We start from the raw sequence: 137,509 nt of genomic DNA on the forward strand, positions 1-137,509 counted from the left end.
GCCGGGGTTTGTGAACCCTACCTATATGAACTCTGCAGCCCCAGTGGCTCCAGTGCCCTTGCCTTTGCTGGACTGCAGCCTGGTCTGGGGAGCCCTTTTGTGAACCATGCTGCAACTACAGAGTACCCCATTTGCCAGGGAAGTGCACTGTGGGCTGCTGGCAGCAGCCCCAGATTCCTAAGCTATGCAGTGCTAGACTCCCACTGGACAAGCTGCACGGCAAACAGGGTCACACCGTTGGGTCATCTACCCTGTTGCTTGCCAGGCCCTGTGCCTACACCTGTGGCTAGGGACACCCGACTTCTGTCTAAAATGCCCAGAGAAGTTGGGAGAGATCAGAAGAGTCCAGACTTAGGCCACCAGACACTGATGCAGCAAAGCCAAGGGAAGAAGTACCCCCTGGTTGGAAGGAAACAGAGCAGGCAGAGTGGGCCACGGAGAGATTTCAGATCAGGTTTGGAGCAGCCATACCTGCTGTGGCTACAGTTCAGTAAACAAAATCTTCCTGTCTTTTGTGCCTGTCTCATTTCGTCACTCTGTGTCTATGCACCCACCCCCCCATCGTGCTCCTGTCTCTAGCTGCCTGTGTTCCTTTCTGATTCCCCTCCCCCAATGCCCTCTCTCAGTTCCCCTTCTCTTCCCAGAGTACCTCTGTGTTGCTCTCCCCCACATCCTCCGTCTCTGCTTCCCCCATCTGCCCATCAGCATCTTGTAGGAGTAGTCCTTTCTCTGTCCCTCAGCTATCTGTCCCCCACCCTGTCTCTCTGTCTGTCCCGCCCAGGTTTCAGACCCTCTCATCCCAGTGCTGTGGTGCTGTAAGCAGTGCAGGTATGACCAGGGCTTCTTGCTGAGCTGTGATGTCTGTGTGTGTATCTCTGAGTGTGCGTACCTCTGAGTGTGCGTAGATGGCTACCTGCCTGAGACTGCTGAGCACCATCTGGTACCCTGGGCCTGGCTGCGGATGCTGCAGCCACTGCAGCGTTGGGGTGAAGATAGAACACTCTGACTCGCAGGGATGAAGCCTCGGTGAAGGACTGAGTCACTACCAGCCTGAGGGCCCCACGCTCACGCTGCACCTGCCAGCGTCCATGCTTGGATCCCATGTGCTACTTGACTTGGGATGTGTGGGGCCCTGGCCTTCCTGGTTGATGTAGCTCACAATGGGCATCCAGCTGCAGTTGGACTGCTCACAGTAAGCACCCTCTGGGCTACCACCAGGCCCTGTCCTTCCCCTTCTGGAAACATCTCAGTTTCACCTTATGTAAAATGGACATGTCTGCCCCCTCAGGATTTTAAATGACGAGAAAGTATACAGTCAGGTAGAAACATCCTGGAATATAGTAAGTGCTACACAGTAGCTGTTAGTACTTGTATTATGTCAACCATGCTGGATTGCAGAAAATCTGTCATTCAGGATTCTTGCAGTAAATACTATTAGTTTTAAGCACTTTACCTGCATCATCTCACTTAATTCTCACAACAACTGTATCAGTCAGCTAACACTGCAAAATAAACAACCTCATAGTTTCTTTTTTTTTTTTTTTTTTTTTTCCTGGTCCAGGGGATTGAACCCAGGGGCACTCTACTACTGGGCTGTATCTGCAGCCATTTTTATTTTTTATTTTGAGACAGGGTTGCCCTAAATTGCTGAGGCTGGTCTCAAACTTGTGATCCTCCTGCCTCAGCCTCCTGAGTAGCTGGGATTACAGGCATGAACCACCACCCAGCACAACCTCTGAATCTGAGTGACTTACTCCAACCAGTTTTCTCACTCATCTGTCTATGAGTTGATTGGCATTTAACTGATCTTGGCCAGGGTCATGAAGCACTTAGCACTTACCACATAGCCAGCCTTGTTCTCAGCCCTTTTTTGTTATTTCATCTATTCTCCCAACAACCCTCTGCAGTAGATATAATTTTCTTTCCATTTTACACAAATAAGGTTCAGAAAAGCTGTCCCTCCCCCAATTCTCACAGCTCATTTGTGGCACAATAAGGATGGACATCTGGGTTGCAGGAGTAATGGGAACAAGCTGGAGCTCCTCAACCACAGTCCCAAATTCTTTCCTCCTCTGTAGGTGAATGGTGAAGGCTGCTGGCTGCCCTGGGCACTGTTAAGGGCTCCCAGGCTGTGGGCTCATTTCATAATGGGCGGGGCAGCCAGATGAACCTATCAGCACCTTCCACCTTCTGAGGCCAGCTATCAGGGCTTGTGAGGACTTTGGTGACAATGTTGGTCCATTTGACCTGCCTCTGGACACCAGGACCTGACTGAAGTACTGGTCACTACTCCTGCCCACTGCTCCAGCCTGTCCACAGTGTTAGTATCAGCTGCCCCATGAAATTTGTTCAGATCTTCAAAGACCCCAAATTGTGTGGACTTTTGCAGGCATCAGATGGCTCCTTTGACCACTACCTGGGCCACATTGACCCCAAGCCCTTCCTTATGATATGCCTACAAGATAGGTTGTATACAGTGCCCCTGCCAGTACCTTGGCCTCCATGATGCCCTCACAGCCTGGCAGGAAGCTGGGATTCCCTGTGAACTCCTGGATGATCCCTAAGCCTTATGATAAATTCTATGGCTGGGTCTGGGGTGCATCCAGAGGAGGTTATGGGTTTCCAGGAAGAACTCCCTCCCCTGATGGGGGTCACTAGGTCATAACCTAGTGTTGTAGTTTAGATATGAGGTATCCCCCAAAAGCTCATGTGTGAGACAATCTAGGAAAGTTTAGAGATGAAATAATTGGGTTGTGAGAGCTTTAACTCAATCAGTGTATTGATCCACTTGAATGAGTTAACTGGGTGGTAACTATAGGCAGGTAGTGTATGACTGGAGGAGGTAAGTCTTTGCAGCCATGCCTTTGGGGTTTATATTTTTTCCCTGATGAGTGAGAGCTCTCTCTGCTTCCTGGTGCCATGTCCTGAGCTGCTTTCACCCTCCACACCTTTTCTGCCATGATGTTCTACCTCACCTCAGGCCCAAAGCAACAGAGTCAGCAGTATATGGACTAAGACCTGTGAAACTGTGAGCCACAGATAAACTTATCCTCCTCTAAAATTGTTCTTGTCAGGTTTTTTGGTCACAGCAGGAAAAAAAAAAAAAAAACACACTTACTAAAATAGAAATTGGTGCTGGGAGTGGGCCCATTGCTGTGACTAACCTGACCAGGTGGTTCAGAAACTTTTAGAGCTTTTTGGAATATGTGGGAGGAATTTTGAAACATTTAGAAAGGCAAGCTGGAAATGCTTTAGAATGTTGTAAGCAGAGCTAATGGGAAATTCTGGTGGGAGTTTAGAAGACAAGAATGCTGATAAGACTACGGACAGTAAAGAATGAGCTCATGAGTTTGCACAGAAGGAGGAGGCCATTCATATTGTGTTCTCATAAGAAGTTCTTAATTTTTGCCCATTTCCTGAGACTCTGTGTGAGACTAAATTTAAAGGTGATGTACTAATTAATCTGGCAGAGGAAATTTCAGGGTGGCATAGCATTCAGGCAATGGCATGGACACTGCTGGCAGCTTTCAGTTACGTTTACTGTGATAATCAGGAGCAGAAAACAGAGCAAAAAGATTTGAAAACGTTGGAGTGCAGCCACAAAAGTTTGAGTAAAACTGGAGCAAAGGAAGTTGTGGTTGTTAAAAACGTTATAGTTTTCTAACTCACTAAAAAGATACTACATACTTTACCCAGAGAAAATTTAGAAAGATGATTTGAGGGCATCTCAGAAATTGGCAAGACCACACCCATCTCAGGTTCAGAGGTATAAAAGTAAAAATTCCCTTAAGAAGACACCAGTGGGCACCCTGCTTGCACAGAGGGATCTAGAAAGTTTTTTCACCATGCTCAGTCACCCAGGCACTCAGTACTGGGGATTGAACCAGGGGCATCTACCACTGAGTTACCGCCCCTGAACATTTCATTTTTCTGAGACAGTCTCACTAAGTTGTCCAGGCTGGTCTTCAATTTGTGATCCTCCTGCCTCAGCCTCCCAAGTTGCTGGGATTACAGGTGTGTTCCACCTTGCCTGGCAAGGGTACAATTTAAACAAAGAGACTGAGGAAATAAAGGAAATAATTCTGTTGCTATATTATAATTGTGCCTTTAGAACAAGCTGTAATGAGGAAAGAAGTCACATGGACTTTTAGTGCAGCCCTGTTCAAGAGAAATATAATGCAAGACACAAATGCAATTTTAAATCTTCTAGTACTTATACTTAAAACAGTAAAAATATGTGAAATTAATTTTAATAATTTATTTTCTCTTTTACCCGATATGTCCAAAATATCATCACTTCAATATATTATTGTGAATATAAAAATAATGAGATGATCTACGATCCTCTTTTCTTACTAAGTCTTTGAAATTTGGTATGTATGGTCAAGTGGCTGTTTCCACTGTGGATGTTACATCCCCATGAGAGGTGACCCCTTTCTAATGGGGGGAGGTTTCCCTTACCTCATCACAAGATGTCCCCTGAACCACAGAATTTTTTCAGTCATAAATGAAAGAAAATGAGAGTCTGTTAACTGTTTTAAGTATAAAATGGAATTTATCTACTTTTACTTGTCTGTAAAGCCATTAGGCAGGACAGGATTTAGGAACTCAAATGATGTCTCTAGGATTTATTCATCCCTGCTTTTTCCTTTTTCTGTGTTAGCGTCTATATTAAGTAAGCTCTCAGTCCAAATGCTACAACAAAGGCTCAAAATTTACATGGCTTAAATTTGATGGAAGTCTATTTCTGTCTCATTAACAGTCCAAGTATAGCCAGTTTGGTTCTTCCAAAATAGACTTCTTCAATCAGGTGGTTCTGCCCTTATTCGCCCCCCCCACCACCACATCTGTGTTTAAGTAAGTTGGCAGAGAAAAGGGTAGGACAAGGAGGTCAGGAAGTCAGGCCGCTTCCTTCAAGGGTATAACTAGAAGTGACACACATCTCCTACACATACTTCCCATAGGCCAACACTTCCTGGAAGTACACCATCTGGCTGCAAAGAAGACTGGAAAATGTATTTTTAGATGGATGGCCACATGTGTAGCTAAAAATTCTAATTCTAAAAAGCCAGGCATGGTGGCACACCCGCTTGTAATCCCAGCTACTCAGGAGGCTGAGGCGAGCAGGCTAGAGAGGTAACCTAGCAGGAGAGCGCCCTGGCTTCAATCTCCGGTGCTGAAAAAAAAAAAAAATCGAATTCTAGGGAAGAAATGGAGGATGGATATTTGAGGCCAGCTAAAAACTCACTCTCAAACTACCCCTCACTACAGGGGTGGCCTCCCACTGTTCCAGGTTTACCCAGTAGTTTAGCAATCCCAATGAGGAGGCAGCACTTATTTAAGAACAGTTTTAGCAGAAGTCCAAGAAGGGCTGACAGTCACTGACAATCATTGCCCCAAAGCTCCTTTGCTCATTCCAATACTGATCAAAGGCACCAGGGGTTGGAGTGTTCTGTTTATCTCTGATTGGCCAAGTCTGGCGTATCGTATATCTAATGGGGCTAGGCCCCCAAAGACAAAATAAGAGACCATTATTAGAAAACCATGAATGGACTCCGGGCAGAGGGGGAATAGTATGTCCTTTTGAGATTTTGCAGCCCCTTGAGTCCATTGGAAGGCAAAGAAAGACCCTAGGTCTGGTTGACATAGTTGTCCAGGAAATTAAGGACCACCATGAATATTTTTTTAGGCACTGGGAATTAAATCCAGGAACCCTCTGTGCTGACCTACACCCCCAGCCCTTTTTATTTTTATTTTTTAAATATTGAGTCAGGGTCTTGCTAAATTGACAAAGCTAGCCTCAAAGTTATGAGCCTCCTGACTCAGCCTCCTAAGTAGTTGGAATTACAGAAATGTACCCAGTTTAAACCCCTAAGTGACCCTGGGAATAGAGAGATGGCCACAGAAAGAGTAACAAGGCAGAACAGCAGATGCATCTGCCATTGTGTTCATTCTATTGCCAGAATAACAATACCCACTACATATCAGAATCTTGAGAGTTCTTAGACTTTTTAAACACCAATGAAAAGCACAGTGATAGTCCTAGATCCAAAGGGTCTTGAAATAATCACTACTTCAAAAAAAATCACATAAAATAATATAAATTGGGTAGCAATATAAAAATACCAATAGCATCACATTATATTGCATATTTTATTATATGAATACACGATGTCATATATTCCTATAAAGTAAATAATAAAATATTAAAGCATGTGGAATTGTACCTGGCACATAGTAAGTGCTCAGTAAACAGATTATGAAGACATTGGTGAGAGAGATGCAACTGGTATCCAAGGTTTTATTCCACATCCCCCAACCTCTTTTTGGAAAGTGCTTAAAAGAAAAAAATTTTCAAATAAAGCTGGAGAAATAAGAGTGGGACCAAAGGGTCATTCTAATTCCGCTTTTGTCAGCTAAACAGCCTCTGGTCAGTCTGCTCCTTGGCTTCAACCATGCCTAACTGCTCTCCTAGCTGTGCTTACTTATCAGGAACCAAGGCAGCCTGCAAAATCAATCCAAACCAGAAAAATGTGAATGGCAGTGGGGAGGCGAGCACAAAACTGGCCGGGTGCAATTAGGCGCAGAGCACAAAAGACGATCTGCTCATGCTTCTCCTTTTCCCACCTTGACCTGACCCATGTCATAGGCCCTTTCACTCATAAGAGGAGCCCTTCTTGACCCACATTGGGGAGCAGGTGTCTTTAGAGCATGAGTTTACCCCTCTCTGTTCTTTGTACCCACAGAATAAAGTTTCTACACTGTTTTATCCAACTAAAAAAAAAAAAGAAAATTTTCAAGTATCACAAATAGAAAAGTATTATGAAACCATATGAACCCACCAGCTACAAATATTCTGCCATTCTTGATTTAGACCTTATTCCTCTTTTCTGAGAGATTTACCCGGCAGGATTCACAGTGGTTTCTGAGTCCCTCTAGACTCCCAGATTCCATCCCCTGACCCACCGTTCCTGCAGGAGAACCAATGTCCAGCGGGGCTGCCCACTCATGTGCAGAGACTTGGTTGCATGCTGGCTGGAGGGCTCTTGGGTTATCCAGCGATCCCCTTTTGCTCCTGGTACTAATAGGACCTGAGGGGCATATCCCTGCGGGCCTTACAGCAGCCTGCTAGGACTGCAAGGAAATTGTGGCCCCAAACCTGATGTTCCCAGGAGGTCCGAATTGTGTCAACCCAACCAAGGTGCTCAGCGTGTGGGACTTCGAGCTTTAACTGCTGGTAAGGATTCTCCCGCGGCTGCCCCAGTACCCGACTCTCACCCGCAGAGGGCGCGACCAGTCCAACTTATTGAGCCACACGCTGCCTTTGGGAGCTTGGCGCTCTCTCCCACTCTGCATGTCTTTCAAAACAGAGAATCTTGTCCAACAATCCGGGAGCCAACATTTTACTCCTTAATCCCGTTCCTCTGGGTATCTCGAGGGCTGGGACCCCTAACCCCTAACGCGACCTGTCCCGAGGGAGCGAACGCACCGAGCTTTTAATAACTGAAGACAACAGGCGGGGAGACAGGTGCGGTGGATCGCGCCTGTAGTCCCAGCTGCCCGCGAGGATCACTTGATCCCAAAAGTTCGACGCCAACCTGGGTAACATGGTGAAATCCGTCTCCTTAAAAGACAAACCAAAACAAAACATGCTTGTGCCTGTCTTCTCTCCCAGTGCTCCCACGCCCTTGGGGACCGAAGCGTCCAAATCCCTAGCTCCTTCTCCTTCCAAGACCAAGGGGTTAGGTCAGAACCTCCGCTTCCCTCTGACCCAAAGCCTAAGAGTCCGAGCGCCTAGCCCCTTTCCCCCAGGTCCCAGGTGCTTTGGGTCGAAAGTACCGCCGACCACTCAAGGACACTAATTCCCTGTGGGATGGGCCGGGCAGCCAAGACTCCGCCCCCTTTCTCCTGGCGCCGTGACGTAACTACACGACAGCCAATCGGGCGTGGCGGCGCCGGATAGCCGGGGGCAGGAGGCGGCGCTCGTGAAGGGCGCGCGGCGGAAGTGACTGTTTCCTTGCCCTTTGGCTTGGGCAAGTGTTCAGCCGCTGTTCGCCGGCCTTGGCTGCTCCTGCCACCTGCTGCTATCATGAGCCGGCCCAGCCGGCTGCAGAGGCAAGTTCTGAGCCTGTACCGCGAGCTTCTGCGCGCTGGGCGCGGGAAGCCGGGCGCCGAGGCGCGGGTGCGGGCCGAGTTCCGGCAGCACGCCAGCCTGCCACGCACCGATGTGCTGCGCATCGAGTACCTGTACCGCCGCGGACGGCGCCAGCTGCAGCTGCTGCGCTCTGACCACGCAAAGGCCTTGGGTGCTTTCGTGCGCCCGCGGGGCCCGACGGAGGAGCCCGGCGGCGCGGCGGCTCTGGGGACCCCGTCCGAAGATGGTGATGGTCCAAGGAGCCCTCTGGACAGCTCCGGGGCACCTGAGATCCGACCCGACGGACGATGACAGAAGAGCTCTCTCAGTAGTGCAGGGGGCCCGCCTGGCTCCTTGGAGGGGCCCGAGAACCCATCTGATGGAAGATGAGAGGTCTCGAGAAACTAGCTCCACGGAAATAGCCCTCCTGGCGACGTGAGCGTAGAGAGCCCAGTGGTGGACCGTGAGAGATGTCCGACCTTTCCCCATACCTGGTGGCAGGTCAGTTCCCCCACCCCAGCGAGGGCTTGGGGTGGCCTGGGAGGCTGAACAGTGCCGTGCGGAGATCAGCTTATCCAGAGTCATGGGGAGCCTAGACGCCCCCTCCCTCTGTAATGGACGAAGAGCCTGAGCCCCTTCTCTTCACCTCTGAGAATACATTTACCCCTGACTCTCAAAGGGACTGCCCTTTCCTGTATTTAACTCTGAAAAGAGCAGATTTTTTGCTGAGAAGCACTTTGGAAAGATGCACTGATGAACCGTGAGCAGCCTGCAATCCCCTTTGGAAAACCTTACTCCCCTCACCCCACCTCTGTACATTGTGTCAAACTGGAACCATGAGGAAGGGTTGGGGGGTCTCACCCCCAGCTGATCAGCTCAAGAATCCGTATTCATTTGTTCTAAGGGGCAATCCCAACTCTTGTGCTTCTTCTTCCTCAGGACTGTTGCACAAAAGAATAAAATTGGGGATGTTCTTATGTCCCTGTTCTTAAGGGTTTTATAGTGAATTTTTGAAGACACACATATCCACACCTGGACTTGGCTCTCTGGGAGAGAATGGATGTAGGAAGCTGTTTCTTCCTTTCGGAAGTCCTCTAGCCTGGCAAATTGGTTGAAGTGGCATAGTTCTCTCTCTTGGGTAAATCCATGGGGGAAACCCATCCTAGCTTCACTTCAAAAAGACTCCAGTTGACTCCATTTTTTTTTTTTTTTAATTTTTAGTAGTAGATAGACACAATACCTTTTATTTTATTTGTTTATTTATATGTGGTGCTAAGAATCAAACCAAGTGCCTCACACGTGCTAGACATGTGCTCCACCACTGAGCCACAACCCCAACCCCAGCCCCAGCTGATTCCTTTTAAAGCAAGTAATAAATCAGGAGAGGAAATGGTGGAGCTGAGGTTGTAGTGGAGACTTCATATTCTTTTCAGTGCTTCACTAAATCTGGAAACTTACACATCTTCAAACCTGACTGAGGAGTCTAGCCTTAGCTAGAAGCTGGGATCTTTGTTAGCAAGGCCCTGGGACAGGGGGCAGGCGATGGACCCACAAAACACAGACATACCACTTGCCCTGTCCCCATGTGAACCTTTCCTGAACATCACCTAGAGTACTATATTTTGCAACCCTGAGCTGTATTTGCATCCAAGTCAGTTAAGAAAGTGGAAGAGGACTGGGGTTGTGGCTCAGTGGTAGAGCGCTTGCCTAGCAGGTGTGAGGCACTGGGCTCAATCCTCAGCACCACATGTAAATAAATAAAAGGTATTGTGTCCATCTACAACTAAAAATATATATTTTTTTAAAGTGGAAGAGGGATGAGTTCTTGCAGATGCAGTTGAGGAAAGGAGGACCTTGGAGAGGAACCCAGACCTTGACTGGAGAGGTCAGGCAGAAGAGACAGTGACATGATTGCTGCCCTAATCCCAATGAAGAAGCCAGGCACCCAAATATTATAAAGTTGGCTTGAAATCTGAAGAATTAGGAGTTTTTCAGAAAGTAGTTATAGACTTCTAAGAGGAGGACCAATGTGGGTAAAGGCCTGGTAGGGACAAGGGGGAGAAATGCAGATCCCAGAGAGGGCCTGGAGTGCCCCATGCCTCAAGGCCGTGGCACTACTTCCCTGTGTCATCTCTGGTTGTCACCTCAGTTTTTTCCATCAAGGTGACCTTGTCCTGGCTCCATTTCAGAAAAGTCTTGAAAGTAATGGGGTCCTACCATCCAGCTCCCATTATGTCTTCCAACCTTATCTCCCACCTAGCTCCATGATCTTGAGCTCTAATAAGCTCCAAGATAGAGCTGCCAGTGGGCTTCCTGTTGAGCTGGGCAACCTGGGTGAGCAGGAGAGGAGACATCCACCTGGGTGTTATGGAGGAATGGAGTTTGCCAAGTAGGCAAAGGTTGCTCGAGGGAATGCCTACTTTGACAGAGGAGGTGGTGTGGGTACGTGGCAGTCAAGAGCATGGACTACAGAACGAGAACTCCGGGTGAACTCCCAGCTCTGGCACTTGCCAATACATGGTCATGGGCAAGTGATTTAATGACCTCTGTGTGCCTTAATGCCCTAATTGATGAAATGGGCAGAGGAATAGGCCCCATCACCTGACTGTTGTGATGAACCAGTGCATTAACCGCATGTTGTTGCAGCCAGTGATGGTGCATCCCCCACCCCACCACTGGACCCTTCAGCTCGAGTTCAACTGCAGCTGCAGAAGTGGGTTCCCAGGAGGCTACCGGCTTCCTGCACCAAGCCCTGCCTCTCTGCTTCTTTACTGCAGGGTTTTCTGGGAGTTAAGGAAGGTGGGTTAGTGTCCCCCCCACCCCTGGGGACTAATGGTGGGGAACAGCAGTCACTGGATGAGTGCCCAGGCCTGCCTCTTGTTTAGCGAGACAATGGTAACACATGTTCAAGGTTCCTCAGAGGTTCCCTGTGGACTGAGCCCCTGCTGCCCACAGTGGTTACCATTTGGGCCTTCCCAGGGCCCTGCCTCACTCTCCCCACTCAAGCCTCCTGGATCACCTCCCAAATAAGACTGCTCATCATTTGGGCTGGGGATATAGCTCAGTTGGTAGAGTGCTTGCCTTGTAAGCACAAGGTCCTGGGTTCAATCCCCAGCACCACAAAAAAAAAAAAAAAGAAGAAGACTACTCATCCATGTCCATGTCTGGGGCTGAGTGTATGCTTCTGTGTAAAGCAGGGGACTCTGCTGATGCTCTGTGACTGCTGCTCTGATCTTTACTCTGCCAAGGCCCATCAACATTTTCAACCCCTTACCCTGGTCTATTAAAAAAGAATCTCCTAGTCCAAGAAAATTGCTGCAAAGTATATATAAGGGTTGGAATAATTTTGGAATATGGATTATATGTTAATAATAGATTTGAATTGAGTTGTAAAATTTCCTGCTTTTTTTTTCCACAGTACTGGGGTACTGAATGCAGGGGTGTTGTGCCACTAGGCTACATTCCCAGCCTTATTTATTTATTTTGAGCTGGGGTCTCACAAAGTTACACTGGCTGACCTCAAACTTGTGGTCCTCCAGTCTCAGCCTCCCTCCATAGCCGGGATTACGGGTGTGCACACACTGGTAGAATTTCCTGATTTTGACAACTGTATTCTAATTGCAGAAGAGAATGCCTTTTGTTTTGTTTGCAGTGTTGGGAATCAAACCCAGAGCCTCACATCTGGGCTACAGACATCCACATTACAGTATTTAGAAGTAAAGCAGTATTGTGTCTGCAGCCTCCTCTCAAAAATTGCCAAAACATTCGTGTGCATGTGAGCACATTTGTGTTTGTACATACACATATATATTAACAAGAATGTGAATGGTAAAGCAAATAGAGCAAAATGTTAACTACTAGTAAATCTAGTATATGGGATATATGGGAATTTGTTGTTAATTGTCTTAAAAGTTTTCAGTAATTCGAACTGGGTGCTGTGGAGCATCCTTATAATTCCAGCTACTCAGGAGACTGAGACAGGAGGAGCACAAGTTCATGATCAGCCTGGGCACCTTAGCAAGATCTTGTCTCAAGATAAAAAAATAAAAATAAAAAGGACTAGGGGGAGGGGGAGGGGACTGTGGCTCAGTGGTAGAGCACTTGCCTGGCACATGTGAGGCACTGGGTTTGATCCTCAGCACCACATAAAAATAAATAAAGGTTTTGTGTCCATCTACAACTATAAAATAAATATTAAGAAGAAAAAAGGCCCGGGGGTGTAGCTCAGTGGTAGAGCGCCCTGGTGTGCGTGTGCACGTGCACAAACACACACACACACACACACACACACACACACATACACACAGTTTTCAGTAAGTGAAACAAAACAAATTTCAAAAATGACTTTGGCGGATAAAAGGATATGATGTCTAGAGTAGGCTTCAAAGTAATCTAGGGAGTAGGGAGTGGGTATCTTGCAGAATGAGATGGACTGGCCCTGAGCTGATAATTTTTGGAGCCATAATGAGTCCTTGAGGACTTGTTCCTTCTTCTCTTGTGCAAATTCAAAATTACCAGAAAGTTGAAAAGGTTCCATTAATGCCCAACTCATGCTGATTAGTCCTTATCATGACCTTACCTGATAAGACTCCCATCACCTCCCTCTCCACCATTGCAGCCACGCTGGCTTACCTGTACAGGTACATTCCTACCTCAGGGCCTTTGCACTGGCTCTTCCCTTTGCCAGGAATCTTCTTCAAGGTCCGCCCTCTTCATCTGGGAATACTTGTGACTTGAGTATTTGAAATTTGGTTAGTGAACTTTTAGTTTTATAAGTTTAAAAGCTGAAGTAAGATAAACTATTTCTATCATACAACTTTGTTTTGGTAGAACAATATTTCATTTAATCTGTTGAAAAAAATTATTCAAACTGATTTTTTTTGGTTTGGTTTGTTGGTACTGGGGATTGAACCCAGAGGTGCTCTACCACTGAGCCACCTCCCCAGCCCTTTTTATTTTTCATTATTTGACAGGGTCTCACTAAGTTGCCTACGGCCTCACTAAATTGCTGAGACTGGCTTCGAATTTGTGATCCTCCTGCCTCAGCCTCTCAAGCTGAGATTAAGACGTGCACCACTATACCTAGTTCTCATTATTTTTATATTGACTATATATTGAAGTGATATATTTTGGATATACCAGGTAAAATAGAACATAAATTATTAAAATTAATTTCACCTGTTTTTACTCTTTTAGTCTAGAACATTTTAAATTACTTTCGTGTCTTGCATTGTATTACTACTGGACAGGGCTGCACTAGGAGTCCATGTGGCCTATTTCCTCACTACAGTTTGTTTTAAAGGTACAGTTATAACATAGCAACAGAATTTTTTCCTTGAACTCCTCAGCTTCTTTGTTTAAATTGTGCCCTCTGCCAGGCACAGTGGTACATACCTGTAATCCCCCAGCAACTTGGGAGGCTGAGGTAGGAGGATCACAAAGTCAAGGCCAGCCTAGGGCAACTTAGCAAGACCCTGTCTCAAAATAAAATATAAAATGGGCTGGGAGGTAGCTCAGTGGTAGAGCACTCCGAGGTTCAATCCCCAGTACTTCCAAAAAAAAAAAAAAAAAAAACAGGAAGTTCCCATAGATGGGCACCTTTAGTCCCGGCTACTCAGGAGGTTGAGGCAGATGGATGGTAAGCCTGAGCAACTTAACGAGACCCTGTCTCAAAAATGAAAATTTTTGAGAAAGGGTCCAAGGATCTAGCTCAGAGGCAGAGTACTCCTGGATTCAATCCCCAGTCCCACAAAAATAGTAAATGAATAAATTGTACCCCCTAAAAAATAATTGTGCTCCCTACATCTTTGCCTGCTTTTTCTCCTTAGCACTTATGACCACCTGATCTATTACATGTTTTACTTGTTTATTGTGACTCTCCCGCTAGAATGTCAGCTTTGCAAGGACAAGGATTTGTCTGCCTTGTTCACTGTCATAGCTTCTTGACCAGGGCCTGGCTCCTAGCAGAGAGTCGGCATCTGTTCCATGAACGAATTAAGATTTGCTCCATTCCTGGGTCTTTGGGTCAATATTGCCAAGACCCTGCTGGCCCTACTTGCTGGTTATGCCAGGGAGGCCACAGCCCCTCCTCGGTTTGGGGGGCAGCGTCTGGGTCTAGCCTTTGAAACAAGACAGACATGGCTTGCATTCTGAATTTCCCCAGACCTGCAGTCTGTCCTGAAATCTGCTGCTTCCCTTACCCCTTCAATATCCGTTCCCCTGCTTCTAGTAAGAGTTCCTCAACTTTCTTTAGAGATCTACCCCTCCCTCATTTTCAGTTTACATGGTTCGGGCAGGGCTGACTGGCCCCCAGTGGAGATAGAATGTGTGGCCCAAGCCAGAGAAGCCACCCTTGAGACACTACAACTATAAAGGAAGAATGACTCTCCTGTTGGCTGCTAAATTGGTGGCAAGGCATACCTGAAAGTTTTGAGGGCTACTTTGGTCACCACTAGGATAAGAACAAAACTAAAGCACGAAAGAACTGAGAAAAGGAGACATCATTTGAGTCCCTGGATCTAGCTGTGCCTGAAGTCCTCAACTTCTCAGTTCCCCACAAAAATTAACTCCCATTCCTGTTTAAAATTAGTAAGGGTTGGACTTCAGTCTTGCTCCACATGTGACTGCCTGTGACTTCTTTTTGAGACTTGTTCAGTAGGCCTATATCATGGGCAGTTGTGAGAATTCTAGAAGAAGGGATCTGTGTTAAGATAATATCCAGGAGACCACCACAGAGCTCCTGCCCCTGTTCTTAAGTCTGATTGTGTTCCCATCTCTTTTCTCCATACTTTAAGTTTGAAGGAGACTGGACTTCAGCCTGGTGTTGTCAAGAGCCCTGGAAGGGGGTTCTCACAGTCCTGGGCCAGTGATGGCCCAGCAGGGGGCTGCCCTGCCCCCTGTGTAGAATGTTTGAACAGGGTTCCTATGTGGTTGGAGTCAGGGCCTGTAGCAGTTGCCTCTGGCAGCTCATCCGATCACCTGCTCCCTTCTCCTGGCTGCCTCCAACTTCCTGTGGCAAGTACCTGTGCTTCTTTATCTGAGGTGGGGAGGGGGGACCTTCACAGAATGGACAGGATAGAAGTGCCAGGGAGTCAATGTCTCCAGGAAAAGTCCACATCAGTGAAAGATTGAAGCTGGGATGTCAGTACCCCAAGGGGTGAAGAGCAAGTGTGTTCTACAGGGTTTCCCAGAGGTCCCCAGTATGTGGTGCCTCAGGAACCCAGAGCAGTAACCAGCTCATGAATTCACCCAGTGTTAGCTTTCTCCCTTTCCTGGCTCACTTCCTCATTCCCCTACCATTCTTCTAGGATCACCTCCCAGTCAGCTACTTCAGCAGGAATCTTTGTATCTGGGTCTGGGGGAACCCAGCCCAAAATGGGCTCATTTAGTTCCAGGTTCAGTGCTCAAGACAAAGTAGTCTATGGAGGGCGCTGTCCAGACACATCAGGGCAATGTCCCAGGTTCTGGGTAATTGACCAACCAACAGCCTCACACATCTTTTGACAGTGACCATTTATTACACACGTCTGGGCTGGGTACTCAGATTGGGGGGAGACCATTGACATAGCTGAGCATCAGGTAGGGCATCTGGGCCCGTCGGGCACGAAAGCAGCAGGGGCTCCCTGACATGGGCAGAAACAATGTGACACTCATCAGAAGAAGGAAGAGGAAAAGGATAAAAAGGACGGTCAGGGGCCATCTGGACGTAGGAGCAGAGGCCCTGAGGGGGAAAAGGGAGTGTTAGACATATGGGCAGGCTGCCACCATGAGCCCTGTCTCCCCCATCCCCAGACCAAGGTCTTCCAAGCATCTCACCCTGGATCTACCTCCAGCATCACATCCTGGAGAATGGGAGATGTTTGCCTCTTCTTGTCCTAAGGTAGACAGCAACCAGCAGCAGAATGGATAGAAGAGACACTTAATGTGGCCTTTCTCCTACTACTATAGACTTACGAGTCTTATTTATCTTCCTTTCCTCTTTATCCCCAGGACCCCACTTGGACTTAAGAGTATCCCCAAGTGTGATAGATATCTGTCTGTCTCTGTGCAATCCAATCCCCCTTTTCCGGATAACATTGGCTTAGTTTGGGGGCAGGGTGTAAGGATTATGCCTCCCCACTCTTTAGACCTTCGGATTCAAGTGAAGCTGACCCCCACCTCCTCCACTTTCATAATTGGTCATGTGATCCAGATGTGACCAATCAGAGCACTCTGATTGGCTCGGGTTATAACCCATGACCCAAGCAAGGCAGCCCTGGGACTTTGGCTGCTGCCAGTAAGCCAGAAGCACTCTCCTTTCCCTAGGGTGGGTAAAGCTGTGGGAAGTGAGTGTGTAACAGCTGGAGCAGCCACTGAGAAAAAAGCCACCTCAGGGAAGTAGTGCCCAAGAGCAAGAGGGAACTGAGCCCTAATAGCATTTAAGATCCCGCATTCAGCAATGCCTGGACTTTTCAGTTACGAGGAGAAACAGCATTCCCCTTTTTTATGTTGGTCAATTTCGGTTAGTTTTTTGTTACTTGCCATAAAGGTCCCCAATTGCTATACCCGGTTGAGGACCAGCTCACCTGAGGCTTCCGGAGTAGGGAGCGTCTTAGGTGATCTACTAAATGTTTCTGGTGGCTAAGCCCCAATGTGAGCATATCCTGTGAGGAAAGAGGGGTATGTGACTTTTGGAAAATTGCAGCAAAGAATAACATGGTTGGGGAAGGGCCTGAAAGGAGAGTGTCATAGGGATAAAATTCTGGGGGAACAAAGAGATCTCATGGGACAGAGAGGGGAAGAACCAGAGAAACCAAGAGGGGAGAGGCATTATTTATTCATTCCCTCAACAAATATTTGATGAGTGTCTATTACATGTCAGACCAGTTCTAGCAACTCAGGGACACAGTGGGGCTAAAAAGAGGGGAAGTCCTGGCTCCACGGAACTTGTTTTCTAGGCAGAGATGCCAAAAATTAAATAAGTAAATGTGTAATGTCAAGCTATGGAAAGTTCTGTGAGGAAATACAGCAGCAAGATAAGGTGTGCTAATGTCAGGGGGTAGGGCAGGCCTCTGAAGAGGTGACACTGGAGGAGGGACTGGAATGAAGTTAGGAAGTGAGTTGGGTGTGAATGCAGGGCCTCCAAGATGAGAGCTGTGTAACCTAAGGTGAGGGACAGAGAGAGGAAACAGGGTTGAGGATGTAGCAAGAGATGGAAGGAGGAAAACTGAAAGAGAGGGATTCCTGGAGACCAAGAGTCAGGTGGTAGGAGCAAGGAAATCCTGGAGACGCCGGGAGACAGAGGCAGCCACCAAGACTTCTTTAAAAAGAAAGGGCCACGGTAGAATACAAAGGGGGGCCCTGTGGGTACCTGGCTGAGTTAGGGGGCCTTCAAGAGGGATTGCTCTCACCTCAAGATTTTGTCCTCTGCCTTGGGGGCCCCTGTGGCCACACAGCTCACAAGGAGCCCCTGGTGTCTGGGATGTCTTTTGCTTCGAGGGCCCAAGTCCCCCAACATCCCCCGCTGGGTCCCACTCCAACTCTGCAGGAGTGGGGAGGTTACTGGGTGCCCAGGGTCCCCAGACTCCATCAGGTCCTGGCCCATCTAAGTCACCCTCGACCTCCAAGTCCTGGTCCAGCATACTGGCCTTCTCGAACACCTGGGTCAGAGAACAGAGTTCATGGGAGTTGGGGGATTGGGAGCTGGGGCCTGCACTGGGACTACAAGGGCAGGTCATACCAGGCTGTAGCTGGCCAGCTGGGCCTGCAGCTGCCAAAGCTGTCGGAAGATGATGTCTCGGTGGGTTCCAAGGGCCCTCAGGATCTGCTCCAAAGATGCCCAAGCCCTGGGCTCACTGCGCTGTGCCAGTCCCTCACCAAATGTTAGCAGTGCATCCACACGCTCAGCTGCCCCTCGTAGATCTGCCTGTAGGGCCTGGGACACATGGTTGATCATCACCCCACACACATGCGAAGAGGTCAGAGACCAGAACCTGGAGTTACCCGCTTTCCTATTTCCTATTCAGAGACCTGGAACATGTACTAAACCCATTTCTCACTGCAGAAAGCTGGACCCCACTCCTGGGGCCCTGTCCACCCTACTGCATCCTGGCCTCTCAATGCCCACCTGAAGCTGGACCATCCTGCACTGGGCCAGTGTCCAGGGCCCAAGTCCTTGCTCCAGGTCCTGTTGTTGGAGACCCAGCCCCAACAGGCAGAGGTGCAGACTGTCGTGCTCAGCCTCCAATGCCTCCAGGCCAGAGCCAGGGTGCTGGGGAACACAGGGGGCTGAATCAGGGTCAGCAGGTCAATCAAGGTCAACCTCCACTTTTCTGCAGGCTGCTGCTTTCTGGATGCTTCTCTGCACCAGAGTCCATTCCTGAGGCTGCACCATGGCTTTCCCACCCAAAGGGCTTTCCACTTGGAGGATGGGGACATATAATTCAAGGTCTACAGGTTTTCAAGCTTCCTTGAAACTTAGATATGTAGGGCATGGAAGTCTGGACAAGAACGGAGCTGACCCGAGAAAAATGGGACTTTACCCAGGCCAATGAGGAAATGCTTCTTTCTAGTTGGTAAAATATTGAAATGCTTTTAAAATAATTGGTAAAGAAAAGTATTCCAGAGTGCCCCATACCACCACCAGATACCCAATACCTTTCCAGAATCACCCCCTCAACCCCACAACAGAGGGTCAGATTCTGGAGGACAGAGAGGCCTGACATAAGGAGTCACCTCAACTCACCTCATGGTGTTTGTTTCCAGCTGAGTCCTCCTGGAAAGAGGGCGTTGATGTTCTTGGGGGTTCAGTGCCCCTTAACCCACCCTGGACATGCCCAGGAGGGTCCAAGGAGTCCTGGGCCTGCTCTTTCCTGGGATATAAGGGATGTTGACAGGTCCCTGGATGGGCCAGTGTACCTCATTTCTATCCACCCTAACCCCATCTCAGTTTCCTCTCCTATGTCCCCAGATGATCATATCCACAGCACCTCCTGGCCTTAAATGGTCCCTGCCACTGCTCCCACCCTCAAGGAACCAAGTTTTAAAAGCCCCAGCCCTTACCTGATTGTCTCCTCTCCAGACACAGGGCAGATGGTACATCCAGCAACATCCGGCTCCCTAGGGGCTCCAGGGGGATGATTGAGAGGCTCTGAGGGGAGTCTAGGTGGGGACAGGACCATAGCTGGGGGCCTGGGGACAAAGAATCACCTATTAAGAGCCTTTTCCCTAATAATGGTGTCCCCTAGACCTCCTCAGCAGGACTCACTCAGGCCTGAAGCTGCCAGAGGCCCAGGGGCAGATCTGGCTCCACCCCTCCCTAGCAGAACTGAGACCCAGGTAATTTGATGCCCTGCTAAGGTGTTGGCAGAGCCACTTAACTCCTTCCTCCCTAGCAGGACCCATAGCCAAATCTCCCATATCACCTCACTTCATCCCAAGGGGTTCCAAGATAGACAGCCTCCACCTATCCCCTCAAAATCCCTGGATTCCAACCCCCTCAGTGGCCCATAAATCTGACACAGGGCCTACCCCACCCATTTAAAGTCCCAGGTGCAGTGCCCCTCAAGAACCCAAGAATCTATACCACCCCCCCTAAAAAAAAAACAAAAAAAAACTAAAACCAAGAAAAGATATTTTTGGTTTATTTGGAATAGGGTCTTCTCCTACGGTTCCCACAGTTACTGGGAAAATAAATAACTCAGGAGAGCCACCTCTGCCCCAGGATTTCAAGGTCACAGAGACCCAACGACCCCAAGTGGCCAGAAGCCCTGCAATCCAGGCAGGACCTGGAGCCCGCAGTCACTTGCTAAGCAGGAGACCAGCGCGCAGTACACGGGGCACACGGCGGATGGTCAGTGAGACTCGGGTGCCGCGCACCAGGTGGGCTCCGGGCAGTGCGGATCTGCAGGCAGCCGCATTGGGTGGCAGCGAGGCAGCGTCCAGCACGTCCACCCGGGTGGCTGCGATGCCGTGGAGGAGGCGTGTGTATGCGGTACCCCGGAGCACCAGCAGGCTGCGCGGTTCCAGCAGCAGCGAAGTAGTGGGCTGGGGTGGCTGCCGAGGCTGTGAAATGGGTTGATGGTTAGTGGCTACCCAGAGGTCAGGAGTGGGCAGTCAGGTTTTGGAATCAGGGAACAAGGGTCAGAACCAGGGGCAAAGGCTGAAGAGTAACAGTGCTCCTGGGGATGGAGGCTTTGGTGGCTGAGGAGTGAAAATCTGGGGGTTCCAGAGTCAGAGCTGCTGGGAAGGGAAAGAAGGGCAACAGTCCCTCCAGAGGGGGCAGGAACCAGGCTGCAGTGGGTACCTCAAAGGGTCAGCTGACTGGGAGCTGCAGCTGCTATCTCCAAGGGGCCAGGGCTGGGACAGAAATCACAAGGCCCCAGGACACCAGGGCACGCCTGGTCTGAGGGCATGCTGGAGCAAGGACCAGGGGTGGACAGTGTAAGGGGCTGGGGTGTCAGGATGTTAGAGGATGCTGGCTTTAGGAAGTATATCAGAATATCCAGGAGCATGTAAGGCCAAAAGGGAAACCCCCAGAAGCAGAGGGCCAGGGTGTCTAGGGGAGTTTCTGTGAACACTGGGATGTCAAATATGCCACTCAGAGAGAGGCCAGCGAGGGTGCGGTCAGGGTACCTGTGGGGATCTCTGAGCAGAGTCATGTGACAAGGGATCTGAAGAATCTGGGCATGTCTGCACTGCAGATCACATTACTAGAGTAGCAGGATACCAGTGTTGGGGTGCTCAAGCAATAGGAAGAGAGGGCAAGTTGGGGGATGTTGGAACACACGTGAGTGAATGACACTGGGGTATCTGAGGATATCAAGATGTCTGCTGAGTACTGGGGAGCTCTGCATGGGGTACAGGTGAGCCTTGGTCTGCTGGATATATGGGGTCAGGGGGACCATGGGGTGTCAGGGCATCTACTCAGCAGTAAAGGCACTGGGTACCTGTGTTATTATGGCAGCCAGGGCACCCAGCAAGCAGATGGGTTGGACTTCTGGGAGGAAGCGGGTGTACCCCATAAGAGAACATGTGGAAGTGTCTGAAAGGTGTCAAGAATAGCCCAAGGGCAAACGGGATTGGGTCACCCTGGAGGAGGGGGATGCTGGAGCATTCCAGGGCTTGAGGCAGTGTTGCAGAGCCCACCTGTTCCACAGGGTCATCATCCTCTGGCTGCCGAGGCTCGTAGAAATCCAGTACGGTGTGGGAGCCCAGGCTGATGGTGCTGACGGTCGGGTAGTATAATGGTCCATCCTCATGGGGCTGGGGAGCAGGCACCAGGGCTGGGCAGGGCAGGAGTCTACCCCTCCCGCCCTCTGAGCCAAAGGGGCACTCCCAAGCTGGGACGGACACCTGACTGCATGGGTGGGGTATGTGGCTGCTGCCTGAGTGTGAGGGTGGGCGAGCATGATGCCCTGTCCCACGATGGTTCAGAGATCTGGGGTGAGGCAGTTGCCACTGTGGGGGCTGGGGTGAGGGTGTGTGGTTACCATGATGCCCTCCCCAGGCAGATACTGGTTCACGAGGACATGGTTAGCAGCAAGACCCCCAAAAAGGCTGAGATCAGACACTTTGTCCACATAGCGCTGGAGCCACGGGGGCAGTCGCTCAGGGACCATCCCCCTGGGATGGGGGAGCCCACCTGGGGAGTACAATGGGGTCCTGAGGGCACCAAACCAAGGATCCCTGGTACTTGGCACCCCCATTAGGAATATCCATGGTCAGAAGCACCCTGACCCACTGAGAGACCCCTAGAGACCACTGGGCATGTCAAAGGTTTTTTGATTTTTCTGGTCACTGAATCCCATGAGTTACTCTCAAGTCACCAAGGAGCCCTAACCCCTCAGGATTTCCACTGACCCCTCAGAATCCTTCTGGCCCTTAGCAACCCTTGAGTCCTAAAGGGCCCCATGTCTTGAGACTACCGGAACTGAACCCCATGCCCACCCCAGAATCATCTATGCCCCTAGCTGGGGAAACTTACCCCAGTTCTGTAACTTCCTCCCAGACAGCTGGGTCCACTTTGGCTTTGGGGCATTGAAAACCTAGGAAGTGGGGAAAGGTCACTCCTTTTTTTAGAACCACCCCTCTGATTCTCTCACCCAGGTCAACAAAGTGGTCTTTCCCTGGGATAGAAATGGGTCATCTTAGTGACTGTAGAACTTTTCTCTAGAGTAGTATGTTCCCAGGATTTTGCTATTTGCAGGGCAGGCTTTTGACCCCAAAGTCCACCTGTGTCCCCCAGAATTGAGGAAAGAAACCAGGGCTGCACAATCATAGTTTGAGTCTACTCAGAACTCTGGGGTTGGCCTAGGCTCTTCTGGGCCTGATTCCTGGGCTATCTAGGGATAGTCTGGGTTCTGGAGTCTCCTTGTTCCTATTGCCTGGGAGAGGGACTTAGTCTTTAGTACAGCAAGGAAAGTACTTTGAAAATTCTCCATTGCCAAGATCCCAAGGGTCTAGAATGGGCTATCTCAGTCTAAGAAATCTATACTCCAGTTGATAATATCATTCTTGGTATGGTTATGGGGCTGATCTGAGCTAATTCAGTCCAGGGATTTGAAAATATGTCACATTTTCAATCCCAAGAACCAAAAGTTTTGGAATGGGCTATTTCAGCACAAGGGTTTATATTCTGTAGTGAACTCATTCCTGGGACTCAAGCTCAAGAGAGCTATCACAGCACAGGGAAGATAGATGCTCTGTAACTAAGACTCTGGTCACAAAGAGCTATCCCAGTGTGGGGACTCTGAGCTCTGTAAATTCTTCTTTTCCCAAACCTGAAGACTAGAATATGAACTGGGCCATCTCAGCGTGGGTGGTTTGCACTTGGTAACCTTGTTCCTACGAGTTTGAGTCTATGCTAAGCTATCTTGGCACAAGGCAGAACTTACTCTGTACCATCCTGATTCCTGGATTATCTTAGCACGGAAATTTGAACACTAAATTCTTCATTCTCCAATCTCAAGGATCTGAACTGGGCCATCTCAGCCTATGATTACAGCCTCCTTTAAGATAGCAGAACTGGGCTATCTCAACATAGGGAATATGAGTTCTGTCACTTCCATGTTCTTGAGGCTCTGGGGTTGCACAATGGATGTGATCTCAATAACATCCTCATTTTGGAAGCTGGACTGGACTATCTCGGTACAGGGTGTCTGAGCTTCATAATAACTGCCTCCTTCCTAACAATTAGTTTAGTTTCCCGTAAGCCTCCTAGAGGGGGGAAAAATCACCTCTGACAGGTCTAACAATTTCCAAGAGAAGCACAAGGATAGAGGAGGGTAGGGGAAGGCCTCCTTTCTTCACTGCACCCTTAGGGGCTCTTATACTGGTGCTGAGAGTTGGAGAGGAACATGGGAAGAGGGGTGAAAACAAGTTACAAGGAAATTAGGGGTCACCTGTCGAAGTAAATACTCCTCCTCTTCCTTAGAGATGAAGTCAGGTACATAGTAGATTACAGGTGGTGCCTACAATGGAAAGATTCCCCTGATGTGGCCTTCTAACCCACACAGAGCTCTATCATCACTGAGCAACCTCTTTCTTTGGAGAGAAGCTAAGGATATTCTCAGACAGGCCAGGGTCTGAAGTTGACCCCATTCTGGGTAGGGGTTGGGGGTGGGACTGGACTCTGAGGATAAAAATAAATTTGGAGGGTGAGGGGAGTCCCAACCTAGGAACCCAGGAGTCAGCCTGTTCACCCTACCCCACCTCCCACCTCCAACACCCCCCCAATTCACTCTCTGTACCCCCAATCCTGACAACCTGTTCCACCCTGAATGATTCCAGGGCTGGAACCCTGGCGTCCTGCTCCTCCATCGACTCCAACTCCTGGCACCCAGTCCTGGGGGGAGTGAAGGACACACTTCAGTTAGTAAGCCTATCCTCAGGCTGGGATTCAGCCTCCTGCCCCATCGCCATCCAGGGTCTCATCTTAACCCTCCTGTGAAACTCACTGTCTCTAAAAACTGTGTCCTCAGCATCTCAAATGCCACACAATGATCCCCTAGGCTCCCTGCCCAGCACCCAGCACACTCCTCCAAAATTCTGAGGACCCATCAAACTACACGTGTGCCCTCTTCAGTCTCTAGAGAACATCCTTTGACCTCACACAGAGCCTTTCTCAAAAGCTCCGCACATAGTCCACCCACCCCAGAACCCCTTTAAATACCTTGAGACCCCACTTCAGACCTGCTACGATGAGTGGCGCCTCTCTGAGCCGGCGGACGCTCCTTCGACCTCAGCCCTTTCCGATCCCCCATTCTGAGAGTCCTTGTGACACCCATCTAAGCCTCCTCAAACCCCCTCCCATTCTGAACCCCCTCCGATTTTTTTTTTTTTTTTTTTTTTTTCTTTCCGGAGAGCGCCTCTTCACTGCGGCTCCCTAGGACCTAAGCCTGCCTCCTCTCAAACCTCCCTTCCCTGAACCCTTCAGTCCTCGACTCTTTCAAGGACTCCACAGTATGAGCGCCCCCCGGATCCCCACTCTCAGCCCTCCTGGACACCCATCTCTGGCCCCCGCCCCCAACACTGACCGTCCACGCGTGTCCCCTCCAATTTTCAGAATCAATTCTCCCGTCCCCCTCCCGGCCACTTCCGCCCCACATTGCGGATGCAAAATACCTCAGGCCAATGGGAACTCTAGAGGCCTTACGGGTCCGCCCTCCAGCCAATCGGCGCTCTCGCTTAGTGTGCGCCCGCCCCTCGCCTCGCTCGGGGATAGGCTGCGCCTCCCGGCCTCCGAGCTTCGGGGAGCCACTGGACCGGCCCTCGTCTGACACGGCCAATCAGGACTCCAGAACCGAACGCGTCCACCCCGCGGTGTGGGCCCGCTGGGAGAAACCGCCACAGTGGCCGCAGGAAAATGATGAGGACTGTTAGGTGGACTTTTCGTAGGCCAGGCCATCCTGCAACCAGGCCGCGGGGAGGCGCGATTGAAGGGAAGCCGCCTTCTCCGTGCTCCCCCAACAAGTAGCCAGAGGCCGTAACCCCCAATGACCTGACACACACAGGCTGTAGAAACGTCTTTATTGAAGAGGACAGGGGTCATGCTGAGTTTGGGGACATGCAGTGAAGAAGGGGCAGTCGTGAGCTGTCCTTGGTGGTCAGGGCCCCAGGTCTGCCCTGGACCCGCGGGGCCTTCAGGTTCTCCCTCAGGCTGTTGACCTGGCCCAAGGGCTTTGAGGTCCTTTGGGGCCAGTAACTCAGATTTGGTGTCTTGGACCTGTGACCAGAAGATAGATTGAAATGGGGGCTCCAAGACTTGGGGTTCTCTCAGGGCCTTGGGTCCTCCACGTATTCTAAACAGAGGCTTTGGGATTTGGGGGTTCCCTTAGGGCGGGCTCTTGAATTTGGGTTACTTGAGATCCTTGAACTCAGGGCACTGAGTCCTGCAGTTTCCAGGATGGGAATTCCTGGTTGGGGGGTCTCCTGGTGCCTACGAACAGGGCTTGAATGCCCTGAGAGCCTGGAATGCCTATCCTGACTGAATCTCCTCTGTCCTAGGCACAAGGATCTCATAATTGGGTTTTCTGGGGGTTTGTGATTAGATTTTTAAATTTGGGATTCCCTGGGGATTTGGGGATTCCATGATTTGGGGGTCCTGGGAGTTAGAAACTTGGGATATTCTAGGGGGTATAGGACTTGGGGGCACAGGAGAGTTTGGGACATATATACTCTGGGGTGTGGGATCCCCAGAGTCCAGAATGGGGTCTCCAAATTTTGGGGTCCCCCAAAGGGGGAAGTCATTACTTAAAAAATAGAGAATTTTCTGGGAGCCTGACCAGCACAGAGGCTGGGGGCCATGTGGGGTGGGCTTCATACAAGGCACTGGGGGTTTCTTGAGGGTGCAGAGGGTAGGAAGACTTGGGGGTCCTGTAATTAGCACTTCCAGGACTGTTTTGGTGTCTATAAATTGGGGGTGACAGTGGGCTAGTTAAAGTGAGTCTTTTCTCAAGAGGAAAGAACAAGGGTCTTTGTTAATGGAGAGTCTGAAAGGGGGATGGAATGTAAGGGCTTTGGGGTGACCATAGGATCACAGAATCTTGAGGGAACTGATGTTAAATGGGAATAGTGACATGGTATATTACTCTGGAGGTGTGACCTATGTTTATTTCAAGGAGAGTCAGGGAGAGTCTTTGTTAATGGGGGAGTTTCTGATCCACTGATGAGTGACTCAGAATGTCCTGCTGTGGAACATTATGTGAAAGGTTCACCATCATTTGGGGGTGATGCAGAAATCTGTTAATTAGGATTCTGCTCTGAGGGGCTGGGGATAGGGAAGGGACTAGCCTGAAGATGCTACTTAGGGAATCTCTTTATGGGTGATATGGGGTCTGTATTTGGGGAGGGGGTTATCATGGGGAATCTGTTAATAATGGGACCTCAGTGATTGAGGGCTGGCTAATGGGGGTCTCTATTCTGGATGTGTTACTGGGAGTCTCTATCTCAGGGTGACTGGGGGCTCCTTGTGTCAGGAGATGCTAAAAGGGACTTCTTTGTCTTTTCAGGTATCCAGGGTCTCTAAGACTGCATCTCTGCCCTCAGCATCCACGGAAACCAGCAGCAGAAAAGCAACCTAAAAGGAGGAGAACCTGGTCACACCATGATGCATGATGCAGGAACAACCCCCAGCTCTCCCCCAGTGTTTGGGATCTACCTCTGGCTTGTGTGCAGTGGAGGGTGTTCTGCTTCCTTAACCTGCCCACTAAGAGTTGTCAACAAAAGTTAGTGCCAGAGTGCCAAGCCCTATACCCTAAAGACTGTTTCTGGGTGTGCTTACTAGCTACAACTTTTCCTAGCTTCTATTTCAATCCCCAACTAAAGCCCAGACCCTAGTACTCAACAGCCTTGTGAATGCCTCTCCCTAACAGTCCACAGGAAAGGGAACAGGGCTGGCCACAAACCTGGAGATAGAGTTCTCTGATGCAATGTCCTTTGGAGTTCGGACTGTCGTGAAGGTGCGTTTGGGCTGTGTCACTGGAAAGGAGAGTAGGGTGAGGGGAAGATAACTCACCTGTGTACTCAATACCCACCCAGAATCCTTGTCACTAATATCTATCCATGTCCCCAGGACCTATGGATTCTATCTAGATTCTACATTTCCAATCCCCATCTGGACCTTCCGAGTCCCCCCAATTACCTACCCATGTTAAGACCTACTCAACCTACATTCCTGATGCCTGCTCATAGCCTCATTTTTTGGGTTTGGGTTTTTTGTTGTTTTGGTGCTGGGGATTGAACCAGGGTGTTGCATATGCTAAGCAAGTGCTTTACATCTGAGTTATAACCCCAGCCCTCCAAGCCTTGTCGTTAACCTCTTCATACCCTATAGCACCCGTCTCAACATTTTCCTGGGCTGTGCCCACAAATAAATATCAGAGACTTTGTCACCAGCATATACCTGAAAACCCATCACCCTCTGCCATTCCCAGACCCACATCCCTCCCCATGTTCCAGCCCCCAACTCACTTGTTACTTGATGTACTTTTTTGGCTCCAACACTGTCCCCAGGGGGATCGGCAGATCCACCAATCCTGGGAAGACACAGAAGAAATCAGAGTCACAAGAGGCCAGGGTCTGCCTGGGAGGTGAGCCCCAAAAGGCCTAGAGGAAAGGGTTAGGGTATGGGTGGTAACTACACTGTCCTGCTGGTCCAAGAGGAAGAGATCATCTAAGGGTAAATCAAGGCTGTGAGTGGCCCCCTGGATTGGGGGTCAGAGTTTGGGCTCACCTCTGAATGCGGGATGCTGGTGCAAAGACTCCATGCCGTGGGGGGCAGGTGAAGTACCGGACACCAAAGACAGAGCCATCATGCTTGCCTGTGGGCTGGTCCAGCTCAATGCCATACCAGTAACCTATAGTAGAAGGGTGTCAGGATGCCCCAGTGCCTGCCCATCCCCCAGCCCAGAATCCCTATCCTTACCTGGAGCAAAGTCTGTCTTCCCATAAAAGCGCACAATCCCCTGCTTCTGGCCTGCCACGAGGACTTGGTCTCCGACTTCAGCCTTGGCCCCCTCACGCTGCTGCAGGCTGCCCATAGATGGGGATGATGGAGACTTCTTCTTGCCTGGGAGGAGATGGTAAGGGGTAAGTCAGGCCTCAGATGCCAGCTTTGGGGACCCCATGTCACCAGGAAAGTCTCAAGATAAAAATTCTATCTTGGCTCCAATCACAGGAACTCCAGAGTCTTCCCCAGGATTAGGACAGGGGATGGTATTTGGGTTTGAAGGGAAACTGAATCCCAGATGCCAAAGAACTAGAAGAGAGGGGGCCTTTAGACTTGAGTGGAAACTGAGCCACAGAACCTACAGAACCCTTAAGTCTTTTCTCAGAGCTGAGGATATATAAGCCAAAGGAAAAACTGAGGCAGAAGTCATGAACCTAGAAACTGTCCTTTTTACAATGCTGGGTTGTGGCTCAGTGGTAGAATGCGCTGGGTAAAATCCCCGGCACCATAAGAAATAAAAAAGTATTTACAGGCGTGGTGACACATGCCTGTAATCCTAGCTACTCAGGAGGATTCCAAGTTCAAAGCCAACTTGGGCAATTTAGTGAGACCCTGTCTTGAATTTTTAAAAGGACTGGGAATGCAGCTCAGTGGTATAGCACTTGTCTAGCTTGTGTGAGACCCTGGGTTTGATCCTCAGTAAGTAAGTAAATAAATAAAGCAATAAAATTAAAAGAAGGGGAGCTGGACACAATAGTTTCTACATGTGGTCCCAGCATTCAAGAGGCTAGGACAGAAATTCAAGACCAGCCTGGGCAATGTAGCAGGACCCTCCCTCAAAAGTAAATCAATTGTGGGCTGGGGAGATAGCTCAGTTGGTAGAGTGCTTGCCTTGCAAGCACAAGGCCCTGGGTTCAATCCCCAGCGCCACCCAAAAAAAAAAAAAAAAAAAAAAAAAAAAATCAATCCATCAATCAATTGTAAAATAAAATGAAAGGGGATTTGGGTCTGAGAATAAGTAAATCAAATCATAAAAGCCAGGAACCCCTGGAACAAGAACTCCCAGAAATAACCTTCCCCCAAAATGGGGAAGACTTTGGGCTTGAGGGGAAACTAAGTAGAAGGCAGGAGACCCACAAGTTCTTTCAAGAAACGGGTGGGGCCAGAAAGGAGCCAAGATAAAACTGAGTTAGAAAAGCCAGGAGCTCAGAGCTTATCCTCTAAAACTAGAGTTTGGGCCTGAGGAGAAACCGAGTCATAGAAACTAAGCTATCCAGAGAATGTCCCCATGACTGGCTCTTCCCACCCCTAGTGCTCCCCCTCTGACCTTTGTGTTCCCTTCGGCCTTTGCCAGTAACACGAGAGAAGTCCATCCGGGGAGTCCGGGGCGTGGAGGTGACAGATGAGGGGGGTGCATCTACTGCTTTGGAGATCTTGGACACAGAGGCAAAAAGACCTGGTGGAACAGAGACTAGGTTGGGGGTTGTCCAAGCCTCTCCCTTGGCCATGTCCTCATCTTGCACACGCGTTACCCAGACTCTAGCATTAGAACTACTGAATGGACCCCCATCCCCACTCTCCTGGGCTCCAGGTGAGACTGACCCTGCTTGGGAGGGCAGATGAAGTACCGGACTCCCCCAACACTGCCATCATTCTTGCCCTCGGGTTCATCCAGCTCCACGCCGACCCACTGGCCGCTGGCAAACTCCGTGGTCCCACAGAACCGCAGCGTGCCCGTCTGAGGAGACAAGGGAGAGTATGGCTTGGGAAGGGCCCTACGGAGGAAGGACCACTAGCACACAGGTGGTGGGGCAGGGGGTGTACGCAGGAATGCTGGGCTCAAGCTTCAGCTTCAACATCACCATTTACTGGCTATCTGACTTCTCTGTGCTTCGATTTCCCTATCTGCAAAATGGGAATAGAACTCACACCAACTTGTAACATTATGCTGTCCAATACAGTAAATAACTGCTAGCCAAGTATGAAAATTTTAATAAATTTAAAAATTTATTTCCTCAGTCATACTAGCCAAATTTATGTATGCATGTATGCCTGCATGTACTAGGATTGAACCCAAAGGCACTTTACCACTGAGCTACATCCCTAGTCCTTTTAATCTTTTAAATTTTGAGACATGGTCTTGCTAAGTTGCTGAAACTGGCCAGGAGCTTGTGCTCCTCCTGAAACCTTACTAGTCTCTGGGATTACAGGTGTGCACCACCATGCCTAGATCTGATGGACACATATTTATAATACCTGTAAAGACGCTTAGCTGCAGAGAGTCCTCAGTGAGTGTGGTTAATAGCATTGCGTGAGTACTTCCAGTTGCTTTTCTTTTTCTTCTTCTTTTAATGGTACTGGGGATAGAACCCAGCCCTCAGTTCCTTATCTATAAAATGAACTAACCTGGACTGGAGGTGTAGCTCAGTGGTAGAGTACTTGACTAGAATGTGTGAGCCCCTGGGTTCAGTCCCTAGTGCCATTAATTAATTACAAAATAGTAATTAATAGTGTTGATTTTGGAGGTTGACATGGGGACTAGAACAGTGCCTGGCACACAAAGAGTACTTAGTATACACCAGGTTTTAATTCATTTGAGCCTCACACAGAGAAGTTTCAGTGGCCTGCAGAACTTGTGATCCAGCCTTTCTCTGCCAACTTCTCCCCAGTCACACTGCCTTTCTGCACCATAGGGTCTTCATACTCGCTGTTGCCTTATCTTTGTGAGGGGAACTCCTTCCCATATCTGCTTGGACATCACCCACTCAAAGAAGCCTTCTTAGATCAGCCCAGTTAAAATCACTCCTGCTTCCTGCCAGACAATTTAAATCCGTCTATCTAATGGTTTTCACGATCCTTTCTGCTTCCAAAAATGGTTTTAACCATAGTTGGACTTTACTGACTGGCTGACTCTTCACTGGCAGTGGTACTCCATGAGAGCAGAGTTGGGTCGAAGGCAGCGTTCTATCCTTAGGGACAGATTGGGCTCAGCATGGAGTCTGAGCGACACAAGCCAAATGAACGAGAGTTGGACTGCCCAGATGAAGATTCTCTTTGCCCTCCGGCACTTTGCATCTACTCCCTCCACCTGAAACCCTCTTCTCCTCTCCTCTTCAGCTTCAAGTTGGGTGCATCCCCCATCACACCCCTGAGCACTCTGGCTTCTACTGTCCTAGTCAAAGTCCTTTCCACTCTAAGAGTAGATAGGGGAGCTGACTAGGGACCGTAAGACCCCAGGAGAGCCACAGATGCACAGAGCTGTGCTGATCACTCTGCTTATTTCAACCACGACTGCTCTGGGCTGTCATTGTTTGCATATGAGTCTCTTTCTTCTTTTAAGCCATCAGCTCAGCACAGAGTGAGGCACAAAGGAAGCACTGACAGAACAATTGTTAGATGGAATAAAGAACTGTGTGAATGACTGAGAGGCGGGCAGACAAAGGGGACAGTCTGTTCGCAGCCCAAAGACCCAGCTCTGAGGGATGAGGGAACTACCCCCGCCCACATCCATCTCTGACCTTCTGACCATCCAGCAGCACACGGTCTCCTAGGCGCAGGCCCAGTGCGCTGAGCATGAGATTGCCTGGGACATTGTCATAGTTGGGTAGTGTGACCTTAGGGAGGGCGCAAGATAGTGGTACAGCCTCTTCCAGCAGCGTCCGCAGCTCCTTGGCCACCAGTGCTGCCTCTGCCTTGTCCAGGGACATGTCCATAGGGTCTGGGACCACCTCAGCTGGCACCTGTCCCTTCCGATTCTGTGGGCAAATAGGAAGAGAGGGGACAGGGGCTCAGGGGTACAGGCCACACCCCCATGGAGGCTACCAGTCTACGTGGAGCTGGGATGGGACTACAGCATGCCCTGGGCCATGGGAATAAGAAGGGGTGGGGCATTCAGGTGCAGACCCCAGGGAAGTCCACCCCTGTGGTCCTGAGCTGGGGATGTGTCAAGTAATGCCCTGTAGCACTGGGGATGGAGCCAACAGAGAATGGGGGTGGTACTGTAGGTCATGCCCTTGGGGAGGTTATGCCTTTAGGGACCCTAACCCTGTAACAGGGCCTTGGGAGGTGGGTGTATATGAACACTGAGAAGGGGCTCCTGTGCTATAGGCTCAGATATCAAACTGAGGCAATGGGGAATGAGGAGAAAACAGGGGCACAGGGGCACAGGCCATGAACCCCCAGGATGCCAGAGGTATTGGGATTGATAACAGAAGGGAATTAAAGATCATACTGAGGGCTTATGAGAGGCCCAAGCCTCTCATTCACCGAAGGCTTAACTCTTACTTTCCTCATGATCTCAAATGCTGTCTATACAACCACAGGGTCAGTCAGAATTGAAAGAAAAGACATCCTTGCTGAGTGACCCTGAGAAAATCCTTTAATCTCTCTGCCTCAGTCTCCCCATTGTAAAACAGGGCTTGTAACATTTCACCTGACATATAATGAACCCTATTATCAGCTATCATTTCATTCGTTGAATGTACAAATTGTTTTTATAGTATCTTAGGAGTAGAGAAATACAAGTGGTTCTCATCCTCTGCCGTGGTCTGTTGGAGGGTAGTAGATGGAGGGAGCAGGGAAAAGGATAATAGGGCTGGGCCAGAGTGGCAGTACCCTCAGCGCTGGGTTGGCGCCATGCTCCAGCAAACATTTGGCCGCGCCCAGGCACAGGTTGGAGGCAGCGATGTGCAGGGCTGAGCCGTGGTTGAAGTCACTGCACGTGGAGTTCACTACTGGGAAGTGGGCGAGAGGAGGGTTCTGGGTGAACTTGGTGGGAACCCAGCCCTCCTCTTACCTCTGGGTTCCTTTCTTATCCCGCCCCTGGCCTCTCTGTCTCCGCCTCAGCATCTGCCAGAGCCCCGCCCCTCCCTGGGGGTGTGGCCCACTGAGGGCACGGCGCAGGCTTCCACCTCCAGCTTCCCGCTACCTCCCGGGATCCTGGTCCGCTCCCGCTCCCAGCCTGGCCTCAGTTCTGCCCCATCACTCCAGGTCCCTCTCACCCCGGGTCACCACCTCTCTAACCCAGGTCCTCAAGATGCCCTCCCGCTTCCCATCCCAGCTAGGTCCCTCCTCTTACCTCGTGGCCGTGCGCCCTTCAGCAGCACCCGTACAAGGTCGGGCACGTCAAAATAGGCTGCATAGTGAAGCGCGTTCATATTGGTCCAGCGACTGCGCAGGGTAACATCGGCGCCTAGCGCCAGCAGCTGCTGCGAGAGACGCACGGCCGCCGCAGGGTCCCCTGCACGACAGCAAGGGTCAGCTTGGAAGTCCTCCAAAGAGCATGCACCCAGCGCATGGGGAAAGCCTGGGGCCTCATGGACAGCACCTTGGGGCATTAGGGCCTTGTTCTGGGAGGTTTTGAGGGTCTCAGGGCTAGAGACTTAGGCTTTGGGGCTCAGGGCTTGGGGGTTCGGGCCCTCACCGACTCCATGGGCCCCAGCCTTGCACGCATAATGGAGCAGCGTCATATCGGTCAGCCCATCACGATCATTCACGTGGCAGCCTCGGCGCAGAATCTGGGAGTACCAGGGAACAGATGGGTACCCAAACATGCAAGGGACACACCCCTTCCCTCCCTGGCTTCCCCTGTGTTCCTACCTCATTACCGATGACATCTATCTTGTGCTGGACTTGGGGCACCCACTGACGCACGATGGCAAACAACTCCGGGATGGTGGTCTGAGGGTCAAACAGAATCTCCTGGCACGCAGGGTCATTGGGATCAAAAAAGGTGAAGGCTGGGGTGGAGAGAGGTCCGAGGTCACTCCAGGCAAGCTGGACCCTCTCTCCCCTGTCCCCCCACAGCACCCCAGGCAGGGGAGCTCAGTCTTTGCTTTTAAGAGCCTCTAATGCAGGGTCTCAAACTGGTGGCACACTAGCCACTCTCAACCCACAGGCATTTTCTGTGTGGCCAACATGAGGTTCCAAGATCAGGAGGTTTCACACAAAAATCTGGATGCATAATGTGTCTTGAAAAATTGAAAAATCAAGCGTTTTTCGTAGGGCAGCAAACCCCAGTGTAGCACCTTCTGGTCTACAAGCTGAAGGACACTACTACTGCTTAAGGACCCTGTGGTGCTGTCAGACTATGGTCACAGTTTGGACAAATGGTCAGAATTTTAAAATCTATCTCAGGAAGTCAAAAGTCCTGGTTTTTAAGAAAATTCTCAGATTTTTCAAATATTGTGTAGTCCATATAAAATGTATCTGTAAGTGAGCAGGATCCAATCTGTGGCCAGCCAGCATGGTGGCCAGAGGGACATCTCGTTCCCTGCATTAGACTCTGACGAGTGTTGCTCTGTGGCCACGTCAGCACCCAGCAGGGACCTCATACAGTGGCAGGAGCTGTGTGTGCTGAATGAATGAGTAAGCGAGTGATCAGATCAGCACAGCCGATGCGGACGCGCTGCGTGGAAGGTGTCTCAGGAATCAGCCCCTGTGCTCCTTTACAAAGCCCATTCACACTGCCGCCCTCCCTGGCTCAGAACCCTTCCCTGGCTCCCATCCTACTCTGAGTACAGACCAAAGTCCTCCTGCTGGCACACAAGGCCCTGCACAATCTGGCCACTCTTCCTCTGCCCTCTCCCTCTTTCCCCTCCAGCCACATTGGCTGCCTTCTGTCCCTCTGATGTGCCAGGAAAATTCCTGTCTCCTTGCACTTGCTATTTTCCCACCTGGACAGTCTTCCCTCAGATCTCCTCAGAGCGCCCCCCAGAGTGTTCCATCTAAATCAGCAACCCTGCCCTTCTCCAGCTCCTATTTTAATTTTCTTACCATAGCACATATTGCTACTCAACACAATGTGTTTACTCCTTCCTCTCTTCTTTTCTCCCTCCTTCTCCTCCCCTCTTTCCTCTTTTTTCCTTTCTCTTCCTTTCTTACTTGTTGCCCTCACTGGGATACAAGCACTATTTCTGTTCTGCCTTGCCACTCCCTTATCCCCACAGCTGGGCACAGCAGCCGGCATGCGGTGGCTACTCAACATCTCTGCTGAATTAACAACAAACAGATACAGTTTCCCCTTGGAGTTCACCTTAGCTTTCTCTCTGGCTTGGACCATATTTACAGATTCCTTTGCATTTTTGTGACCAAACCCTCCCTTTTCTACAAGGATTCTCTGGAGGGCCCAGCTTAGACCCTCTCACTTCCCACTGGACCACAGGCCCCAGCCACATCCAGTTGCATTTCCAAAGAGAATTTTCCAGTTTCCCCTATAACTCAAGTCCTCAGAAAACTTTCCTATTTTTCTGCCAGACCTAAAGGTACTTGTCTCTCTAATCCACCAATAGTGGGTGATGCGCCCATAGATCCCATCTCTCCTGCCCTATCCTGGTGATGCCAACTCTGTGAACCTAGTGCCTAGTGGAACCTCACAGCTGCTAGGGATTCCCAGTCAGCATCTTCTAAAACCTCTCTCCTATATCCAACTCTGGCTGCACTCCACCTCTCTACCAGAAGCCAGAGGGAGCTTTTAAAATTATAAATCAAACCTGCCTCTTCTTTGCTTTTAGGCACTCTGTACATGCACGCACGCATACACACACACACACACACGCACACACACACAGAGCTCTCTTAGTATGTGTGCCAGTCACACTTGGAATATATCCACAGTCTTTCAAGGCCCTTCCATATCTTGCCCATGCCAACCTCTCACCTCAACTCTGATCACTCCCTACATGCAGCTCTATGATCTTTCTGTTCCAAGCTCAGTTCTGCCTCAGGGCCTTTGCACTCATTGGTCTCTGCCAGGAACTCTCTCCAGCTCTCCTATGGTTGATTCCTTATGCTTTGGGTGTCAGCCTAAATGTCACCTCATCAGAAAGACCTACCCTATTTGGTTTCAAGCAAGAGGTCCCCTAGCACTTGTCTATTGTAACTTTACCTTTTATTTCTCTTATAGCATTCATTCCAGTCTGAACTCATCTGATTTATCTGTTCATTTGTTTAGTCTCTCCTGAGAGTGGGGACCATGGCTTGATTGTTCTTCATTAATTCCCCATCACCCAGTATAGAGCTCATTACAGAAGAGTAGCAAGCAATAAATATGGTTCAATAGACAATTAGATACTTTCAGTTTCTCCAACAGGCCACTCCCAGTTCCCACCTCACACCCTCCTACCTCAGATTCTTTACTCCTGAAGTTATCTCTCTTTGGACCCTCTTTTCCTGACCTTTTGGTTAACCTCAACTTTCCCTCAGTACTACCCCAATATTACCTCCCAAGGGAAACCATGTTTTTAAAATCTCTTGCAGCATCCTGTTCTTGGTAAACATGATTATCATGCTTTGAAATCACATATCTATATTTTTAATACTTATTTGTGATTGTCATTGAGACCTGTGAGTTCTCTCAGAGCAAACGAAGCTTGTCTTGCTCTATGCTATGGCCCTAGATACTAGCATAGATAGAGCCAGATCCACAGCAGCTTCTAAGACATGTTTGTTGAATGACTATATGATTGAATTATGTGTCATGAACCAAAGATTAGGATTATTTCAACTCCATATTCCAATGGCTGAATAAATTAAGGGAGGAGGTCCAAGGGCTCTGGACCACCTCAGGATCCCCCCACCATCACCACCAGCAGACTTCAGCCCACCCTCCCTGACCATGCAAGTCTTCATGCCAGATTCTAGGGTGGGGATAGTGGTTACCGTAGTCCTTGGGGAGAGGGGCAGGTGCCGATGGGTGCACAACAGGCTTCTGCCGGCGCTCCTGGGTGGGGCTGGGGGCTTCTGGGACGGGCTCATCCTCTTCCTCCTCTTCTTCCTCCTCTCCTCGGGGTGGAGGGGCCATCGGAGCAGGATCTGTCTTAGTCATGGTCCTAAATGGCCCTTGGTGGTGGGCGGGTACAAGAGTTAGGGGTGGCCTGCAGGCAAATCCTGCAGGCAGAGGTCAGCTAGAAAGGGTGCCCCACAGGTTCTGGGCCCAAGGCCCCGGGTGGTCCCGGTGCCCCCAGCTCTGGATCTTGGACAGCCATAGAGCTCCATTAGCCATCAGACGGCCCCGGGATATGCGCCCAGGCTATGCGCCCAGCGCCTGCCACCTTCCCCAGGCCCAGCCCCCCATTCTTCTCCCGCGTCAAGCCCCTCAGTCTCGGCCGCCCCCTCCCGGGGTTTGTTTATCTCGGGATGCAGGATGCTTCGCCCCTCCCCTTCTCGCGGGCCTCCCCTCTTCCCATCTTACCTCTGGTGGACGGGGTTGGAGACCGAGGCTGAGACTGAGGAGACCACGGGAGTAATGGGGTGTCGGTACCCGGAGACGTGATAAGGGAAGAGAGGGAGACAGAGAGAAGGGGACGAGGCCCAGACGCCGATCGGGGATGGGGGTGGAGAGGGAGGGGCGCTGACGGCGCATGCGCCGTGGTAAGGCGCGGGGGAGGAGATGCTGGGAGGCAGCTAGCAAGGATGAAGGCGCGGAAGACAGCGAGGCGAAGGGGCTAGACCCCAGCACCCGAAGAGGAAGATACTGCCACCTACAAGGATTTGAGGCACCGACACAGGAGAGAGATAAAGCAGAGATCAGGGAAAAATAAAAAAGAAGAGTGGGAAAGCCGACACGGTCTTTTTATCCATCCGCGCCGTGACAGCGCTTTCTCCTAGGTCTGAGAACCAGGCCAGTTAGGGCAGTGGTCTCTGTGCTGTGGTGTTGGTTGTTCCCTCTCTCCAGAAGCTCAACCCCCAAGCTTACCCCCTATGGGAGCCTCAGAGGTGCTTTTACATCACCCCCGTCTTTGTCCTTATCATACAGGTCGAGAAAGTTTAAGTTGCTTGCCCATCAGTACACAGCAAGTGGGTGATGGAGCTAAAATTCGAAACCAGCCAGTTCATCGGGTCTGGTTCTTAATCACCGAGCTACATGGCTGTGCAGTCAAGGCCATGTGACTACAGCAGTGTCCAGAAGATAGATCTGTCAATGGATCTCTTCTGAGAACCTGTATCTCTTGGAGTAAGGCCTCCTGGAGCCAGTCAAGGGTCCTGGCTCAACCTCACATCTGGTTTGACTGTTGTCAGTTCTGCCCCAAATCACCCCAGCCTGGGTGACTGCCTTGCACCCCTCACACTGGGCAGGCCCAGTATCTCCATCTCCAAAATACTGCCAGAATTTTATCACCCAACTGCAGGTCCCTATCCTCGTCCATCCTTCATCTTCTCCCACCTCAGCAATGGCAGCAGCTTTCTCTCTGTTCTCCCTGCTCCCCCCACCCCACTTGACCTTCCTTCCCACCCTGCAGTCACAGGGACCTCACACCTGTCAACAGGGCACTCCTTGACTCAGAAGCATATGCCTACTGCACCTCACTCCAGGTAAAAGACAATGCTCCCAGCCACAACCCATAAGGCCCTAGGTACACTTGCCCACCATGTCTCCAGTCTCACCTCCTCTCTCTGTTCACTCCACTCTGACCATACTGGCCTCCTTGCTTTTCTGCACCCCAGGACCTTTACACTGGCTGTTCTGCCTGGAAGGCTCTTCCCCTAAGCCCTTGCATGCTTAGCCCTTGCATCCTTCTCTCCCCTCTTTTCAAGGACACCTCTGCTCTATCTAAAATTGCACCTGCCCCAGTCCCTTCCCCACTTTAGCTTTTTTCAGAGCAACACTGCCCTCCTCCCTCCAATGCCCTAGACATTAGGTCCTCTGCAGATCTGTTCTTGTCCTGGAACACCTGTCCACATGCCCTACAGGTTGACTCCTCACCACCCAGGTCTGTGCTCAAATGCTGCCTTCTTAGAGAGCCCTCTCCCCACACCTTCCTCTCAATCGTATTTTATTTCAGTTTTTACGGCACGTATCAGTCAGAGTGATCCAGTTTATTCGTTTACTAGTTCACCTTCATCTCAAGCAAAATGTGAGCACCATGAGGGCAGGGATGGTTTTCAGCTGTGTTCACTGCCATGTCCCAACTCAGCAGCAGGCTTGGCACAGGGTGCCAAGGGGTCTTTGAACCAGGTACAGCATTCCCCGGTGACCCTTTTTCTGCTGAGGTTGTTTTACTGACTACAAAGATTTGAGCTGGGGGTGGCAGGGGCCAGATATCCAGGGGATGAGGGTCTGGGCCCAGTCACCCATAGGATTCAAGGGATCCCTAGAAGTGGGGAGCAGAACCTGGGTACTTGGGGGAGGCACTGCTCTTCCCCAGGCATGGGCAATACAGTTGGGCCAAGCACATATGTGATGGGCTCTCTTCTTCCATCTTCTCTCTTCAGTCCCTTGACATTGTCTGTCCTGACCCTTATGCACTGGGTGACTGTGTGTCCAGCTGAGGCTTGGCATCCAGGGTGGCAGGTGCAGGGCCTTGGGCAAGGACCACAGCTATGTCGGGCCCTCCACAGATGATGGTGAAGGTTTGGGATTCCTCAGATCCAGGCAGCTGAGCCATTCCAAGCAAAGAAGTGGTAGAGATGGGAAACAAAGGGGAGCAAGGGGTAAGGAGATAGAGGGACAGATAGAAATGGTGAGGATCAAGGAGGTCAGAGAAGGAAGGGTGTCAGGAAACAGAGTGAAATGTGATGGAAGACAGGGGAACAGATGTGAAGCCAGAGACATGTGTGGGAGAGAAAAGAAGTTTGGGAAACAGGAAGAGATGTAGAAGTACAGGGACATCGGGAGATAGATGAGAGGGTGGACAAACATAGAGAGACAGGGACACAGATATGGGGGACAAAGAAAGATACAGATGAAGAGAGACATGGGTAGATAGGATGAATGAGTAGGAAACAGGGATTGGATGGGGACAGGGGAGGCAGAGAGAGATAGTCAGCCAAGGGGCCCCGGCAGACTTCACAGAGAGCCCCAGGCCTGAGACTGAACGTGACTCAGCCCCACTGTCCCCCTGGCTCCAGGCCACAGCCTCAAAGCCCCCAGGGGCAGCCATACTGCAATTCCAGCTGACTGCTATTACCTGAGAATATGAACCCTGCACTGCAAGATCTACTGAGCCTTCAGGAAAGACCAGAAATTATTTTAACGCACTGTTGAAGCCAAACAAATTATATCTGGAGGTCACATCCAACCCATTAGCTGTCAACCTGAGACATTTCAGTTCTTCTCTGAGGCCCCCTCCTCTGGCTCCACAGCTCTGCCTGGATGCTTGTCCCATCCAGGTAAGGTTCTGAGTGTGGGGGTGATAGGCCGAGGCCCTCAAGCTCAGCTCTAGTTTTTAAGTAGGGGAAGGACTTGGTCAAGCTTTGATTTTCACCCTCCCCGCAACCAAAACAACCCAGTAGTAAAATGGATGGGTAAAAGATCTTTAGAGAGAATGTGGGCGACTGTAGTAAAGGGGTTGTGAATTTAAGCTAGATGGGGCTGGGAAGGGAGTTTTCCAACAGGACAGCAAAGCCTCTTCTGGTGCTAGACTGGGTTTGAGTCCTGACTCTGAAATATACTGGCTGCATGACTTCGGGCAAGTTACTAGATTGCTGTATGCTGCAGCTTTTTCATCTGGCAAATGGGAACAAGAGTATCAAGATCACAGTGAGTTTTTAACAAATTATTAAGTATGTGTCTGGCAGAAAGTAAGAACTTCTTTAAATATTATTCATAAATGGAGCAGCCATTACTCAGCTCCAACCAATAGTTGCCAGATTGAAGTTTTTGTTCTTTTTAATTTTTATTTTTTTGCTGAGCTGGGGATGGTACCCAGGGCCTCCCACATGTTAGGCAAGTGCTGTAACACTGAGCCACTTCCCCAGCCCCAGATTCTTTTTTTCCCCCCTAGAAAAACAAGCGATTTGGAAATCTGGATGAAATATTGCGATTTTTAAACATAAATGAGGGCACTGTGCAGGCCAGGCAAGTCAACCTAGATGGCCAGTCTCAAGCCCCAGCAGCACTCACCGCGCGAAGCTGGCCCAGGCGCACCTGAGCCTGCACGATCTTCCTGCGCAGCTGCAGCGCCAGCTGCTCCAGAGCCCGGAGCTGAGCCTGGTGCCGCTGGTGGCATCGCTGCAGCCTCCTCACCCGCCGCTGCAGTGCTCCCAGCACCGCTCCCAGTCCCGCCTGCGGGCGCTGGGCAGGAACTCCAGTCCAACGCCCTGCGGAAGTGGACGGAAGGGGCAAGGGCGTCAGGAGCACGGTGGACGCGGCCTCGGAGCCCCCAGATGCAGGCCCCAGCACCACTACGTGCACTGGGCCAGAGGCTGCAACGGTGTCCGGGGTCCCAGGTGCAGCCTCCTGTCGCGGGGGAGGAGTAGGTGGAGGAGGCTCGACAGGTTTCTGGGTACTTCGGGTCCTTCGCTGGCTCTGGAAGACATGGGGGTGGGACTTTAGGGTCAGACTCCAAGAGGCTTTTCCTCCGGAGTCTAGGTCAGACTCCAAGGAGGAATTCCCTCGAGCAAGATGACTTCAGCCAGGAACTTCCTCAGGAGGGAAGGGTAGGGGGTAGACTCTTCGAGGGTCTTCGCTTAGAAAGGGAAAGCCAGGAACCAGATTCTGGGAATTGTTTTCCAGGTAGTGAAGGCTGGGGGATCAGACTCCATTCATGGGACTTCCCATGCTCACCTTGGCTGGTGGCACCTGGGAGAAAATGGAAGGCACCGCATCTGGCCGCAGGTAGCGCACACCCCAGCGCCACTGGAAACAAGAAGGTGTGAAGTGCTCACTACACAAGTGCTGGTTGCAGCTGGGCACCCAGTGCTCCCGGCCCATGCGCTGCAGCCAGGCCTCCAGCCTGGGACCATCCTTCAGTGGGAACCTGCAGAATGGTGGAATTGTAGGGTGAGCGCTGCAGGTCCCCATCCACCCCTTGCTGAGGACGCCTAGCTCTGGGTTCATAGCCTCTGCCTCCCACCCAGGCTTTCTGACCTCACTCACATCCCACGTGTGGGCTCCACCTTCTAAACACCCAGCAACTGCCTCTACCCCTCCTCCACTGCCCATCCCAGTTCTCCTGGCCAGGTTCTGGCAGCAGCCTTGTTCCTGGTTTCCCTGTCCACCTCTACTTCCTACCCTCAGGTTGTTCCTGCACATGAACCTAAAGGAGTGGTCTACAAAATCAAACATGGAGAGTAAGAGAGATCCTGCAGTCAACTGAAAATGCTTCTTCCACAGCCATGCAGCATGAGAGTGGGGGGTATGGGTTGAGAGATTTAAGAAAACACCAACCCAAACACAGGGTGTGGACCTTGTTCACAAAAAACCATTAGTAAAAAGCCATTTCAAGACAACTGGAGAAAAAGAAACATAAATTGGGTACTAGATAATTGTAAGAAATTAATTTTGCTAGATATGATAACTGTATTGGTGTATCCTTCTAAAACGGTATTTTAGCCAAGTTTGGTGGTGCATGCCTGTGATCTCAGCTACTCTAAGATCACAGCCTCGGAGGAGGCTGAGGCAGGAGAATTACAAGTTCAAGGCCAGCCTCAGCAACTTAGTGAGGCACTGCCTCAAACTTTAAAAATTTTAAAAAGGGCTGGTGATGTCGCTCAGTGGCACAGCACTCACTTAGCATCCCTGCTTTTCATTCCCAGCAATGCAATAAATAAATAAATGCAAAATAAAAGTATGCGGTTAGAAAAACATTCTGAAATATATACAGGTGGAAGACCCAATGTCTGGGATTTACATTAGGTTTGTTGTTTCCTTTTTTGGGTGCTGGGGATCAAACCCAGGGTGCTGTGTGTGCTAGACAAGTGCTCTACCAATTAACTGCATTCCTAGCCCTGGGATTTACTTTAAAATGTGGGGCAAAAAACTTCGAGGTATGTGGAGCAGGGAAGTGAAAAAAGATCGGCAAAATGTTGAAAACCGGCTATGTGAGGAGTCATTATACATAAAAACTCTGTTTTATGTGTATGTTCAAAAACAACCATTACAAGTTTATAAACAGCTCAACAATAATAAAAACACAACTTAATTTAAAAATGGGCAAAGGACTTGAGCAGACATTTCTCCAAAGACATACAAATGGTCAACAAGCATATGAAAAGATGCCCAATATCACTAGTGATTAGGGAAATGCACATCAAAACCATGATGAAATGTTACCCCTCCCCCGCCAGCTATTGGAATGGTTACTGCAAAAACAAAAACAGAAATAAATAAATAAAAACAGAAAATAACAGAGGAAGTGGAGAAACTGGAACCCTGGACACTGCTGGTAAGTGTAAAATGGTATTGCCATTATGGAAATCAATATGGCAGTTTCTCAAAAAATTAAAATAGAGTCACCTTATGATTTAGCAGTCCACTTCTGGGTATATGCCCAAAACAAGTGAAAGCAGGGTCTTGCACACCCATGTCCACAGCAGCTTAATTCACAAAGCCAGAAGGTGAACGTGTCGATTGACAGGTGAATGGATAAACAAATGTGGCATACACTATACAATGGGATATTATTTAGCCTCAAAACGGAAATTCTGACATATGCTACAACATGGATGAATCTTGGAACCGTTAGGGGAAATAAAATAAGCGAGTCACAAAGAACACTGATGCTTCCACTTTTATGAGGCCTTTAGAGTGGTCAAATTCAGAGACCGAAAGTAAAATGATGGTCACCAGGGGCTGGGAGAAGGGGGAAATAGGGAATTGTTCAGTGGGAATAGAGAAATCTTTTTTTTTTTTTTTTAAATTTACAAAACAAAAAAGTACTGGAGGCTGGTTATAGAACAATGGGAATATACTTTTTGCTGAATTGTACACTTAAAAATGGTTATGTAATGTGCATTTTACTACAATTAAAAATAAAATTTGCAGGGGGCTGGGGCTCAGTGGTAGAGTGGTTGCCTAGCATGTGTGAGGCACTGCGTTTGATTCTCAGCACTACTTATAAATAAATAAAATAAAGGTCCATTGACAACTAAAAAAAAATAAAATAAAACTTGGGTTGGGCTGTAGCTCAGTGGTAGAGCACTTGTACGAGTGAGGCACTTGGTTCCATCTTCAGCACCACATAAAAATAAATAAAGATTCTGTGTCCATCTACAACTAAAAAATATTTTAAAAAAATAAAATAAGGGGCTGGGGTTGTGGTTCAGTGGTAGAGTGCTTGCCTAGCATGTGTGAGGCACTGGGTTTGATTCTCAGGACCATATATAAACAAATGAATAAAATAAAGATCTATCAACATCTAAAAAAAATTTTAAAAAAATAAAATAAAATTTTGGCCAAGCACAGTGGCACACACCTATATTCCCAGCAGCTCAGGAGGCTAAGATAGGAGAATTACAAGTTCAAAGCCAGCCTCAGCCACTGAGCGAGGCCCTAAGCAACTTAGCAAGACCCTGTCTCAAAATGAAAAATAAAAAGGGTTGGGGATGTGGCTCAGTGGGCAAGCATCCCTGGTACTAAATAAATAAATTAATAAATAAAATTTTAAGAACATTTTAGCAAGGGTCAGGGGTGTGCTCAGTAGTAGAGCACGCATATGCTTAGCATGCATGAGACCCTGGGTTCAGTGCCCAGGGAAATGAGACAGACATGCACCAGGTAACTCTGTGCCTTCCTGAGGAAAAAACCAAACATAGGCAAAGAAGATCCTAAGAGACCAAAGGCAAAACATCCTTATATGCACTCTGCGTGGATTTGATAGGAGGAACAGAAGAAGCACCCAGATGCTTTAGTCACCTTCTCAGAGTGTTCTTCTAAGAAATGCTCAGAGAGGGTTGGAGATATAGCTCAGCTGGTAGAGTGCTTGCCTTGCATGCATAAGGCCCTGGGTTCAAATCCCCAGCACCGCAAAAAAAAAAAAAAAAAAAAAAAAAAAAGCTCAGAGTGGTAGAAGACAATGTCTGCTAAAGAGAAAAGAAAATCTGAAGACATAGCAAAAGTTACAAGGATCATTATGAACAACAAATTAAAACCTTCCTCCTCCTAAAGGGGAACAAAAAAGAAGTTCAAAGACCCCAATGCACCCCAGAGGCCTCCTTCTGTCAGTTCCTTCTATTCTGAGTATCACCCAAAAATCAAAGGAAAACATCCCAGCCTGGCCATTAGTGATGTTGCAAAGAAACTGGGAGAGATGTGGAATGAACACTGCTGCAGAGACAACAGAGGAAAAATATGAAAAAATATTGCTGCCTATCAAGCTAAAGGAAAACCTGATGCAGCAAAAAACATTTGTCAAGCCTGAAAAAAGCAAGAAAAAGGAAGAGGAGGGAGATGAAGAGTAAAGGAGTAGGAGGAAGAGGAAAGGAGTAAGAGGAGGAAGATGATGAATAAGTTGGTTCTAGTGCAATTTTTTTCTTGTCTATAAGTCATTGAATTCCCCTGTATGCAACTCACTCCCTTTAAAGAAAAAAAATTAAAACATAAGGCTGTGTAAGATTTGTTTTTAAAGTATTCAGTGTCTCTTTTGGTACAGTTAACACACTAGTGAATATGCCTTTAGATAGCCCTGTCCTTGTGGTATTTACTTTTTTAATTTTTTTTTTTTTTTTTTTTTTTTTTTTTTTTTTTGCAGTTGTAGATGGACAGCATGCCTTTATTTTTATGTGGTGCTGAGGATTGAACCCAGTGCCTCACGCATGCTAGGCAAGCGCTCTGCCACTGAGCTACAGCCCCAGCCCTCCTTGTGGTATTTTTCAATAGCTACTAACCCTGCGTAGTACAGTGTGGGGGTGGTAGATTGGCATGGAAATTGAAAGCAGGTTCTTGTGCACAGAACAAATTACACATGCAAAGAGTAGTTTTTTCATCTTCAATTGTCTCTAATGCAGCAAACAATTGTTGTTAAGTGAGTACTGTTCTGTAATTGCAAAAAAAAAAGTTACAGCTGTTTTGTTGACATTCTGAATACTTCTAAATACATGTTTTTATTAAAAGACATGTTTTATTTCTTATTTTTTATTTATTTATTTTTTAAAAGACATGTTTTTTAAAATGAACTAAATAAAAGCTTTCTCAGTGGGCAAGGATCATCTGATTGGACACCATCTACAGGGACCCCACTGCTCCTGTTTCCTGATACTACTTGTCCCTAACATCTGTTCTTGCCCTCCTAAGATAGTAATAGACTCTCTATTTAGACCTGGGCTCAAGGCTATCCACAATAAAGACCTCATTTTCTAGCCCCATTTGCAGCCAAGGGCAGCCACATAACTAATAACTGTGAGACATTAAATGTTTATCTTAAGCTGCTGAATTTTCTGATGTTTCATTTTGTATTCATTCGTGAATACAAATATTCATTCATGTACATAGAACTTCAGGATGATTTTCATATCTATGATATTACTTAATAGTTTTCTTAAGATTAACCAATATTAGCTGGGTGCAGTGGTGCACACCTGTAAACCCAGTGGCTCGAGAGGCCGAGGCAGGAGGATCACAAATTCAAAGCTAGCATCAGCAATTTAGCAAGGCCCTAGGTTATACCCTGTCTCAAAATAAAAAAGGTCTGGGGAGGTGGCACCCCTGGATTCAATCCCTGGTATATTTAAAAAAAAAAAAAAAAAAAAAAGATTAACCAACATTAGGTATTAAATATATTTAAAAGAGACCACAATACACTACAATGGAAAATGAAAATGGAAAACTAGTATCATTAACATAAACAGAAGCTAGCCATAAGAAACATCAGAAACCTTTACCTGCTGAGGTGACGGATGGAAGCCTGAGGCCTGGTTTTTCATTATTATTAAAAAAAAAAAAAAAAAAAAGAGTGCCAATTGTGGTGGCACACATCTGTAATCCCAGTGGCTTTGGAAGCTGAGGCAGAACGATCATGAATTCAAAGCCAGCCTCAACAATCTAGCAAGGCCCTAAGCAACTCAACAAAACCCTGTCTCTAAATAAAATATAAAAAGGGATGAGGATGTTTCTCAGTTGTTGAGCACCCCTGGGTTCAATCCCTGATACCAATAAATAAGTGAGGCTGGGGTATAGCTCAGTGTCAGAGCACATGCACTTCCCCCCACAAAAAAGGGGGAAGAGTGTTGAATGGGTACAATACTTCCTACAGAAGATGTGTACATGAACTCAAGCACATCCATAGGGGAGAACACTAAACAGCTACTAAAACAGACTACGGAGGCATTCTATGAACTGATATGCTATAGTCAGGCACATATTACGTAAAAACACAAGGTTCCCAAGTGAGTGTATCAGCTTTTAGTAATTGTGGTAGGTCCCCAAAGGATAGACATGTCTCAATCCCTGGAACCTGTAGTACCTTCTAGGACAAAAAGATGTGATAAAATTAAGGATCTTGAGATGGAGAAATGAACTTGGATTATCCAATGTGGTCCTAAATACCATCACAAATATCCTTATCACAGAGAGGAGACATTACCACAGGCAAATGAGAAGGCAATGTCACCATGGAGGCAGAGACTACAGAGATGGGGGCACAAGCCAAGGAATGCCTGTGGCCACTAGAAACTGGAAGAGGCAAGGAAAAGATTCTCTCCTACAGCTCCCATTCTCTGTACACGTTGATTTTGGCCTCCAGAACTGTGAGAGCATAGTATCTCCAGCAAGTTTGTTACAGTAGTCATAGGAAATTAATACCATAATCAAGGGAGAAGTAAGAACATATATTCTAATTTGATTGTATTTACATAAAGAAACCATGAAAAGAACACAGAAGAATCTGTGATATGGGGTGTGGTGGCACACACCAGCCACGCAGGAGGCTGAGACAGGAGGATCACAAGTTCAAGGATAGCTTCAGCAACTTAGTAAGACCCTCAGCAAGTTAATGAGACCCTGTCTAAAAATAAAAAATGAGAGAAGAAAAGGACTGGGGATGTAGCTCATTGGTAAAGTCCCCAGTATCAAGAAAAGAAGGAGGGAGGGAAGGAGGTTATCTTTGGGGGTGGATGGGATGGATAGAGATGAAGGGGAGCAAGACTTCTTAGACAAAAGGCAGAGAAGCAGGGACAGCTGGGTGAAACAACTGAGACAAGAGCTGTAGCTCCCAAAGAGCAGAACCCCAGGGCACATAGCCAGGGAGTCTGGATGCAGCAGTCCCTTCCACTTCTTCTGGGATCCAAATGTTCTCATCAGTGCCATTCTTCCTGGACACAGCATGAGACTTACTGTAGTAGCACTTCCGCCCCCATCTGCTCCCCAGCCAGGACCCGCGGCTGACTACTCTAATATCCATTCTCTTCTTTTTCCTTAATAACAAAACTTCAACTTTGAGGCTGTAACCTGTCCTTCTAAAAGACTGTATTTCCCAGGCAAATCTGCAATGGGTGGGATCATGTGATTAAGTTCTGACCAATGAATGCCTTCATGTTGTGTGGGATTTCTGGAATGGTGCCTTAAATGGAAGAAGGATGTTCAAATGGAGTAAGAGTGGCTCACAGGGCAAAGAAAGAAAGTAAATTATCTTAAGAAGCCTCTCCCTAATTTGGTTTTGTTCTTACTCTTTTGTTCCTCTGGATAGTAACATTTATAAGGAGCAATATTCAACTCTAAAAACCTACTGAAGGGCTGGGGATGTGGCTATGGTGGAGTGTTTGTTCAGTACGTGTAAGTGTGTGAGGCCCCAGCGTGCATGCATGCACACACACACACAAACACACAAACAGCAAGTGTTTGCCTTTGTATTGACTATTTTAGTTTTTCTGGTTATCTTGTCTAGAGCATGGGGTGGCATATACTACTAGACCTTTTCTTCTTAACTCGAGATTTCTGCAGGGTGGTTAAATGTGTAATTAATTGCCCAGCCTCTTTTTGTAGTTGGGGGTGATCAGTGATGAAGAAGCCACCACTGGGATGGGGTTTGGGGGAAGGCCTTATAAAGGGAGATGACTCAATGTAGTTTTTGCTCTTCCTCCTTTCCCTTTTCTTCCTTCCAGGAATGGTAGGGCACATGGCTGAAGCAGCCATTTTGGATAGAAGCCATATGCTAAGAGAGAGCAAAGAGGACCCTCTTCTCTCATAACTGTGGTGCTGCCATCCCAGTGCTGGTCTTCCAACCTCCATATTTATTTTATGTGAGAAACATATTGTTCAAAACTTTTGCTGCCTCTCCCCACATGAAGATTACACATCTCAGCTTCATGGACAAGTGGCTTCCCCTACTTCCTATGGCCAAAAGAATGTGAGTGAAAGTGACATGGACCACTTCTAAATATAAAATCTACCGGGAGCCACTGGATGGTTCTCTATACTTTCTCTTTTCCTCCTCCTACATGACCAGCAATATTCCAAGTAGAGACAGTTCCCTCTGAGTCTTCAATTAAGATATCATAGAGTAGGCCCATAAATGACCGGCAAAGGACATGGCATTAGCAAAGAATAAACTTCTGTTGTAGTAAGCTGAGATGCGACATTTGCTATTGCAACATAACAACCAAGCCAATTCCTGTGGCCCTCATAATTTGTTAAGCCACTATTATTTCAGGACTTTGTTACTGCCAGTCAGATGCAATTCCTAACTGATAGCCCCCCATTAGAGATGACTGTCACTTGTCTCTGAAAGGGCCTAAATCACAGCTAATGAAATTCTCTTTGGCCTCCAGGCAGTCTCTCAAGTTTCCTGGTAGACACTTCCTTCAATGTGTTTCACCTTGTTTACCACCTGGCACCTGTGCCCTCTCCTGGATCTTTTTAGGAAATGCTCCTTCTCTAAACGCTTAGCTAAATGGCTTCTGTGAGACTAACTCAGGGTGGGCCTTAGGTGAATATGGACCAGACAGTGTGAAGAACAGCCTGAAAGTTGCTGGTGGGGACCAATGAACTGATTTTTATAGTAATCTAGCTGCTGTGTACAGTTGTCATTGTTATTCCCATTGATATTATTATTACACGTGAAGCACTTAGAACAGTGCCTGGCATATGGGGGGTTCACACAAGTTTGATGTTATTATTGCTGTTGTAAGGAAGGCCAGAGTGGAAGCAAGAAAACCAGCAAGCAGTTATCTCAGTCTCTCATTAAGAACAAAGATGATGGGTCGTGTATGGTGGCACATCCCATGATCTCAGTGACTTGGGAGGCTGAGGCAGAAGAATCACAAGTTTGAGGCCAGCCTGGATAACATAGTGAGACCACATCTCAAAATAAAAACAAAAAAGGGCTGGGACGTAGCTCGGTAGAACAGCATCCCTGGGCTCAATTTCCAGTACCACATACACACACACCAAAAAAGAAAAAAAAAGAAAGAAAGAAAGAAAGAAATAGGATCATGGATAACTTCCAGGTTGTATATGCAGTTCTTAAATGTTTGATCCCTCCCCTTTCTGTAATGGCAGGAACAAGATTAGTCAGAGTCATTGGATACAACAGGGTCTTGCATGCTTCTCCACAAGACATTCAAAACAACAGTTGAATTAATAAGCGGTGTCAGGGTAACAAGGAAATCTGGATGATTTAAGTTTGAAGATGTCCCTGCTCTCCTCTACTCTGTACTAAAGTCCCTCAAAGGAGAGCTGGGACATGAACTACTGGGTTTCCAGGAGACCCCCATCTGAAATTTAATCATTAAATCCATCCAACAAATATCTACTGAACACCCACTATGTGCCAGAAACTGTTCCAGAAGCTTGGGACACAAAAGGAAACAGGGCAGACAAAATTCCCTGGCTTCACAGAGCTTACAAACATTCTAGTAGGGGAGACAATGAATAAATACCTAAAATATATTATGTGCCAGACAATTATGTGTTAAAAGGGAAATTAAAGTAGGAAGCAGACAGGGAGGGTTATGTGTGTTGGAAGACAGTCACAATTTTACAGAGGCTAGTGGTCATAAAGGCAAGAACTTTTCAGAGGGAATGACTAGCATAGGCAAAGACCCTGGAGCAGCAATGTGCCTGGAGTGCTAAATGAACATGGAGTAGGCCAGTGTCACTGAAGTAGTGTAAAGGGCAAGAGGGAGGAGATGAGGTTATACAGGTAGTAGGGAACCTGTTATTGCAGGATTTTGTAGGCCTGTTTTTTTTTTTTTTTTTTTTTTTTTTTTTTTTTTTTTACTATTTCAGACCTCATCTTTTTGTTTTTTTATAATAAGGTGTGAGCCAGGGGAGGAATCAGAGTAGAGGAGGGCCCTAAACTGATTTAGGTCAAGGATCCCTCTGGTTGTATATGGGAAACAGACTTGGTGAGGGACAGGGGAAGGGGTGGGGAGACCAGTGAAGAGACTATTAATAAAGTCTAGTTGAAGGAGGGAGTTAGACAAGATGGAATTCTGGGTAGATTCAAAAGGAAGAGCCAACAGGATTTGCAGAAGGACAGGATGAGGAATATGTTCCAGCCCACTTTGGCTAAGATCATCAGAGACAAACCTATACTCATTTACCATAGCAAAAAGGGAGTTTACACACCAAAGATATCATGGGTAGTCTTGCCAAAGGAAAACATAACATGTCTGGGTTTGGGGAAATTCAGGTGAAATACAAATGGAGCAGTGTTTAGATAGGTTCAAAGCAAATCAGAACTGTGTGTAAAGGGATCAATATTAGGTCTGGATTGCAAAGTGGGTCCAAGGTCCTCTTTCCTTGGATGAGCTAAAATTTAGACAGTTGTGGAATACTGAATCTGGAAATCCCTTATCTGAAGCTTTGAACCTGGACTACAAATTGAGATTGCTTTTTTCCTTCCCCCCGCTTCCCGGAGCTGGGGATCCAACCCAGGACCCTGAGCTACGTCTCCAGCTCTCCAGGCTATCTTTCTGTGTCGAGGGGACTTAGTTCCTCCAGAGTTGGCTATTAAGATATAAAACCTGAAAGGTTTGAGGGGCAAGAACATAAGCAGCTCAGTTGCAGATGTTTTGAGTTTGAGATGACTCTAATGAGTGTAGATGGAGAGTGGACATTTTAAGTTACAGAACCTCACCTCTCCTTACATTACCGTCTCCCTCTTCTCTGGTTCAGTTCATTACCAGCGTCTACCTCAGATCCTCTGACGTCTCACCTATTTTCACCTTCCTACAACCCTGCTACAGGATCAGGTGCCAGAAACAGAGGCAGTTCTCCTTGGGCCCCGCCCCTCCCATGGCCCCGCCCCCTCAAGCCCCGCCCCGCGCTTGCGCTCACTTGTAGAAGCTCACAGGGCGGTTGTCTGATCCCAGTTGGCCCGCAATGTTACAGCAATTCGGAGCCCTGCAGTACTTGGGCATGGCTGTCCAACCCAGTTGCTTTTTGCGTGGTCAGAGGCCGCACTTTAGTCCTCGCCGGGAGCCGCCAATTCCCGCCCCTCCCGGGCACGCGCCTCCTGCCTCACGTGACGCCTCCGCGTCATGTGATAGAGGAGTGCTGAGGCTACTGACGTACCAAATGTCCCTCCGCTACCACAGCTACACCCTGGTCACGTGGTTGGTGAGAAAACGCGAGTATAGCTACGCAAAACCGGTTCTACATCACCTTAACCATCAGCTGTTGAGGAAGAGGTGGCGTCACAGCGTCTCTGAGCCTGCGCCAACCGAGGCCACTAGCCCTGCAGGCTATTTCCACTCCACCCTAAAGCAACGTCCGAGCCACAGCCCCGATGGCAGCAAAAAGCAAGGGCGGAGACTATGACATTAGCCTAGTAAAAGTTAAACCCTGCACATTTCAGCGAGTGAGAAAAACGCAAACTGAACGAGAAGCTCCACAACGCTTGAACAAAAATCAAGTACGTTGGCTGTGGCTCCGCCCTGCCTGATACTCTGCTCCGCCTCCTAGCTCCCATTGGTCATGATTGCGGCCCAGCAGCCCCGCGATTGGCCAGACGTTGGCCGGCCACATCCAATGGGCAGCGCCGCCGGCTTTCCCGCGGCTATTCGCTATTCGAGTGGGTCGTGGCGGACGCGGCGGTTAAAGAGCATAACGGTCGCTGGCCTCCGACGCGACGATGGCGGCCGTAGGGCCCGGAGGCTACACGCGGAACGATGCGGGCGAGAAGCTGCCATCTATCATGGGGGGAATTCCAGCGCGGAGAACCCAGTCCTCCCCGCCCCCTGCCCCACCTCTCTGCCTTCGGCGACGGACACGACTCTTGGCAGCGCCCGAGGACACCGTACAGAACCGGGTGAGAAGCCGCTCGTCCTGCCCACACCAATTCCAGGCTTCTTTGGGCCGCACCTGGTCCAGCCCTAAGCTCTTTGGCCCCACCCATCAGTTCCCGCCTGTTGGTCCCCTTGGGTTGCCCCCCAGCCCCGCCTCGTCAAGAAGCCCCGCCCCCCTAGAGTTTAAGGCTCCTCCCACTTTCTTCCTTGCCTTCTTTTGGGTACTGCTCGTCTTTCCTGGCTCCACTCTCAGTAGTGGGATGTTTTGGGGGGTTCTTCGGATTCCAGCCCCTGGGAAACCATTTTGCTTCTACAAATCACTGTCCAGTTCCACCTTCCTGGATAAGCCCCATTCAGTCACCTTTAGACGTTTCTCGTCCCCCCCGCCCCCCGGTTCTTTAAAACCCCCACCTGCGTTCAGTCACCTGTCCCAACTTGCTCGGTTCTACTCTGCCTTCTCTCCCACCTTGCCTTCTTTTTCCTTTTCACTAAGGTGGGATTCTTATTCCTTATTGTCCCTCAAAACTATGGAGAGAATGTGAATAATTATTTGTAAAATGCCAGCTACGCTGCTTGGGTAGGAAGGCGTACAAAACAGTTCCTTAAATCCTAAGACACAGAAACAGAAAGGAATTATTTTAGAGTAGGTAGAAGAAATTCCCTTAGCACACCGGCAATTTAAAAAAAAAAAAAAAAAAAGCGTTCAACTTCCCAGGCACAAAATCTGTTTTTTGTTTTTTGTTTTTTTTAATGGAAATAGCAACCATATCACAGTGTTAAAGGGAGATGCAATTGTGACTGAACTTCTTGGCACAAAGCCCAGATAAAAGGTGGATATGGGGCCTGGGGATGTAGCTCAGTGGTAGAGCGCTTGCCTTAGCATGTGTGGGGCAAGGGGTTAGATTCTCAGCACCACATAAAAATGAATAAGTGAAATAAAAGGTATTGTGTCCATCTAGAACTAAAAAAAGAAAAAAATATATAAGACGAATATATGGCAGCTGCTAGTGGATATTGTTCTTGCTTGGTGGATTTCTGCTGCCTTTGTACTACCTGTTCCTGGCTGCAGTGCTCTGAGCCAAGTGGCCCTTGCCCACCTTTCTGGCTTTACCTCCTATGTCCTCCCTCTCCCCAAGGTCCTGTCACACTGCCTGCTTTCTGTTTTTCTGGATCTCCAAGTTCCTTTTCACTTCCTAGCCCTTGGAGGGTTAATCTTCTGCCTGGGCTTTTTGCTAAAGTCTACCTGCTTGACTTCTCTCAGTCTCATCCTTGAGTATTACTACTCAGAGAGACCTTCTCAAATCTGTCTGAAGCAGATACCTGCTTTGATCTCTTATTCAGTGTCCTATACTTCATGGCCCTTATTCATGTTCATGATAGTGTTTTGTGAGCTCTTAAGCTATGTATGTAGGAGAAAACAAATACAAAGAGGCACCATAGCAAGGTAAAGTGCACAGCCTCTAGACTCAGGCTGCCTGATCTTGAACATTAATTCTGTTCTTCTTAGCAAGTTCAGAACTGTTTTTATTTTCCCCATCTGTAAAATGAGAAATCCCTCATAGGGTATTTGTAAGGATTATGGGTTCACATTCCTTAAGCATTTAGAACAACACCTGGCACATTTGCAAATACTCAATTAGTGTTAAAAAATACTGTTTTAATATATCTTGGGGCATGTCATTTATTTATTTTTCTTCTTTTGCAGACACATAAAACATTAGCTGGGCACCATGCCACACATCTGTAATCCCAGCAACTCAGGAAGCCGAGGCAAGAGGATCACAAGTTCAAGGCCAACCTGAGCAACTTAGTGAGTCCCTATCTCAAAGTAAAAAGGGCTGGGGCTGTAGCTCAGTGGTAGAGTACCCCTGTCCCTGGGTTCAATCCCCAGTACCAAAAAAACAACACTAAACCAAAAAGAAACCAGCATGTGTGTCATGGCTATGTTAGAATCCTGGCACTACTGCTTTCTGGGCCTCTGTTTTATGTGTAAGATGGGAATAATAATGAGAGTAATTATATCATAGAGTTATTATGAGTATTAAATAAGTTAATACAGTTTATAGGGATTGGAATAGCACCTGGCTACTGGGAAATGCCCAATAAATGTTAGCTATTCTATTTCTATGTTTGCTTTTCAGTTCTGAGGCCAATGACTTGCTTAAGGGTCATTGCCTGTGTAATAAGAAAAAAATAGTCTATTAAAATAAGAAAGTTCTATGCTATATAAATGGGTTCAGTCAGTCATGATTGGGTGTGACCCATTTAACTTAGCTTTGAAAATTTAAAAAATATTTTAATGTATTTTTATTTATTTATTTATTGTGGTACTGGGGATTGAACCCAGGGACCCTCTACCACTGAGCTATACCACCCAGCCCTTTTATTTATTTTTTTAAATTTTGAGACAGGGTTTCACTAAGTTGTTAAGGCTGACCTCAAACTTGTGATCCTCCTGCCTCAGCCTCCCAAGTAACCACATTTATAAGCATGTGCAATTGTGCCCTTTGAGGTTTTTTTTTTTTTAATTGTGATTATCCTCTTTTTTCTTTGCTTATTGAAACTTCTAGAACTTCTAGACTATGAATTTTTTTCTTTAGTATTGAGGATCAAACCCAGGGGTTCTCTACTACTGAACTTTATCTTCAATACTTTTTGAGACAGGGTCTTAAGTTGTTCAGGCTGTCTTTGAACTTGTGATCCTCTTTCCTCAGCCTCAGCTACCCAAGTCCCTAGGATAACAGGTGTGCTCTAGCACACCAGGCTAGACTTTGATGAGGGAGCAGTGTCTCTTTACTCACTGCTATTTCCCCTACAAGGCCCAAGGTTTTGGCTTTGAGCCAAACTGTCTAGGTTTGTATCCCAACCTTGCCACTCACCAGGTGCAGAATCTTGGTCCTTACTGTGGTCGGCTATAAATAAGAGTTGTCATAATGCCTTCTTCCTGATTTGTTTTAAGGATTCAGGTCTTACATCCATGATGACAGACACCTGCAATCTGAGTTACCTGGGAGACTGAGACAGGAGGATCTCAAGTTTGATGCCAGCCTGGGCAACATAGTGAAACTCCATCTCGAAATAGAAAAAGTACTTAGAAACTTATACTAAGGTTGTCTTCTTACTATGGCATTCTCCTCCCCTCTCTCCCTGCATTCCCAGTCTCCTTCCGTGCTTTTTTTTCTCTATTGCTTCTATCATCAACTAACATCTATTCTGCACATATGTTCTGTTCCTTTTCTATGTCCTCCATCCATATCACCACCAGAATATGAACTCCAAGAAGATAGGGAAGACAGATTGTCTGTCTTCCCCACCACTCTGTGCCCTTCACCTAGTACTGTGTTTTTGTTAAAAGAGTATTAAAAAGAACAAGTGGTGGGCTGGGGGTATAGCTCAGTTGGTAGAGTGCTTGCCTCACATGCACAAGGCCCTGGGTTCAATCCCCAGCACCGAAAAAAAAAAAAAAAAAAAGGACAAGTGGTAGTTGCTGGTGGGTAGCATGATATTAGAAACTCAGTGAATGTTGGTTTGTTGAATGTGGCAGGAACTATGTGGGTAGCCAAGGCAGCTGCACCATGTGGGGCCTGCTGGGGCAGGTACTTCTGACTTGGGCCTTTTCTTTGCAGGTGTCTCTTGAGAAGGTGCTCGGCATCACAGCCCAGAATAGCAGTGGTCTAACCTGTGACCCTGGTACTGGCCATGTGGCCTACCTGGCAGGGTAAGCACATGGTGAGCTTTGGCATCTAATCATTGTAAGGGAATTTGGAAATTCACCAATGACTTCATTGGAGCTTAGATTTCCTATTTGTAGAATGTGGATAATGCTGTTTTTCTCTAGGGGATGTGGAGAGGATTCCATGCACCCATCTGGGTCTAGAACAGTACTCAGCATATAGTGGACACTATAAAAGCCTTAATCATGACTATAAGTGGGAGATGACTATGGTTCTGGGAAATTCATGTGGTTAAAACCAAAATGTGGTTTTAACCCCATGTTTGCACTCTCATATGTATGCACGTCTACGACCTCTGCTTCTACTTCTATAAAACTGAACAAATGATACCCGCCACTGGGGTAGCTGAGAGGATCAGACAGCTGTGTATCCCTTAAATACTGATCTAACCCGGCACTATTCTAGGCACCAAAGGGACTACCCCAGCAAGGTAGGGCAGGGAAGGTCCAAGGTAATTCCTGATGAACAGTTTCTGCTGTTGAATTTGGGGGAAGAAGTTCAGGATAGAGGATAAGAGTGGGCTTTTAAATCTAATAAGGACGATTTCACATCCCTGTTCTGTTCCTGATCTGCTGAGTAGGCAGCAGCCCTGTCTGTGGGCTTCAATTTCCTCATCTATGAAATGGGTCTAAGGAGTCCTGACCTTACCTGTTAGTCTTTATTAGCTTAGAACCTGACAGAGTAGTTCCTATGGAGGCAGTGTTGTTTTCTGTTTAAGAACTTATTAATAACTTTAAGTGCCCTAGAATTCTTAGCATTAAAATCTAGAGAAGGGGTTGGGGTTATGGCTCAGTGGTAGAGCACCTACCTAGCATGTGTGAGGCACTGGATTTGATCCTCAGCACCACATAAAATAAATAAATAAATAAACAAAATAAAGGTATTGTGTCCATTAAAAAAAAAAAAAAAAAAAAAAAAAAAAAAAAAAAAAACTAGAGAAGACCAGAATGAGTTCTCTGTTCAGAGGAGTCCCATTGACATGTGATTTTTTTCTGTCAGATGGAATCATAATGGATCCTAGTGCCCCCACAACACACACCATTATAATAGGCACATTTTCCTCTTTCTCCACAGCTGTGTGGTGGTGATTTTGAACCCCAAGGAGAATAAGCAGCAGCACATCTTTAATACTGCCAGGTAGACTGGGGCCTGGGCATGGGGTGGCGGAGAACCAGGGTCTTGGCACCTGTTCCCCACAGAGCCTGAAGTGCTCATGGGTTGTTGACTCACTCATTCTCTCAACCATTGGTTCAGCTTCATTCACCAAGTGTCCACTCTGCGCTAGGTACTGTTCCAAGTGCTGGTGAGAGCAATGAACAAAAGTGATGAGAATTTCCGCTTTCTAAAGCTGACAGCCCACTACAGGCGAGACTGTAAACCCATTGGTACATTACTAGCTGATCATGAGCAGTGCTATGGAGGAAGTGATGGGGGATGTGTTAGGGCAAAGAATGGGAGAAAGCCATTTCTGAGGACACAGGGAAGGGCCTGGATCTGAGACTTGAAGGAAGTAAAAGGGTGCTCATTATGACAAAGGGAAAACACAAGCAGGAGGGACAGCAACAGCAAGGACTCTGCAGTGGTGAAGAATCTGGTAGTGTGAGAAACAGCCAAAGACCCTAGTACTGAGAGTAGGGGAGCAGGAGGGGTGGGGGGGATGAGAATGGAATAGACAGAAGCCACATCACATGGACCTCACTGGCCTTGGAGAGGGGATGAATGGCCTCTGAGGCCAAAGAGAAATCACTGGAGTTTTCAGGCCAGGGAAATGCTTTTCCCCACCACCCCAGGCCTCAGCATACCATCTCCCTTCTGTGCTTTTCCTTTCTCTACAAAATTTATTCCTTTTTGATAATGTTGTCTCATTACCTCTATTCTGATATTCACTGTCTTTCTTCCTTTCACAGTGTGAGTTTTCTGAGGGCAGGGACATTCAGTTCATTTTTGTGTCCCTAGCACCAGGAATAGTGACTGGCACATTTATGGCACTTTCCTCAATGAATGGTAAATGTGATTTTGAGTTTTAGAACAATCCCTGTGCTGCAAGTTTATTAGGGAAGGCCTTTGGCCCTAAGTGGGTTCAGATTGGTTGGCACCCTTTGCTTTGAGGCTAATTGATCATTGTGCCATCCTGGAGATATAGTCCCAAAAGATTACAACCTTTGGGAGACTGGCGCCCCACGTCACTCCTTGGTATCACTCAAGCTCAGCTTCTCTGATTCCCCACCCAACCTTGCCCATTTCTCCAGGTGGACACAAGAATTGTGGGTTTTCTTCTTTTGTGTATGCTAAGATATGGTCTTTCCTTAAGCTATGGCAGGTCCTATTGGATGGCAGAGATGGATTCCTTCTTGGAAGTGACTTCTTCCCTCTTGCCTCCTAACTATGGGATCTGTCATGGGTGATGAGGGCAGAACTGGCTTTTAAATGTTTGTTCACTGTGTGATCTTAGGTGAGACACTTCTTTCTGAGCTTTCACTTCCTCTGCAAGTAAAAGAGCTGCCTACATTAGTCAGAGCATCCTTAAGAATATAATCACAGGGCTGGGGAGATAGCTCAGTCGATAGAGTGCTTGCCTTGTAAGCACAAGGCCCTGGGTTTGATCCCCAGCACCCCCCAAAAAAAAATATAATCACAAGATGCCCACAGACTTGCCCAAGAGTTTTTAAAGATTAAAATTAGTCAACAAAAACTTTAAGTTTTTTTATATAAAAATAAATATCCCTCTCATTTTGGAAAAATGAGAAATTCTGGCCTCAGGCCCATGTTCCTCTGTTGCAGTGTTGGGCTGGATCTTAATGGCATTTGTTAGACCCCCTTTTGACAAGTTTCTCTCATCTCTGTAGGCGTCTGTGTTCCCTGGAGGTGACCCTAACCTGAAGTGGAAGGTGTGAATGTGCCCATCCTTAGTCTTCAGTGGGTTTGTCTTGGAAGAGATGTGGCCAATGAAGGATTTTTTCCTCTGACTGCATATCAGAGTCACCTGATCCCAGAGCCTCATCCCCAGAGAACTTTAAATTCACTGGTTGGATGAGACCTGGCATTGGCAATATTTAGACTTTATATTAAAATAAGTAAGTAGGTCCAGACTTACAAGAATAGTACAAAGAGTATCTCTCATTATCAATATCTTTATCAATATACATATCTATTTTTATCAATATACATATTATTTTTTCTAAAGTATTTGAGAGTAAGTTCTTTATCAATATACATACTATTTTTTTAAGTATTTTAGAGTAAGTTGCAAACATGATGCCTCTGTCTTTATATACCTCTGTGTGTATTTCCTGCAAAACAATTATGACTTAACCTTCAAAACCACAATAAATCCAGCAAAATCAGGAGATTAAAATTGGTACATCATTGCCATCTATTTCTCATATGACTCCAAGCTTCACCAAGTGTTCCAAGGCTGTCCTTTATAGCCAAAGGATTCTGTAAAATTACATATTTCGTTGTCCCTTCAGTTTCCTTGAGCCTGAAGTGTCTCTTCCATCTTTTCTTGATTTTCATCACCTTGACATTTTTGAGGATTACAGTTTAGATATTTTGTAGAATATCTCAACAGTTGGATTTGTCCAGTGTTTCCTCATAGGTAGATTTAGGTCCTGCATCTTTGGCAGGAACACCACAGGAGAGCTGTGTACTTGGAGCATCCTCTCAGGAAGGCTTCCATTGACTGGCGGTGTTCACGTGGAGATCTAGGTTAAGGTAGTGTCTGCCACACTTCCCCACTGCAAAGCCTCTTCTTTTCCCCTTTGTGCTTAGCAATTATCTTCAAGGAATTGTCTATGAGAGTGGCCATATATCTTCCTGTTTCTCCCCACACTTCTACTTAACTAATCTTAGCATGATTTGGCCATTTTTCAGAAGCTGTCCTGGGAATTCTGATGTGCAGCCAGGACTAAGAATCACTGGCCTAGAGGTCAAAACATTCCCTGTCTGATTGAATGACTGTGGGCAGAGGACTTCCCTGTGTTGAGGTCTTATCTGCAAAAATTAACTAATGAGAGTCCAGACTTCATGGAGCATGCTCAAGGAATCTACAGTGATGCCCATGCAGAGTTTGCTAGAGGATCAGGCACAGGGTCAGGGCATGCAGCAGGTTACAGGTGGCTATAGACAGCAGAAACCCCCCTGACACTCATGGCTTAAAACACAAGGACATGTTCTTCCTTCACATAGGAATTCTAAAAGTGGGCTGGCTGTTGTTTCTGTGAGCATCAGGGACCCACTCCTTCTGATTTTCTGTTTTATCACACTTATTGTGAAGTTTCTGTTCCTAAAGTCACCTCATGGCCTGTGATGGAGTTCTGACTGTTATGCCCTTATTTCAGGAGGGGAGCCAGTGTTGGTCAGGGCAAAGGGTTCACTTTGAGAAACCTTTCTGTATCAAGTTGCACATAGCATACTAGTTTCCTTCTCAGTGACCAGACTGTCATGCAGCTATCCTTGAGTAGCTTCAAGAGAGGTGAGGAAATGTACTGTAGTCGGAACAGCAATATCCCATTTAAAATTGGGGCTATGTCAGTGAGGAAGGAGGAGTGGGAGGACATTGGATAAACAGCTTACCCTGTCCACTGCTGTAAGGAGTGATGAGAAGCCACCTGAGGGTGAACTCAAAAATGATAAATGTTCTATGAGTTTGTCAAAGACTAACACAGAAAACTAGATGTGGTGCACACCTGTAATCCCATCTACTTGAGAGTCTGAGGCAAGAGGATTGCTTAAGTCCCTGAGTTCAAATACAGGCACTTACTTAGTTATCCATATGCTAATTTACTAACTGATTGAGTTACTAGACTGTAAGGAACAAAGGTGAAACAAGATTAAAAGAGGGGAGAAGGAAAAAAATAATACAATGTGGAAACAGTAAATCTTGGTACCACAGAAAGTGCCAGCTAGTCTGGTCATTCAGTTCTTGGGCAGACTAGCTAGGAGTATCAGAGAGAAACTTGTCAGCCATTTACTTATCAGCCATTTACGGGTTTTCCAGAACAGCTTGAGCATTTAACGATGGAATACATGCTGCAGGCTGTCTTGGTGTGATGGCTACCACTGTCCTCCCATCACCTCCCATCACTGTCCTCCCTTATTTAGGCCAGGTCTGTGCCATTTCTTGCATCTTGGTTTCTCAAGGTTACAGGGTAGGTGGGATCTTGGGTAACCCACTCCTGTATAAGGAGAAGAAAGCAGGGTCCCTGTACAGTGGCCATCCTACTTGATTTGGTTGTTCAAGGAGAAAGAGACCTTTTTACTGCCATTTCTCTGAGTTCTGTGCTGGCCACTCAGCAGTACTGATGTGTGGGAGCTGCTCACACTCACATCTCCTGGTCTCTTCCTAGACTTGGGAGCCAGGAGTAAGCAGAGTGCTAAAAGTGCAACCATTTCCAGTAGAACCAATGATCAATTCCTTTCCTTGTCCCCAGGAAGTCTCTGAGTGCTGTGGCCTTCTCCCCTGATGGGAAGTTCATAGTGACAGGGGAGGTGAGTCATGATCATAACTGAGCAGGTGGGGAGGGTCTTGGGGCCATTCCTTGTGCTCCTAGCAGGTCTGGGAGTCCCTGTAATGGTACCCTCCTGGTCCAGAAAAGCCCAGTGGTATATGGGGGAGGGAGGTGGCTTTTGGGCACAACCTGTGGCGAAGGCATCCTCAGCCCTAACAGTACCTCTAGCTCTGCCTGGTACAGAGACCAGGAGCAGTAATGGTCTCACCTTCCCCAGAACGGGCACAGGCCAGCAGTGCGCATCTGGGATGCAGAGGAGAAAAGTCAGGTGGCGGAGATGTTGGGCCACAAGTATGGTGTGGCCTGTGTTGCCTTCTCACCAAATATGAAGCACATCGTGTCAATGGGCTATCAGCATGACATGGTCCTCAACGTCTGGGACTGGAAGGTGAGAGCTGACCAGTGGGCATATGGGTGAGCAGCCAGTTGCCAGACCATCCTGAGTCTCAGGCATTGGAGGAACTAAATGAGATAACTTGGTAAAGTGCTCATTCAGCCAGCAAACATTAGTTAAGCACCTTCTACCTCCTGTCTTTCTGTTCTGCAGCCCTTATTGTGTCTGTTCTGGGATCACTTTATGTCCCCAAATGGAGTTCCAGTTGTCATGTCCTTATTTTAGGAGGGGAGCAGGGCTCATGATAGGATCTCAACTAGTGAAATTATTGGAATTATTTTTATATTGATCAGCTCTCACCCCGAACAGGTAATACTCTGCGAGTGTTATCTCACTTCTGAAATGTCTATAATAGTACCTGCTTCATTGCATTGTGAGACTTCATTGAGTTGCCACACACTAGAAGACAGGGCTTTAGAATAGCTGGGGAAGGGCTTGGTGTCAGCAAAAATGGATACCAAGACCTGGCTGCACCCATGACCAATATACTGTGTGACCTAGAACACATGACATTCCCCCCCAACCCAACAGCCTGGCAGGGCAGAGGAGACCTGCCTCCCTCATGGGAGGCACTTCGAGAGGATTGCATAAGTTATCCTGTAGAGGGCTCAGGGAAGGGTCCAGAGCAAAGCCCCATCTGTGATAACCAAAGGGTGTGCTGTTCTTACCCCCGGCTGTGACTTCCCAAACATGTGTGAGCTGTAGAACTTGGACCCTTGGGGAAAGCTCTGGAACTTGCTCTCTTCTGGGGACCTTTCCAAATCTGTCTTTTCTCTTGGTTACTAGAGATGACAAGAGTCACACAGGTTTCCCCAGAGAGCATCTCACTTCAGGGTCCAAGGAAAACAGAGCAGGGAGACCCAGGGCTGAGGGCCAAGAGACAAAGAATCCCACCGGGTGGGTGCTGTCATGAGCTTCTCCCTGCACTGTTTTTTGGTTTTTTTTTTGTTTTTGTTTTTTGTTCCCCCCAGAAAGACATTGTGGTGGCCTCCAACAAGGTATCATGCAGGGTCATTGCCCTCTCCTTCTCTGAGGACAGCAGCTATTTTGTCACTGTGGGGAACCGACATGTGAGGTTCTGGTTCTTGGAAGTCTCTACTGAAGCAAAGGTGAGTTTTATCTTTGCCACCTTAGCCAGGTCCTAGCAGAGTCATCGTCAGCAGCATGAGGCTCTGATTTCTATATGAGATTTGGGGGGCAGTGGTCTCAGAGGTTGTCAAGCCTCTCAGGGTTCCAGGTGCTGAATGGCAGGCCCTGCAGGGACCCCTCAATCCTGAGGCCAGATTTCATTCTTGGACCAATGCTTTTCTACCCTTCTACCCAGAAGTATGGTTCTGTTTTTCTTTCCTTCTCCACTTCAAGGAGTTTCTCAGGGTCCTCCTGTTTAACTGTATTGATACAGGACCCGTATGGCCCTGCAGAGACTAGACCATGTACACAGCATCTCACTGTGCTGTGCTGTGCCTCCAGGTAACAGGCACAGTGCCCCTGGTGGGACGTTCAGGCATCTTGGGTGAGCTGCACAACAACATCTTCTGTGGTGTGGCCTGTGGTCGGGGCCGGATGGCAGGCAATACCTTCTGTGTGTCCTACTCGGGCCTCCTCTGCCAGTTCAACGAGAAGAGGGTGCTGGAGAAATGGATCAACCTGAAGGTACACCGACCCCTCTCTGCCAGCAGTGGGGGAACTGTTCTTTTCCCATAGGATGTGTCTCCAGGGATGCTTAGCATCGTCCCTGCTGGTGGTCGACCACATAAGTTCTGGATATGTGGCTTCCCCTCTCTGAGCCTCAGTTTCCTCATGTGTAAGATGGGAATTCTACTGCCTACTTCTCAGTTGATAGGGAAGTCACATAAGATAATATGTAAGGCACTTGCCTGAGATGGGGTCCAGGTCACAACTGTTTTCCCATCACTGTCAGGATCTTCTCTTCATTGAACGTTCTTGGCTCAATTTTTTTTTTTTTTTTTTAGTTGTAGATGGACACAATACTTTTATTTTATTTTTCCATTTTTATGTGGTACTGAGGTTCAAATCCAGAGCCTCACACATGCTAGGCAAGTGCTCTACCACTGAACTACAACTCCAACTCTCAGATTTTTTTAAAAATTGAATTTTTTTAAAAATCTAAAGTGCCATTGACTTAATTATTTTTCAGTCAAAATAAGACTATACAAAATATGGGCTGGGTTTGTGACTTAGTGGTAGAGTACCCGCCTAGCATGTGTGAGGCCATGGGTTCTATCCTCAGCACCACATAAAAATAAAATAAAGGCATTGTGTCCATCTATAACTAATATATATATATATATATATATATATATTACTATACAAAATACATAAAATTTTAAAGGACAGTTAATCAATAAATTGCAGAATTTCTTTTCTTCAGTATCTGAAGGTTTGAGTCCAAGCTATCTTCCTGCTCCAATTTGGCTGTTTGAAGGAACAACTCGGTTTCCACTTCTCCTTGCTTGCTCTTGTGACTCACTTCTAGTTTAGGGTAATAGCATGTGGAAAAATTCCAGGCTTTATCTGCCCTAGGTAACAAAACAGCATTTTTTTTTAACCCCCCCATTTCAGTCCTTGCTAAAACATAAGCAGATTTCAGATTTCAAGCCAAAAATCATATGGTTTTGTTTTGTTTTTGGAGGGTGGTTTTTATGGTTTTTTGGTTTTTTTGTTTGTTTTTTGTTTTTTGTTTTTTTGGTTTTTGTTACTGGGGATTGAACCCAAGTGCACTTAACCACCAAGCCACATCCCCAGCCCTTTTTATTTTTTATTTTGAGATAGGGTCTCGCTAAGTTGCTTGAGGCCTTGCTAAGTTGCTAAGGCTGGCCTCAAACTTGTGATCCTCTTTCTTCAGCCTTCCAAATTGCTGGGATAACAAGCATGTGCCACTGCTTCCAACTCAGAATCTTCTGACAGAGTTTAGTATCTGAGTACCAAATGACTCATGAAGTCCCTCTTGATATGGAAAAACTTCTTGAACCTGTGTCTAGAGGTCTGGCACTTGCTGCCCCTTCTATCCACATGTCCTGATAGTCCTTCCTATATACTATAAGTTTTTTTCTGGACTACTTTGGAGTAGTAATCTTTATGAAAATGTTTTTAAGTAATTGGGAATAAAATTTAAGCCTAAATTTCAACCTGGTTACTTCAGGTGGCCTATCTGAAGTTGCAATCTGCTAAAGAGATATTTTTCACACACAGCTAAAGCTAAGTTCTTTTATAGACAGTAGTGACAGCTCTGTCCCAACTTGTGCCTCTGTTCACCTGCTGGCACATTTCCTTCAGTACTAACTGTATACTATATCCTGATTTCAAAAATCTTAAAATGTACCCAAATGGGTTCTTAGATCCAAGGAATTATGAGGGCCATGACTGCTTTGTCAGTCCCTGTGTCCCTGGGCCAGAATACACAGTGCACTAGCTCTAATCTGGTCCTCCACCTCTGTCCCCAAAGGTCTCCATGTCTTCTTGCCTCTGTGTCAGTGAGGAGCTCATCTTCTGCGGCTGCACAGATGGGATAGTTCGCATCTTCCAAGCCCACAGCCTGCACTATCTCACCAACCTGCCCAAGCCACACTACCTTGGGGTAGACGTGGCACAGGGCCTGGAGCCCAGGTACTGTCCAGCAGGGGGAGATGGAGGGGCCCACACAGAGCCTGTTGCAGGCATCCATCGGCACTTCCATATCTGTCTGCCCAGACGTCCATCCTCCAAATACTGGTTGTTACTCTCAGTCCTGGGCATTACTACAGTGAATAGAGCAGAAATGTTCTGCCTCTGGAGACAAGCTCCAAGGAGAGAAGAGAAGCTAAGTTGAGAAACAAAGGAGTAAACAAAATAACTTCAGGTAGTGTTTAAGTGCTATGAAAAAGGAAAACCAAGGGCAGGCAGGGATATAGAGGAATATGTTCCTCCATGTTGCTAATATTTATTAAATATTTAATAAATAACATTTATTAAGTGGCATTCCTAGGCTGGAAGCAGCAAAATCTCTGCCACCATGAAGCTACAGTGTAGGGAGGGAGCTCCATGATAAACAAGTACTTGGAAAAGACAATGTCACATAATCACAGTGCTCTGGTGAAAGAAGGCAAGAACTTGGGAAGGCCCTGGAGAGGCAGAGCTATGTCAGTTGGGTGTCCGGCAAGGAGGAGCCAGCCATGTGGAGAACTGGGTCACAATAGCAAATGAAAGACTAAAGGGGACAACACACTGGGCATGGTTTGGTGTGGGAATAGGGAGGGGCTGTGTGACTGGAACCTAGTATGCTGGGCAGGGTGGTTAAGAGATGAGGTTGAGCGCTGGGACAGGCCGGCGGAGGAGTCTGTTCTGAGGCCCAGGGGCAGCTACTAGGGTTACATGACCAGGCCTTATATGTTAGATTCCTTGGCTGCCATATCGAGAGCAGAGGGAAAGAGCATGCTGTGGCTTATCCCCTTTGTCAGAAGTCTCATCTATGGAGTGTGGATGGGGGGGTGCCTAATCAGGGAGTGCTGGGTACCTGGGGCCACCTCTTTGTGGATTTCTGGGCCCTAGCTCTTGGGTTCCGTTTCCAAGAGAGAGCCTGGAAGGCCTGACTGGGTGTCATAAAGGAAAGAAGGGGTGGGGAGCAGCCCACGGCCCATGGCATATTGCATTAGCCAGGCTGCCCATCTCTGCCACCTTCTGTTGTGTTCTCTGTGGCCTTAGGCAGGTCAGTGCACCTCCCTGTGCTTGTTTTTTCATCTGTAAAACATAGAACCCACCTCTCATAGTGGTTGTGAGAATTCAGGGCACCTAAACTTTTCAACCTAGCACACTGTAAGTGCTCAATAAACTATATCCTTTGTATACGCCCCAGACCAAGGGACAGCTCCCCAGTCCCCTCACAGAGGTATTTGATGATATGTTGGTGAGGCCTAGGAGAGAAGAAAGTAGGTCTGAGGTGCATACTCATTTTCCTTCTGTGCTCCAAAGAAAATAGAATGGGAGTTTGGGTGGAGTGGAATGGATAAAGGGCAAGGAATCAAAAATTCAAAATGCTCTTCAAGGCCTGTTACAGTTTGCAACCTCTATGAGAAGCCAAAGGGAAGCAAAGGAAGAAGGAGGAGGGAGACGTAAAGTTAGAGTACGAGAGAAACAAGGCCAAAGTACTTGAGCTTGCCAGTTAGGCAGCTCTTGTGTTCCAGAGATGACTGTCACTACTCAACAGTGACATTAATGGTAATTAATGGTCCATGTGGCCTTGTTAGCTTCCTCTTCTGCAGGAAGGTAGAAGCGGTCTACCCAGATACAGTGGCACTGACCTTCGACCCTGTCCACCAGTGGCTGTCGTGTGTGTATAGAGACCACAGCATCTACGTCTGGGATATCAAGGACATCAATAAAGTGGGCAAGATGTGGTCAGAGCTCTTCCACAGCTCCTATGTCTGGAACGTGGAGGTGAGCCCACTCTTCCTTTCCACCCCTACTCAACTCTCATTTGGGAACTCAAGTAGTGGAAACTTCCACAGAGTTTAGGGAACCCATTCAACCATTTCTTCAAAAAATAGTCAGTGGGCTGGGGTTGTGGCACTTGCCTAGCATGTGTGGGGCACTGGGTTTGATTCTCAGTACCACATAAAAATAAATAAATAAAATAAAGGTCCATCAACAACTAAAAAATATTAAAAAAAAAAAAAAAAAAAAGATAATCATTGGCCCTCATGCCAGACCCTCTTTTTTTTTTTTTCCTCCCCAGTACTGGGATTTCACCCAAAGGTACTTTACCACTGAGCCACAACTCCAGCCCTTTTTATTTTTTTATTTTTTTTATTTTTGTGTGTGGGTGACTGCTCTGAGCATTGTGGAATGCACATTTCTGGCTTCTACATACCAGTAGCTTCTACCCACAATGGCCCCCCCCATCCCAATTATAACAATCAAAAATACCTCTACACATTATCAAGTGTCCTCTGGTCCCCTGGGCAAGACTGCTCCCATTTGAAGAACTGTTGGGTAAATGCCTTCACTTTCTTAAGCCCCCTTTTCCCCCTCATCTGTTAAGAAGGGGATCAGAGTAATAGTTCCAGGGTGAGATGGCAATCAAGTGAGATCACAGATAAGTTTAGCAGATTCAGAGTGTCTCTATCTACCCTGCAGCTATTTTTTTATTTTGAAACAAGGTCTCAAAATAGGTTGCTGGTCTTGAACTTGGCGATCCTCTTGCCTCAGCCTCCAGAGTCACTGGGATTATAGGCATGTGCCACCACACCTGGCAAAAATTATTTTCAGTAGCTCAGTTCAGGATTATAAGAAACAACTTTGTCACCAGGTGTGGTGGTGCATGCCTGTAATCCCAGTGACTTGGGAGGCTGAGGCAGGAGGATTGCAAGTTCAAAGCCAGCCTCGGAAATTTAGTGAGGCCCTAAGCATCTTAGTGGGGATGTTGCTCAGTGGTTAAGCACCCCTGGGCTTGATTCCCTGTACCAAAAACAATAAATAAAAAGAAATTTTTAAAACATAGAAAGGACTAGGGATGTGGTTCAGTGGTTAAGCACTACTGGATTCAATCCCTGGTACAAAAAAAGAAAAAATAGAAAACTTTGTCCTTTTGAATAGGCATTATTTAGCCCTTGTGGGTCTGATGTTTTTTTTTTTTGTTTTTTTTTTGGGGTCTGATGTTTTTGTAAACAGTACCTTTTCACTTGGCAAGAATGTTTTTAAATAACTTTTAATAACTAATAACTTAAAGTTTATATTTGAGATACATATGAAGTTTTTTAAAATTTGGGGAAAAATGGTACAGATAAACAAAAGTCTGTGTTGATCATCAGCCCACCCCCCAAATCCTGCTCCCTCTCACCTTTACCCACTGTTACCAGTTTCTTTTGTCTTCCTTCAGTTCATTTTCTTTGCATCTATCTGGTTTTTACATGTATATAAATATATATGTGTGTGTTTGTTTTTTTTAACTTGGTTGCTCTTTTTTTTTTTTTATTTTTTAGTGCAATACAGTTATACATAATAGTGGGGTTCATTTTGACCCTCCCATAAATGTCATAAATGCATATAACATAGTTTTCTCCATTTCAGTCCCAAGTACTACCCTCTTCCCTTCCTTCCTCCTTCCCCCTGACCCCTTTCCTCTACTCTTTTGATCTTCCTTCTATTTATTTATTTACTTTTTAATTGATGCATTATAGTTATATATAAAATTGGAATGCATTGTGGTATATTCATACATGCACCTAGTATAATTTGGTCCATTTCATTCCTCAATTCTTCCCCTTTGCCTCCTCCTTCCTCCTCCTTGGTCCCTTTTTCTGCTCTACTGCTCTTCCTTCTATTTTCATAAGATCCATCTTTCTTATTCCTTTTTTTTCCTCTTTAGTATCTGCATGTGAAAGAATGTTCTTTTTCTTATGTGGGAATTTTGGGAGACTGAAAATATGTGCTGCTGCTATTATATTCTCAGAATCTAATTCTTCCATATTTTGAAATCTTGAATGTTGTCTCTGTCTCTCTGATCTTCATTCTAAATTGTCTCTAGCTCTGTCTTGCAATTCACTTAATTTTCTTTCACCTGTGTCTTGTCTTTGGTATTTTAATACCTTTTACTTTTTGAGCTAAGGGCACAGCTCAGTGGTAGGCCCTGCATTTGAGCCCCAGCACCAAAAAAGAAAAATGAATGTTTTATTTTTCATTTCTAGTAGTTTTATTTTGTTCCTTTTTAGCCATGCTTCATTAATTTTTATAATTTCTGGTTGGCTTCTCACATTGGTTTGATAGGGGATCTTGCTAAATTGCCTGATCTGGCCTTGAACTTGTGATCCTCCTGCATTAGCCTCCTGGGATCATAGGTGTGCGCCACTGTCTGTGCCTGGCTTGGCTACTCATATTTTTAATCATGTCTTATTCGTTCTCTCTTTCTTTCTTTGGTACTAGGAATTGAACCCAGGGCTTTGTGCATACTAGGCAAGTGCTCTACCACTGAGCTATACCCCTAGCCCTTATTTATTTATTTCAGCATACTGAACATAGTAATTTTGTATTCTGTCTGATAATTCCCAGTATTGGACATCTTTACTAAACTCTGATGTTTCCACTGCTTCTTGCTCACAAGACCTTGTTTCTTTTTGTGCTTAGTGATTTTTGACTGAGCTGCCCATTTCCCTTGGAAATTCATTTATAAGAATTGGAGGGTTTGAATGGAGTTTTGTTGTTGTTGTTTTGTTTGGGTACTGGGGATTGAACTCAGGGTGCCTTACAATGAGCCATATCCCCAGACCTGGTTATTTTTTATTTTGAGACATGGTCTCTAAGTTGTTGAGGCTAGCCTCGAACTTTTGCTCTTCCTGCCTCAGCCTTCTGAGTCACTGGGATTACAGGTGTGTCACTGGAATTATAGGTATGCACCACTGTACCCGGCTTATAGGGATATTTTAAGACTTGGGCCAAAGGTGGTACATGAATGATACATGGGAGCATTTTATGTCCTTTTTTTCTTGGTTGTTTTTACTATAGAAGGCATTGCACTCGGCCTGTTTGTCTTCAGCTTTTTTTTTTTCCCCCACCAAAATGTAGCAGCGTATCATCATGCTATCATCAAGGTGATCATCATGAACCTTTGCCTTATTCTCTGGGAACTCTAGGTGTATCCTGAGTTTGAAGATCAGAGAGCTTGTTTGCCATCAGGATCTTTTCTGACTTGTTCCTCAGACAACACCATCCGTTTCTGGAACACGGATGGCAACCCTGACTCTCACTGGCAGAAAAACATCTTCAGCAGTGTGAGTAGCTCCACTGTGATATATCTCTTGGAGAAATGAAGACCTACTTTAAGCCAGGTACAGGGGCTGGAGGGAGTCTTTTGGAAGGAACCTAGGTGTTAGGTTTTACTAGGGGCAAGAACCAAGAACAAAGGCAGGTCAATCTCCATGTCCCTTCCTCATGTTTCTCTTTCTCTTCCTTTCTGTGGTGGCGTGGGCTGTCCTATCTGATTTTCTCTGCCCCACCCCAGCTCTTGCTTGCCAGGTCTTTGTGGACACGGCCAATCCAGGCAACCTGACACCCTCAACAGAAATGAAATTACTCCCTGAATCTTGAGTCAAAACTCCCTGGGAGAGCACCTGATGGACCAAGACAAGCAGGGGCTTTCCCTCTCTAATTGAGTACAACACCGGGAAGGTTCAAGCAGGGGCACGGGAGAGCCTTGGCAGAGGCTGGGGAAACTTCATTTGCTGAAGAAATTTTGGTTAGATTTGCCAGGTCAGGGAGGGAGCTTTTCTGAGGAACTGGGATCTAAATATGCATTCTTTTATATGCAGATACTTATTAAGGTGTACCAGGGACTTGACTGCATGCTGGAGACACAGTAGTGACTAAGACAGACCCTTTTCTTGCCTTTGTAGCATCCACATTTCTAGTTAGGAGAGGCAGGTGGTGAACTGATGATAGCTCTACAAATCAAGTATAATCACAAATATGATAAGCACCAGGAAAGAAAACTGTAGGGTAGGGCTGGAATTGTGGCTCAGTGGTAGTGTGCTTGCCTCGCATTGTGTGAGGTACTGGGTTCAATCCTTAGCACTACATATAAATAAATGAATAAAATAAAGGTCTATCAACATCTAAAAATATATATATTAAAAATATATATTTTTTAAAAAACTATAGGGTGCTCATAGGGTATATAGCAGTATCATGAGATCTTTCTTATCTGGGCTGTCAAGAGCAACTTCTTCTGAAAGGGACAGTTGAACTGTAATATAGAAGATTGAGAGGAGCAAAAAGAGGAGGAAAAAGTTCCACACCTCAGGGATAATCTGTGTAAAAGCCCCAAGGTGGGAAAGAACTTAGAAATCCTGAAAGAGTTCAGTGTGATTGGAACAAAAAAAGACCTTCATGCAGGTTGCATGAAGCAGATGCTCCTTTACTACTGCCCTCACCCTCCACCCAGCATAGCCATCTTCTCTTCTGCACCTGTGATAGACACATTACATTTGGCTGCATTCAGTAGAAAAACTCAAGAAGTAAAAGTTTGATTGTCTGACTCATAAAAGGAGACTGAAAGTAGTAACTGCTGTTTTTGGTAGCTGTAGGATGCCCGCAGAGAAAGTCTTTCCATTTCTCTACTCTGTCATTTGAGGTAATGACTCTCAACCTCATGATCCCGTATAGCTGCTGGAGCTTCAGCCATCATATGTGAGTTCCAGGCAAGAAAGATAGAAGAAAGGCAGCAAAAGAATTCTCACTTGCTTTTTATCTCATTGCCTAGAATGTGTTCATTCATATGGCCTCATTTAGCTGCAAGAGAAACTGGAAAACAGTTATTATTCTGAGTGGTGAAGCACTCAGCTCAGAATTTCTGGTCCTAATGAAGGAGGAATTACTGGGCCCTGGGGAGACATAGAATTTCAGAGGTGCTTCTATGCTTCTTATAGCACTGATCTCAGCCCTCTCCTTCCGTAGACCCTGCTGAAGGTGGTGTATGTGGAAAATGACACCCAGCACCTGCAGGACACATCACACTTCCCAGACCGGGGCTGCGAGAATGGGATACCCATGGATGTGAAAGCTGGGGTGCGAGTCATGCAGGTCAGTCCTGACGGCCAGCACTTGGCTTCAGGCGACCGAAGTGGAAATCTGAGGCAAGTGGGCCCTGGCAGTGTCTGGTGTGCACCTCCCAGCTGCGGCTTGGGTTCTCAGGGCAGTAGGGAGGAGCCCTGACCTTGGCATCTCCAGCTGCCCATTGGAGGTGAGGGACTGTGAGTAGCAATCCAGTAACCAGCCACTCCCAGAATTTAAGCTGGGAGGGGACTTCCAGAAGGACTGAGATCAAGACAACAACCAAGACCTAAGCAGCAGGCCATGCACTTCGTCTGCACAGTGCTAGGCCAAGTGGCACCAAAGCTGAAATGTCAGTGAAAGATGCCTACAGGGGGATGCTGATGGCCTTGAGAGAGGAACCAAGAGGGTGGGACATTTGAGGCCTCAGTGTGTTTACCCACCTACCGAAGTATTTTAATAGATGCTAGCAGAACATGAGCCCTGTCACAGGTTTAAGATGACAAAGGACAGCTGTGACCATCTTAGTTTTGAAATTATTGGGGAATGAAAGACAGGGGATCTGGAGGCATGTGTCGCATAAATAGGCAGCTGCCATGCAGCACCTCAAGACCAGGCTACAAGTTGTCCTGTCTTCTTACCAACAAGAGTGGAAAGTGCAAATATTTTCTGTTCAATTCTGTGATTTTTAAATATGGTAACTGTTGTGATATCACAAATTGCATGAGGAAAGAATATGGTTCTGCTATGAATGGCAGAGCAATAACAAGAGCAAACACGGGGCTAGCATTGTTTCCCTAGCACTGTATCAGTTGCCCTAATCCTCTCACTGACTCCCCTGTATAAATGCTGTTTTAGCTGTCTTCAGATGAGTTAAACCAGTGAGGCCAAGTGGCTAGGCTAAAATCACTCAGGTAGACAGTTGAAGAGCTGGAATGACCTATTGACTGATTTCATTTGGAGAAAATGAAGAACGTCTTGATTTAAGAAGGAGTCTGGGCATTGCAGTGCACACCTATAATCTCGGCAACTTGAGAGACTGAGGCAAGAGGATCACAAGTTCGAGGCCAGCCTCAGCAACTTAGTGAGGCCCTAAACAAATTAGTAAAACTCTGTCTTAAAGTAAAAGATTTTGAAAAGGGTTGGGGATGTGGCTCAGTGGTAGAGCTCTTGCCCAGCATGCACAATTCATGGGTCAATCCCTAGTACACTTAAGGAAAAAAAAAAAAAGGTCTTGATTATATCCCCAGGTCCCATCAGGAATCACCTCTGATGTGGTCCTGCACAAATACCTGTTCCCTCAGAGGACTGTCTTTGATCCCTGAGGGTATATTTTGGCCCATGAATCACAAGGGACTGGTGCCTGCTGAAGTCTCCCTGGCTCAATGCTGATCCCTTTACAATGGCAGGATTCTTGATGAGATTATGTTGGGCATCTCTAGACTAGTTGGCATGATAGGGTACCCCAACATTGGCTACTTGGCCGTTCTGACCTTTTTTTTTTTTTGTGGTGCTGGGGATTGAACCCAGGGCCTTGTGCTTGCGAGGCAGGCATTCTACCAACTGAGCTATATCCCCAGCCCTGTTCTGACCTTTTCTAGCAGTGCAGAGCACCTGGGGCTAGTTGTAGGGGCTCCAGGCAGGGTACAGTGGGCAGTGTATGTCTTTCAGGATCCACGAGCTGCACTTCATGGATGAGCTGGTCAAAGTGGAGGCCCATGATGCCGAGGTGCTGTGCCTGGAGTACTCCAAGCCTGAGACAGGTGAGCTCACAGCAGGTAGTGGGAGAAAGAGGGGCAACTCCCTAACAGAGCCACAGGAATGGGTAAGTGATATCTCTCCTGTGTTTAGTAAGGGCCTGTTGTTGGAGCCTGACCAGGGTAGCTGGGTTTCCACAAAGCAAGACACATACAGGCAGGGCTTAGCTCATCTTGCTTCTATTGTCCCAATACCCCTGACAATGCCCAAGCTGAAGGGATGAGTAAGTGAGCGTCTGAATGAACTCATCCTCTAATGGAAAAGATAGCGTGATTATTGGGCATTATTTTGAAAAAGCTTGAAGCTACAGAAAAAATTGCAAGAACATTATAATGAACATGTACATACCCTTCACCCAGATTTATGTATTTTTCTTTTAAATTCAGTTTAACTTCCTTTGCTTACCCTTTCTCCATTTCTCTCTTGTGTGTATGTACGTGTGTTTACTGATACATTTATGCATAAATAATATATATTGTTATTCTTTTTTATAGCCCTTTATTTTATTTATTTATTTTTATGTGGTGCTGAGGATTGAACCCAGTGCCTCAGAGGTGCTAGGCAAGTGCTCCACCATGGAGCCAGAGCCACAGCCTGTCATCCTCTTTTGCTGGACTATTTGAGAGTAAGTTGTAGGCATGATGCTTCCACACCCTCAGATGCTTCTAGGAGCATTTCCTAGGAAGGAGAGCATCCATATACATGGTGCAGTGCACTTACCAAATCTGCGATTTCACTGATACTGTGTTGTCATTATCCTGTGGTTCTTATTCACATTTTGCCAGTTGTTCCAATATTGTCCTTTATAGTGCCTTTGTTTTTCTAGTCCAGGTTCACATTTTAATTGTCTTCCCTTTTTTATTGCCTTTATTCTGGAACATTTTTTTCAGTCTTAATTTGTCTTTTTTTTTGGTACTGGGGAATGAACCCAGGGGCATTCCACTGAGCTGCATTCCCAACCCTCTTTATATTTTGTTTAGAGTCAGGGTCTTGGTAAGTTGCCTAGAGCCTTGCTAAATTGCTCACTGTCTTTGAACTCATGATTCCCCTACCTCAGCCTCCAGAGCTGCTGGGATTTCAGGTGTGCACCACCACACCCAGCTTAATTTGTCTTTTTGACCTCAGCTTTCTGTAGAGTACAGGCCTATCATTTTGTAGAATTTCCTACCAATTTAGTTTGACAGTTTTCACTATGACATGATTCAGATGATACATTTTTGGCAGGAATTCAGCATAGGTAGAGTTATGTCCTAATATATTATGTGATAATCTTTCCCACCATCTTTCATTCTTCCATACCCCATACCCTCTGCCCACCAATTTTTCTTTATGTCTGTCTTGACTCTTTACGCCTTTCCTGAGCTCCCTGCCTCCTCAGGTTATATTTGAATTTTGCCCAGTAGTTCCCAATATTGTCCTTTATAGCAGCACCTTTGTTAGGCCTGAGCTACACCATGTGACTGGGTAGGCACTATCTGAGGGGGCCTAGTAGGGAGGGCAGAAGGAGTATGACAGCAGGCAGGCAGTAGGGCTCTAATGAGACCTGTGAGGGCCAGAGTACAAAGTGCATCAGGGCAGGCAGTAGTTTCTGATGAGGCCAAAAGGATGCCAGGTCTTTACATGGATGCCAAGGAGTTGGACTTAGGGCTGGGATATAGCTCAGTTGGAAGAGTGCTTGCCTTGCAAGCACAAGGGCCCTGGGTTCAAATCCCCAGCACCAAAAAAAAAAAAAAGAGTTGGACTTGGTAGGAAGGGGTGCTAGGCTCTGTCAGAATGGCTGCTGTGGACATGTGTTGGGGAGCATTCATGGTGCATCAAGATTTGTACTCCCTGAACTGATAGTAAGAGTGTGGGTGACTACCCAGTGCTGTGGGCATGGCCCTTTCTGTCTTTGACTCCAGCTCTGGGACCACAGACTCCTTCTCCAAGGACTTGACAACCCAGTCACGCTGCTGTTCTGGAAGGCCAAGGCATCCAGGCAGCCTTAGGGAACCCAGGTTCATCTTCCACTCACAGGGCTGACCTTGCTGGCCTCTGCCAGTCGGGACCGGCTGATCCATGTGCTGAATGTGGAGAAGAACTACAACCTGGAACAGACCCTGGACGACCATTCTTCCTCCATCACAGCCATTAAGTTTACTGGTGAGCCCCTTCCTTCCTGCTTCCTGTGCCTGATTAGATAGGTCCCTGTGCAAATAACTCCCTCTAGCTTAAACAGAAAAGGGGAGACAAGCTTTAGGCACAGCAGAATCCAAAGACTAAATTTTTTAGGTTTTTGTTTGTTTATGAAAATTAATGCCCACAGATTGTATTTACCAAGTGAATAGGTCCAGGTATGGTCCAGGTATGGAGTCCCGGCTACTCTGAAAGCTAAGACAGGAGGGCTTTTTTGTTTTGAGTACTAGGGATTAAATCCAGGTATGCTTTACCAATGAGCCACATCCTTTTTATTTTTTATTTTGAGACTGAGTCTCACTGAGTTGCTGAGGGTCTTGCTAAGTTGCTGAGGCTGGCCTTGAACTTTTTATCCTCCTGTCTCAGCCTCTCAAGTCACTGGGATTATAGGCATACAACACCATACCTGGCTTCCAGAAGGATCTTTTGAACCCAGGAGTTTAAGACCTTCCTGGACAACACAATAACAACAACAGGGTCTTTTGAGACCCTGTCTCAAAAGAAAGAATAGAATATTTTCTTTGTTGGACTCTTTAAAAAACCTTAAATTATGTTGTCACTTTGGTTTTATGTCCCAATAGATATGAAATAAAAAGCAGTTCCCTCTTCCTTATATAGACCCTCAAGTAGAATAAAAAGGGAACTTTTCAAACCTAAGATTTAAAATGCTCTTTCAGCCCCTGTATGCCTAAGTGAAACTGGTCTGCAACTTGTGTCCCAGAGTTATAGAAAAGCCCCCCAACACCACCATATATGGAATATTATGTTCATATGACCTGACCTTTGTTTTCCTGTGTCTATGCTTTTCACTTCTGAGTCATGCTGAACTTTTTTTTTTTTTTTTTTTTTGCGGTGCTGGGGATTGAACCCAGGGCCTTGTGCTTGCAAGGCAAGCACTCTACCAACTGAGCTATATCCCCAGCCCCATGCTGAATATTTTAAGGTCTTGTTCAGTCATCTCTCTTTTTCACCTTCAGGTCTGTCTTATCTCTCTGCTTATGTCTTTTGTGGGCAAGATCTTGATTGCTATTGTACCCTGGGAAGAGATTTTGCCTTTTCCTCTCAACTTTGGCAGAATTTATGGGTTGACTTTCCTTATCCTGATTTGAGGCAACTGCCCTTCCCAGAAGCAATTACTGGTGTCAGGAATTGTTCTCTTGGGCCAGGTCTGTCTCCTGTGTCCCCTATCCCCACCTGTTTCTACCCTCTGTTCCCAGGGGACCAGCATTAGAAGAATGGAAATCAGAGTGGGAATCAATGAGAGGGCAGAACCAGCACTGATAATTTTGGCAGAAAAATAGACAATATTAAGGACTGCTGAAAGCGATTTCTGTGCTGAGCAGTAATTTTTGCGTTCTATGAACTGGATAGACATGGACTCCTCCCAGCATTTATCCTCTTTCCCCATTTTACAGACATAGCCATGTAGCCAGACAGTACAGAGCCTAAGGAGCTTGCCGAAGACGGTCCTCCAAAGCCCATACTCAACCAGGAAATCAAAGGGATTCCCACAAGACTGGAGAGATTCAGTATGGAGATTCCTGGCCCTAAAATATTCCCAGGGCACAGGAGACAGGCCCTGTGGGGTTTAATTGATGAAAACCAAAGAACATATTAAAACTATATTCAAGGGTACTGAAGGTGTAATCAGTGATGAAATGCTTGTCTAGCATGTAGTAAGGCCCTGGGTTCCATCCCCAGCACTGCAGAAATAAAATAAGAAAAAAAAAAAAACCATGAAAATCTATATCCAAGAAGAATCTATTCATGGAGAGAATACATTAACTGACTCTACTTTCCTATTAAGATTATTCACATATAATCTCGTGAATGACAATTTATTGATGTCCTTCGGTCTTCCCCACTTCCTGTCCTGCCTCTCTAGCTAAGGAGGTAGAAAAACTGGGCACATAAGTTAAAAGTATTTGATAGATTCTGACGGAGACTTAACAAAAGCCTTTGGTCAGCTTAAAGTTCTTAGATATCTTTTTTTTTGCAATTTTTTTTTAATTTATTTTTATTGTAAACAAATGGGATACATGTTGTTTCAGTTTGTACATGGAGTAACAGCATACCATTTGCATATTCATATATTTACATAGAATAATGATATTTGATTCATTCTGTTATTTTTTTCCTTCCCCCCCACCCCCCACCTCTCTTTTCCCTCTATACAGTCCCTCCTTCCTCCATTCTTGTCCCCCTCCCACCCCCCATTAAGTGTCATCATCCGCTTATCAGTGAGATCATTCCTCTTTTGGATTTTTGAGATTGGCTTATCTCACTTAACATGATATTCTCCAATTTCATCCATTTGCCTGCAAATGCCACAATTTTATTATTTTTTATAGCTAAGTAATATTCCATTGTATATATATATACCACAGTTTCTTTATCCATTCATCAATTGAAGGTCATCTAGGCTGGTTCCATAATCTGGCTATTGTGAATTGAGCAGCTATGAACATTGATGTGGCTGTATCTCTGTAGTATGCTGATTTTAAGTCCTTTGGGTATAGGCCGAGGAGTGGGATAGCTGGATCAAATGGTAGGTCCATTCTAAGTTTTCTAAGGAATCTCCACACTGCTTTCCAGAGTGGCTGCACTAATTTGCAGTCCCACCAGCAATGTATGAGTGTACCTTTTTTCCCACATCCTATCCAACACCTATTGTTGCTTGTATTCTTGATAATCGCCATTCTGATTGGGGTGAGATGGAATCTTAGTGTAGTTTTGATTTCCATTTCTCTTATTACTAAAGATGTTGAACATTTTTTCATATGTTTGTTGATTGCTTGTACATCTTGTTCTGTGAAGTATCTGTTCATTTCCTTAGCCCATTTGTTGATTGGGTTATTTGTATTCTTGGTGTAGAGTTTTTTGAGTTCTTTATATATTCTGGAAATTAGTGCTCTATCTGAAGTATGAGTGGCAAAGATATTTTCCCACTCTGTAGGCTCTCTCTTCACATTGCTGATAGTTTCCTTTGCTGAGAGAAAGCTATTTAGTTTGAATCTATCCCAGTTATTGATTCTTGCTTTTATTTCTTGTGCTATGGGAGTCCTGTTAAGGAAGTCTGATCCTAAGCCAACAGGGTGAAGATGTGGACCTACTTTTTCTTCTATAAGATGCAGGGTCTCTGGTCTGATTTTCGACGGGTCCTTGATCCATTGTGAGTTGAGTTTTGTGCAGGGTGAGAGATAGGGGTTTAGTTTCATTCTGTTGCATATGGATTTCCAGTTTTCCCAGCACCATTTGTTGAAGAGGCTCTCTTTTCTCCATTGCATATTTTTGGCACCTTTGTCTAGTATGAGAAAATTGTATTTATTTGGGTTTGTGTCCATGTCCTCTATTCTGTACCATTGATCTACCTGTCTATTTTGGGGCCAATACCATGCCGTTTTTGTTACTATTGCTTTGTAGTATAGTTGAAGTTCTGGTATTGGGATACCCCCTGTTTCATTCTTCCTGCTAAGGATTGCTTTAGCTATTCTGGGTTTCTTATTCTTCCAGATGAATTTCATGATTGCTTGCTCTATTTCTGTGAGGTACATCATTGGGATTTTAATTGGAATTGCATTGAATCTGTATAGCACTTTTGGTAGTATGGCCATTTTGACAATATTAATTCTGCCTATCCAAGAACATGGGAGATCTTTCCATCTTCTAAGGTCTTCCTTAATTTCTTTCTTCAGTGTTTTGTAGTTTTCATTGTAGAGATCTTTTACCTCTTTGGTTAGATTGATGCCCAAGTATTTTATTTTTTTTGAGGCTATTGCAAATGGAGTTGTTTTCCTTGTTTCCCTTTCAGCTGTTTCATCGCTTGCGTATAAAAATGCTGTAGATTTATGCATGTTGATTTTATAGCCTGCTATTTTGCTGAATTCATTGATGAGGTCTAGAAGTTTTCTGGAGGAGGTTTTTGGATCCTCTAAATATAGAATCATGTCATCCGCAGATAGTGACAGCTTAAGTTCCTCTTTTCCTATTCATATCCCTTTAATTTCTTTAGTCTGCCCCATTGCTCTGGCTAGAGTTTCGAGGACAATGTTGAATAGAAGTGGTGAAAGAGGACATCCCTGTCTTGTTCCCGTTTTTAAAGGGAATGGTTTCAGTTTTTCTCCATTAAGAATGATGTTGGCCATGGTCTTAGCATAAATAGCCTTTACAATGTTCAGGTATGTTCCTACTATCCCTATTTTTTCTAGTATTTTAAGCATGAAGAGGTGTTGTATTTTGTCAAATGCTTTTTCTGCATCAATTGAAATAATATGATTCTTATCCTTAAGTCTATTGACATGATGGATTACGTTTATTGATTTACGAATGTTGAACCATCCTTGCATTCCAGGAATGAACCCTACTTGATCATGGTGCATAATTTTCTTAATATGTTTTTGGATACGGTTTGCCAATATTTTGTTAAGGATCTTTGCATCTATATTCATCAAGGATATTGGTCTAAAATTTTCTTTCCTTGATGTGTCTTTTCCTGGTTTGGGTATGAGGGTGATATTAGCTTCATAGAATGAGTTTGGTAGGGTACCCTCCTTTTCTATTTCCTGGAATACTTTGAGAAGTATTGGAATGAGTTCTTTGAAGGTCTTGTAGAACTCGGCTGAGAATCCGTCTGGTCCTGGGCTTTTCTTGGATGGTAGATTTTTAATGGCTTCTTCTATTTCATTGCTTGATATTGATCTGTTTAAATTGTGTATATCCTCCTGGTTCAGTTTGGGCGGAGCATGTGTCTCTAGAAATTTGTCAATGTCTTCGGTTCTTTCTATTTTGTTGGAATACAGATTTTCAAAGTAGCTTCTCATTATGTTCTGTATCTCAGTGGTGTCTGTCATGATATTTCCTTTTGCATCATGTATTTTAGTAATTTGAGTCTTCTCTCGCCTTCTCTTTGTTAGTGTGGCTAAGGGTTATCTATTTTGTTTACTTTCTCAAAGAACCAACTTTTTGTTATGTCAATTTTTTGAATAGTTTCTTTTGTTTCAATTTCATTGATTTCAGCTCTGATTTTAATTATTTCCTGTCTTCTACTACTTTTGCTGTTATTCTGTTCTTCTTTTTCTAGGGCTTTGGCTGTAATGTTAGGTCATTTAATTGTTGACTCTTCATTCTTTTCTGGAATGCGCTCCATGCAATGAATTTTCCTCTTAGTACTGCTTTCATAGTGTCCCAGAGATTTTGATATGTTGTATCGTCATTCTCATTGACCTCTAAGAATTTTTTAATCTCCTCCCTGATGTTTTTTGTTATCCATGTTTCATTCAATAGCATATTATTTAGTCTTCAAGTCTTGGAGGAATTTCCTTTTTTTATTTTGTCATTGATTTCTACTCTCAGTCCATTATGATCTGATAGAACACAAGGCAGTATCTCTATTTTTTTGCATTTCCTAAGGGCTGCTTTGTGGCATAACACATGGTCTATTTTCAAGAAGGTTCCATGTGCTGCTGAGAAGAAAGTGTATCCGCTCATTGATGGATGGAATGTTCTATATATGTCTATTAAGTCTAGGTTATTGATTGTGTTATTGAGTTCTATGGTTTCTTTGGTTGGATTTTATTTGGAAGATCTATCTAGTGGTGACAGCGGTGCGTTAAAGTCGCCCAGAATTAATGTGTTGTGGTCTATGTGATTCTTGAAATTGAGAAGGATTTGTTTGATGTACAGGGATGCACCATTGTTTGGGGCATAAATATTTACTATCGTTTTGTCTTCCTGATTTATGGTTCCCTTAAGCAGTATGAAATGTCCTTCTTTATCCCTTCTGACTAACTTTGGAATATTCCTCATGGAATATTTTGTTGAGAACATTCTGTAGTGCAGGCTTTCTATTTATAAATTCTTTTAACTTTTGTTTATCATGGAAGGATTTTATTTCATCTTCAAATCTGAAGGTTAGTTTTGCTGGGTATAGGATTCTTGGTTGGCAACCATGTTCTTTCAAAGCTTGAAATATGTTGGTCCAGGCCCTTCTTGCTTTTAGAGTCTGGATTGAGAAGTCGGCTGCTATCCGTATTGGTCTCCCCCTATATGTAATCTCATGCTTTTCTCTCGCGGCCTTCAAAATCCTATCTTTATTTTGAATGTTAGGCATTTTCATTATAATGTGCCTTGGTGTGGATCTGTTGCGATTCTGTGCATTTGGTGTTCTGTAAGCCTCTTGTATTTGATTTTCCATTTCATTCTTCAGGTTTGGGAAATTTTCTGATATTATTTGATTGAATAGGTTGTTCATTCCTTTGGTTTGTATCTCTGTGCCTTCCTCAATCCCAATAATTCTTAAATTTGGTCTTTTCATGATGTCTCATAGTTCTTGGAGATTCTGTTTATGATTTCTTACCATCTTCTCTGTTTGGGTGACTTTATATTCAAGATTAAATATTTTGTCTTCATTGTCTGAGGTTCTGTCTTCCAAGTGGTCTAGTCTGTTGGTGATGCTTCCCATTGAGTTTTTTATTTGGTTTATTGTCACCTTCATTTCAAGGATTTCCGTTTGGTTTGATTTTTTTGAGAATCTCTATCTCTCTTTTGAAATGATCTTTTGCTTCCTGCAGGTGCTCTTTCAGCTTATTGGTATTATCATTCATTGTCTGCATTTGCTCTCTTATCTCATCCTTTGCTTCGCGAATCATCTTAATCATGTATAATCTGAAGTCCTTTTCTGACATTTCTTCTAACATACTGTAATTGGATTCTATTACTGTAGAATCTAGATTTGTTTGGATCATTTTCTTCCCTTGTTTTTTCATGTTGTTCATGTATCTTCCCCTCTAGCAGTGCAGATTTCCCCCTATAGGCTTATAGTGGCCCTATAGGTTTCCAAAACCCTTTCTTTAAGGGGAGATCAATATTAGCAGTGCCCAAATCAGACACTATGCAATCCTAGACCAAATAGCCCCTATGGGGACAATAACAAAATTGTCATAATAAAAAAAATGAGTTCAAATGTTATCTTCAGTAAAACAAACAGGTTTGCAGTAAGGTCTGCAGTTTCTCATGGAGGACAAAGAGGATGCAGAGGGATGTAGAATATGGCTGTTAATGGGATAAGAAAAGAATATACAGAAGTTCTAGAAAATAGAAAGGGTGAGAGTGTAATCAAAAGAAATTGGATGTTAGCATGCAAAAAAGGGAGAAAGAGACTCTGAGGGAACAGGTAAACAAAAGGAAAAGAAAGCAAGAAAGTAAAGAAATAAAAACTTAAATTTTTTTTTAAAAAGGAGAAAAAAGAAAATCTACTGTATAACAGTCATATACTAATGAAACCTCCCAGTGTTCAGTAGCCTGATGCATGAGAGGTATCTGACAATGAGCTTCAAGCCTCCAGCAGGCGTCTCAGGATGGGATTTGCCCCACCTGAAGATCGGAGCTTTGGCTTCCAGGATTATCCAAGATGGCCGCTCTGGCTTCGAAATGTGTTGGCAAATGGGGAACTGTAGCTCAGGGGTGGATGTGGTCAGCTGGAGGTCCTGGAGACGGGATGCAGTTGGTCCGGCAGGGGTCCTGGGGGTCCAGTGTGTTTGGTGTAGTTGTGGGATCCTGGAGGCCGGTGCAATCAGTCAGTCTGGGTTCCTGATGATAGGGCTCAGTCAGTTGGTCTGGGGGTCCTGGCAGCAGGGAGCAGTCAGTTGATGTGAGGGCTCTAGAGGCAGGGAGTGGTCGGTCGGGCTGAGGGATCCTGGAGATGGGGCTCAGTCAGTCCGGCCAGGGGTCCTACGGGGCCTGGCTGTTGTCTCAAAATCCTTAGATATCTTTAGAAAACATTTAAACCACTGGGCACGGTGGCATACACCTGTAATCCCAGCAGCTTGGGAGGCTGAGACAGGAGTATCACTAGTTCACACCCAGCCTCAGCAAAACCAAGGCACTAAGCAACTCAGTGAGACCCTGTCTCTAAATAAAATACAAAATAGGGCTGGGGATGTGGCTCAGTGTCCCAGTGCCCCTGAGTTCAATCCCTTGTACCCAAAAAAAACAAAAACATTTAAACCATCCTATTCAGTAGGATATAGGTAGTTAGAATAAATCAGTAAATCTAACAGCTTGACCAGCAGTGGCCCACCTTTAATGAATGGTCTAGATCCAGGAGAGTTACTGACTGGCCACGGGGTAGCTAGGAGTCAGGCTGTAAGGTCATTTAGTGAATGAAGGTCATGGCCCTTCACTAGAACCCCTGGCTAATCTAAAAGGATGCAGACCCTATTGGAAGCTGCCCTGCTGAAGGCTCAATCTTCTGTCTTCTTGAAATATATATCCAAACAAGTGAACAAAAATGTGTGTAGTTTACAGCATAATGCAGAGAAATCTCCATCCAAGTTCATAGTCCGTAGGTCTGAGCTGGTACAGATGCAGCCATTGTTTATAGCCAGAGACTGTTCTGATCTCTTGTGGTCTGCATATTACTAAATGCTTGGAATTAGCACCCACGGGTTAAGAAGCGGAATGTTACCAGGACCTTGAAGGCCCTCTCTGGGTCCCTCCCAGGTTACACTCCCTCCCCGACACAGGTTTCACTCCCTTCTGTGTCCAGTGACTCCTGCTCGAGTTTTATCCAACCCTTGTATGTTAGGCCTGGACTCTTGAATGTCCTGTCACGGAGGAGCCACTTTTTTTTTTCAATACTAGGAATCGAACCCATGACTTCACATGTACCAGGCAAACACTCTGATGATGGCCACATCCCCAGCCCCACAGCATCTCTTGTACCAAGACTCCAAATGGTTTTTATTTGTTCTGTCTTCTCAGCCTTACCACAGTTTGTTTTCTTTAAAGACATGAAAATACTAAAAACAGAACCTTTATCAGGCTTACCACATGGCAGCCCGGTTACAAAGGCTTCACACAGCTCTACAGGAGAGGAGCTGTTATTTGGCCCATTGAACAGATAGGAAGGCAAGGGTCTAAGGGGAAGCCCAGGTTCCAAGCACAGCATGAACAGCACCAGAGAATGCCTGTGTTCAGTCCTGGCCCTGCCCTGGTTCTCTATACACCTTGGGACAAGGACTTTGTGTCTCTGAGCCCCATTCTGTGTATAGTGGAATGGCTGGTGAGTGTTCATTCAGGAAGATCAAGCACATGTATGGGATCTAACCCAAAGTTAGTGTGCGTGTTCTGATTGTTTTTTTTTTTTTCCTCCTAAGGTGCCGGGAATTGAACCCAAGGCCTCAGATATGCTAGGCAGATGCTCTACCACTGAACTACATCTCCAGCCCTTTTTTGTTTTATTTTGAGATAGGACTCACTGCATTTCCCAGGCTAGCCTTGAACTTGCAATCCTCAGCTTCAGCCTCCCAAATAGCTGAGATGACAAGTGTGCACTGCTGCACACTGCTCCTGATTATTCTTGATGGTGTGAGCCTCCCGGCCATCTCCACTTGTCCATCATGCATTCTCACCTCCATTCTGCTGCTCCAGTCACCCATCAAACCCGCACATTGGAAGCTGGACTTGGTGATGCGCACCTATAATCCCAGCAACTTGGGAGACTCAGGTGGGAGGATCACAAGTTCAAGGCCAGCCTCAGCAACTTAGTAAGACCCTATCTCTAAAAATAGAAAAGGCTGGGAGTGTAGCTTGGTAGTAGCGCACCACTGGGTTCAGTCTCCAGTACTACAAAGAATAGGATAGATTCTGTATTGGAGATGGTGTCGCTTCTGAGTCCCTGGTCTGTTTCCCAGTATGCCCTTGCTCTGCAGTGGCCTGCCTTTCCCACAGCTCCATCTATGCCCACTCATGCACCAAGTTCATGTCTTACAGAGTCTCATCCAGGCTTATCACCCACCTCACCTCCAGGGAGCTCACCTTGATCCTTGATTGCCCTTGCAGTAGAGTTGTCTCACTCGTCCCTCCTTTACCATGTGTCCCAGCCCTTGCTAACCCTTCTCCTTTCCCAGGCAACAGAGACATCCAGATGATCAGCTGTGGGGCAGACAAGAGCATCTATTTTCGCAGTGCTAAGAAGGTAGGTGGGGTGAACTCATTGGGCGGGGGGAGCTTGTCAGGGGTGTCCACTGAAGGTCTTTCCTGCCCTGCCAGTCCTCAGATGGACTGCACTTTGTCCGTACCCACCACGTAGCAGAGAAGACCACCTTGTATGACATGGACATTGACATCACACAGAAGTACGTGGCTGTGGCCTGCCAGGATCGCAATGTGAGGTGAGGAGGAGCTGCCCTGCACCCTTTGTTGGCCTGACCTGGGCTGGTTTCTGAGCAGGCCTCTGTGGGACCTCACTGGGTTCTATCTTCTCTTTAGCTACCTGCTTTTCTTTCTCTGCTCACCTGGCCCCTGAGAAGATGGGAGGGTGAGGAACTCAGCAGATGTTTCTTAGAAGCCAGGCTTTCCTAAGCTTAGTCAATAAGTCCACAGAAGACTCCCTTTAGACTCTCTTGGGAGTCAGTATGGAATGACTGAGAGATCATAAACTCACTTACCCACCTTCCTTTATCCCTTCTCTGAGCTAGACAGTGCTGGGGTCATGGCAGTGGTCCTTCTTCATAGAGTTCACAATCCACTGGGGGTACACAGTCATGTCATCAGGCAGTAGCAGTGCAGAATGGCCAGGACTGAGACAGAGGGAGCCCAGGGGCCCTAGGCAAACACCCAACCCCACTTTGAATCAAGCAGGCTTCCTGGAGGAAGGGAACATCAGAACTGAGCCTGGGGAGGATATATCCATCTCCTTCATGGGCTCATTCAGATTGGGGGCCAGGTTCTAAGCTTTCTGTATGGAGGGGATGGACACTAACAGCAGGTACCCCAGGTCATTGCCTCCATGACTTCAGATTGAGACAGGGTTTCAGTTCAGGCAGCAGATAGGGACAAGAGGTGGTAGAAGACTTCCGGGGGAAAGGAAGGCAGTAGGAGCCAAGAAGGGAAATGGGGCTGGCATGAGGGCAGGGCCCTCCTATGTCCCACATTATATCCCACCTCCCCAGGATCTACAACACAGTGAATGGGAAGCAAAAGAAGTGCTACAAGGGCTCTCAGGGTGATGAAGGGTCTCTGCTGAAGGTGAGGAGTGGAGGCCTCTGGGATGGGAGCCACACACCTGCACTCCCACAGGGGGCTCGTATCTGCCGCCTTGTGATGATGCCCTGTGCCAAGAGTCCACATGGAGTGGGTTGACAGTCAGTGGGGAGTGGGATGTTTAGCCCAGGCCTCACAAAGGAATGAAGCAGGTAGCCTGTGTGACACAGGGGACTCTTCCTGACAGGTCCACGTAGACCCCTCAGGCACCTTCCTGGCCACAAGCTGTTCTGACAAAAGCATCTCAGTGATAGACTTTTACTCAGGAGAGTGCATTGCCAAGATGTTCGGCCATTCTGGTGAGTAAACCTCGCTACCTGACTACCTCCCTTGCCACCCACAGCCTCTGACTCACACAGGCAGCTTCTCTGCTTTGCTTGCAGAAATTGTTACTGGCATGAAGTTCACTTATGACTGTCGTCATTTGATCACAGTATCTGGAGACAGGTAGGACATCACTGGAGGCCATCCCTGACTGTACCCCTCCAATGAGGGCGGGCGGGGGGTTGGGGAAAGTGGGACCAGCCACACTGTGTTCGCCGCCTGCCTGCATGGAGAGCATTTCTAAGCTTTCCAACTCACTCCCATCTTGGACAGTATACACCTTGGTTTTCACACCCAGTCCTGAGTTCAGATTCTAGATCTGTCACTTGTCTTATAACCTGGTCATTTCTCCTCGCTGAGCCTTACTTTTCTCCTCTGTGAGTGATGATACTGTCTACCTTGAAAATTGTATGAAAAAAATTGACTGGGATGGGATATATGAATTTTGTAGCATTTGGTTGGTGCCCAAGGAAGTCCCTTTGTCCCTTTTGTCACTCCCTTTAGTTTACCACATTCCTTCCCCAGAGTATCCTTCCTCAGGTCTTGAGGCCCTCAGAGAAGGTGCTGATTTACTGGGATGACCTAGACCCAGGCCAGGGTATAGATCCAACAGTACAGAGCTTCTGGGGAATGGGGTCTTGGCTATGGTGACCTGGGTGGCTTTGGGTCAGTTGTTTCAGTGGCTCCCATGTTCAGTTTGCTCCCTCTTCCACATCTCTCTTTTGCCTGTGCAGCTGTGTATTCATCTGGCACCTGGGCCCAGAGATTACCACCTGCATGAAGCAACACTTGCTGGAGATCAACCACCAGGAGCAACAGCGGCAACTGCAGCCCAAGGACAGGAAGTGGGGCAGCCAACCCAGGTCCTGGCAGCCCCATCCATTCCCCAGGGATCCTTGGAGAAGTGATGCTGGGGACATGACCAGGGCCAAAACAGCCCTAGGCCATGTCCTAGTACACTCACAGACTAATCAAGGAGATAGACTTTGGAAACAAAGTTCTAATAACATATGAGAAAAGTTTTAAAGTACAGAATCAATGGCAATCCTCTGAGCACTGTGATACTATAAGGGATGTGTCCCAAGGGTCTGGGGGAACCAGAGGGTCCCTGACCAGTGATGATTGGGAGTGGGTGATCAGGAAGGATACTGGAAGGGAGTGTACAGTGGGAAGGGTGTAGTCCTCTTACTCTCAAAAAAAAAAGCCATTCCTTCACTTCTCTGAGTCCCCCAGATTTCTTTGAAATCTTTATGCTGCAAACTAGCATTATTTGGAGCAAACTCAGGTTCTAGTTTTTTGTTTGGGGAAGGGGGGTTGTTTGGCTTTTTTATTTTTCTTTTTTCATTTTTCTTTTTTGTGTGTGGTACTGGGTATTGAACCAGGGCAGTATGTAAGTGAGGCAGTTACTCTAACACTGAGACACAACCCCAGCCCAGTGGTGGGGTACTTATTTTGAACAGGAAAATTTTGGAGTTTGCCTCTCTGGTACCTCTGAGTCTGTCCCTGTCTGTGCTTCTCCTCTTGGATGCTTTGCCATTACCTCCATGTGGACTCCCAGGGCCCCATGAGAACCAGGCCTTGACATGGGCCAGTCCTGAGGTGGTGTTGGAGTGTCACACAGACGTAGGTACCAAAGGAGTGGGCAGCTCCCTTTGGCTCTTGGTTTTGAGACTCACACCACACTGTGGAGCTCCAGGGCCCACCTTGTCCAGATGATTTAGTCTCTCATACTCAGAATTAGTAAAGCCTTATTGCTTCCACCCAAGGGAACCCAGTAACCCAGGACTGTGGCCTCATTATCTGTGTGTCCCTTGCTGTGCTATTGGAGAGTCTTGTCATCAAACTCAGCCTTTGTCATATCTCATTTATTAGTGGAGAGGGTGTGTCAAACGAACCATCTTGTGGCACCATCTTGACTGGAAGCCAAGACTACGTTCCTGTAGAGTTTTGTACAGGGCCCAGCTCTAAGCAAGTCCTCCACTTCACCTCATTTATCTGTAATTCTCTCCTTTCATCCTCCTTCCTGGCTTTAGGCAGGAGACTTATGCATCCATGCCCAGTGAGATTCTATCCCTAAGCCCTGGAGAGCAGACAGAAGATGAGATGGAGGAAGAGTGTGAACCAGAAGAGCTGCTGAAAACACCATCCAAAGAGAACTTGGATCCAGGTTGGGAAATGGGCCAATCTGGAGGGGCCCTGCTTTGAACTGTCAGTATAGGGAATCATCGTTGGGTGGGTCTGGCCCACTACCTTACTTGACTGTTGAGTTGTTTGTCCTCTTTTTATGGATTCCAGGTCCTCAGTGCCTACTGACCAATGGCAAGCTGCCACTCTGGGCCAAGCGGTTGGTGAGTCTTTCAGGAGAGTAGAATGCCTAGGGGCTGGCAAGGAGGCACCCTCCTCATTTTCCTCTTTTTCTGGGAACACTTATCCCTTCCCATGTCTTGCCTTTGTTTTGAGAACCTTGTTGTCCTTCCAGTTTCAGATCTGTCAGCTCTGGGTTCATGCAACATGTGTGCCCTATGCCAGGCATTGTTCTGGCTGTTGGAGATAAGCAGTGATCGAGACAGACAAAAACCCCACCCTTCTCAGGCTAACTTATTAGTGTAACCACATTAAATAAGTAAATTATATAGTATGCTGAAATCTAATAAGTGCTATGGAGAAAAAGAGATTAAGAAGGAAAGTAAGGAGTGTTGGGGATGGCAATTTTAGGGTAAACAGAAAAGACCTTGCAGGCTTGGGAGATAGCTCAGTTGGTAGAGTGCCTGCCTCACAAGCACAAGGCCCTGAGTTCGATCCCCAGTACCGCAAAAAAAAAAAAAAGAAAGAAAGAAAGAAAAGATCTTGCTAGTTAGATAATATTTGTTCTAGGCAGAACAGTATGCAAATGCCATGAGGCAGGATTGTGCTTAGTGTGTTCAAAGAACAGGCTGGTTGAGGTATCTGGTTTGAGATAATTGAGAGGCAGAGAGGGAAGAGAAAGGCTCAGAGGCAATAGGGACCAGATTGTGTGGGGTATGTGGGCTCTGGTGAGTCCTTCTTGTCCTTCGTCACCTTTCTTCATTAGATGGAGCCAAGGGAGGTCTTGGAGCCCAGGAAGGCTGTGATCTAACTCAGGCACTGATAGGACCCTGTGGCTGCACATGGGAAGCAGACTCAGGAACAGCTGGGAGGAGACTCCTGCAATAATCCAGGAGGGAGAGTCTGGGGACTAGATCAGGAGGAAATGATGGTTGGACTCTAGTTGGACTTCAGAGGTAGAGCCAATCTACTGGATGTGAGGAGAAAAAGAAGGACCGAGATGATGTTAAGATGGAATGAATGACTGGGCGTGGTGGTGATGCACCCCTGGAATCCCAGCTAATTGGGAACCTGAGTCAAGAGGATCACAAGTTCAAGGTCAGTCTCAGCAATTTAGCAAGAGCCTATCTCCAAAAGGATTGGGGCTGGATGTGGTGGCACATGCCTGTAATCCCAGCAATTGAGGAGGCTAAAGCAAGAGGATCACAAGTTCAAGGCCAGTCTGTGAGACAGGGGCAGTAAAGGAAGCAGATGGCTCACTCTCACACATCACTTGACAAGACCCTGTCTCAAAATAAAAAGGACTGGGGTTGTGGCTCATTGGTAGAGTGCTTCTGGATTCAATCCCTAGTACTAAAAAAACATGGAGTGAATGTTGACTTGGCTGAGGAATGAATGGGCTAGGAGCTGGTAAGTTAGAAGCCAACAGCAGAATCCTAAAATCTAGGTTGGAGTGTATTTCAGAAACAATGTCATTCCTCAGGGAGCATCCTTTTCTGCAGACCAGGTCAGGGCACCTGGCTATGCTCACTCAGCCCCCCACCCAGCTTTTCCTTATGAGCACACATTACAGTCGGAATGACACTCAACAAATATTCATAGCATGACTCTGTTTTAAGCCTTTTTTTTTTTTTTTTTGGTGGTGCTGGGGATTTGAACCCAGGACCTTGTGCTTGCAAGGTCCAACCAAGCTATATTCCCAGCCCCTGTTTTAAGCCTTTTATATGTATTTTCTCATTGAATCCTCACTGAAGTAAGGGCTTCTTATCTCCATTTCACAGACAGAAAAATTGAAGCCCAGAAAGGTTAAGTAACTAGTCAAGTGTCCCACTGCTAGGCATTAGGTGTGAGGTTGACCCAATGCAGCCAGCTCCAGAGCCTGTCTTCTCACACAGCACCCTCTGTCGACTCTCCAGCAATGGTTTTGGTAGGAGGCAGTGGTAGGTAGAACTAGAAGTAGCCATATTTTGGATGTATGGATGGCAGAGCTAACAGAATATGCAGATGATATACAGTGTGGAGCATAAGGGATAGACTCAGGGAAAAGGAAGAAGGGATGAGGCCAAGGTTGGAGGCCTGAACAACTGGGAAGAATAACTGAGGCAGGGAAGGTTTTAGGAGGAACAAGTTTGGGGGATCAGGAATGGAGTTTGTAACATGTTAACTCAGGAATATCTACTGTACATCCGTGCAGCTGCATTGAGAAAGGTTTAAGCTGGAGATGTTTCTGGAAGTTGTTTCTGAAAGGTTTTTAAAGCCAAGAGACTGGGTGAGGTACATGCAGTGTCACTGCAGTTGATGAGCACTTGGCTAGCTGCTTGACCATTCTCTCAAGCTAGGAGATGATGATGTGGCAGATGGCTCAGCCTTCAACACCAAGCGCAGCTACCAGCCTCATGGCCGCTGGGCAGAGCGAGCAGACCAGGAACCCCTCAAGACCATTCTGGATGCCCGGGACCTGGATTGCTACTTTACCCCGATGAAACCTGAAAGTCTGGAGGACTCCATTCTAGACACAGTGGAGCCACAGAGTCTGGCAGGCCTGCTAAGCGAGGTACAGCCTAACCCAGCCTACAGCCCCTCCCCCACGACTTCCCCACCAGGGCCTGGGGCTTCCATGCTTTATTTTGAAAGCAGGTCTGAGTGTCCAATTCCAGGGGTGTGGAGATGATTATGAGAGAGGGTGGAGGGCAGGAGGGTGAACCCTGGGATTCTTTGGGAAATGGGTCATTTGAGGGTTAAGAAATTGGACCCTGGAACAGCCTATTCCTGAGTGGGGGGCATTCAAGTAGAGAGCTCTGGTTTAAGCCCCTGTGGCCTCTCTGGACCTACATCCCCCCCCCCAAAAAAAAATGGTCAAAACAATCTCCTCTGAATAAATTAATACCTAAAACATAAATAAATAAAGCAATTTCCTCTGCCTCTGAGGACTTTTGTAGAAATCCAGTGCTAAGGACAGGGCCTGGGCCCCTGGAGAGAGATAACCAAGCAACTTAGCTCTTACCTTATTATATTCTAAGAGAACATTCTTTTTTATTCTAATACATAATATATAATTTTTCTTCTACTATATATTATATATGCATTAATGCGCATAGGTATACAGCTTATATATATCTTAGGTATACAGCTTTATGGATTATCTGTGTAATTCATATGTATGTGCCAGCTCTCCCCATTGATTGGTTTGCCCTACCTTCCTTCCTTCCGTTCTTCCTTCCTTCTTTCCTAGAATTCAAACTAAGGGTTCTTTCACACTGAATTACATCCCCAGCCCTTTTTATTTTTGTTTTGAGACAGGGTCTCGCTAAGTTGCGTAGGGCCTCACTAAATTGCCAAAGCTGATCTTGAACTTGGATTCTCCTGCCTCAGCCTCCTGAGTTGCTGGGATTATAGGCATGCGCCACTGTGCCCAGTGGTTTGCCTGTTCTTGAGCATCATATAAATGGACTCTTCGAGGGTTGGGCCTCTTATCATTTTTAGAGACATGCCTATTCCCCACCTGTAAAAGGACAAGTAGTGCAGAGGGAGCACAGAAGGAACTCAGCAGGAGTGGGGAGCTGAGCACTCGGCAGAGGCTCCAGCTCATTGTCCAGCAGTGGGGCTACTGGCATTATTCCTGCTCTGTCATTTGTATAACAACTAGCGTCCTGAGAGCCTGGGTGCCACTGCTGCCTCAGAATAGCTGCACTCTTCCCTCCCTAGTCAGAGAGTCCCCAGGAAGATGGCCACGGGCATTCCTCCTTCCTGCCCCTACAGAGGAAGTCATCTGAGGCCAGAGAGCTCATCATCTACTCCCTGGAGGCAGGAATGACAATCACAGGGACAGACAGGTGGGTCGCCTTTCCACCAATGGCAGTCTTAGTTGGAAAGAAGAAACCTCCTTCTGACAGGCACACTCTGGAAGAACTGCTCTCTGCTCTCCTAGTGGGCCCATGGGAATAAGGATGGGTGAAACAGAGGGATGAGGCCAAGGAATGAGGCCCACGAGGGTCAGGAGCCAGCGCTGTAGCCTCAGCCACAGCCTCAGTTTCCTTGGCCCCAGCTGAAATGTCAGGGGTCCTGCAGGAAGGGCGCCTTCAAAGGAACAAGAGAGGCTGGGGAAGTGCTCCCAGTAGGAGCAGGTGCAGGGGCCTAGGAGCTCAGGGTGGGGGACAGTTGTTGCCAGTATAATCCCCCCTGTTGGTATTTCAGTGAGAAGGAGGTGGAGTCAGGGCCTGGAGACCAGCAAGGTGACTCCTATCTCAGAGTCTCTTCCATCAGCTCTAAGGATCAGAGCCAACCTGAGGGTGAGTGAGAGGCAGACAGAGACCTATGAAAGTCTGTCCATTCAGCCAGGCCCCTTTCTGGGCATTGATGGGGACCTTGACTAAATCCTCCTGGAGCTCACTGTCTGTCTCAGCAGGCAAACATAGGCCTTGCTATTACTTGAACATTCTGGAATTCAGCAGCCCCCTAGCTGAGAGCCTAGCTCTGCCACCTCCTTGATATATAACTTACTGATCCATAAAAATGGGAAGTGGACTATCATCACCTCCGCTCTTAAGGTGGGGAAACCAAAGCCCAGAGCAGCTGAGCCACATGCCCTGGCTCACCTATGAAGGGCCCCAGCAGTGGACTTCTGACCCATGCTCTGTTCCTGCAGACTCAGGGGAGTCAGAGGTCGACTTGGAGTGCAATTTTGCCACCATTCATTCCACTCCTCCACGACCGGACCCAGACCCTCAGTGTGCCATGATGAGGCCCCACGTGGCAGGTGAGCCAGACACATGGGTAAGGGTATCGTATGGGTCCAAGAGAGTCACAATATATAATAACCTCTGGCCCCATATCAGCCCCGAGCCTCAGTTTCCTTGCCTGGAAGATGGGAACCTTTCCTATCAGCCCAGTGGCAAGAGGGTGTGTGACAGGTTAGTCCAGCTTTCTTCATTGTCAAGTGACATCTGCCATGACTCATGGCATTGACAGCTTTTTCTCCTCCCTGTCCCTCCTTCTTATCACCCCTCTCTAGAATGCTCAGGTACAACAGAAGAATCATCCCAACCTGAAGGACCAGGCTTGGCCAACAGCTCCCTGCCTCAGACCCCTGAGCAGGAGAAGTTTCTCCGCCACCATTTTGAGACGCTTACTAATGCCCACTCTGAAGGTAGGGTCCAGCCCAGTACCAGACCTGCCTGGGCTGTCCATCCAGTGCTGAGCATAGCATGGGTGTCCCTGGGGTAGGTCTTCTCCTGGCAGAGCAGGAGAATAGACGACCTCTTAAGGACTGAGCTGCACAGTTCCTCTCCCTGCTCTGTTGGCTTCCGAAGCACATGTGTTGTGTCTGCTGATGGGGCTTCTGGGAATCTACTTGCTGGCTTGTGGGTCTACCTGCATCCAGGGCTGATTGGCCAAGAGGATTCTGAGCTCCCTGTCATCATCTTCCCCTAGAGCTTTTCCATGGGTCCCTGGAAGACACAAAGGTCTCTGACTCCGAGGACTACTTCTTCAATCCCCGCCTGAGCATCTCAGCCCAGTTTCTCTCACGCCTCCAAAAGAATTCCAGGTTAGACGCTAGTAACCCCTTCCATTCCCCCACCCCTACAGGCATCCCAGGGCAGGCCTTATGAGTATCTCTCTCTCATCTGGCTTCCTTCCCTCAGGTTTACCCCTGCCTTCCCTTCCCAACTGCCCCTGCACCTTTTGAAGTCTCCAGAGGTCAAGCCCACAGGCCGAGGGGGAAGCCAGCCCAAAACAGAGCTCCTGAGAGCAGGTACTGGCTACGCCTCCCCAGACGGGACCAACGTGAGTATTGGAGTCACCTCCCTCAGGGCGCAAAACTGAGAGCTAGGAGGCCTTGTCCTCACCTTAGCTGTGCTTGCAGGTCCTCTCTGAGGGGAAGACTAAGGAGTCTCTTGAGACCCTGGAGGCCTGGTGCCCACTGAGTAAGTCGCCCCAGTTCCACACAGACAGCCCTGGGTCTCTCATCAAGCATCCCTGGGTGCCCAGCTTAACTGTAGGAAGTGTCCATTCAGACCCTGTAGCCTCTAGGGCAGGGCCATGTCTTCCAGCTCTGTGACTGATGTGTTGAGGTGAGCCATCTGCTTCCTTTCCAGGCCCCTGCCTCACAGGCCTGGTGCCCTATGTCGCTGCCTCTTCAGTGCCAACCACGGACAGGAAACCGACACCCACATCCATATCTGCCCCAGGCCTGGCTCAGGGTGTCTTCTCCCCCTCCACCTGTTCGTACATGGAGACCACTGCTAGCTCTCATGCCAGGATGTCACACAGCATCTCCCTTGGGGACAGTGAGAGCCCAGTCATGGCTGAACTAGCCAGGCCCCTCCCTAGGCCCTCATCCATGGGGGAACTGGCCTCCTTGGGCCAGGAGCTCAAGTCCATCACCACCAGAGTGATACCCAATTCTAACAGTGAAGGCCAAGAACCTGCCCTGCCTTCCTGGGGCAACCATGAGGCTCGAGCCAGCCTCAGACTGACCCTGTCAAGTGTCTATGATAGGCTCCTCCTGCCCCCACCCCCACTGGAGACACCTACCACCTGTGTCTGGTCCCAGGAGTTCACAGACACCCAACCTGATATAGCAGTTACAGAAGGCAGCTTCCCAGCCCCCAGCCCTGTCGATGTGAGCACCCTGAGGCTCCACACCTCTGTCTTTCTCCCAAAGCTCCCAGCCCCTGAGCCCCTCACCCCTCCTGCCCACCCCAACAGCCCCCAGCTTCTAGAGGCTAGGCCTGGGGTCCTTGGTAGCACCAAGTCCCTCCTGGAGCCCACCCCTGGTGAGTGTCACCCTTGGGACAAGGGACAGACCCCTAAGCTCAACTCCTGTGCTAATCGGCTCATCTTCCCATCTGGGCACTTGATCTAACCACAGGGACTCTGCTACTCATTCATTTGTTTATTCATTTACATAAATATTTAATGAGCACATCACATATATTTGTTAGAATTTTTTCTAGGCCCTGGGGACATGGGACATGGTGGTAAACAAAGTAACAGAGAATTGACATTCTTTATTGGGGGAGATACCCAGACAAAATCTATAAGGAAAGTGTCAAATGTATCAGAATAAGTAAGAGAACGGGTTGGGTAGTGAGAAGGCAGGCACTGGTGGCCATTCTATGCAGGAGGATGAAAACAGGCTACCAGGAGGTTACATTTAGCAAAGACCTGCAGCGGGGAGGGGAGGGGAGGGGAGGGGAGGGGAGGGGAGGGAGCAGTGGGGACTGAGGGAGGTGTTCTAGACAGGGGGACAATAGTCCCAACCATCTGGACTCTTCCCAGGCCAGGTGGAAAGCCAAAGTGTCTTGCTCGTTCCCTCCTCTCCACCCACAGATGCACCCAGTCTGATCCGGGGCAGCCCTGGACACTGGAGGGAACCTGGGCTGCCAGCTGAGGTCCTTCCCTCAACTCCCCCTGAACTGAGCAGTGTGGGGAGCATCGTGCAGAGACTGCAGACTGCCTTCCAAGAAGCCCTGGACCTTTATCACATGGTAAGCTAACAAGCCAGGGTTGAGGAAAGGGTTGAGGAAGCTCCCTGGGACTGTCTGGCCTGGCTGGCCCCTGATAAAGTGACATCCCTTACAGTTGGTCTCCAGCAGCCAGGTGGGCACTGAACAGCAGCAAGCACAGACTGAGCTGGCCTCCACCTTCCTTTGGATCCACACCCAGCTAGAAGCCAGCGACTGGCTGGTTGGGACTGATGTGGCCCCAGCCCCAACCCTACCCAGCCCAGATCCCCCGTCTCCACCCACACTATGCCCCCTGGCCAGCCCAGGTCCCCCGTTCCCACCTATGCTCTGCCCCCTGGCCAGCCCAGACCTGCAAGCCCTACTGGAACACTACTCAGAGCTGCTGGTGCAGGCCGTGCGCAGGAAGGCACGGGGACACTGAGGCTAGCAACCCTCCTGTTCTGAAGAAATTGATATTTTAAGGAATAAACAGACAGCTTGGAGCAATAGTTCCTGGTGTGTGTCTTGGCCCATCCACAAAGCCGCCTTCAGGTGGATGCAAGGAGGGAGGGAAGAGAGCCATGCTCGGGTAGACCTGCCTGGGGACTCACATGTGTCCTGTTCTGGGATGCTGACGGGATCATGGAACCAGGATAATGACCCCCGGGCCTGGCCTCCCACATCTCCTGTCCCCAGCCCACTGAGCTATTATAGAGGGATCATGTGTAGTCCTTCCCCACTAATGCTCAGCTGTACTCCAGACAGGGGCTGACCCCCCTTCCCTGCCCACTGCTGATAATCTGCAAACCCACAGGAACTGCTGAGCAGATCACCACCATCAACCTTGCCCACTAGTACATGTGTTGCCATACCACTGGTCCTTTAAGGTCCAGGCTGCTGTTGTCCCATCTGCAATAGTCAAAGCAGGAGAGAGAATAGACGGGCAGCAGGCCCTGGCCACCCAGCAGCTGGGACTAGTCATTCTTTCTCCAGCAAAACTGAGTCCAGCTTCAATCCATGAACTGCGAGCAAGCATCTGGTCACATGATGTATCTGCCAAGAAGGCCACTCTCATTGATACTGTAAGGCCCCCAAAAAGGAAACCCCAACTCTGTCCCATGGATCAACGGCCACCCCAATCAACCGCAGGAGGCGTCACTTAATGCAAACCGCAAGAGGTGTTTATTCCAGCGCGCTGGGACCCAACTCGAGGAGTCCGTAGCAGAAAATCTTGTAGGTTTATAAAGGCAGAAACCACACATCGGGAGGGGTCGCACATGAAAGGGAAAAGGGGGACAAAGCTGCCGGGAAATTTCAAAGGGGGTCTGGGTTTGCTGATAACATACAACATGTTTTACAATGTTTTACAACAGGGCGTACGTAGATTCTGGTCAATAGTTTCTGGTAATCATTCTGTTTGATCACTATCTGGCTATCTGGCTCAATTTACCCTTTTATTCTCTGTTTGGGGCTGTTTCTTGGAACAGCTTTAAGGGCTTTGTTCCCATTCCTGGGAGGGTGACCTTAGGGAGTTGAGATGACTTCGAGGGTGACCTTAGGGAATTAAGATAACTGGGAGGGTGACCTCAGACAGCTTAAAAAAATGTCCATTCTTTCAATACCACTGTTGACGAGTTCTGCTTCCTCGGGTATTGAAGTATAACAACCAGAGAAGCATGCCAAGGCAAGCGTATATTAAGCAGAGTTTTAAAAAGTAGTAACTGTAAGCTCGGGGGCATGGCTAGTGGCCAAATAAATTTGGACGGAAAGCGCCGAAGCAAGCTTTATTGGAATTAGGCTCTCGGGCAAAATTTCCAGCCCCCCGGGGGTACAGGTCAGGGTAGGTACAGGTCAGAGAAAATCCGCACATAGCCCCGGCTGCCCAGGGTCTTTATAGGTCGGAATGGGCAAGGGTCCTGCTGAGTGACAGGTGGATGTAAGGGTCAGTGGGGTTTTCCTGCCCGTTTGATTGGTCACCATGTGGCGCACTGCCCTTTGCCTCAGTTGCTCAGCTCTCCCTCACGTAGTCGCCCAAATCCCGACCTAACAGTAACCACAAATATTCTGCTACTCATTCATTTGTTTATTCTCCCAGTGGGCCATGGCCGATGTTCTAGAATCCCAAGAAGTGAGTGCACCCTACATCTTTTATAAATTAGGGTCTCCTTTGTTCTGTTCTCCCTCACCCCACCTTATCTTTCTCCTTCCTGCCTATGTGACTAGGCCCAGGAGTTGCCAGTGACATGGCAAAAAAGGTGAGAAGCAGATAGCAGGGGAAGGACCAAATGGAGAGTCAGGCAGGTAGGGGCCTAGGGGGCGTTAATTAGCAATTCTCTGCCTGCAGTATTTTGGGAGGGGTAGTTAGGCAGGTAACCTTGATGATCAAAAGGGCTCTGGGACACTGACATTCCAATCTCCCAGGGAGGTCTCCAACTTCCCAGACTCAGATGGCCTTCATTCCTTAATTTGACCAGATTTCTTATTCTACATTAATTGCCTGTCCTCAATTCTGGCTTCATCATGTCCACAAATGCCCCCAAAGTCCCAAACTCCTGTGTATAAAGGAAACTAGACAGGCCATGGCTCTCTCCTAAAGCAGTCCCACCTGCTGTGGCCTGAGTTCTTCCCTGCCTGTTGGTGGTCATGGCCCATCAGCAGCAGCTCAGCGGGACCCAATTCCTCACCCAGGGTCCCTGAGCTGAGACATGAACTTAAGTTTGCCTAGTGGCAGAGCTGGACTCCCTAGCGTGGGGACACAGCCCTCTGCTGCCATAATATGACTCACCTCAAGACTAATCATGCTGTTGTTCAGAAACACCTGTCAGCCCCTCTAGGTGCCTGTTACTGTTTGATACTTCAAGGTGAGGCAGATGTCAGGGAAAGCATCTGCCTGGTGGCACTCATCTTCCAGAAAGCAGCATGGACACTGAAATTAGAATGATAGCCATGTAACTAGGGGAGGCCAAGAGGTTCACCATGCTGGTTGAAGGGTCAGGGAAGGACTTTCCTAGGTGACATTTGAGCTGAGGCTTGATAGAGGACATTTCAGGAATAAATTGAAGCAGATAGAAAATCCAGTGTTAAGGCACTGTGTGGGGATCAGACATAGAATGTGTAGGGAATAGCAGCCGAGCTTGGATGACTGAAACAGACGGGCGGGGAGGAGTAACAGGAGTCCCATCAGACAGGGCCCCCTGGCTTTTTAACATTTAAATCCAAGAAACAATTGCTTTTTTCTAAAATCCCTGTTCTTGATGTTTGGGGGAGATGTCCAATAATTGTTTATTTGTCAAGTCTCCCTCTGCCTTAGGGAATCAGGTGGCCCAGAACTTCCAGGCAGATTTGACCTTTGCCCCAGGGGCTCCTTCCAGGTCCACATACCATCCTCAAAGGACTGATGACCCTCCTGCCATCGTTTGGCCTCTGTTGCTCAAGATTCCTGAGACAGGTTTGGTTTGGTGTCCAGTTCTTCATGGAATTACCCCTCTTTCCACTCTGCGTCATAATAAACTCCAAGTAACAAACACTTGGACCCAGGTGAAGGACATGGAGAATAAGTCCAAGGACATTTTCCCTATCTGCAGCTCCTCCCCCACCCGCCTTGACTGGGGTAAAATTAAAGGTTTTGTCATTAAAATTCCAGGCCTCAGCCAGAGCAAAGGAACACAAAAAGAACCTGACTGGCACCTAACCCCGACCTAATGGGTCAACTGACCCCAATAGTTAAGCCCCAGGAAATTCCCTATTCACATTCCTGTCCCACCCTAATGGATCAGCCACCCTAATACAATGAACCCCAGGAATTACCCTCCTGGCTCACCCTAAATGAAACCTATATAACCAAGACCCCTTGCTTCATCCAGCCACCATTTTCTGCCCCAGAAATGAGCCTCGCCAGGGTTCCATGGACTCCACCACTGAATACTGGTCAAAGAAAAGCTTGCTGATCCAAGGTTTGTTTCCTGTCCCCAGCCTTCATCATGTGGGTGTAATTTGTACTAACACCAAGCTTAGGGACAATTGTTACTCTTGATCATGTCATCATTATTAAGATATGGAAAGTGAAAAAACCCCCAAAACAGTGAGGCCTGAGAAAGGGGAGTGAAAAGAAAGCCATACACTGATAGGTTTCTCGGCGCATTCCTTCCCAGTGACAGAACAGTCCCTAGAAAGGAAGCCACAGCATACATCCTTCCCCAGATATATCCTTTCCCAGTGACTGTACAAAGGGAGCCTGAAGGGGAAGAGGTGAACACTAAACATTGACCCCAGACCGTTCTTCTCCAAGTAGAACTAGTGCCCACTAGCATCAAGTTTTTAAATTCTCACAAACCTGTTTCCTGAGTGCCCAAACTGATAAGCTCACTAAACCACCCCTCAAAAATAACCTGTATAAACCCAGTCCCTTTCTTGGTTCAGTGGCTCATTTTCCACCAGGAAAGTGGGTTCACCGGCACCATTTCATCCCCTCACCCCCTGTTCCTGAATGAAGAGCTGAGATGACTCATGAGGTTTGCGTCCTGCCTGGTGTGCTGACAGTCAACCTTAGTCAGTTTCACCTTCCACTTAGGGCCTCACACTTGACACATGGCTGCTGTAGCACCCAGCAGTACATCCTCGTCCAACCAGAAGCAAAGGCATGAAGCAGCAGACCCAAGGTGGCAGGAAAGAAATACAAATTCTCAGAGTCCTCCCCTTCAGATTCATCACAGGCCACAGGAATGGAGATTTCTTCAATTTGCTTGGGCCATCGCTCCTGTTCTGGGCATTTTGCCACTGACGCAAAATTGGGTTCTCAGCAAGAAAAGAGGGTGGGCTGATAGTTAGGGAGGTCCCCTCTTTCAAATGACAAATTTTGAGGGGAGGGGTGAGAGGTACTGAATATTGAATCCAGGTCCACTCTACCCCTTTTTAAAAAATACACACTGAAGGGTTATGGAAAATAATATTCCTGTAAGGTAGCCCCGGAAGAAAAATGGAGAGAGGTGGAGCTCGGGAGGAGGGAGGGGAAACTAGCCAAGAATTAACCTCCCAGCAGATCCTTTTCTGATAATGATGGGCCCTGGGGAAAGGGGCAGGATACTGAATGCTGGGCCCTAAACCTTGACCTTCCCCATGGCAATGGAAGCCCAGCAAATAACTGTTGGGGGCTGTGTTATGTTGGCGGCGCAGGGATGGCGCCTGATTACATTGGCAGCGAGGAGGTTAATTGACATAAGCACACTCAGGTGATTTTCTCGTCCATGCATACAATGTATGTGCATGTGTTCTCGAGCACTAATTGCCTGCTCAGAGCGTCTGGCCTAATCTTTGCGTGGGAGGCGTGGCCCTGCTCTCCGCCTCCTGGAGGTGATATAAGCGTAGGCTATAAACAAGCAAGTAGGCTATAAACAAGCAAGAAAGCAGTGCACTAAAGAGAAAGATAGAAGTGCCTCAGTTTCCACTCCACCACCCATAAGACCCGTGCAAGTTGTTGCTGCAAGCGGTCACAAATATCCATGGATTTTGGAACCGCAAAGAGCCAGCGACAAATAACAATAGGCAAGATGTGAGTACTCATCACTCAGGATCTGGACTCTTATCTTCCCAGACAATAATGAGTTTCAACCTTTTTACAACCAACTGCCTAAGTTAAAGTTTTAACCTGTACAACTAGCCCCTGTCGGTCAAAACTGCAGGTACACAGCTCCCAATGATTACATCATCCTCATTGTACCCCATCAAACAAAAATCCCCTCTGTAACTGAAGCCATTTTCACATCCAGAAAATAAGCCCTGACGATGTGATGCCTGAGTTGGAGAATGAATAAAGGCTTCTCTGAATCTGTTAAGGTCTGCAACCCATCCTTTTGCACTTACACACACAATGAAATACTACTCAGCCATAAAGAATGAAATCACAGCATTTGCCAGTAAACAGATGAAACTGGAGACTTTCATGTTAAGTGAAATAAACCAATCCCAAAAAAAGTCCAACAAGGCCCTAGGTTCAACCCCCAGCACCACACACACACACAAAAAGTCCAGATATTCTCTCTCTGACTCTCTCTGACATGTGAATGATGACTCACAATAGGCAAAGTGGGGGAGTGAAGGTTCATCAGATTAGACAGGGAGTGGGTAGAGGGAGAGGGGATGGTATTAGATACGGAAAATGAAAAATCCCCAAGATAATGTGGCCTGGGAAAAGGGAGTGAAAAAGAAGGCCATGCACTCACAGCCTTCATCTCCCAAGACAAAGGTTTTCTGGATACCAACTGCAGACAGGGAGAAAGTGTTTTATTACCCCTAAAGTGACAGTATCTAAAAGGCAATAATCCCCTTCAAAAACAGATTCTCTCCAGACACTGTCTGCAGACCCTCAACCCAGGTTAAATTCCTAAGCCCTCAGACTAACACTTTCACTGATTAATGGAACAGACCCCCGAATCCTGAGTGCCCAAGAAAAACTGATATGCTCATTAGACAAATCCTCACAATAACCTATATAAACCCAGTGTGAGCTCATGGCCCACAAATGACGGAGGCCGGAGACGGGAAGCAAACCTCAGATCAGCAAGCTCTCCTTTATTCTGCAGCAAAGTCCATGGATCAGGCATGGGAGGGCCCATTTTCTGGGTGTGGAGCTGGCCCCCAGGTTATAGAAGGAGTCTGAGTTTTATAATTTCATTGGAGACTGCAGACATGCAGTTTGACAGGGGCTAGTTGTACAGGTTAGAACCTTAACTTAGGAAGGTAGTTGTAAAAAGGTTGAAACTCATTATCTGGGGAGATAGGAGTCCAGATCCTGAGGGATGAGTTCTCAAATATTGCCCATTGTTTTACTTTCTCTGGGATTCATTATTTCCCAGAATTTCAATATTTTCTGTGCCTCCATTGAGGACTAATTTGTGATGGGAGAACATCAAAGTCCAGGACCCAGCATTTCAGTATTTGCCTTCTTCCTTCAAGATGCACTGGGGCTGGGAAGGTGTAAAGGTTTGCTTTTGGTGGAGATGCTGGGGATGAACCCGAGAAGGGATAAAAGCTTGCTTTTCCCTCAGGGCCCATTGTTATGGGAAAGGATGTCTGGGAGAGGTTTAATGTTTGGTCAATTTCCCCTCCCTCCTCCGGAGCCACACTGTCCCTCCATTTTTCTTGGGGAGCTGTCTTGTAGGAATATTATTTTCCATAGTCCTTTACTCAGTCCCTTCCTTTGTTCGGTAGCTCATTTTCCTCCAGGAAAGTGGGTCCACCAATGCCATTTCATCCCTGCATCCCATGTTCCTGTGAGAAACATTGTTCCTGAATAAATAGTTGAGATGATTTGTGAGGTTTGCATCCTGCCCGGTCTTTTTGTGCTAACAGATGGGAATGGGAAAGACAGAATGAATCAGACATAACTTTCGTATGTTCATATACGAATACACGACCAGTGAAACTCCACAACACGTACAGCCACAGAATGGGAAGTTATATTCCATGTATGCGTGATATGTCAAAATACATTCTACTGTCATGTATAACTAAAAAGAACAATATAAAAAATTTTTAAAGTATTATTTTGAGACAGTCTTACTAAGTTGCCCAGACTGGTCTCCAACTTGTGATCCTCCTGTCTCAGCCTCCCAAGTAGCTAGGATTACAGGCATGCACCACTATGCCCAGCCCAAATGAATTTTTAATCCCTGGAAAGATCAGAGTTGATCTTTGGACAAACCACTGTTGAGAACAGGGTGATATCTGTGCAGCAAGCTGTCTTAATTACCAGGATGCAGGCAGTTGCGACTGCTCCCTCAAAAGCCAATACAGCGCAAACAGGACTGCTGGGCCCCCATGCTTATCGAGGTTGTTAAGAAATATTTGCCTGAGAAATGTGCAGCTGCCTAGAAACCTTATCTATCAAGGACAGGGGGGCCTAACTGCAACTCATCTCCTGCACAGTTCACCCCTTCCCTCCTCCCTTCTTCCTCTAGGACCGTTCAGTTCTGGTGGGACCCAATGAGAATCAAATAGATTGGCAGGACCCAACCAGAGGAGGACTAATGTTTAGCTGTTCAAATTTTAACCAATTAAAAAGAACACTGTAAAACTGTTTGCCTTTCATTATAAAAGCCTGCTGAACAAAGGCTCAGGGCCTCTTAGCGTCACTGGTTACCGAGTGCGCGGAGGACCAGGCTCGAGCTTGCTAATAAATGACTCTTTGTTGCTTGCATTGATCGTGGTCTCTGGTGGTCTTTGTGGGGTCTCGAGCCGCTGGGCACAACACCACATGGTTAAGAAACCCCTGCCATTGGTTGGTGGAGTATGTGTGGGCATGAGATTTGTGAACCAACAGGGCCCCAGCAGGGCCCCAGCAGGGCCCCAGCAGGAAGATAATGGCATGCTCCTGCTCAAGTTCATATGGCTATTCCAGAAAGTTAAGCAAAAGAATCATTTGCAAAAAAAGTGGGCAGGGACTAGGGAAACCTCCAGAGCTGATACAGTATCATCACAAGACTGGTACCAGAGGGGAATTTGTTTGTTTGTTTGTTTGTTTTTCACCTGCAGGCAGGAGGTACAAAAGGAGGGAACAAATTCTGGGGAGACAGCTACCCTGAGAGGAGCTTTGACCCTGGCAACTGTACAGGAGGGAGCTGGGGAATCAACACCCTGATCTTACCTCCTCTCCCTTCTCCTGGAGGACACCCCTCTGTCTAAATCCTACTGGAAGCCAGAGACCATGGGGACAGGAGGTAACAGGGTCAGCTCCCCAGGGCATGGAGCAGGGCTGGGCTAGTCAGAGAAGGGCGTGGGGGGCAAATGATGCCTGGAACCATTTTCTTCCCAAATCCTTTTTTAGAAGCAACGCAGGAGCCAGTTGACCCAGGAGACATGGTGGTGGGCACAGAGAACTGGGCACCTGAGAAGAAACAAAGCAGCTAGTAGCTGGGCGCATGCTTGCAATCCCAGTGACAGGAATCTGTCGCAGGAGGATTGCAAATTCTAGGCCAGCCTCGGTAACTTAGTGAGACCCTGTCTCAAAATTGGAAAAAGTAGGGGGCAGGGGATGTAGCTCAGTGGTGAAGCACCACTAGGTTCAATCCACCTGCTAGCTCGCCCTTCACTGTAACTCACCCCTGTGTCATGTACCCTTAGTCTCCCCCATTGCTGAAATGGCCAGGAAGCTCCAGCCAGTAGGTACTGAGCCGCCAAATCTGTGTGAGGCACACCAGTCATGGCTGCATAAAATCCAGCATCTGTGATGTGGAGGCGCCACTTAAAACAGCATCAGCAGATCCACAGCCTTCCTGGCCACCTCACCCCTCGAAGCTTCTTTTTTTTTGGGGGGGTGCTGGGGATTGAACCCAGGGCCTTGTGCTTGCAAGGCTACCGACTGAGCTATCTCCTCAGCCCCCACCTGGAAGCTTCTTAACCACCCTATTTACATATCAGCCTCTGCTGGACTCCATGCTAAATGCTCTTTGAATGTGATCTACTGGGATCTTCAACACAACATGACAGGGAGACTCCTCAGTCCCATTTTCTGAATGAAAAAAATGAAACTCAGTGAAAAGTGACTTGCCCCAGGTCCTGCAGAGATTAAGTGGCAAAGCTTGACGGACAGACCCACAGGGCTGGCTCCCTTGCTTCCCAGCAAAACTGACTCTCAAGGGATGTGAAGAAATATTCCTTCTCACAGTGCCAAGCCTTTGCCTACTCTGCATGTGAGGAACCATCTCTCCAAACCCGAGGTGATCCCTCAAGTCTGCCTCTGCCTGGAACATCCTCCCCTTTCACCAGAAACATCTACTTCCAGGACTCACATCCAGGGTGCCATACCTGAATCCCCACACTTGATCAGGAGTCTCTTCTGGGCCCACAAAGGCCCTCAGGATTTTTCTGTCACAGCTTGGATGATTCTGCCTGTTTGTTCCCTTCAGTCAATTTATTTATTTTATATTTATTCATTTTTATTTACTTATTGAACCCAGGGCCTGCTAGAAATGCTAAAACAAAACAAAACAAAACCATGCTGAGCTACATTCCCAGCCCTCTTCATTTGAGACAGTGGTTAAATTGCCCAGGCTGACCTTGAACTGCAATCCTCCTGCCTCAACCTCCTAAGTAGCTGGGATTACAGGTGTAAGCCACAACACCTGGCTCCCCTTCATAGTCTTGAGCATCCTGGGCTGTCAGTGCTTTCTCTCTCGTGGACTTATGTGTTCATTTTCAATGCTGAGCTAGGTTCTTTCTAGAACCTAGAGCTCAGAAAATTGTCAGTAAATAAATGAGAGACAATAATTTCATGGGGAGTGTTCAAAATTCTCAGTCCTAGTTCAGAAGTTAGATAAGGATTGATCTAGAACAGTCTGAATAGAGTGCTGAGGTAAGGTACAGGAAGCCACTGGCTGTATCAGGTGACCCCCTTTAGTTTCCAGACAGGGGAAAAGGGAAGAACAGTATTCTAGGCAGCCATAGGAGCTGCACCATTTTTTCCCTCTTTTAAACTCCTTTTTAGTTGTAGATGAACACAATACCTTTATTTTCCTTTCCCTTTTTTTTTGGGGGGGGGGCAGTGCTGGGGATCGAACCCAGGGCCTTGTGCTTGCAAGACAAGCACTCTACCGACTGAGCTATATCCCCAGCCCAATACCTTTATTTTATTTTATTCTATTCATGTTATGTGGTGCTGAGGATTGAACCCAGTGCCTCACACATAAGAGGCGAGCGCTCTACCACTGAGCCACAACCCCAGCCCCAGGAGCTGAACTAGTTTTAAAAACCAGTATTTTAATGCCTGGTATACCTGAATAGAGCTTCTGACTACAACAGCTTTGGGCCTCTGAAGACCAGAGAGGCAGAGCCTCCTTCCTGCCTGAGGATGCACAGCCTGGAACTTACGTATTGACTCTGCTGTCCTCCCTACATCCTCCGAGAAGCAGGACAATCACAGCCACCCCCTCCCCTGCTTCCTCAGACAGCTGCTGTGATTTGAATAACCAAGCAGACTGTTGGATGTCCGGTGGTGACTGATTTGCCTGGCAAACAACGCTCAAGTCCTTTGTCCTGCCAGTCCTGGGGCCACGTTTCCTTCCTCTCTCCGTCCCCCAGAGCTGTCTAGGATCTTTTCCCCATGCTTGGTCCTCTCTCTCTCAGTCTTATTGCTTCCCACCTACTGTTTATCTGTCTCTGGAGGCTGGAGTTCCCTCAGGAACCTGGCCTACAAAAAGGGGGATGAATGGCAGGCCTTGGGTACAGGTAACTAGAGCCAGCAAAGTCTACTCCCTGGGTTCGTCACAAAATTTGCATAGAGAAAGAGGTTCCTCCATGGCATCCCCCTCCCTTCCCACCTGGGATAGTTGCCCTGGGCTGAGGTCTGACAGCAGGTGGAGGAGGAAACTCTGCATGTGAGGAACCATCTCTCCATTCCCGAGGTGATGCCTCGAGTCTTCCTGGTCAGGAGTCGGCGTCCACAACCACCTAACTGGGGCCACCTGCCTGACCAGCTCCGGGGAGATGCCTATGTTCCAGGTGGGCTCCTCACTGTGCCTGGGGATGAGGGGCCGGGGAAGAGGCAAGGCATCACCACCATGTTTCTCTCCTCAGACTGCAGCAGCCTGGCAGTGCCACCCGCACAACATCCTTCTCGCCTTGGGGACCCTTGGGCAGCGGTGAGTCTGCAGCTGACCCACAGACCCCAGTTGTTTTGCCCCTTACTCCTGGTCGTGTTTGCATGTGCCCTTCAACCTCAAGATGTTTTCTCTCCTGGGAATGCTACTCCTTATCCTCGAATGAGCTCAGTTAGGTCTCAATTAAGCCCCATATTCCCAGGGTAGACAGCTGCAGACGGTGCCCCAGAGATTATCTATGTCCAAGCGGGGCAGAAAAGGATTCCAGGAAACAAGTGGATGGTGGTTGATTTTTATGTCAGAACATGGGACAAGGTGATAAGAGGATGGGAACTAAGGGACACTGGCTTCTCTCAGGAGTATTTCAGCTGTGCATGCAAGAATGAAAGAACTAGCCAGAATGCAAATGTGATAAAGGTTATTTCAGTATTTATTGTGAGCCAGGTACTGAGCATTTAGCAATGGTAAGATAAAAATCCACTTTAATGGATCTTAATTTCTGGTGTGGGCTGAGGACAGACATAAGACTAAGAAAGTATGTTGGAAGATGACATTTGCTATAGAGAAATGCCAAGCAAGGTAAGAGTGATGGGATTTGGTTAGGAAAGGCCTTGGCGAGAGGGTGGCATGTGTTTGCACTGATCAGACTCCAGCCTTCCTCATCCTGTGCTTCTGGGTACTTCATACTTAAATACCAAGTAACAAAGGCTGGGCAGGGTCCAGTTGGAGATGCTAACTTCTGCATCCTTTTGGCAGCCCATGCAGGGAACCCTGACCTCTGCTCCCAGGGGCCCTGGGACACTTGGCTGCCCTCTCTGCCCCAAGGCCTTCCCACTGCAGCGCATGCTGACTCGGCACCTCAAGTGCCACAGTCCCGCTCGCCGCCACGTGTGCCGCTGTTGTGGCAAGGGCTTTCACGATGCCTTCGATCTCAAACGCCACATGAGGACTCACACTGGTGAGCAGTGGCAAGAACTGGGAGGAGCTTCTGGGCCAGGCGGGATGGTGACAGAACGAAGGCAGGTGCCCTGAATGTGAAATTCCCAGTGTTTATGTACCTAGGGTAGGGACACCAGTAACAGGAGGCTTGAGACGTGATGCACCTCAGACCCCAGCAAGTAAGTGCAAGGTGATGCCACAGTAGGGTCTGGTGGTGGAGAGATTATGGCCACAGAATTCAGGTCCCGGATTGCAGGGTGCTAATGAACACCTCTCACCTTTGTCCCTAGGGTAAGGAATTTTCTAGGGAGTTATGGTGGTCACAGGGGTCTGGCCCATGTTTGTACTGGGGGGGAGGGGGGAGCAAATGGGTCATAAATAGAAGCTTGATGAGTTTGGAATAGGGACAGGAAATGCTCAATTTTGGAGAGCAAGGTGGCAAACCTTTAGTTGTACGGCCATTTCCCTGCCCAACTCTACGCCTCCTTTTCACAGGAATCCGGCCATTCCGTTGTGGAGCCTGTGGTAAAGCATTTACCCAGCGATGCTCCCTGGAAGCACATCTCGCCAAGGTGCACGGGCAGCCGGCCAGCTATGCTTACCGTGAGCGCAGGGAGAAGCTGCACGTGTGTGAGGACTGTGGATTCACCAGTTCACGGCCCGATGCCTATGCACAGCACCGCACCCTGCATGGGGCCACCTGAGTGAGACTGTACTAGCATCCTGCCCGTGAAGCAAATAAACACAGGAAACACACAAACAGAACCTGGCATTTATTATAATAAAGAGGGAGGGGTCACTCGGTCCAGCGGTGGCCACAGTGTGGGGCAGTGCATACATAGTACAGGCGCATGGCGTCCTGGCAGAAAGGATGCATGGTTAGAAGGGTCTGGAGCCTGGGAAGTACAGCATAGGACCCTCCACCCAGCAGGGCCTCATCCGAAAAGAAAAGCCAAGGGAACTTTCCCAATTGTAAGGGTACACACAGCCCAGGACTCAGGGAAGGGCAGGATTCCCAATATTGATAGCTCCGACCACAGGAAAGGACCAAGCCCCAGGTTCCCAGGAAACTTTGCTGCCACTCACCTCAGCCCGGGCACTATGTGACTGGAAGAACACCGCCTCCTTGTGGCCGCACCTGAAGGAATGGTACAGTCATTCAGTTTAATACCTTTCCCACCTCCCTCCGGCACCCAGTAGGGCAAGCCATGCTCCCGCCCCAATGCCAGGTGCGCGCTCACTTCTGGCATGGGTGGTCCTCGGTCCGCGGCAATGTGGGGTCTTGGGACACATCAGCAATGATCTGGGTCAGTTCGCTGCAGGAATGCGGAGGTGAATAAATATGCTCAGACTGGGCCTCATAAGACAACAAACACCCTTGCCCCCAGTCCCTGGTCACGACACTCACTCCACTTCGTGCGTGATTTTGTTGACGTAGATGCAGCTGTTATCGGCTTCCTGCTGGTAATCACAATTCCGGCACTGCGAGAGAGCGAATGTGGCGGGAAGCAGGGGACAGATCACCAAGAGATTGGGGGTGACCAAAAGGAATGGGAGGGTAGGGAGATTGCCCGGAGGGATGACTACGGGCAGGATGGAGTCTGAAGGTTAGTCACCTCCGGGATGGACAAGACAAGAAAGTGATAGCAGGCGAGACCAGTACACCTCGGAAGCGAACAGGGAGTGTATGTGTCATACAGAGTAGCACGAAGTCATGAGGGGAAGCGGTGGGCGGCTGGAGACCTCGGGGGAGGCCTGCAAGCTCGCACTCACCGCATAAAGCAGAATGCGGTTCTCCTTGTCTTCCTTGGGGTACAACATGTTGTTACTGTAGGGAGGGGGAAGTCAGAGGTCAGCCCTTGAGCCAGTCCTTGTTCCCCTTCCGCACCTGCTTCCCCTTCTCACCATTCCTGGCAGAATCGAATACCCACGAAGCCCGGCTCGTAGGTCCCGTCTGGCTCCATGGCGACTCACTGCCCGCCAAGCCTTCTGCACTTGCTCCGCCTCGCTACAGGTCGCGGAAAGGGTCAGGCCAAGTAGCAGCGCCAAAGAGGGGCGGAGCCGCGCACGTGTACAAGCGGACGGTAGCCTGTGCTCGTCTCTCTAGGCGCTTAGGTTTGGCCGATTGCTTCCCTCGTTGTTTTTTTTTTTTTTTAATCCTATGGTAATTGCTTCTCTCGTTTTTTTTTTTTTTTTTTTTTTTTTTTTTTTAACTATCCTATGGTAATTGCTTCCAATTTCGGGACTTCGCCTCCCCAGCTTACAGAATACGATGGATATAGTACAAAACCCGAGAATATGATGCGCAAAGTAACCCCCAAGGTACTGGGCATAAATGGAAGAAGTCATCACTCTGTTTGGATCCAGGCCACTACACACGCGCAAAGCTTACCCTTCGCGGACCGGGACTCCTGCCAGTCCTTCCTCCCAGCTTCAGCCTCTGCCCGACCTGGCCGTTTCCCGTGCGGCTATTGGAAGAACTGTGAACTATGGAAGGCCTCTCGGGATTGGCTGGGTCTACCCAAGAATGAGGGAGAGGCCTCTTCCTGGCGGTGGAGAAGGGACGACGGCGATTGGTGGATCCTAAAAGCGGGAGCGTGTGGATTGGCCTGGTCCCGGAGCGGGGGGCGGGGCTGATATCCCAGAAGCAGCGGCGGCGGAGCCGGTGTGAGACGGCTGAACGGGGCTGCGGGTCACTGCAGGGCGCGGCGAAATGGAGGTGGCGGGGATATCAGCGCCCACAGTGACTGTTTTCATCAGCAGCTCCCTCAACAGCTTCCGCTCTGAGAAGCGGTACAGCCGGAGTCTCACCATCGCAGAGTTCAAGGTGTGGCTGGAGGGCGGGGTCTAGAGGGGTGGGGCAAAGAAAATGCGGGGTTTCCCGAAGATGGGGAGGGTACTGAAGGTAGGGGGCGGGGCTAGAGATCTCTGATGTTGCAGAAACTGGGGACCCGACTCTGCAGATGGGGCCAGAGAGAATCTGAGATTCCAGGGAGTAGGGGCGGGGCCAGAGAAAAAATAGATGCTCCAGAAGGTAGGAGTAAGAGCAGAGGAGGTGGGGCCGGCAAGGCCCCTCAGGACCCCCTCCGCCCTGGGTGGTGGGGTCTTTTGGAGAAGCCAGGATGGGGTGATGGTTGCTGTTAGGAGGAGGCGGAGCCTCAGGGCAGATGATGGGATCTCTGACATCCTTTCTCCTCATTCCCACAGTGTAAACTGGAGCTGGTGGTGGGCAGTCCTGCTTCGTGCATGGAACTGGAGCTCTATGGAGTTGATGACAAATTCTACAGCAAGTTGGATCAGGAGGATGCACTGCTGGGCTCCTATCCTGTAGACGATGGCTGCCGCATCCACGTGAGGCCACCCTAGCTGGGAATCCCATACCTCGTTCATTCATTTGTCAACAAATATTTGCTATGCTTTGCCCTGTGTAATAACCCATGTAGGCTCTATTCTCATGGTGTCCCAAGTCCAGTACAGACAGACACTAATAGATGGTGGCAGTTCATAGTGGTCTGGGCTAGGATAGTGAAAGCTCAGGGAACTGGGGGTACCCAGAAATGATGCTTGACTCCACCTGGAAGTTTCAAAAAGAGCTTTCTGGAAGAAGGCACATTTGAGCAAAGGGGTCGAAGGGGCATGCCAAGTGTCCATCCAAAAAGTGTAGAGTTCTAGAGCATAAGGTGAGCCACTGTGAGCAATACAGCTAGACAAATTGGGAGAAGCTGGAACACAGAGGATGTCCTTGTGCCAGTGTTGTTCTTTCTCTCCTCAACATTTTCCTCTCCCACCTGTCTTCACCTGCCACATTGCTCCTTAGACATCCCAGGTGAACTCTACTTTAGGGCCTTTGCATGTGCTGTATTATATGTATTATATTTTCTCCATGAATAATTATCTCTTTATATGTCCACATGGCTTCCCCCTTCCTTCTTATATTTATTTAAAATGTCATATTTTGCCTGGCAAGATGACATGTGCCTGTAATATCAGCAACTCTGGAGGCTGAAGCAGGAGGATCGCAAGTTCAAGAGCAGCCTCAGCAATTTAGTGAGGCCCCTTAGCAATTTAGTGAGACCCTGTCGCAAAATTAGTAAATAAAAAGGGTTGGGGATATAGCTCCGTGGTAAAGTGCCCCTAGGTTCAGTCCCCAGTACCAAAAATAAGGTCACATTTCAAGTGACACCTTTGCCTGCCTAAAATGGAATTATAATTTCATCCCTTCCCCCCTTTTTGTTCTGTATTTTAGATTTTTTAATTTTTTGTTTTGACACAGGGTCTTACTAAGTTGTCCATCTGGCTTTGAACTTGGAATCCTCCTCCCTCAGCCTCCCAAGGAGCTTGGATTACAGATGTATTGCCATTGCATCCAGCTGTATTTCAAATTTTTGCTCTTAGTTCATTTCACCCTCTGACATACACTGGATTTTTCTCATTTGTCTGGTTTATTTTGTCTCCCTAATTTGAGTGTCCAGGAGAGTGGAAATTTTCATCTCTCTGGTTCATTGCTGTGTCCCCAGCATCTGGAACAATGCGTGGCACAGAGGATACTCAGTGAATCATTGTTGAATGATGAATTGACTCCATAAGACCAGGAAGCCAAGTACAGGGGCACACACCTGTATCCCAGCAACTTGGGAGGCTGAGGCAGGAGGATTGCAAGTTCAAGGCCAACCTCAGCAACTTAGTAAGACCCTGTCCCAAAATAAAAAATAAAAAGATCTGAGGATGTCGCCCCCCCCCAAAAAAAAAAAGACCAAGAAGATCGTATGATTATTCCCATTTTGTAGAAGACAAAACTCAGCTTCATGATGAAATTTACTTTCTTAAGCATGAACTGTTGATGGAACTTTTCCTTTGTTCATGTGCCCATAGTACTGGTTATTTATTTTCTGTTCTTTGTTATTCAGTAATTGTTCATTGAACATCTATATTGTGCCAGCAGTATACTGTGAATCATATCTGAGGAGGTCCCTGTTTTAGCTGTGTTCAGTGTGTGATGTAGATGTTAGCCAAATGCTCACAGGAGCAAATATGAAAGGTCAGTTTTAGATGAGGGCCTTGCAGGAGATCCTGGAGCTGGCAGACACTCTGCTGGCATATCGACCCATCAGTGAGGTCTGGGAGGATTCCTGGAGCAGGTGCTGCTTGATCAGAGACCTACAGAAAAGGGGAAAAGGTGCTGCAGCAGGAGGGCACAGCACATGCAAACACCCTGAGGTGGGAGGGAGCACAGTGGGTGCCAGGGACTGTGGGGGAAGGAAGTAGGAGCTGGGAAGGAACCTGAACCTGCTCTGATTCAGGTGTTCACGGGCTGCCTTGGACTGCAGGTAGGGAGCAGACTGGGGGACAGAAGGAGCAGGAGACCAGGAAGAGGCTGCTACAAGAGTCCAGATGAAGTCATGAGGCTAGGACTATGGTGGGTGTGAGTCGGGACTCTGCTGGGCCCACCGAACTGAGACTTGGGGCTGACCAGGCAGCCACAGCCTAGGGATGCAAGCGAGTCATTCATGAGGGTTTCACACCCATGTGATTCAGGAATCTCCCAGGCCACAAGGACAGTGTCCCAGAGTTGGAACCTCTGGGAATTTTTTTTTTTTTTTTTTTTTTTTTTTTTGTAAAATTCCTTTTCTGTTGGTAAATATCAGTTGCATGCACTGCTTAAAATAATAGATCTTCAAACTTTAAAAACTTCATGACAGAGGGAATAGATTCTTAGTGATCCTTGACCCAGAGGTAAGGACCATTTTCATTTTGCCATGTTCCTAGTGGTTTAGGCCAAACACTTTGGAGTTGTCCTTGATCCCTCTCTTTCCCTCTCTCCCACATCCCATCTGTCACAAACCCTGTTGATGCCACCTACAAAATCATCCAAAATCTAAATCCTTCCCCTACTCTCACTATACTCACCCTGGTCCAGCCTGCACCCCCTCTCACCTGGACACCCCGGGAGCCTCCTCCCTGGCCTCGCTGCTCCCATCCCTACCCCAGCAGTCTGCAGCAGAGGGAACCTGTGAACCCCTGGGCCATATGAGAGCCATCTGCACCGCACTCCAGGTAAAACCCAAAGTCTACAATGATCTGTTGTCTTGCCCGTTCTCCCACTAGCTCCCTTCACTGCGCCCACACTGACCTCTCCTCCTCCAGAAGGTTAAGGATGTGTCTGACTCTGGCTTTCACACCTGCTGCTGCTCCTCATCCTTCAGGCTTTGGCTCAGACATCCCCTCCTTTTGTTTTGTTTTTTTTTTTTTTTGCAGTGCTGAGGATTGAACCCAGGGCCTTGTGCTTGCGAGGCAAGCACTCTACCAACTGAGCTATATCCCCAGCCCCATCCCCTCCTTTTGAAAGCCTGCCCTGACCACCTTCCCATGCTCCTTTATCTTCTTTCTTTGTTATCTTTTTCTCTCCAGCCCTGGCCATCAAGTGGTATTTAGTACATGTATCTGAAACACCATGTCGTGGTGGCTGGTCCCCTGCCGCCACCATGCTACCAGCAGAATAAGCACTGCCTGACCGGAGAGGTTATCAATTTTTTTTTTTTAATTTATTTTTATTGTAAACAAATGGGATACATGTTGTTTCAGTTTGTACATGGAGTAACAGCATACCATTTGCATAATCATACATTTACATAGGGTAATGATGTTTGATTCATTCTGTTATTTTTTCCTTCCCCTCCACCCCTCCCACCTCTCTTTTCTCTCTATACAGTCCCTCCTTCCTCCATTCTTGCCCCCCTCTCATCCCCCATTATGTGTCATCATCTGCTTATCAGTAAGATCATTCACCTTTTGGATTTTTGAGATTGGCTTATCTCACCATGATATTCTCCAATTTCATCCATTTGCCTGCAAATGCCATAATTTTATTATTCTTTATGGCTGAGTAATATTCCATTGTATATATATATATATATATACCACAGTTTCTTTATCCATTCATCAATTGAAGGACATCTAGGTTGGTTCCACAATCTGGCTATTGTGAATTGAGCAGCTATGAACATTGATGTGGCTGTATCTCTGTAGTATGCTGATTTTAAGTCCTTTGGGTATAGGCCGAGGAGTGGGATAGCTGGGTCAAATGGTAGGTCCATTCTAAGTTTTCTAAGGAATCTCCACACTGCTTTCCAGAGTGGCTGCACTAATTTGCAGTCCCACCAGCAATGTATGAGTGTACCTTTTTTCCCACATCCTCTCCAACACCTATTGTTGCTTGTATTCTTGATAATCACCATTCTAATTGGGGAGAGATGGAATCTTAGTGTAGTTTTGATTTCCATTTCTCTTATTACTAAAGATGTTGAACATTTTTTCATATGTTTGTTGATTGCTTGTACATCTTGTTCTGTGAAGTGTCTGTTCATTTCCTTAGCCCATTTGTTGATTGAGTTATTTGTATTCTTGGTGTAGAGTTTTTTGAGTTCTTTATATATTCTAGAAATTAGTGCTCTATCTGAAGTATGAGTGGCAAAGATATTTTCCCACTCTGTAGGCTCTCTCTTCGCATTGCTGATAGTTTCCTTTGCTGAAAGAAAGCTATTTAGTTTGAATCTATCCCAGTTATTGATTCTTGCTTTTATTTCTTGTGCTATGGGAGTCCTGTTAAGGAAGTCTGATCCTAAGCCAAAAAGGTGAAGATTTGGACCTACTTTTTCTTCTATAAGATGCAAGGTCTCTGGTCTGATTTTGAGGTCCTTGATCCATTGTGAGTTGATTTTTGTGCAGGGTGAGAGATAGGGGTTTAGTTTCATTCTGTTGCATATGGATTTCCAGTTTTCCCAGCACCATTTGTTGAGGTTATCTATTTTTACACCACATTCCCAGTGCCCAGCTCAGAGCCTACTGTGAGCCTTTGGAGCGAGTGGTTGAATATTTGGAATAGCCCAAGAAGAGGGGTTCTGGAGATTGGGGCCATCCTGGGAAGGTCCCAGAGTCCCAGAGAGGACAAATGTACTGCCTAGAGGGCTATGAGCCAGGTCTGATCTCTGCAGTTAGATTCAGTGACTTCAGGGCCATCAGTGATATGGATGCTAGTGTGTAGGGTACATCTAGGGGCAATGCAGCCTCCAAGGGTTTGGATGGGGATTAGAAAGGGGATATGGCCAGGGCCCTGGGTTCGATCCCCAGCACCGCGAAAAAAAAAAAAAGAAAGGGGTATGGCCTGTGTAGATACCTACTCTTGTCCCTCCTCCTGGGCTCAGGAAAAACAGGAGTGTGTAGAATGCTCTAGCATGCAGCTGCACGCCAGCATCCCAGGCTTTCCTGGCTTGACTGATACCTGCTGACCCCCCTCTCCTCACCACAGGTCATTGACCACAGTGGTGCCCGCCTTGGAGAGTATGAGGACGTGTCCAAAGTGGAAAAATTCGAGCTCTCACAAGAAGCCTATGACCAGAGGCAAGGTACAGAACACATGGGATGGAGTGGGCGAGGGCGTGTGGGGCCAGTAGGAATGCCTGTGTAGTGCTCAGCCAGGTGGGAGAGAGAGGGCCACCACAGTGAGTCAGTAGTTGGGGAGAGGGCTTGGGAAGATGAAGGAAGGGGTGAGGTTGATAGTGGTGACATATGAAGGCATGGGACAGCAGTTGGGCATGGGGTGGGAATGGGAACTTAGAGTGGGGACTCAGGTATGGGGGTGCAGATGAGGGCCCAGGAAGGTGAAGGGGGCCTGTGGGGAGTGCAGGAGGCTGGTTTGTGGGGGACAGTCAGGGCCAGATGGAGGCATGGGGTGGGGCAGATGGGGTATAGGGACAGAATGTAGTGGGCCATGGAGAGGACAGAGCAGAATGGCAGTCAGTGCAGGCATCTGCTGATGGATCAGAATGTGTGGTGGGACTGGGTGAAGGTGAACGTGAGACTGGAGGGATATGTAAGAAGATGGGGTCATGTTGCTAGGCATGTTGGCACATACATAATCCCAGTGATCCAGGAGGCGGAGGCAGGAGAATTGCAAGTTTGACACCAGCCTCAGCAAATGGAGAACCTATCTCAAAAAATAAAAAAGACTGGGATGTGGCTCAGTGATAAAGCAGTGCCCCTGGGTTAATTCCTCTGTACTGAGAAAAAAAAAAAAGAAGAAGAAGAAGAAGAAGAAGATGGGGTCATGTGAAGGACTGGAGGTGGGTGGCATCCTTTTAGCTTAGTTTCTAGATTGTAGGGAGACCCCAGGAGTCATGGGGAAAGGCCAAAGCTATGGTCGGAGACTTGAGCTTGGAGACAGCTTTCTGACACTTAGAAGAAATAACTCCATGAATATTGACCCCTTGTGGCTGGAATGTTATCTGAAGAGGCCAGAGACACAGTCCCAGAGACCAGGTCTGACCCTGTCCCCCACCTTGCCCACAGACACAGTTCGCTCCTTTCTGAAGCGCAGCAAGCTAGGCCGATACAGTGAAGAGGAGCGAGCACAGCAAGAAGCCGAGACCAACCAGCGCCTCACCGAGGAGAAGGCCCAAGCCAGCACCATTTCTGTGGGCAGCCGCTGTGAGGTGCGGGCACCTGGACAGGCCTGTCGCCGGGGCACTGTCATGTATGTAGGTATGTAGCTCACAGGATTCCTGGATCCCAAGGCTGGGAGAGAGACCATTCATTCATTCGGTAGAGTCTCTGAGACCTTATGCTTTGTCCTGAGGTAGTCAGTGTCAGGGACCTATTATTCAAGGAGATTCCAATCCAGCAGGGAAGAGAGACCCATCAGCTGACAGTGACAACCCAGAGCATTGATGGTGGGGAAATAAGGTACACAGATAAAATTCATAGATCATACAACTCACTCATTTAAGTGCATAGTTCACTAGTTTTTAGTATGTTGAGAGAATTGTGCCACCGTCACCTTAGTCAATTTTGAATCTTTCCATTACCTCCACAAGAAATCCTATAACCATTATCAACCTTTCCCCATTCCTGAAACTTTACCTCCCCAGCCCTAGCCCACCACTAATCTATATTCTGTGTAGATTTGCCTTTCTGGATGTTTCCTATGAAAAGAATCATAAATATGCAGTCCTTGGATGTATTCACATAACAGTGTTTTCAAGGTTCACCCATATTGTGCATGTATCAGTACTTTGCATTATACAGATATACTATGTTTTATTTATTCATTCATCAGTTGATGAACATTTGGGTCATTTCCACTCTTTGGTTATTATGAATTATGCTGTTATGAACATTCTTGTATAGTAAGCTTTTGCATGGACATGTTCTCATTTCTCTATACCTGAGAGTAGAATCTGTGTCATATGGTAATTCTATGTTTAACCTTTTGAGGAACTGCCAGACTTTTCCACAGCGGCTGTGCCATTTTATATTTCCACCAGCAGAGTTCCAATTTCTTCACATCTTCACCCACACAATTATTATCTATCATTTTTATTCTAGTTATTCTGATGGGTGTGAAGTAGACATCATGTTTTTGATTTGCATCTTTTTGATAGCTAATGATGTTGAGCATCATTTCATGTCTTCTTGGCCATTGGTACATTTTCTTTGGAGAAATGTCTCGTCCGTTCCTTTGCCCAATTTTTAATAGGGTTGTTTTGCTTTTTGTTGTTGACTGTGCATAATTTCCTAGGATTGCCCTAACCAGGTACTACACATAGAGTGACAACAGAAATAGATTTCTCAGAGCTCTTTCTGGAGACTAGAAGTTCAAGGTCAAATGTCAGTGTTTATTCTGAGGCCTCTCAGAGGGGTGGCAGTGCCATCCCCCCTTAGGTTTTTCTGTGTCTGGAGGTACTAGGGATTGAACTAAGGGTACTCTACTACTGAGCCACATCCCCAATACTTTTTTGTTTGTTTTGAGACAAGGTCTTGCTGAGTTGCTGAGGCTTACCTTGAATGTGCAGTTCTCCTGCCTCAGCCTCTCAAGTCACTGGGATCACAGGCATGTACAACCAAAACCAGCTCCCTTAGGTTTTACAAAGACCTCTTGGTGCTTGGTGTGGTGGTGCATGCCTGTAATCCCAGCGGGTTGGGAAGCTGAGGCAGGAGGATCACCAGTTCAAAGCCAGCATCAGCAACTTAGTGAGGCCCTAAGAACTTAGTGAGACCCTGTCTCTAAATAAAATTTTAAGAAAAGGGACTGGGCATGTTTCTCAGTGGTTAAGCACCCCTGGGTTCAATCCTGGTACCAAAAAAAAAAAACCCCAAAACCTCTTGGCTAGGGGTGCTGAGTGAATAGGGGCAGGGGTGGGAGCAAGGAGATCAGCAAAGCTGCTACCATCTCAGTCCAACAGAAGATCGAGGTGGTGCTGGGTGGAAGCAATCTAGGTAGCAAGGAGTGGTTTTAGGGTTGGGGATGTAGCTCAGTTTGTAGAGTGCTTGCCTAGCATGCACAAAGTCCTGGGTTCAATCCCCAGAATGCAAATTAAAAAAAAAAAAAAAAAAAGGAGTGGTTTTCACCAGTACAGGCTTTCTTTGATGAGCAAGCACAGATTCCTCGTGAGCTGTGTCCAGAGGTTTCATCAGGATTTCTCCTCTGGGCAGGACTCACAGATTTCAAGCCCGGCTACTGGATTGGTGTTCGCTATGATGAGCCACTAGGGAAAAACGATGGCAGGTAACTGTTCTCATTGAGACATCTGTGTATGTATGTCTGTGAATGCTTATGTGAACATGTATGTGTAGTTCCACACGGGCTACTGATGAGCCTGTCTATATTGTCATTTTGAGTGGGAGCCCTATGAGATCTTTTGACCACTGCCTCCCCATCATGTTCTGCAGTGTGAATGGAAAACGATACTTCGAATGCCAGCCCAAGTACGGAGCCTTCGTCAAGCCATCAGTTGTGACAGTGGGGGATTTCCCGGAGGAAGACTATGGGTTGGACGAGATGTGACATCCAGGGAAGGGCATCTCCCTGTTCCAGTTCCTATCTCAGCCACTCATTGCCCCTTCCTATGTGTGTGCCCCTGGCCCTCTGCTCCTGACCTCATTTTAATTTTATTCACCTTTTTCCCTCCCATTGATTTTAGAGATTTGTACATTAAATGCATCAGAAACCCGGGAAGTATGTGGAGAACTCTTATGATTTTGGAAGCAACTGAGAGCAGCTGGGTAAATGAGAATTAAATAAGGACCTAGGCAAAGCCAAGTTTGGGTAGGATGAAGGCTTTATCCTTGGTTTTTTTTTTTTTTTTTTTTCTGGTTACTGGGGTTTGAACTCACGAGTGTTCTACCACTGAGCTGCATCCACAGACCGTTATATTTTTTTTAATTTTGAGACACAGAGTCTCACTAAGTTGCTTAGGGCCTTGCTAAGTTGCTGAGGTTAGCCTTGAACTTGTGATCCTCCTGCCTCAGCCTCCCTGGTCACAGGGATTACAGGCATACATTGGCACTCAGCAAGCCTTTATCCTTCAAGTGATAGCTAAAGGCCTGTGAAATGATTGTTCTTTGTCCTTTGCTATTTCATATAATGTTTTGCAACTTTAACAAAGAGTCCCCAAATAATAGTGTCTTAAACAAGATGAGAGTGTAATTCTTTTTCATACAAAGTCTCATGCAGCCAGGCATAGTAGTGCACACCTATAATATCACTATAATTCCAGCGACTCAGGAGACTGAGGCAGGAGAATTTCTAGTTCAAGGTTCAGCAACTTAGCGAGGCCCTAAGCAACTTAGTGAGAACCTGCCTCAAAAAATAAAAAGTTACGGGCTGGGAATATAGCTCAGTTGGTAGAGTGCTTGCCTCATGAGCATAAGGCCCTGGGTTCAATCCCCAGCACAGCAAAAATAAATAAATAAATAGTTATGGGAATATAGCTCAACAATAGAGCACTCCTGAGTTCAGTCACCAGTACCAAAAAAAATAAATATATTGGGGGCTGGGGGTTGTGACTCTAGCATGTGTGAGGCACTGGGTTCGATTCTTAGCACCACATATAAATAAATGAAAAAAATAAAAGGTCTATCAACATCTAAAAAAAAAAAGCTTATATATTGATCTCCCCACACCATATCAGGGCTGGTTTCCATCTCCTTGTGTCTTTTTTTTTTTTTTGGGTGCTGGGGATCAAACCCCAGGGCCTTGTGCTTACGAGGCAAGCACTGTACCGACTGAGCTATCTCCCCAACTCCTTCTTGTGTCTTGCTCTCCCTTCTACTCCTTACAGTTCCTACCTCATCTGCCATAACCATGATGAAGAAGAGAAGGGGAGGGGAGACCTTTGCCTTTCAGGAAGATGTAAAACTAAAATCTATCCCCAGTTCATTGGTCAGAATTTTTATACATTGCTACATGTGACTGCAAAGGAGTATGGGAAGTGTAGTCTTTATTTGGGGCAGCCATGTTCCCAGTCAACTGTCAGAAGTTCCTGTATAACAGAAGCAGGGAGACAGAAGGGATATTGAGGGCCAGCAAGTAATCCTGTCACTGTCCCTGTAGGTGGGAGACCTTACCTATTCACTTAGTATTTTAAAGAGGAAAGAAATCCACAGACTAGAAGTGACATGAAGCCTATCCTCACAGCATTATCAGAACCTGGCAGAGAATATCATATCCTTAGGCATGTGATGTGCACATGCAATCAGTGTGTTCTGGGGAACCTGAATTGTACTATGCATGTGTCTACTTGTGCAGTGATAACCCCTCATTAGTTCCTGGGAGGGACTCTTTGTAGGATGGCTATTAATTAGACTCTGCTTAATTATTGTAATTACTTAATTATAACTTCTGGAGACAGGGAAAGCAGCAGGGACAACTACAGTTAAGAGTGAGGTTAAACTGCCTGCAAGCCAAGGGAATCCTTGAGAAGCTGCTCACATCCCACATACAGCCTGATGTTATTCTGATGCCTGTCATCAAAGTACATGAACACAGTAAAGATACAGAAACACCTCAAACATCTGGATGCTCCCTCAAACACAGGACAGCCACTCAGACAAGAGAGTTCACATGCACCCAGTGTATACAGATTCTCACACACACTAGGGAGCCACACACACATACACACAAATCACTCAAAAGAGACTGACATCAAACACCTGCAAAGGATAGATACACTTACATACCTATACTTGCACCCACACAGAGATCAATAAAATTATCCATCTACAAAAAACAAAGTTGTTTTAGAAAAGGACCCCTAGACTTAGAACCCTTTCCTATCAAGGAGTTGTCAGAGCATTGGAGGAGGTGATCCCAGCTTCCCAACCACTACCTACAAGCAAGTTCACCTAGTGTGTCCAGAGAATAAGAATCAGCACTGAGGATCTGAGACTCACTTTAAAACTTGGCATCAGAGTACACCTCCATATGATGAGGCCAAAAGAAGGGGCAAGATGGTCATGAGCTCCCCATAACTCTGCTGATCACCCAAAAATCATACCTATGAGCTCCAAGTAAGGATCACAAGCATGAAGATTTGCCAAATTGAGGTGAAAGAGCTAGACAAACTTTCAAGGTGTGCTTTAACACTCCAGTTGTCAACATGGTAAACTGGCAATGGACAGGATCACGCTGATAATTTCCCAACTGGAAAACTAAACATGCTGTATGAAAGCTTGGGTCATAATTAGAGGTTAGAGACTTACTTTACAGAATGACCTGGTGCTTAAACTTTATGGTATAAGGGTGCCCACGGAAGATGGGGAATGGTGATCAATGTGTTGGCTTAAGGGCTGGAGTGTGTAGCTCAGTGGTAAACACCTGCGTAGCATGGCTAAGGCCCTGGGTTTCATCTCCTACACCACAAATAAAGTGTTGGCATGACACTGGATGCTGTAACAAATAACCTGCTTACACTCAGTCCCATGTAGGTGTTCTGAGTGATTGGTAGTGACTTCCATGTGGTTATTTACACTCCCAAATCCTATCTTGTGGCTCCACCATTTCTAGGGACTCAAAATTGTCAACTTTGTGCTGGCTAATGGGAGAAGACGGTGTGAAGTTTTACCATATTCTTAAAAAAAAGTCTGTCCCAGAAATGATCTGTGCATTTTACTTCTGATATTGGTGAGAATTCATCAATCCAGCAGATCCCACATATGAGAAGTGTGCCTTGGAACATATTCCTGGGCTAGGCAGCTTCCTCTCATTCATCTTAACTTGAAAGTTTAAAAAGACCATGAGCTGGGTATGGTGGTGCACAACTGTAATCCCAGCAGTTCCAGAGGCTGAGGCAGGAGGATTGCAAGTAACAAGCAAACAGAGATCCTGTCTCAAAAATTGAAAAAGAAAAAAAAGAAGGCTAGGTATATAGCTCATTCCTTGCCTAGCGTGTCCAAGGTGCTGAGTTCAGTCCCCAATACCTAAAGAGAAAAAAAAAAAAAAAAAAAAAAAAGGTCATGGACTTAATCCCTCAACTATGATCTATGGTCACTAGATCTAAAACCTCAAGGGGAAGCAGCAGAAAGGAGCTGTGGATTTTCTTCTACCAGATCCACTGAAACTTATCTGCAACAATTGTCCATGCCTCCCCCTGCCCTGCCCCTCCGTGTGTGTGTGTGTGTGTGTGGTGCTGGGAATTGAACCCAGGGCCTTGTGCATGCCAGGCAGGCACTCTACCAACTGAGCTATATCCTACCCCCCCCACACACACACATTTTTTTAACCACAGTTTTGAGGTCCCACTGTAATATTAGGTCTGATGCTAGGAACACAACTATGAATTAGATACAGCCCTTGCCTGGGAGTTTAAAAAAACAAGAAAACACTGAACATTTTTGTATTTTAGTGTGGTATTCTATTACTAATAAGGTTACAGGCAGTGGGCAAAAAGGAATGAAATCACCATATCTGCCAGGTAGTGTGTGTGGTGATGGTGGTGGGTGCATTTCAATAAGAATACCAAATGCTTATTTCTGTGAGAGAAGACTGCAGCACAGGGACAGCCAGCAGCCAGGGTGATTTGCAGCCAACAGACCTTTCCAATGAACACTAACCAGACTCCGGGCTTGATTCCAACAGGTGTGGAATCAGATTTGGTGATAGAAAAAGTTCTGTTTCTTTGCCTGATTTCTCCAACATTTTCAAACACATTTCCTTACCCTAAAGCAACTTCCCAGTAGTGTTTGGAATTACATTTTCTGTTCATAGTGGGCGAATTTCTTTTTCTGTTGTCTACAGCTCATCAGTAACAGTATTCAGATAGCAGACAGAGGTGTAGTATGCTGTATGAATATTTTATATTAAAATATGAAGTTTGAGAGCAGGCAAAAAAAAAAAAAAAAAAAAAAAAAAAAGAATACCAATCTTTTTAGGCCTGAAGTAATCTTTTGGTGATTCATGCTGATCAGAAACCTGATCCCTGTGACACAGTAATAGTGAAAGCTGCTTTTGTTTGGTAGCTGAGTTAAATCAGTAAATTTAAGCATTCACATGCTAACAATAGCTCCTTGAGTTGATTTGTGCCATTTGCAAAGCTGGGATAAGTTGCAAAGTTGGTGAAGAGAGGTGGTAATAGCTTTAGTGAGAAAGAGTTCATCTGAGTCTGACACCAACCACTCAGGTTCCAATCCCAGCTGCGTGAAAGAACTGGTATGTGTTCCTCCTCTGAGTTTCAGCTTCATTCCTATAAAGCAGGACCAATAATAAATAACACAATATAGGAGATAGGAATTTTTAACCCAATGGCAACAGAAATGAAATCAGGCAAGCCTTTAATTGGAAAGAGAAAAAAAAATCAGGCTGCCTTCCCATACCCAAACAAAGGAAGAGGCCAGCCTTTTCTCGTATTTTTGCACTGTCACGAGTATAATTTTTTCCACCAGTCATGAGTGTGATCATTCTTAAAAGGAATTTCTTCCTTGTGGAAGATGAGGTCCTGCACTCAGTCTGTGTGTTCGATTTGATTTAGTGTAGGGGCAGGCTGGGCAAGAGCCCCTGTCCTAAAAAGAGCTGGGATGTAGCTTAGAGGTGGAACACTCCTGGGTTCAATCCCTAGCACCACACACCCACAAAAGGTGGAGTGTGGAGACACAGTCCACTGACTGTTAGTGGGGAGGGCTGGGGAAGATATTAGCGGGTAACAGATGATGAATTAAAGCTTGAGAGTTTATCTGCCCGTTTGTCCCTGTTGTGAGAACGAAGTGCGTGACCCCTAGGGTAAATGCTTACTCATTAAGTATGAGCTGTAGGTACCGTAACGTGGTAATGTCTTATAGACAGCCCACAGTAAACGTGCTGATTTTTTCATCTTCAGAAATTGGAGGCCAGCCCCAATTTCTTCACATTTCCCTCTCCCACCCTCCTGGTGGGTCCATTCTGTAAAGGATTCCCACGGGTTATCAGGACTGCCCTCGTCTCCCAAGAGCCTGCAAGGGGATGTTCTTAGCTTCAGCCATAAGCGCTCAGCCGCCACCAGGGGGCAGCAGCGCACCACTCCGTGGGGCGCGCAGTCTTACCCGCGCAGGGACTCTAGTTGTACAAGCGAACTTCATTTCCCAGGAAGCCATACGACATCGCAGCCTCCTTGGGCTCAAAGGTAAGGAGCAGTCTCGCCTCCACTTCCAGCAGTGCGCAGAGTTGTGGGGTGGGGTGAGGAGATTGGGCTGCGTGCCACGTGTGGGCGGCATTGCGCAGGCGCGGACGGCCCTTGAAACCCGGTGGAGCCGAGTATAGAGGCACCAAAGTTCTGGAGGAGGTGCTACAATTGACTTTCTGGCCGCTGCGAAAGAAGGCTGATGACCTCACTTCTTGGCTTTGAACTTGCTGGACCGCTTTCCTGTCCCCCTACTTTTCTTTCATCTCGATTAGTAGCTTTCTCCGACTTCTGCTTGACCCTCAAGCTGTCCAGTGCGCAAGAGGAACCATTTTAGATTGGGGGGGGGGGGGCATTCCATTTCCCTCTTTTAATTCTCCTTCACAGTGGAGACTTTAGAATTTATGTATCTTGTTACTGGGGATTGAATCCAGAGGCACTTTACCACTGAGCTACATCCCCAGCCCTTTTTTTTATCTTGAGACAGGATCTAAGTTGCTCAGGGCCTTTCTGAATTGCTGAGGCTGGCTCCTGCCCCAACCTCCAAGTTGCTGGGATTACAGACATGCATCACTGCACCCAGCAAGGAGTTGAAAATTAGAATATAAGGGTCTTCCGAGTACCCATGACCCAGTTTCAGTAATTGTCAACATATGACCAATCTTGTTCTGTTAAAACACCTAACCTCATTATTTTAAAGCAAATCCCAGGCAATATATCATCTCATCCAGATTTGGGGGGGGGGGGGGCACCAGGAATTGAACCCACAGGCAGTCAACCACTGAGCCACATCCCCAGCCCTTTTTGGTATTTTACGTAGAGACAAGAGTCTCACTGGGTTGCTTTAGGGCCTCACTAAATTGCTGAGGCTGGCCTTGAACTTGGGATCCTCCTGCTTCAGCCTCCCGAGCTGCTGGGATTACAGGTATGTGTCACTGTGCCCGGAGAAAATAAAAAAAAAAATTGAAGGAGACTCAGCCATTGCCCTGCTAACTAGGTCTTTAAGTTATTTCTCTGTCGTAGCTTACTACAGGCAATTATACTTAGAACGAAGCCAAAGGGAAACTGTTCCCCCAAGCTCTAGTCCCTGGTGCCACAAGGATGCCAACAAACCCGAAGAACCAGAATTACAGCATCACTTTGATTCTCAAATCTGACAAAACATACATATGCATATCTCTACTGACACCCCACCTTGGTTCTTCCACTATTTAATGCTTGTCTGGGTTTTGGAAAGACAGAATAGCTGACTTCCCAGTTTGGCCAAACTGTGAATAAATTCACTTTTCTTTTTACATTGTTCTTCTCTTATTCCTGATATGGGCAGGTGATTAAATCCAGCCCGTTAGGACCCTACTCTTGATGGTGCTGAAAATTCAATAGGAAAAAAAAAATTTTTTTTTTTTTGCTTGTTTCTGTGATACTGGGGATTGAACCCAGGACTTAGCATGTGCTGGGCAAGTGCTTTCCCACTGAGGTACATCCTCAGCCCTCACACCAAACATTTCATTCATCCATTACCCCAGAAGTGCTAAGCATTATTCTAGGAACTGGGTATATAGCAGTGAATACTATATACTTCTTGTCTTTAGAAAGCTCCCATTCTTTTTTTTTTTGCGGTGTTGGGAATCGAACTCAGGGACTTGTGCTTGCAACGCAAGCACTCTACCAACTGAGCTATCTCCCCAGCCCGAAAGCTCCCATTCTAGTAGAGAAGACAGACAAGAAACTGGACCAAGTAAACTATGCAGTATGTTATTGGATAATAAATGTTAAGAGCAGTGTGAGGGTGGGATGGAGATTAAAATAGAAATCTGAGAGGACCTTCCTGAGATCACATGTGTAGACTTGAGGCAGCACTGCAGTGGGCTGGAGAAGGCCTTGGTCATGGAGCCGCATGTATGCTGGGATTGGGGCGGTTAGTACATTGCGATGCCTCCTTTTTTTGAGTTTTGTCCAGATTCAGCTGGGAACATCCAAGTCAAGCTGCTAGTAGGGCTTGGATAGAGATGAAGGCAGGTGACAGGACAGATCAGGAAGGACTTGGTAGCTAGGTTGAGAACCTGCAGCTAAGGCGGGTTCAGAGCCAAGAGGGCTTTGATCTGACTCTGGTGGTCACAGGCTCCCTCTAGCAGCAAGTGGGAATGGACTGGGGGTGCAGGGACAGGACTAGGAGATCAAAGAGGTTGCTCCAAGTGGGATAGGGCTGAGATTGAGATTCTGTATATGCTGTCAATGAGATATGCAGACAGTTTCAAGTGAGTATAAAGAAGTGTGTTTGGCCTCAGTCACTGGAAGAGACAGGGAAGGAGTAGGTTCCGGAGGAAGGTAGGAGCTCAGTTTAGGATGTGCGAAGCTTGAGAACCTACACTGCCCCATCCTCTACAGGGATGGTGAATGGGATGCAGGATGTAGGAGTCTGGCATTCAGGGGTTGTGTTTGGGCTGAAGATGGAAATTTGGATCTTGATAACCTCAAGAGAGAATTTAAACTAAGCTCATGGTGGTGGTGGGGAACTTTATGGCTTGAATGGGACAGACAGGAAGACCAAAACCTAAGGCTTGAGGGTGCCCAGAATTAATAAAATCAAGGAAAGAGTACAAATATAATGCACCAATTAAAAAAAAAACTGGAGAAAAAATCAGGCAGATGGAACTAGAGAACACGATTGCATTGGGCACTGACTGCTATGAGAAAGTACAAGTAGTTATGAGATCATAAAACTGACAGCCTGGGGGCTGGGGAGATAGCTCAGTTGGTAGAGTGCTTGCCTTGCATGCACAAGGCCCTGGGTTCGATCCCCAGCACCAAACAAAACAAAAAACAACAACAACAAAAACTGACAGCCTCATCTTGTCTTAGGTGGGCACAGAGATAAAAGGAGGGCTCCAGGAAGCAGGCACAGCTGTGCAAAGGCCTGGAAGCAAGAAGAGAGCCTGAGGACAGGATAGCTCAGTCTGCCACGGAGGGGTGTGGTGAGAAGGAAATACACGTTAGTCATCTCCAAAAGATTTATCATCAGCCAAGCCCAGGTTCAGACCTGGTCCTGCCACCCTCTGTGACCCTGCCTTTCAGAGCCTCCATTTCCTCTCCTGTTACATCTTGACTCATACAAAAGGCTTGCATAGCAGTTGCCTTGGCCTAGCCCCAGCAAGCCCTCAGGAGGGATTAGCTGCAACTGCAGTCTTGTGTTCTGTGATCTTGTTATTTGAACTATTATCATATTAATTATATTATTGAAGAGTCACTGCATAAAGGTAGGGATACAGGCTAGGGAGCCTGGCTACTTGGGTTTAACCTCAGTTTATTTATCTGTAAAATGGGGATCATAAATAGTATCCATCCCACAGGACTGTAGTGAGGACAAACAAGCTACTGCACATACAGTACTTAGGGGAGTGTCAGTTGTCTGTCTTTGTCAGTATTATTTAAGGATGAACAAGAGTCAAACAGCTGCGGGATCCAGTTGGGCTCTAGGTTGCTGAACAGCATGGGCACACACAGCATAACAGCTGTCATTTACTAAGTGTTTATTACTTAATTCTAATAGGGGCCTATGGTGGCGGCCGGGGGGCTGGGGGGACACAAGTTCCCATTTCACAGATGAATTGGTTGTTCAGAGACATTGAGTTAGTTTTGAGGTTGCCCAGTTATTATAGGTGTTGTGGGACACAATTTAAGAACACACTGATCACCACTGAGAAGTCCATATTTGGGAGTCTTGCCAGTTGGCTGTCTTACCCAATGCCCAAAATTGGGAGAACAGCCCTGAGCGTGGAGGTGCAGGGGTTTACAAAGGCAAAACCACAAGAACAGTTGAGGCACATGTAGGTCAGAAAAGACCTTGTTGAGACAGATACTTTGATTACACAAGAGAAGTTTTGATTGTACATTTCTGATCATTTTTGTTATACATCAGGGCCACAGTTAGATGTGGGAAGGTCCTACTGTACTGTCAACATAGATAGAGCTTCAGGACACATAGTGGAGTCAGGTCAGAACAAAATGGCGTTACTTTGATTCTTTTCCATTTCAATAGGGTTGAACCTGAATTTAAATTGAAACTTAGTCTTCAGGGGAGAGGCTAAGTGCCAGATAACCAAACTGCTGAGGAATCCAGAAAAATAACTGGGCGCGCATAAGGTGGCAGTCCAAATTGTAGGTCAAAAAGGCCCCTAAAGGGGGCATCAACCAGCTGCACTATCACATGCCAGTAATCCCACAGACTGGGAAGCTGAGGCAGGAGGATCCAAGTTCGAGGCCAGCCTCAGCAACTTAGGGAGACCCTAGTAAATAAAAAGGGCTGGGGATGTAGCTCAGTAGTAGAGCTCCCCCTGGGTTCAATTCCCAATATAAAAAAAAAAGTGATATCAGCTATACTCTCAATATATCTCCCCTCGTCAGGGTCCTGGGAACATATGAACTCAGAAAACAGGTCGAGGTCAAAGGACTTCCTGTATCCGAGGCTTTCTTTAGAGACTGGAAGACCGACGGCGACACTTTAGGGTCGTTCATGAAAAACAAAAAAATAATGGAGACCCATGATTCGGCTGCAAAAAGGCACAGGGTGGCATTTGTAGGCGGCGAAAAATGCAGTTTGACCAGAATGCGGAATGCGGCAGGGGCCTGAAAAATCCATTCTGCCTTAGCCCTTGCAACAGTTGCGAGTGTCTGTCCCCAGCTTGTGAGCCAAACAAAACTTGGGGCCTCTCGGTACTGTTTGTCGCGAAAAAGTCTTGGAACGGACCGGAAGCCGCAACTGTCGCTGAGCGAAGTTAGGCCTCTGGCCGAAAATTCACACGACACCAGTAACGTCACCTTGGAGCTCCGGTTAATTCTCGCAGGAGCAGCGAAATAAGACTTTGCACCAGTCTGGGCGGGGCTCGAACCTCAGGCACCGGAACCGTGCAGGGCGGAGTCACACCACTCGCAGCCCGTTACGCGCGGGCGAGGCCGCCGTGCGCAGGCGCAGTTTGAATGCCGGCTCTAGGACCGCGCGGATGACGGCCTGGCCCTTGCAGTGTCTACCCTAAAGCTGGTGCCTGAGTCACCGGCCCCGCCCTCCGGAGCCGGACGCAGCGGGAGGCCCGAGAGCAGCAGACCACAGACCGCCCGACCGCCGGACGTGTAAGTGAGGCGGTGACCGCCGGACCCAGACTCCCCCTGCATCCCGAAATCCCGAGCTCGGCAGCCCCCAGACCCAGCGAGACCCTAAAGTCCCGGCTTCAGGGGTCCGAGAACCCATTATCCTAGATTCGAACCCCTAGGCCTGATCAATCCTCATTTTCCCGTCCGGGGGGCTCCTCCCCGTCCTCGGTCTTATGATCTAAAATACAAGCCCATAGATTTGAGATGCACCCCTTAAATTCTCCCTTGGGACGCCCAGAACCACTATCTTAGATCCATGCCTCCAGTTTCAGTGGGAATCTTGTTATCCCGGGCCTCTAGGACTCACAGCTCTGACTTCGGTCTGGAACCCTCAGACAGGGCGGTGACATTGTAGTCCCTCTGCCGGGAGTACCCAAAGGCACAAACCCACATTCGGAATTCCCTAAACCCCGCCCAGGGGGGCCTCCAGGCCTAGGATCTCCGATCCGCGAGCCTGACTCGCCAAAGACCCCCAGGTTCAATTCTGGGGCTCGCGACCTCAGATTCGAGCGCCCAGACACATCGGTACGCCTTGCACCACATGGGGACCCCCTCTGGAGAACCGTGGGCAGACCTGTGCCCATTCCCTTAACGATGCCAATACATGCATTCAATCCAAAGTCCCTCAAGCTCGACAGGTGCCTTTCAGACCCGGGGTTTCAAACCTGATCTTCCTCCCTACCCTGCCCTCCGTCAGAAGCCCAGACCACTAGCCGTGGTATCTGCCCCCACCCCGAGGTCTCAGATTCTTCTACGTCTGCAGCCGGAAATGCTTCTTTTTGTGGAAGAGGGCGGACTCAGGGGCGAGGCAGCTACTGACCCCCTTTTCCCCTTCAGGAATCAGTCGCAGCCATGTTTCTGGTTAACTCGTTCCTGAAAGGCGGCGGCGGCGGAGGAGGCGGCGGGGGCCTGGGTGGGGGCCTGGGAAATGTGCTCGGAGGCCTGATCAGCGGCGCGGGGGGCGGCGGCGGCGGCGGCGGCGGAGGAGGAGGTGGAGGCGGAGGAGGTGGAACCGCCATGCGCATCTTGGGCGGAGTCATTAGCGCCATCAGGTGAGGCGGGTCCTGGAGGGGCGTGGCCCAGCACGAACAGAATAGGGGAGACCTGGAGAGCGGCGGGGGAGCCTGAATTAGGCGGGGCTGTTCTTGGCAGGAGACTGCCCAAGGGGAGGACACTAATAAGGCTGGCGTCAGCTTGTGGGGGCGGGGCTTGACGTGGGCGTCATCCCCTTGTGCTTGCCAATAAGTAAATGTGGGCTCTCAGGGGGCCGGGCCGGTGTTTGGAAGGGGTGAGGCTTAATGAACTGGGCGCAGCTTTTATTGGCTAATCTTGAGATTAACGTTCTAGAGGAAAAGCCAATGAGTCTGGATGACACTTAATAGGGGCAGTACTTGACCTAGGTAAAATCTGCAGTCCTAGGTGAGTTAGTTGGCCCAGTAGAGGCCAAGGCCTAATGGGATAGGGGAAATGACCAAGAAGGAGCTACTGATGCCTAATTAGCCTTCATCAACAAGCAGTGATCTCTCAAAGGGATAGGGACTAAGGGATCTAGGTTAGGATGTTGGGAAAAGCAGACATTCAGGAAGGGGAGTGATGGAGAAGGGTCCTAAGAAGATGGGACCTGAGGAGGATTAAACCCTGGGAAGCTTGGGCAGAGCCTTTGTGAAGTGAATCTTGGAGGGGTGTTGTGTATGGAGTGGATAGGATTTCGGGTTGATAATTGAGTGGGACCAAGATGATTCTGAAATCTACCATTGGATGGATGTGCTTTGGCAGGAATGGATTCTACCGTGGGGGTGGGACTGTGGGATGTGGTTGGATTGATGGAGAGACAGAACCAGGGCCATGTGGATGGACAGGTGAAGACAGGGAAAGATGAAGAGGGAAGGAACCAGGTAAGGCGGGTGGAAGGCTGGGATTTCGGGGGTTGGCGTTGGAGATTCTGAGGGCACTGCCCGTTGGAGGCCCCTCCCCCTTCCGCACTAACTCCTCCTTGTCTCCTCTTAGCGAGGCGGCTGCACAGTACAATCCCGAACCTCCGGTAAGCGACCCTCCCCGACCAGAGAACCCTCTTCTCGGCTTTTTCCTTCCCTGCTCCTATAAATAAGCCTCCCCTCCCCCTCTTATGAAATTGCTCTGCCATTAAGTCCCTCCCTTGCCATGTCCCCAAACAGCCATGGTTTTCAGCCATGCCACATATTCTTCCTGTTCACTAACCACCCCTTATCCTCTGATCTTCAGACTGCCTGACCCACTCACTTTCTCATCTGCAGTGCTTGGGTATGGGGAACCAAGGTACCCTTCCCATATCTGCTCTGAAATCTTCTCCCTCTGCAGCCCCCGCGCACCCATTACTCCAACATTGAGGCCAACGAGAGTGAAGAGGTCCGGCAGTTCCGGAAACTCTTTGCCCAACTGGCTGGAGATGTAAGTAATTTGGGGACCCTGGCTCTATCCTAATCCTTCATGTCTTCTCTTGGACTCTTCTTGTACCATATATTTGTGACAATTCCAAAGTTCTTGTTCTCCTTCATAACTCATCCAGACCCCTTTCAGTCTTTCCCTTACCTGCCCCTAATTTCTGCCCTCAGGATATGGAGGTCAGTGCCACGGAACTCATGAACATTCTCAACAAGATCGTGACCCGCCGTGAGTGTCCAGGGTCAAGGCATGGTTTAGAGGTATAGGTGCTGGGGTGTCTGTGGTCTCTGGCCTCTGACCTTCAACTTGTTCCCACAGACCCTGATTTGAAAACTGATGGTTTTGGCATTGACACATGTCGCAGCATGGTGGCTGTGATGGATGTATCCTTTTGGACACAGTCTAGGGAAGGACCTGGGTGAAGAAGGAATTTCCCTCCCCCCCCTCCCTCTCCCTCTCCCCCTCTCCCTCCCTCTCTCCACCTCTCCCTCCCTCTCTCCCTCCCCCCTCCCTCCCTATCTTCCTCCCTCCCACCCTTTCTTTTTTTCTTGAACCCAGGGATTATTTACCACTAAGCTTCATCCCCAGCCTTTTGTATTTTTTATTTTGAGACAGAGTCTTGCTAAGCTGCTTTGAGCCTCACTAAGTTGTCGAGGCTGGCCTTGAATTTATAGTCACCCTTCCTCAGCCTCCTGAGTTGCTGAAATTATAGATGTGTACCACCAGGCCTGGCTTAAGGAGAATTTTCTGAGAGTGTGTTTGGGACAGCTGGGTATAGCTTTCATACCCAAAGACATGAACATGCATATATCGGAAAACACACCCACCTAGAGACGTGCAGCAATAAATAACATCAGGAAGCACATCTGGCACTTTACTTAGGTTAATGTTCTGTACCTTCACAGACACCCTAATGGATAGGAATATCACTATACCATGTTTTATAAGTAAGGAAAATGAGGCTCAAAAAGAAGCAGACATTTGAAATTATAAAGACGAGTAAATGGGAGGGTATGAATTTGGACACAGGTCTTTTGAGCTTGAGAATCCAAGCTTATAACACCTACATGTGCATAAATTCACAGCACATACCATACAGCACATGTGATGTGGTGTATGAAGGAACATACACAGGAGCACATGTGGGCTAGGGATGTAACTTCAGTGGTAAAGTGCTGCTCTACCATACATGAGACCCTGGTTCAATCCCCAGCACTACAAGAATACACACAGAATATCTGACCACACACGGGCCAGTCGCTAGCTGATCTTGGATACAGGTGCACCTAGAATATAGGGCAATACAGATGCACGAACGCATGTCATGATCACACTTGTGTTCCATAGGGTGAAACAATCCCAGCTGTATTCCTTAGCAGGTTGTTGACCCTCTTTGTGCCTCACTGTCCCTGCCTGCAAAATGGGAACAGTGGCCAGGCACAGGAATGTGCATCTGTAAGCCCAGCTACACCGGAGGCCAAGGCAGGAAGATTGTAAATTCAAGGCCAGTCTCAGCAATTTAGTGAGACTCTGACTCAAAATTTAAAAAATAAAGGACTGGGGATGTAGTTCAGTGGTAAAGGCTTCCTCAGCTCAATCCCCAGTACCCCCCCACCAAAAAAAAAAAAAAAGAGTGATAACTGACACTGGAGTTATATGCATAAGATTTAGCATAGTGCACAGCATATAGCATATAGAAAGTGGTCTGTACACATTAACTTTTACTGTGATCTTACTCCAATTTTTCAGTTTTTAATCTGTTTTCTTCTCTGGAAGTAATCCAGGTAGGGCTGGTGTTCTGAGGACTTAGTGAGA

At 47.4% G+C, this 137,509-nt stretch overlaps 10 protein-coding genes across 22 annotated transcripts in view; 5 read left to right on the forward strand and 5 right to left on the reverse strand.

Moving 5' to 3' along the window:
• The first annotated feature begins 7,978 nt into the window (after window positions 1–7,978).
• Window positions 7,979–9,933, forward strand: SDHAF1 (succinate dehydrogenase complex assembly factor 1). The gene has a single exon (XM_079119534.1). The coding sequence runs from the start codon at window positions 8,090–8,092 to the stop codon at window positions 8,444–8,446; it is 357 nt and encodes a 118-aa protein (XP_078975660.1). The 5' UTR covers window positions 7,979–8,089; the 3' UTR covers window positions 8,447–9,933.
• Window positions 9,934–10,300: 367 nt separating this feature from the next.
• SYNE4 (spectrin repeat containing nuclear envelope family member 4) lies at window positions 10,301–20,036 on the reverse strand. 2 transcript variants are annotated; one of them, XM_079119526.1, is made up of 9 exons: window positions 19,917–20,036; window positions 19,175–19,321; window positions 18,858–18,984; window positions 18,240–18,383; window positions 17,853–18,047; window positions 17,524–17,760; window positions 16,699–16,776; window positions 15,950–16,008; window positions 10,301–15,854 (listed from the first exon to the last, which is right to left on the reverse strand). In XM_079119526.1, the coding sequence occupies exons 2-9, from the start codon at window positions 19,291–19,293 to the stop codon at window positions 15,674–15,676; spliced, it is 1,140 nt and encodes a 379-aa protein (XP_078975652.1). In that variant the 5' UTR covers window positions 19,294–19,321; window positions 19,917–20,036; the 3' UTR covers window positions 10,301–15,673. The 2 variants fall into 2 exon arrangements, with proteins under 2 accessions (XP_078975652.1, XP_078975651.1); XM_079119525.1 differs by having other exon boundaries at window positions 17,524–17,772.
• Window positions 19,740–24,726, reverse strand: ALKBH6 (alkB homolog 6). 7 transcript variants are annotated; one of them, XM_079119531.1, is made up of 7 exons: window positions 24,649–24,726; window positions 23,879–23,957; window positions 23,515–23,583; window positions 22,098–22,158; window positions 21,604–21,755; window positions 21,260–21,466; window positions 19,740–20,176 (listed from the first exon to the last, which is right to left on the reverse strand). In XM_079119531.1, the coding sequence occupies exons 2-7, from the start codon at window positions 23,930–23,932 to the stop codon at window positions 19,913–19,915; spliced, it is 807 nt and encodes a 268-aa protein (XP_078975657.1). In that variant the 5' UTR covers window positions 23,933–23,957; window positions 24,649–24,726; the 3' UTR covers window positions 19,740–19,912. The 7 variants fall into 7 exon arrangements, with proteins under 7 accessions (XP_078975657.1, XP_078975653.1, XP_078975654.1 ...); XM_079119527.1 differs by lacking the exon at window positions 24,649–24,726 and adding an exon at window positions 24,285–24,539 and having other exon boundaries at window positions 23,863–23,957; XM_079119528.1 differs by lacking the exon at window positions 24,649–24,726 and adding an exon at window positions 24,305–24,535.
• Window positions 24,727–25,124: 398 nt separating this feature from the next.
• On the reverse strand, window positions 25,125–37,454 carry CLIP3 (CAP-Gly domain containing linker protein 3). Of its 2 annotated transcripts, XM_079119719.1 has the most exons (14): window positions 37,252–37,454; window positions 36,720–36,899; window positions 33,660–33,799; window positions 33,484–33,577; window positions 33,139–33,300; window positions 32,676–32,794; window positions 31,580–31,816; window positions 29,664–29,799; window positions 29,389–29,517; window positions 28,038–28,181; window positions 27,846–27,969; window positions 27,584–27,648; window positions 27,019–27,091; window positions 25,125–26,690 (listed from the first exon to the last, which is right to left on the reverse strand). In XM_079119719.1, exons 2-14 carry the CDS (start codon window positions 36,883–36,885, stop codon window positions 26,636–26,638), a joined length of 1,644 nt encoding a protein of 547 aa, XP_078975845.1. In that variant the 5' UTR covers window positions 36,886–36,899; window positions 37,252–37,454; the 3' UTR covers window positions 25,125–26,635. The 2 variants fall into 2 exon arrangements, with proteins under 2 accessions (XP_078975845.1, XP_078975846.1); XM_079119720.1 differs by lacking the exon at window positions 37,252–37,454 and having other exon boundaries at window positions 36,720–36,916.
• Window positions 37,455–38,591: 1,137 nt separating this feature from the next.
• Window positions 38,592–53,024, reverse strand: THAP8 (THAP domain containing 8). Of its 3 annotated transcripts, none has more exons than XM_079118840.1 (4): window positions 52,905–53,024; window positions 41,566–41,758; window positions 40,903–41,307; window positions 38,592–39,436 (listed from the first exon to the last, which is right to left on the reverse strand). In XM_079118840.1, the coding sequence occupies exons 2-4, from the start codon at window positions 41,710–41,712 to the stop codon at window positions 39,299–39,301; spliced, it is 690 nt and encodes a 229-aa protein (XP_078974966.1). In that variant the 5' UTR covers window positions 41,713–41,758; window positions 52,905–53,024; the 3' UTR covers window positions 38,592–39,298. The 3 variants fall into 3 exon arrangements, with proteins under 3 accessions (XP_078974966.1, XP_078974967.1, XP_078974965.1); XM_079118841.1 differs by lacking the exon at window positions 52,905–53,024 and adding an exon at window positions 52,321–52,538; XM_079118839.1 differs by lacking the exon at window positions 52,905–53,024 and adding an exon at window positions 51,994–52,308.
• On the forward strand, window positions 52,675–98,681 carry WDR62 (WD repeat domain 62). Of its 3 annotated transcripts, none has more exons than XM_079118805.1 (32): window positions 52,675–52,966; window positions 56,570–56,661; window positions 57,752–57,814; window positions 62,110–62,167; window positions 62,405–62,575; window positions 63,553–63,690; window positions 64,052–64,234; window positions 66,048–66,208; window positions 67,825–68,014; window positions 71,206–71,343; window positions 73,025–73,203; window positions 74,792–74,883; window positions 76,895–77,020; window positions 86,962–87,029; window positions 87,104–87,225; window positions 88,006–88,081; window positions 88,284–88,395; window positions 88,480–88,543; window positions 89,155–89,283; window positions 90,454–90,587; window positions 90,716–90,768; window positions 93,060–93,278; window positions 94,430–94,557; window positions 94,919–95,013; window positions 95,370–95,480; window positions 95,736–95,870; window positions 96,155–96,269; window positions 96,367–96,508; window positions 96,588–96,648; window positions 96,820–97,500; window positions 98,057–98,214; window positions 98,309–98,681. In XM_079118805.1, the coding sequence occupies exons 1-32, from the start codon at window positions 52,790–52,792 to the stop codon at window positions 98,612–98,614; spliced, it is 4,677 nt and encodes a 1,558-aa protein (XP_078974931.1). In that variant the 5' UTR covers window positions 52,675–52,789; the 3' UTR covers window positions 98,615–98,681. The 3 variants fall into 3 exon arrangements, with proteins under 3 accessions (XP_078974931.1, XP_078974933.1, XP_078974932.1); XM_079118807.1 differs by having other exon boundaries at window positions 96,820–96,945; XM_079118806.1 differs by lacking the exon at window positions 95,370–95,480.
• A 10,867-nt stretch (window positions 98,682–109,548) lies between these two features.
• OVOL3 (ovo like zinc finger 3) lies at window positions 109,549–111,406 on the forward strand (the record flags this gene model as incomplete). Its single annotated transcript, XM_079117379.1, has 4 exons — window positions 109,549–109,665; window positions 109,741–109,805; window positions 110,520–110,721; window positions 111,198–111,406. Exons 1-4 carry the CDS (start codon window positions 109,572–109,574, stop codon window positions 111,404–111,406), a joined length of 570 nt encoding a protein of 189 aa, XP_078973505.1. The 5' UTR covers window positions 109,549–109,571.
• Window positions 111,407–111,460: 54 nt separating this feature from the next.
• On the reverse strand, window positions 111,461–113,222 carry POLR2I (RNA polymerase II subunit I). The gene is made up of 7 exons (XM_079117380.1): window positions 113,095–113,222; window positions 112,608–112,710; window positions 112,476–112,530; window positions 112,111–112,184; window positions 111,944–112,018; window positions 111,789–111,840; window positions 111,461–111,561 (listed from the first exon to the last, which is right to left on the reverse strand). Exons 2-7 carry the CDS (start codon window positions 112,664–112,666, stop codon window positions 111,499–111,501), a joined length of 378 nt encoding a protein of 125 aa, XP_078973506.1. The 5' UTR covers window positions 112,667–112,710; window positions 113,095–113,222; the 3' UTR covers window positions 111,461–111,498.
• A 38-nt stretch (window positions 113,223–113,260) lies between these two features.
• TBCB (tubulin folding cofactor B) lies at window positions 113,261–123,530 on the forward strand. Its single transcript, XM_079117378.1, has 6 exons — window positions 113,261–113,529; window positions 113,910–114,053; window positions 119,008–119,104; window positions 120,048–120,239; window positions 122,190–122,262; window positions 122,427–123,530. Exons 1-6 carry the CDS (start codon window positions 113,416–113,418, stop codon window positions 122,539–122,541), a joined length of 735 nt encoding a protein of 244 aa, XP_078973504.1. The 5' UTR covers window positions 113,261–113,415; the 3' UTR covers window positions 122,542–123,530.
• Window positions 123,531–133,097: 9,567 nt separating this feature from the next.
• The window catches only part of CAPNS1 (calpain small subunit 1), a 9,404-nt gene continuing 4,992 nt past the window's right edge, over window positions 133,098–137,509 (forward strand). The window contains exons 1-6 of the mRNA XM_079118842.1: window positions 133,098–133,252; window positions 134,111–134,325; window positions 135,281–135,314; window positions 135,611–135,700; window positions 135,865–135,922; window positions 136,013–136,077. Of these exons, the coding sequence (XP_078974968.1) occupies window positions 134,126–134,325; window positions 135,281–135,314; window positions 135,611–135,700; window positions 135,865–135,922; window positions 136,013–136,077 (447 nt within the window). The 5' untranslated portion in view covers window positions 133,098–133,252; window positions 134,111–134,125. The remainder of the gene's footprint in view (window positions 133,253–134,110; window positions 134,326–135,280; window positions 135,315–135,610; window positions 135,701–135,864; window positions 135,923–136,012; window positions 136,078–137,509) is intronic.

The sequence above is a fragment of the Sciurus vulgaris genome (genome assembly GCF_902686455.1).
Source record: "Sciurus vulgaris genome assembly, chromosome: 17".
Lineage (NCBI taxonomy): Eukaryota > Metazoa > Chordata > Mammalia > Rodentia > Sciuridae > Sciurus > Sciurus vulgaris.

Bases quoted from the DNA above. Each gene is read 5' to 3' on its own strand.
- SDHAF1 (XM_079119534.1), top strand. From the start codon at position 8,090: ATGAGCCGGCCCAGCCGGCTGCAGAGGCAAGTTCTGAGCCTGTACCGC.
- SYNE4 (XM_079119525.1), bottom strand. From the start codon at position 19,293: ATGGTCCTGTCCCCACCTAGACTCCCCTCAGAGCCTCTCAATCATCCC. The intron at 16,777-17,523 runs GTGAGAGCAATC...CTTTCCTCACAG, and splicing joins GCAGAGGACAAAATCTTGAG to GATATGCTCACATTGGGGCT. The intron at 16,009-16,698 runs GTGAGCTGGTCC...TGTCTACCTTAG, and splicing joins CCCTACTCCGGAAGCCTCAG to GACAAGAAGAGGCAAACATC.
- ALKBH6 (XM_079119527.1), bottom strand. From the start codon at position 24,399: ATGGGTGTCACAAGGACTCTCAGAATGGGGGATCGGAAAGGGCTGAGG. The intron at 21,467-21,603 runs GTAACCACACAC...CCATGCAGTCAG, and splicing joins TGCCTGGGGAGGGCATCATG to GTGTCCGTCCCAGCTTGGGA. The intron at 20,177-21,259 runs GTGGGCTCTGCA...CCCATTTCACAG, and splicing joins ATGATGACCCTGTGGAACAG to CCTCGGCAGCCACCCCAGCC.
- CLIP3 (XM_079119719.1), bottom strand. From the start codon at position 36,885: ATGACTAAGACAGATCCTGCTCCGATGGCCCCTCCACCCCGAGGAGAG. The intron at 32,795-33,138 runs GTAAGAGGAGGG...CCCACTTCCCAG, and splicing joins GAAGGGCGCACGGCCACGAG to TAGTGAACTCCACGTGCAGT. The intron at 27,970-28,037 runs GTAAGGATAGGG...CTTCTACTATAG, and splicing joins GAAGACAGACTTTGCTCCAG to GTTACTGGTATGGCATTGAG.
- THAP8 (XM_079118839.1), bottom strand. From the start codon at position 52,076: ATGCCCAAGTACTGCAGGGCTCCGAATTGCTGTAACATTGCGGGCCAA. The intron at 41,308-41,565 runs GTGAGCATGGGA...CATGTCTTCCAG, and splicing joins CCCAGGTGCCACCAGCCAAG to AGCCAGCGAAGGACCCGAAG. The intron at 39,437-40,902 runs GTGAGTGCTGCT...GGAATGGCTCAG, and splicing joins GCCTGGGCCAGCTTCGCGCG to CTGCCTGGATCTGAGGAATC.
- WDR62 (XM_079118805.1), top strand. From the start codon at position 52,790: ATGGCGGCCGTAGGGCCCGGAGGCTACACGCGGAACGATGCGGGCGAG. The intron at 87,030-87,103 runs GTAGGTGGGGTG...CTGCCCTGCCAG, and splicing joins ATTTTCGCAGTGCTAAGAAG to TCCTCAGATGGACTGCACTT. The intron at 95,871-96,154 runs GTAGGGTCCAGC...ATCTTCCCCTAG, and splicing joins TACTAATGCCCACTCTGAAG to AGCTTTTCCATGGGTCCCTG.
- POLR2I (XM_079117380.1), bottom strand. From the start codon at position 112,666: ATGGAGCCAGACGGGACCTACGAGCCGGGCTTCGTGGGTATTCGATTC. The intron at 112,019-112,110 runs GTGAGTGTCGTG...GCATTCCTGCAG, and splicing joins AAAATCACGCACGAAGTGGA to CGAACTGACCCAGATCATTG. The intron at 111,562-111,788 runs GTGAGTGGCAGC...CCTTTCTGCCAG, and splicing joins CACATAGTGCCCGGGCTGAG to GACGCCATGCGCCTGTACTA.
- TBCB (XM_079117378.1), top strand. From the start codon at position 113,416: ATGGAGGTGGCGGGGATATCAGCGCCCACAGTGACTGTTTTCATCAGC. The intron at 119,105-120,047 runs GTACAGAACACA...CCTTGCCCACAG, and splicing joins AGCCTATGACCAGAGGCAAG to ACACAGTTCGCTCCTTTCTG. The intron at 120,240-122,189 runs GTATGTAGCTCA...TCCTCTGGGCAG, and splicing joins GGGCACTGTCATGTATGTAG to GACTCACAGATTTCAAGCCC.